At 41.5% G+C, this 120,115-nt stretch overlaps 10 protein-coding genes and 1 long non-coding RNA gene across 13 annotated transcripts; 4 read left to right on the top strand and 7 right to left on the bottom strand.

Moving 5' to 3' along the window:
- Positions 1-9,707: 9,707 nt before the first annotated feature.
- Positions 9,708-18,174, top strand: sat2a.1 (spermidine/spermine N1-acetyltransferase family member 2a, tandem duplicate 1). Of its 2 annotated transcripts, XM_071518302.1 has the most exons (6): positions 9,708-9,859; positions 10,266-10,317; positions 11,579-11,662; positions 16,086-16,187; positions 16,384-16,424; positions 16,658-18,160. In XM_071518302.1, the coding sequence occupies exons 1-6, from the start codon at positions 9,797-9,799 to the stop codon at positions 16,823-16,825; spliced, it is 510 nt and encodes a 169-aa protein (XP_071374403.1). In that variant the 5' UTR covers positions 9,708-9,796; the 3' UTR covers positions 16,826-18,160. The 2 variants fall into 2 exon arrangements, with proteins under 2 accessions (XP_071374403.1, XP_071374404.1); XM_071518303.1 differs by lacking the exon at positions 16,086-16,187 and having other exon boundaries at positions 16,658-18,174.
- Positions 18,175-22,205: 4,031 nt separating this feature from the next.
- tnfsf12 (TNF superfamily member 12) lies at positions 22,206-31,137 on the top strand. Its single transcript, XM_071518301.1, has 6 exons — positions 22,206-22,682; positions 24,214-24,295; positions 26,141-26,197; positions 26,389-26,412; positions 26,562-26,689; positions 27,565-31,137. Exons 1-6 carry the CDS (start codon positions 22,509-22,511, stop codon positions 27,841-27,843), a joined length of 744 nt encoding a protein of 247 aa, XP_071374402.1. The 5' UTR covers positions 22,206-22,508; the 3' UTR covers positions 27,844-31,137.
- Positions 31,138-32,873: 1,736 nt separating this feature from the next.
- Positions 32,874-76,168, bottom strand: chd3 (chromodomain helicase DNA binding protein 3). Its single transcript, XM_071518257.1, has 40 exons — positions 75,925-76,168; positions 72,869-72,999; positions 72,539-72,727; positions 72,322-72,446; positions 70,407-70,645; positions 69,645-69,783; positions 69,281-69,444; positions 68,395-68,570; positions 66,731-67,006; positions 65,638-65,841; positions 64,243-64,466; positions 63,504-63,635; positions 62,689-62,788; positions 61,793-61,984; positions 61,498-61,698; positions 60,819-60,956; positions 60,386-60,507; positions 59,504-59,677; positions 58,011-58,152; positions 57,290-57,421; positions 56,838-56,955; positions 55,944-56,068; positions 54,785-55,025; positions 54,339-54,496; positions 53,348-53,525; positions 52,792-52,857; positions 52,206-52,291; positions 51,594-51,727; positions 51,328-51,472; positions 50,747-50,909; positions 50,396-50,565; positions 49,668-49,881; positions 49,070-49,180; positions 48,834-48,965; positions 48,080-48,188; positions 47,349-47,481; positions 45,936-46,131; positions 44,049-44,212; positions 43,580-43,706; positions 32,874-35,311 (listed from the first exon to the last, which is right to left on the bottom strand). The coding sequence occupies exons 1-40, from the start codon at positions 76,085-76,087 to the stop codon at positions 35,208-35,210; spliced, it is 6,237 nt and encodes a 2,078-aa protein (XP_071374358.1). The 5' UTR covers positions 76,088-76,168; the 3' UTR covers positions 32,874-35,207.
- Positions 76,169-77,588: 1,420 nt separating this feature from the next.
- On the bottom strand, positions 77,589-81,773 carry cyb5d1 (cytochrome b5 domain containing 1). The gene is made up of 4 exons (XM_071518312.1): positions 81,653-81,773; positions 81,488-81,564; positions 81,168-81,386; positions 77,589-77,933 (listed from the first exon to the last, which is right to left on the bottom strand). The coding sequence occupies exons 1-4, from the start codon at positions 81,771-81,773 to the stop codon at positions 77,703-77,705; spliced, it is 648 nt and encodes a 215-aa protein (XP_071374413.1). The 3' UTR covers positions 77,589-77,702.
- Positions 81,774-82,124: 351 nt separating this feature from the next.
- naa38 (N-alpha-acetyltransferase 38, NatC auxiliary subunit) lies at positions 82,125-86,626 on the top strand. Of its 2 annotated transcripts, none has more exons than XM_071518293.1 (3): positions 82,125-82,201; positions 82,654-82,828; positions 83,849-84,504. In XM_071518293.1, exons 1-3 carry the CDS (start codon positions 82,142-82,144, stop codon positions 83,971-83,973), a joined length of 360 nt encoding a protein of 119 aa, XP_071374394.1. In that variant the 5' UTR covers positions 82,125-82,141; the 3' UTR covers positions 83,974-84,504. The 2 variants fall into 2 exon arrangements, with proteins under 2 accessions (XP_071374394.1, XP_071374395.1); XM_071518294.1 differs by having other exon boundaries at positions 82,145-82,201; positions 82,684-82,828; positions 83,849-86,626.
- A 44-nt stretch (positions 86,627-86,670) lies between these two features.
- On the bottom strand, positions 86,671-92,954 carry dnajc3b (DnaJ (Hsp40) homolog, subfamily C, member 3b). Its single transcript, XM_071518292.1, has 12 exons — positions 92,467-92,954; positions 91,436-91,546; positions 90,928-91,052; positions 90,681-90,755; positions 89,867-90,010; positions 89,449-89,630; positions 89,106-89,225; positions 88,586-88,691; positions 87,992-88,112; positions 87,628-87,760; positions 87,155-87,303; positions 86,671-86,824 (listed from the first exon to the last, which is right to left on the bottom strand). Exons 1-12 carry the CDS (start codon positions 92,549-92,551, stop codon positions 86,673-86,675), a joined length of 1,503 nt encoding a protein of 500 aa, XP_071374393.1. The 5' UTR covers positions 92,552-92,954; the 3' UTR covers positions 86,671-86,672.
- Positions 92,955-93,669: 715 nt separating this feature from the next.
- cldn15a (claudin 15a) lies at positions 93,670-96,644 on the bottom strand. The gene is made up of 5 exons (XM_071518295.1): positions 96,428-96,644; positions 95,813-95,977; positions 95,396-95,477; positions 95,205-95,312; positions 93,670-94,466 (listed from the first exon to the last, which is right to left on the bottom strand). The coding sequence occupies exons 1-5, from the start codon at positions 96,642-96,644 to the stop codon at positions 94,370-94,372; spliced, it is 669 nt and encodes a 222-aa protein (XP_071374396.1). The 3' UTR covers positions 93,670-94,369.
- Positions 96,645-101,562: 4,918 nt separating this feature from the next.
- Positions 101,563-104,310, bottom strand: fis1 (fission, mitochondrial 1). The gene is made up of 5 exons (XM_071518299.1): positions 104,248-104,310; positions 103,532-103,664; positions 103,132-103,208; positions 102,775-102,880; positions 101,563-102,601 (listed from the first exon to the last, which is right to left on the bottom strand). The coding sequence occupies exons 1-5, from the start codon at positions 104,290-104,292 to the stop codon at positions 102,498-102,500; spliced, it is 465 nt and encodes a 154-aa protein (XP_071374400.1). The 5' UTR covers positions 104,293-104,310; the 3' UTR covers positions 101,563-102,497.
- Positions 104,311-104,737: 427 nt separating this feature from the next.
- On the bottom strand, positions 104,738-106,882 carry LOC139643109 (cytidine deaminase). Its single transcript, XM_071518270.1, has 5 exons — positions 106,876-106,882; positions 106,538-106,660; positions 106,332-106,443; positions 106,178-106,235; positions 104,738-105,154 (listed from the first exon to the last, which is right to left on the bottom strand). The coding sequence occupies exons 1-5, from the start codon at positions 106,880-106,882 to the stop codon at positions 105,041-105,043; spliced, it is 414 nt and encodes a 137-aa protein (XP_071374371.1). The 3' UTR covers positions 104,738-105,040.
- A 1,589-nt stretch (positions 106,883-108,471) lies between these two features.
- Positions 108,472-110,999, bottom strand: LOC139643134 (uncharacterized). Its single transcript, XR_011695066.1, has 4 exons — positions 110,878-110,999; positions 109,350-109,442; positions 108,784-108,834; positions 108,472-108,697 (listed from the first exon to the last, which is right to left on the bottom strand). It is a non-coding gene; the product is annotated as an uncharacterized lncRNA (long non-coding RNA).
- Positions 111,000-112,636: 1,637 nt separating this feature from the next.
- On the top strand, positions 112,637-119,246 carry tm4sf5 (transmembrane 4 L six family member 5). The gene is made up of 5 exons (XM_071518313.1): positions 112,637-112,810; positions 114,750-114,830; positions 115,214-115,356; positions 117,629-117,821; positions 119,229-119,246. The coding sequence occupies exons 1-5, from the start codon at positions 112,637-112,639 to the stop codon at positions 119,244-119,246; spliced, it is 609 nt and encodes a 202-aa protein (XP_071374414.1).
- The last annotated feature ends 869 nt before the right edge of the window (positions 119,247-120,115 follow it).

Below are 120,115 nucleotides of genomic sequence, written 5' to 3'. Positions count from 1 at the left end.
GCCCATGCACACACCTTTGACTGAAACCAACAAGTTGACGGCCTTTCTCCGGGGGTTGTCGCAAGTCATTCTAGGAAACGTAGAAAATCACTAACTGAAGTAGAAGTAGACAAGGCAGGTTGAGGGAAAGTGGCTATACCAAAAAATTCAATTACAGCGCAAGATAATTCCTGGAATGCATTGAATGTCACAAACTGATGATATAAGAGTAAGTGGATTTTGTCCTTTAACAAGACAGGGATCAGATAGATGAGGAAAGCATGGGACAGGGTGTTGTGATTTAGGGGTGACTGGGAGGTGAGAGTGGAATATGACGTGTTAGTTCAGATGAGTTTTCAGTTCACACTAGAAGATGGGAAGTAATTCTGCTGACCTGAGTGGTATGGGAAGGTTGTTGCAACATTGGGGAATACACTGTTCAAAGATACACTCTACTAGGCATTACACATAGGGCAAACACTGGAAATTTAGGAAGTGAACTGACACTGTAAAATCTTCCATCCATTCATGTTAGAAGTGTTTCATTCCCAGTGTGTTCCCCTTTTTAAACTGTTGTAAATTAAATGTCATACTGATGCGTATCCAATGAGGATTGTCAACAATGAAAGTTTGCATTCCAGTTTGCTATCTCCAGCTCCTATTCATGCAGAGAGAACATGGCAATACAGTTTGTCCCTGGCACAGTTACAACCAAGGCTAAAAAAAGAACATTGTGAACTTTTACCTTCATACGATAATCATCTGAGCTGCCAATCTCTTTTTTGTGTAAACTTCAGTGCATATCAAGCGAGTCAATAGTAGATTGAGACGCCATTTTTTTTACAACCAACAAAACAACATTCCACATACACTGACTTGCACATAAAGGCACCACTAGTGTAGAATTGTGCTACATCTATGTAGCACAATGCCAAATTTCAATGTCTTAGATAGATGTCTTAGATAGATAGATAGATAGGACAACATAAAAATCACTGAGGAAGCGGCATGCTTGTACAAAACATTGAGACCCTCATAGAGGACAATCGTCATTCAAACCATAAATGGCCAAAATCATCTTATCAACAATAGTGTTGGTTGTTTCCGCAGAGTCATTTCTATTAACCACATAACCTCATCACTTCTAGTCACAGGGGCTTCTGTTGTTGTCGACTTGAATAACACACACCCCCATGTGTTACCGTGGAGGATTTATTGAAAGGGGAAGTTGGATAAGAAACAGGAATGGTAACTGCAAGATTTATGGGTCACAACACTAGTCTGCGCAGTACTCGCATATTTACCACCATAGAGAAAATGGTAGGATGTGTTATTATGTACACTACCAGTCAAAGGTTTGGACATACGCATCTTTCTTTATTTTTACTATCTTCCACATTTTAGAATAATAGTGAAGACATCAAAACTGTTAAACAACACAAATGGAATTATGCAGTGACCAAAAAAGTGTTAAACAAATCAAAACTATCTTATATTTTAGATTCTTTAAAGTAGCCTCCCTTTGCCTTGATGGAAAAGCAAAGGCTTTGGAAAGAAATTCATACATAGGCATCAACTTCTCTATTTATATTTGTCTAAGATGCAAATTTCAAGCATTTAAGCATAAGCCTTTAGATAAAAAAAAAACGTGTCCAAACGTTTCACTGGAAGTGTACATGGGCAGAATGACAAGTATCTGTGTCAGTCTGATAATCGCAACAAAGGTGTGTTACATAACCAGTGTCTGTCATTGTTTGGATTGTGTTGGCTTTTTACAGTAAAGTGCCACAGAAAATCACAACAAATTCTCTGCTGACGTAAAATCCCACGCTTCATTGAGTTTGTGGGTTACAGACCTCAGATGTACGTAGGATGGTCATGATCACAAGCTTGTATTGATCATTGGTGACAAATGTATGACATAACTGTGGTGTTTGAGCCTAGTGCTTCTAGTGTGATAGCCTATAAATAATCCAGGATGTTGGTGTTGACCCATGCTGCTCAGATCACAAATCAAGATTCAGATACAGTATGAGGCTTGCAGCAGTAGCTTTGGCAGTAATTTACTGCTGTTTTTGTATTAAATTTAAAGATTTTGTATTTGCATTTTGTTTTTGTTGCATTATTATTCTCGGAAGTGATAGTTGCGGTGTGTGTCTGTGTGTGTGTTTGTGGGTGTGCATGTGTGAGAGAGAGTGAGTGAGTGTGAACAGTTAATCCCACCCTTTATTTGAAAACCTAATTTCGACAAGTTTCAACCCAACTGAGTGACGATAGCGACTCTTTCAGAGAAAGACATGGAAATAATCACCAGGTGTAAAGCCAAGTATTTACCGACTCCCAGTTTCCCACTTCCTTAACAAGTACAGCAGGCCCTGTGGGTTTCTTCATGATTTCTGACAAGGAAGTGGCTCATTTTACTCAGAAGAAAGGTAGTGAGCGGGGGCCTATTGTGTCCAGTGGCCTAATAGTCTGGTTTTCCTGTCACTAGTCAGAATTCAGAAGAAATAAATCTAGGAAGATAACTCAAGACACAGAGAGACAGAGACATTTGATCAAGATTTTGTAGAAATCCTAAACCACCTAACAAACCTGGCAAACTCATAGTTTGAGGGGTTTTGATATCTTTACAGTAACTGTGTTGCGTATACACACTCGAAACCACACTTCATTTCACACACACCCCAGTTTTGGCTGTGGTCCGAGCTTTGATGCCTTGCTACTGTAAGCTCTGAGGGAGAGGCGATTTCCTCAGGATGTTGCTCTCCTATGTGTGTGTTTTGGACTTTAGCTACAGTACTGTACGTGCGTATCACAATGCTGCGATCCTCTGCTGGTTTTGCCGGCATTGGTGGAGCTGTAAGGAGTGATATACAGGCCCTAGGTTGTTTACTGCTTGCCTTCTGTTAACACTGGAGGGTGTTGGCTGGGTAAACACTGGGGAAGAAGCAGGTGATAAATAACCTCACATTCCTGTTTAAAGGTGTATCATCACCATATAAGTGTATATTCTAGGACCTGTCCATGGGTGATAAAAATGTCAATCTACAGTGTTTCCAGTCACAAATGCTACCCTTTGACCCAAATGCATACTGTGCTTGCCTCTAAATGGATGCTGGAATTAAATTTTATATTTAATCGCATGTAAAATAAAGGCAGCTGTTCTTTTTTCAGGAGGTTGATAATTACAGTAGTTTTTTCTATGTCTCTGTATCAGGCAGCGCTAATCTGTGCGCTTACCAAGGAACTCACCTGTGCACAAACATGCAAAGTTTGCACAGCAGTCCTAAAGCTAATAGGATTAGTAAATTTCAAACAATTCAAAAGTAATGCTTGTTTACAATAGAAACAGGTTTATACGCAAGTCACTGTTATCTGTAAACAAGGTTGACCTCAAGTTTGACTTGCCTTTAAGGCTACAAGTGTGACAGACAATCTAGCTTTGTAGGCCCAGGATTAAACAGGGAAGCTGAACGATTTATGGGGATAGTATTCCCTGCCAACTGTCAGTGCTTTAGAAATATGAGGCTGATAAGTTGAATCTACAACACTTCTTTGTTTGGGTTGTGACTAAGATGTACTGGGCAATTAATTTAGCCCAAAACGATAGCAAAAAGGGATGTTTGTCTATGGCTTACTGACAATGAACTAGGAGACTTTATTGTATCAAATCCAAGAACATTGAAATGGCATCGGGCCAACAATAAGACACTTGTTTCTTGTCTTTACAGGAAAGTGAGGTGTCTATTTATCTTGTCTTACCGACAATGAGACTACAGTGTTATTGTTTGATTTTCTAGTCAATGTCCCACCACCGGGGTCAGAGTCCCCGGTGAGCAAGTGGCCGAGCGACCTGACCTTCCTGAATCACAACTCAGACTCAGACTGTCTGACGGAAGTCATGAGAGGCAGGCTGAAAAAAAACCCAAAACCAACATCTGTCAGCCTGACTGCAACGGCTGCAGATGTCCTAATATGGCATGTTAATGGGCTGTGAGGAGGAGAGTGAATGACACCGTGTCTGCTCTGTTCTCCCCTACTTATCTTACATGAGGGTTGCGTCAGCCTGCTGATGAGCTAATTTCCTTTTTCTTTTTTTTTCTTGTCAGATGTAGCTGGTTGATGTTGTTTGGGTTTAAGTTAAGGAAGAACAGGCCAGAAAAGAGGAAGGGCTTGTCTGGGGGAATTCCTTAAGTGATTATTTGTCCTGCATGATGTCTTTTTCCTGCATGATATAATTTCATGTTAGTCTGATGAATTCAAAGAAATATTATGAACATCTCAAAGTAAATTATTAATAATTATTACAGCCATTCATATTTTACAGCAGGAAATGTCGGCTTGAGAGAGAGAGAGAGAGAGACAGACAAAGAGTGAGAGAGTGAGAGAGAGAAAGAGAGAGGGGGAGAGAGAGAAACACACAAAGAGTGAGAGAGAGACAGACAGAGAGACACACAGAAACACAGAGAGAGAGAGACAGAGAGAGAGTGAGAGAGTGAGAGAGACAGACAGAGAGAGTGTGTGAGAGAGAAAGAGAGTGAGAGAGAGAGACAGACAGAGAGAGTGACAGAGAGAAAGAGAGAGAGAGAGAGGGAGAGAGAGACTATATTATATAACAGCCTAGAATGAATCAAAGTGGTATTTTAATGGATTCTCCTGTGACCACAGCGTCCCTCGAGTCGTCCCGCTCATGATAAGCAGAACAGAAGGCGTCTGGCCACTTCAATAGCCGTCTTATCACAGAGCTTTCCCTGCACTGGGCTGGGCTTTGTTGTTCTTTGTATTCATGTATAGACATTCACTAATATGGGCTAATGTCCCATTATGGCCGGCACTTCCAAAAATGGGATTTATGGAAGTTGCAGAGGGAGGATTTCATCAGCGATACCTCTCTTGTTTTGACTCTATTTCAGTCCTTTCCATTTCCCCCTTTGGAGCTTTGTAAGGTATTTAGAAATTGATAAATGTGGTGATGAGTGCATTGTTGTGGAAATGCTCCCCATGCAGCTCAGGGACCAATCAGAAACTAGACTAAACAGGAATAGGAGGCGGCTTCCTGTCCAGGCCTAGAGGGGCTCCCAAATTATATGTGAACTGAATCCCGACACCAGCGCCCTGAAACCGCTTTCTCCAACAGACAATGAGAGAAACAGCGTTTGGCGCGAAATCAAAAATAAGACGAAGAATTTAAGAGTCAGGCCAGCTGCCAGCGACTTAGAGGGAAAATACAAGCTCAAACTAAATTCTCTTATCTCATTATAATCTTTGGCAGTTTTGATCTTGATTTGTGAGCATGAAGCTATGTGAGCTACGATTCTTCTTTTGACTGTGTCATCAAGCAATAAATCTAGTTGCTGCTTCCATGGAAGTGAATAGGAGGCCAAGTTTGTGGTGAGGAGAGTGATGAGGATTAGCAGAAACACTTCAGAAAGTGAATTTGCGTTATAATTGATGAACTAGAAATATTTTTCCTCAAATGGTTCTCATATCCAATGTATAACGTAATTATTGAGAATGAAGACAATGTCATTATGATGTGAATTGCAGTTTTAATGTACATTTTGAATTGAATGAATTGAAAGTGAAGTGACACCAACCCTGATATAGTGATTGTTTTCGGGGTGATTTTACAGCGATATGGTCTCCCTTCCCACTGTTACAGTCTACTTGTCATGTTGAAATTGTCGGCAGCATATTTTTACAAACCCCTTCAATTGTTTATGTTCTACTTTATATTATTTAGTTTTCTACCATTTTTTATTGCTTATTTTTAGATTCCAGTTGTGTGTTTATATTCTATTTCTTTTTCCCTGCTACATCCTATTACTTTTGCTGCTGCATTTACTTAATTTCCTTACGGGGATCAATAAAGTTTAATCTTATCTTGCATATTCTCTGGTTCATACCTGTTCACCCTGCAATGGGATAAGGGTTATTTGGATGTAAAGGTTCAAACAAACACTCTGAGGCCTCAAAATCAGTGTCCTATTCATTATCAATAGAGCAGCTCCAGGTTTTGTCCCTCAGTCATAATCTCAGATTACAGCCTTGGTTTGTCTGGGTTCTGGTGTCTAAGATCATAACAAAGTACATAAACTCACTCCACTTTAATTAGACTAGATCAAGGCAACAAATGGAGCCAGGTTTGAATGTTTATCTTACTGTTTGAATGCCAGTACAATTAGTACTACAGCACACTGAGTTCTTTTAATGAAGCTGGCTGTAACAGTTTTTCCAACTTGACTTTCCGACATGGCATTCAGAATAACCATATTTTTTATTTCTTTATTTGGAGGTGTGAATAATGTCAGCGTTGCGTAACAAGCGGCCTATTCATTGGTGTTGAATTAAAGTGAAGTGACATGACCATCGTTTTGCACTTTTAGTACTTAGGTATATAATTTGCAAGTACTTAGAATACCCATTGGCCTGCATCGTAGGCGTAATATTGTCATTGTCGTATTTAGACAGTAATAGAAAGAGTTTCATTCTAAAATGTTGTCGTTTTTGGGAAGAAATATTGCCTGATGTTCATCGTTTCTATTAAAAAAACACAAATGATGGGATTACATCCTCTGTAATGTTAATATTTTCTCAGTAAAGGACTCAAAACTGATATGACATCAATAAACTCATTTTTCACATGGTGAGTATCTCATTTTGGAATGAAGCTGCTCCCCAGCTGAATGTATCTAACCAGGCAGCTCAGTGAGAGTCTCCTCTGTGTCTTACTCACACACCACTCACTAACATTGTCTACAGTGTTTCTACCCCTGGCCGCCTGTGAGTCGTTCAAGTGCGTCTGTAAAAACGGTCAGGGGCGTCCTGTGCGCGTCATCGCGGGATCCAGAGAGGCTGCTGATGAAAACGGTGGCAAGCTCTGGTTTTTCGCTTGCGTGGAATGAAAGGAGCCATTAGTCATCTTAAAGAGCCACACCAGCTTACTGGCTGAACACAGGAGCTATTAATAGGCACATAGGTTGCCTTATTTTCAGGGGAAAAAGCTGGCTATGAAGGCTTTCGAAGCCAGCCCAGCAAAATCCCCCTGCCCTGCTCATTTCCTCCCCACCCTGTGCTCTGCAGAATGGCCTGTACTGGGACAACGCTCTCACAAATTTATTTTTAGCCCCAGGCAACGACCGTCTCCTATTTATAGTGTTAAAATAACAGTACTTTGTGACTTGTGTAAAGATTAAACAGACAAATAACAAAAGGCAGTGAGGTAGGCATAACTGTAAATATGTCATTTATTAGTGATTTCACTCTGATTTCACTCTGAACCACAAGTAACAGACTCTAGGTTAAATTTTCTACATGTAACAATTGGCCAAATTCAGACAGTGACCCCACTGCAAAAATTTGACTGTTGAATCATTCATCAATTATTAGTTGAAACCAGCTTTCACATACATGGATAACCCAGCTGTGGATTCTGCGCTGTCTGGTTTCACAGAGATTCATTAGCACTTCTCAGAAACCAAATTACCACAGAGAGAAGATTAACTTAATGTTGTTACTCAGTAGCTTTGTAAAGAGGTAGGACTTTGGTTATATGCAGAGCGAAGGAGCAGTTCAAAAACACTGCTGCACTATTAAACAAGATCCCTGCTGTTGTCTTGGTTGTGGTTCAATTACCTTGTGATGACGGTGGCTATTTCCATTGTTAAAATGTATTTTCGCATGTAACTACGCTCTACGTTCAAGAAAAAGTTATGAATGAAATGCAAGTTTTTAACCTTTTTGCTGTTGTTGTCTTTCTCCAAGCACAGGAGTTTGGGTTGAGCCCAGTCATCACTGCTCCAGGTGTCTTGCTGTGTGTTTACATGTTCCACAACAGAGTTTGTAGTTAAAACGCATTTTTCAAAGAAGTTTTTTGTCAGTAGTAGACAGTAGTAAACATGTTAGGTTACTGACTAGTTTCCCAACATTCCCGACAGTCGTTACACTGACATAAACACCAATACTCCATATTGATGATGCAGAGATAATACTCATGCTATAGATTTCCTTTCTAGTTTGTCAATTAAAGGGAATGACACCTCAGTTTAAATATGTGCCCTTTTTCTTCAGTATCACTCATGTGTGCTATCTTTATCAGATTTGAGCGTTGTTAAAATTCACTAACTGTAACAAAATGAAGCTTTTCTACTGTAATACAGTTCAGAGGGTCTGGGTGGGCGTGGCCTGAGTTCACTGACCTGTCTATACAAACTCAGCATTTGGCAGCTAGAATCTTAAAATGAGGTCACATCTTGATAGGATCGCCCCCTTTGATACATGTGATGAAAGTTATTTTTATTCCCTCTCCACACACACACACACACACACACACACACACACACACACACACACACTGGTTGCTGGGATTAGGGAAATTCATCAGACTTCTCAGAATTTAGTGAAGTTATTCACACTTCAGGATTACGAAAATATCCATTTCTATGAGAAATTTAACATTTTATTTGGCTATCCCTTTAAGAGATAGTGCTGGCTCATTCTAACCCATATACATCCATTCCATCTATGAACTGTGTATGAAATGTGCTATACAGATACATTTTTGATTGATTGATTGATTGATTGATTGATTCCACTGGCTATTGTTGCATTGAGAGATCCATTGGTTTTGATTGTGCTGTGCATCGTCCGTCTCAGCAGGGTTGATGAGCTTCCTCTGTTCCTCTAACTTGTTCTTCTAGATGTTGGGGACTTGCTGTCATGCCTGTGTGATCCCGTGTAAAATCATGACATCATTCATATTTCCGGCACTGAAGTTCGCAGTTTCATGCCCACGCTGTGCGTCATCACCAGCTATTTTAAGTTAATCAAAGGCTGACAATTCTGTGTGAAATTCTTGTTTTAGTTTGAATGATTTCCGATAAAAAAAAAAAAAAACATTCACATGACTGAACCCCCCAACACACACACACACACGTCATCCTCATTTTGAGATAAATTCCTGTGTTTTGCAATAGTAATTCAACTCTGACGCAATGTAATCACAATAAAAAAAGAGAAACTTTGCCAAAACCACATTAAGGCTTTGTGATTGCTGTGATGGATTTTCTAGCTTGGGCAATTTTCAAATCAGTGAAAGTTGTTTTTCATACTATACAAAGATGAATGGCAGCAAATGTGCTTCTTCTGAAGGTAGGAAAATGAAACCTGATATCTCAAACTATGCTGACTGTATGCAGACAAGCAGGAATACTGTAAAGCAGAGGGACATCCTAGATCAGTGGTTCTCAACGTGGGCTCTGGGGACCAACAGGGGTCCTTGAGGGGGTTCCAGGGGGTCCCCAGCAAATTGATGAATTGTTAAACTTCACCATTATTTCATTTACAAGAAGTTAACACAATTAGAGAATGAAGAAGAATGACTGTTTTGATCACAGTTTCACTGTTATCTCTCTACCTACAATACAGATAGTCATGGAATTCTGGACAAAATCATATCTAACAATAAAAATATTGTCAGATTTGGGTGCAAGAGACAAAATCTCATGAAGTGGGGGTCCGTGGCTCTAATGTGGATTAAATTACGGGTCCTTGATATGAAAAAGGTTGAGAATCACTGTCCTAGATGATTGCCACACAAAAAAAACAACAACACTGGCACCTTTAATATTACGAGGCTTTCAGGGGGCTGATTCCCCCGGTGACCGCCTTCCTAGAGGAGGGCGCTCTCGGTCCAGTTATCAGCATCTTACTTTAGGGTTGTGATGCTCTCTTCCTCCTCTGTTCCGGTTTGGCTGTTAAGATTGTTTTCTTTACAGTTGGCCGCGGCAGTGCACCGTGAAACCCAAACTCACCAGATATGGATTTCTCCATCCGCGCAGCCAACCTGGAGGACTGCAAGGACATTTCACGGATGATCTTGGTGAGCGGACACGTGCGCGCGTCCACGCGTGTATATGAATCGTGCACGTGTATATGACTCAAACACCAATATAATAGCCTCTGACACATAGGCTTACGTCAGGCGATCCCTTAACATAGACGTAGCCTATGTTATTGTTAGTAGCCTACTGGATTATTATTGAGTTAGTGTTGTTTTAATAGAACGCATTGTGTTGTTTTACGCATGATATATGTAATTGGAAATGCATCAGTAGCCATTATGTGCCACTGTGATACATTTTCAAAGCAGACATGGTCATGAAACATATTAGACTGGTGTTATCGTTGATATGTTTAAGGTTAAAAAAAAAGGCATGCTAATGGTAATCTTGGCACAAATGTCTATAGCGGAGAGAACTGATGAATGTGCTTTCATGTTTTCCCAGGAACTGGCTGAATATGAGAAAGTCTCAGACAAAGTGAAAATCACACAGAGAGGTATGTAGCCTGCGGTAATATCAACACAAATATCAGTCATTTATTTAAAAGGGTTTTAGTTGCAGTCACTTGCTTTATATTGTGTCCTCTACCTTACTTTTAATGTTCGAATTTATTTGACATCCCTTAAAACAAGTTGAAGTCGAAGGGAGACTATATAAGGCAGCAACCCAGAAGTTTCAAACCAGCACATTGTCATATTACATTATCATTATCGAGTAAAAGCCAACAAAAGACAAAACAAGTGAAATAGAGAATGAGTGGTAACAGAGCAGTGCGGTGCCATAGTCTGGAAACCAGATGAACAGCTTATTCAAACCAGTGACAGATCTAAGGATTCTTCTTCTGTAGCCTTATTTAAAGTCAGCGAGAGATTCTAAGCTGCTAACTTTGCACATTTGAGGCTCCAACTGGCAGCGAGAGGAAACTGTTTGAAAAATCTGAACTTCAGTACCTAGAAATCATGTAATGTGAACGGCATGTTGCATGCCCTATAGGGGATTCAGGTTTTCTCTGATTTTTTCGGGGTGTGGTTACTGGAAGTTGCATGTGAAGCGTCACTCTTTAACAGCATGAGTGAACATTAATTTGGGACAGCACCCATCTGTCTGACCTTTCAACACAACAGCAACACATATTGACACAGACTTTACACTGTGTGTTACTAACATTTGATCTGCTGGGAATTAGACTAGCACTAGACACATGGATGTGTTGAAAATGACACACCCTGTTTAAAGGTGCTGTGTGTAGTGTTTTAACATCAATAAATCATTAACACATAAACTTTTAGACATTAGTGTAATTACCATAAACAAACAAGAACATCAGCAAGACACTGTGTGCCAGTGGGTCTAATTTCACGGGAAATCTGCTGTATTGCTTTATGGCACAAAATGAGGTTGCCTTATGGCACAAAACAGAAGTGGTTGCTGATCTTCCAGCGTAAACAAAACTAAAACTTTCAGAGTTTCTTGCCATGACAGATGGTGGAATGAGTGAAATAGACAAATCACTTCCAACATGTTTATCCTCTTCAGTAAAGCAACAGAGACACAAGGAAGGGGGAGGGAGGACAAGTAACAACATCCCCTTTGTGACAGGAAGATGGGACATGTGGTCTTAATTTTGAGAAACAATACCAATAGCAGTGAGGTGAGATAGACGCAAGCAATTGTCTCGGCCATGGTCTCATTTGTTTACGGTAATGATACCAAGGTATCTCTATCAATCTGACAGTTTCTCTGTTGTTCATGTGCAGACTTGGAGCAGGATGGATTCTCCAAGAACCCGTTCTTCCACGGAATCGTCGCCGAGGTTCCGGAACAGCACAGGACCAAAGAAGGTGAGGGAGAACCTTTTCCTTATCGACCAAGGTTATGTGTGGGCACTGGTGTCATACCTATCTATGTTTTCCGACACACAAAACCCTCTCAAGAAAACAAATCTTAAGTACTATTTTTTTGTAACTTTAGTCTTAAGAAAAGAGCTGAGAAAAAGGAAGTGATCAAAATGGTTCTTAAATATTTTCTTTCCTCTTATTGTGCTTCCTTAGATAAAAGTTGTAAATAAATGGGATTCTTAAAAGCAAAGTTCTCAAATATGTTTTTAACTTTTTCATAACTATACTGAACAAAAAATGTGTTAATATATATGCAATATGTAAAGTTTTGGTCCCATGTGTCATTAGCTAAGATAAAATATCCCATCGATGAAAAGCTTATTTCCTTCTTGTGCACAAATTAGTTTACATCCCTGTTAGACAGCATTTCTCGCTAATTTCTTACTAATCTTTGAAATTGTGGCATGTTGCATTTATATTTTTGTTCAATATAAGTGAACCTTCCACTTAAAGTTGTTGCAATAAGCCTCCAAACTCAGGGCATTTAAACACACACTTTTGGACAATGAAGTAGGTATTTCAAAGTATAGTTTTACTTACTATATCTCTTTTTATTTGGTGAATGTCTCATGTCTCATGAAAAGAAGCTGGCAAATTAGACAGTTACACTTAATAGGCCTTTAGCCAAAAGGCAGTAACCAATGTCTGAGCCTTGTCCCAAACTTAAAGTCACTAATTTGAGTAAACCACAAATATAGCCAATAATTGTTTGTTGTTTTCTAGATGGAAATACTGTTGGTTAACCAGACTGTGACCAAAGAGCTGCAGCTGGATGGGAGGTCTAGCTCTCTAGGCTAACTATGGGCTGCAGCTAGGGAGGACAATCTTTAACTGTATGCTTGTTTGCTTGTTGAGAAGTTTGTAATTAAGAAACCAAGAGAAGTTGGTAAGAGGTGAGACTAATCGTAAGAGAATATTGGGGAATTGCACTCAAGAGCCCTCTTAAGAACTATCTACATTTTTATCTTCCTTAACTTATTAGGTAACTTATTAAGATCATAGGTCACTTATTAAGATCTATCTTAGGAGCAGTTCTGTGAATCTGGCCCCTGAATTTTAGTTTGAAATTGATTCAATTATTTTTGATTAGACAAATAAAATAATTTGAAGAATTCAGTTCCAATATCTGATATCCATAATTTGAAAAAAGAGACACTTGCTTTTGCCAAATTATTGATAGCACAAAATTAAAACACATTATGCTACTTTTTAAAAGATAGCAGGTAACTGTAGCCCTTTGTTGACAAATTACTGACACTAATACACACACTATATTTTAGAGATATTGATTGATTAGGTGATTGAATTTATTTTGTAAATGGACCATTATGTAACCCTGTTGCACCTGCAGTCATTCGCCTATCTCCCCTTTATCACCTGTTAGACCGTCAGGTTTGTTACCTAACTGCACAGCGCTGATCTGATCTGGCCCCTCTCTCTGCCCACCGCTTATATAACAAGGCTGACTCATCTCTTTTCCTGAGACTACAGTAATGAGAACATTAACAGTCTCTCTGCTGCCCCGCTCTGCCTCTTTCTTCCATGACACAGCCCTTTTTCCATTGTCACCACTGCGCTGCTCTCCACTCGCACCATATATCTGCCTCTATACTGAGGAGGGTGTGTGTGTGTGTATATGTGTATGTAAGCATGGGGGCGGGGTCTTGATATATGCACAGACATTATTAGAGGTCTGTGGATGTCGCCAATGCTTATCACATGTATATGTCGTTTTTCAGGTACTTCTTCATTCACGCAGGCAGGACAGTTAAGAGTAAATTCTTAATAACAATGGAGGATGGGCAAGAGGCAGATTTTCTATTGAGGGGCATAAAATAATATAAAGAAACAACAGAGGCAAAGATAAGGATGTAGAAGCAGATAAGGTTACAAGAAGCACAACAGAGGAACACAACCATGCAAATGATGCAACATTTATGGCAGGTAATAAATGGTGGATAGTAGTCATGAAAGCAGAGCAGGACCATGGTATGACTAATGAGCAGGACTATAAGGACAAGACTAAATAGGCAAAACAACATGACACACACAGAATTTGTATAGCAACTCAAGATCCTGCACAGGTCTCAGAGAGAATGCCTGTAAGATCCAGTGCGATGATTTCAACTCAAAAAATTTGATGTTGATTTCTAACACAAACAGCATCATTTTCTTTCAGTTTTTGATGGTTAGATGGTGCAGAGCTTGTAGGACTGAGTGAGAGTCTAACCTATCCTGCCTAACCTGTCCTGCCGAAAAATTTGTCTGTCGAACCCCGTATGGAGAATTTGATCTTTTCCAACTCCAAAAAAGACATTGTATCATGCAGCCATGAAGTTGGTGATGGGGGCAATGGGTTCTTCCATAATAAAAGTATTCTTAGACGGACTATTAGAGAGGTAAATGAGATTACATTTGCCTGCCTTACTGATATGTTTTTGCCAGCATACTGTTTGATTCTCTTGACAGCCAGAGGGAGAGATTTTCAAGTCAAATTTCCACAGTGCCGTTAGTTATAATAATTTGGTTAACTTTACATTAACATCTCCTTTGTAAAATTACACCATGAAATAGAGAAATGTTCTCGTTGCACTGGACCTTTAAGTGCTGAGAAGTGCTGAGAGGTGGATTCTCTGTCTGCATCAAACTGGAATGTGATATTAGCCTGGGGTGGGACTGGCTGAGCCGACTGTTCACAGACTGGTATTTGCAGATCAGGTATTGTAAAATGGTGGATTAGGTTTCTTTTTTTTTTAAAGATTTATTTTTGGCATTTTCATGCTTTATTTGACAGGGAGATAGTTAGAGAGAGACAGGAAGGTATGGGAGAGAGAGAGGGGAGGACATGCAGCAAAGGACCGCGGGCCGGATTCCAACCCGGGTCGCTGCGGGAAGGACTTTGCTATGGTACGCACTCAACTCAGTGAGCCACCGGGGCGCCCCCTGGGTTGGGTTTCTAATGAGTAGTGGATGTTTGTCTGAAAGCTTGAGAAGAGACTAGCTTAGTAACAAGCTTTTCTAACACCTTACATTTGCATGACAGGTTAGAGATTGGCCTATGGCAGTTAGGATCAGCCCACTGATAACCCCACTGAATAAAGCACAAACCAAAGTGTCTTTCCATGCACCATGAGGGTTTCTGCAGTGTGAAGCGACAGACTGAGAAGGTGACAGCTTGTGGCTGCAGCCTTGAAAGAGGATCCATCAGATCTACATTTTTCTGGCTGAGTCTGTGCAGCTCACTTTGCGTTCTGTGATGTCCTGAAAGCTGAAGCTTCTTTAGGGAGCAAGGGCAAATGTAACTGATTTAATGTAAAAGCGATGTAAAAACTCTTTTATCTGTAACAATTATTTTATCAGAGAGTTGTTCCTTGAAGTTGCCCACTTTTGCTTTACGGATATCCTGGCTGCATTAAATCCTCAGGAGTTAGAAAGACAACTGATCTGTGGTTGGTGAGAACCCGCCACACTGCATTTTAGAGACGGAGCTCAGCCTGATCATGATTTACCCGAGCCTGAGAGGTTTTTGTGGGGGCATGATTGATAATTACAGCACTAAAGCACTAGATTGTGACACTGACTCCAGGCATCTACAACTGCAGCGATCCACTTCCCATACATTTTCACAGTGGCTAAGTTATGCAAATGGAGAAAAAGAGATCACTTATAATAGATTAGGACAGGTCCTTTCACAGAAACATTCTTATGTAAACAAGCTAAAAAGCAGTGATCACTGAGATCATTGCATAAAACTCAAAACCGAAAGTGTTTGAAAGAATGACGTGCAGTTAGGGGCACACAATGCTGAAAATAATCGTACTGCGATTATTTAAGTTCATATTGCATGTGTAATTTGAATTGTGATATGATAAACATTTAAGTTAATATCTTAAGTTACAAGGCTAAAAGCGTGTTTCTTTGATCCACTAGTAATAGAATGAATATGCCAATATCATAATGACTGAAACCATTTAGGCAACTTATATTTACTACGTTTATTTCCTCTAACTGGAAGAAGCACTCACCAACTACTGAAAAATACAACTGCCACATGACATGAACAACATAAAACAAATAACAAAATATGAATACTTTGGTTTGAAATATTTTCAACAGCAATACACCTCTAACAAACGCAATAAAAATCTTAGGTAACAAGTTAATTGCAATGGCATGCAGAAAACTATTTCTCTGGGGGCAGAAGTCAGTACAAGTCTCTAAGTGGATAAAACACATCATTAGCACACAAGGCCATAAAAAGAAGCATTAGTATGCCTTGCATCTATCTCAGTGTTACACTGCATATGCTCACTACCAATTCCTGATGTATTGATTTGACATTTTTGTTTTTGTTTTTTGCTTTCAGGCCATTCCAAGATAGGCTACGCACTTTACTTCTACACCTACAGCTCATGGAAGGGCAGGGCCGTTTACATGGAGGACCTGTACGTCATGCCTGAGTTCAGAGGTGCAGTGAAACATCTTTGACTGCTTCAATGACACATAGAAGAGAGAATAAGGAGTGCAATGTTATTGTATGGTGAATATCAAAGAGTAGAATTATTTGCTGTAAGTAGCTTTGATCAAAAAAAGATTGTATTCAACACCAGCAAAGCACATATGGGCATGAGTGTCTCTAGTAATGCCTGCTGTCTGTCTTCCAGGGAAAGGGATCGGTAAAGCACTGATGAGCAAAGTAGCACAGGTGAGTAAAGGTCGACCCATCATGCAACTGTGATGACTGGGATAGAAAAGTATTCTTGGAATCTCAGGCCTTTACTTTCTCATAGTCGTGTCTCTTACGCAAACCATTTCCTCTTCATATACACTGTGAACTGCTTGCAAATTAAAAATGCATTACAGTGCATTACAGCCATCCCTTGTGTCAATATCAATGCTCTTGTGTCTCTTCCTGCTTCCTGCCCCCCCCCCCCCCAGCTGGGCCTGGCCGCGGGCTGCAGCCAGCTCGACTTCACCGTCCTGGACTGGAACAAATCCTCTCTGGACTTCTACATCAGTCTGGGCTGCCTCGACGTCACGGCTGAAATCGGCTACCACTGTATGCGCTGTCAGGGCGAGGCGCTGCAGCACCTGGCCCAGCCCTAACCCAACACCGGGGTCATGACCTCCTGACCTTTGCAACCTTGAGGTCAACCCACACAACGCAGGGATAGAGCACCACTCAGTGGCCCCGTTCCAACACTTGATAATGGCAATCTTAAAGCTAATTTCTCTATAAATATGTTGGATAACGTCATTGGCTTATTATGTGGTTCAGTCCCTTGTTAGTCTGCTATAATAAGACTTAAGTGATTGGTTTAACATTGGAGATAAGGATACATTTTTAAGTATTGGAACGGGGCCCATGCAATACAAATAAATAGTACATGACCGAGGTACTGAAATGTGTATGTGTTTGTTTTTTTTCTCCTTGTGACATGTTGTGACCCATAGCACCTTTGATTGATTTCCTTATTAAAGGGATAGGACAACCTCAGTTTTAGCCGTTCTCCGCCTACTGCATGATCATAACATGTATGACATTTCAGAATCTCTGCACCACCAAAACATCATTATTCAAATAAAGGCATTTCATTCTTCTAGTTGGCGATACAAAGCTGGGATTTTCACACAAAATCCAGAAAACAGACATCATGCATCAAAATTGCCATGCACATTGATTAACGGCTGAAAAAAGTGAGTTCAGAGTGTCCTATCCCTTTAAGTTGCCCTTTGATATCATGTGATAATCTATGGCAACAGTAACCAAAGAGTCAATCACCTGTCCCCTTGTCTCCCAAAGGGTGAGTACTGTACAATCGTATTGAAGCACAATGTGGTTTTTGCACTGGATTCTTTGTTAGGTAGATGTGATGCAACATAACTTTCATCTCGCATACTCTGATGTGTTGTTGAGCCTGTCATTAGCTCCTCCCACAGTTCTTACAGTTTTTCACAATTGTTTGCACACTAAAACTGGAACTTGGGACACAATCACTAAAACCTGAAACTCATGTATCAAATCCCTAAACCAAGTCTGCAAACCTACAAACACATTTTCTGCTTTTCACTCAGTTTGCAATTCTCAGTCACACTTTTTGCAAAACACTACACTCGTTCTCTACAGTAGACACAACATTCAAAAACTAAAATCGCATATGTTCATTTGGAAGCACTGCCATCCCAAATGCTTAACTTTATTTACCAATTGGCTACATCCGCTCATCACACATATAAACACTAATATCTGAGTTGTTCACTCAAATCAGAGCTTTAGCACTATAAAAAAGGCCACAGGTGAGCTCTCTTGTTTTTGAGAACAATGGAAACCAATGTTGCAGTGAGAGCTAGAGGAAGAGGAGTGACAGTAAGAGGAGGAAGAGGAGGACAAGGACAAAGAAGAGCAAGGAGAACAGTTATCTCAGATGAGATCTGGGTCACTTTGGTTCACCATGTGGTCGACATGGGTTGAGCATGAGGGAGGCTGGGCAGAGAGTCCAGACCAACCTGAGCTTCACTGCTGCTTCCATCATCCAGATATTCAGAAATGAGAACAGGCAAGTAGCCTACTGTCTACACCATGCTACTGTTCTTTATACTGTAGTATACTGTAGTAGTGGTAGTAGTAGTAGTAGTCCTACACATCAGTAGTCCTGTGCTACTCAGTGATGGTTGGCCAATGTTACAGTAATGTCTCATTTCATATTGAAAAAGAAATATTCTTGTACCCTAACCAATCACATCATGTTTTTAGATCTTCTGCAAAACTGAGAGACGACCAGTCTGTGTGAACATGGCTTGTGATGTAGATGAGCTGCTGTGGTCAGACCCAAACAGGAGGCAGGATGCAGCCTCATTTTTTTTATCTTTTTTTTTTTTTTTTTTTTTTTTTTTTTACAGAAAAGCTTTCTTTTTCTGTTTTACTCCTACTGCATTGTGTTTTGTATGTAGAACACTTCACATATCCAACACATATTCAAGTGTTGAAATAAAGTATTTGGGCGTAACAATATTTGCGTATATATATACAGTACTGTAACAGCCTTTTACAACAGGCTACTGTGCATGAATGTACCTCTGAACATGCAAAAGGCAGATATTCATAATAGTGTTTTCCGTTGAGCACATCAGTGTGTAGTCGGTTGTTAGAAAGATGTATTCATTTGATGGGTGTGTGTGTCATTTTATTTGCAAAATTAGGCCTACATTTTGAAAAGAGATAAAATGGGTTTTGCATTTTGTGTTAGTAGTTTTGTGTTTTGTGTTTAGAGTTTTGAGAAAATGAGCCCTAGTTTCAGAAAATGTGTGTAAGCAATTGTGAAAAACTGTAAGATAAAATTGTGCACTATATGATGGAACCAGTTGGATTCAACCTAAAATCCCCATCCATGCATCTTAAAGCAAACTGTTAGAAATGGATTGAGCCTAGAAGCAGACCAAAAAGTTCCATCTGGTGGTAATTGAAAAAAACAAAAAGCTTGGTCTTGGTCTCGGCTAAATCCATGTCTGTGAAACAGTCCTGTGAAAGTGAGAGTGATATAATTCTGGTCTGGAGTCCTGTTGTATATCCTGTATAATTTAAAACAAGATTTTTTTTGTGTTGTGTCCAGGGATTGAACGAAAAACAGTGGTAATTCTGTGTGGTGGATTATATTTAGTTTGTTTTCTCAGACTTCCCTTAAACAACCTTACTTCACAAGTGTTGCCATTTGCATTGATGTTAATATACAAAAGTTTACAGAATTAGGTAGGAAAAATACCCTGTTTTTATGTTTTTAGCAGTAGGACACGGTGTTGTGCAATAATTTGACATGGCTCGTGGAAGCGGACCAATCATGTGAAGTCTGGTCCAGTGTACAAAATCCAGAGCCTCCTGCTTAGATGTATAAATGAGAATTTGAATTCCTGTCATCATATTATGACAGAGTGCGTGCCCCAAAGTCAATACAGAGCCCAAAGGAATGTGAAGGGATATTCATATCCTTTCTTTTCTGCAACTACCCCATCGAATGCCAGTCCCATAACTAAAAATTATAAAACTTTTAACTCTGTTCCCAACATGGCTTTCCTCAAGCAATTTTAAAATCAAATCAAATTTCTTGTTATATCAAACACAGACTATCATCCCAAACTCTAAATTCAACATTTCACTACTGAGTAAAATAAAAAACACTTGAATAAGCAACTCTACATTATTCTAATTATAGAACATAAATGAAACTGTTATGTATTTCCAGTGTTTATGCCAGTTTTAGTTTTCATGATAACATGTAACCAGGACACACTGTACCTGTCACTATAAGTAGACTAGAGAACCATAATGTTGTTGCATTGGGCTCAATGCCACAGGTTGTTCAGTGTGCTGCTGTGTTACTGTAGATAAGACGCCTAATCAGCATTTACAGGTGGAGTCTTAGATATGGCTGTGTGTCACTAAAATGTCACCCAATGTACAATACAAAGTCATTGTTTATTTCAGTGGTAAGATATTTCCAATGCCTTCAGTACTGATGTGTCACTGTGTTTTCAAATGTCTCGTGCAATCAGTGATGTTTTCTGGATTATTCCTCTGTGACCAGCAGAGGCTACTATACAGTATGTATTATTTTTCATCCGGTGATTAGTCAGATTTCTGAAATGGTTAAACATACAAATCGTCACTGTCCGGTAAAAGCCTTGTATCTCCGAAAATAGCAGTAATACCTTTTCAGGAATTAAGAACAACAGCCTTGTGTTTAGCTTGACCACCATGCATTTTAAGGATTATCCAGTGGCTTTTGAAAGGGTTTTCATAATGCCAAGAGATCAGAGAGTAGAGGAACATGTAATCCTTCAACTGAAGTTAAACTTAAAAAAAAATTTAAAATCACCAAAATTGGATTTACAAGGTTTTCACTTGACAAAAGTGGAATGTTTGATGCCATGATTCCAAGTGACTGTTTGAAGTTAATTTTAGAGTTTTGTGTCATTCGATGTGCCGAACATCCTGCTAAGTCCAAGTTATGTCACATGCAGTATGTCTTCAGGACTTGTAGAAGAGTTTAATGTTCCTCTTCCTCTGTTCCTCCGCTGTCACCCGTTCTTGAAAACTGACAATTTGTTGCACTATGAATCCACTCTGTTGACACTGATCAGAAGAATGAAAACTTGTTTGACTCTCCATTCTATTAAAGTGATGTGCTATGTGTGGCTGTGTGGTTTTGTTCTATCCGTTTGTACAGTCTATCAGTGAATTCATCCAGGTGTTGATATAGATTCTTTATAATTTCAGAAATGTTTTTGCCTGAAAGTATAATTGAAGTTTGATTCTAAAATTAGATATTCACCATTTGGAAAAGTGACACCTACTTGTATTAAATAATTGATAGCACAATAGAAATTATGCTACTTTTTGCATGATGGTAGGTAAATTTACTTGGTTGATGAAGTAACACGTCTGGTTATCCTCATCCTCTGGATTTCAGAGATAATACATGTTATATGATAATAATGATTTTTTACATGTAGAGTTTTGGAATAGAACTCTTCAATTCAACTGTCTCATTTTGCTCCTAAAGAAATATAAATCTTCTGTATGCTTTCACATTTTAGTTGAGAATTACCGATAAATCTCTAAGGAGACATTATTGCTATCATTAGGAGTTGCTATAGTATCATATGGCTATATGTACCATCCACCACATATGTCTATGGAGAGTTTGCAGGGGCTCCCAAAATGTTTTCATTGTCCAGGACCTCCAAATAGTTGACCCCCATTTCACAAGACTTTGTCCTAAGAAACCCTGTCTTGGAAGATTTTTTGTTCTTAGTTATGATTTAATGTAGAATTGCATGAATGTCTCTGCTGAGGGTGGGTTGTAATCAAAATACCCATCCTCCTACATTCTCTCATTGTGTTCAATGTGTAGTGAATGAGATAATAGTGAAATTAGACTATTTCCACTTTGCTGTGGACCCCTTGAACCTGCTCTGCTCAAGGACCCCTGGAAGTCCCCGGACCTCAGTTTGGGACCCACCTGTTTATGGTCCAGTGGATAAGAACATCGCTGAGAAGAGGCAGGCATAAACTTTGCCCTATACACTAGAGCCACCGTGTGGTTCTACTCGGGACTGTTTAACGCGTGAGTGGCATTCATTTTCAGGGCTGCAAGTTGATGAAAGTGATTTGAGAAGCAGAGGAAGCCCGGTGCGCCTCATGTCCTTCCCTGTGCTAACTTCGTTGTTTTTTTACGGCGGATGCACGGTTGGATCACAGATTAGAATCAACTGATGGCGCACGGAAAGTTTACCTCCAAGTCTGCGTCTAAGTGCATGAGCATACAGGTCCGTCTGCGCCTAATAGACTGACCCCCAGCAAGCTGTTAAAGGGAAGACAAGAGAGCTGAGTCAACGAATCAAAAGGAGAAGGATGCAACAGTTGATGTGCGCAAGTTGCACCGTGCACCGTCCCCTTGTATTTGGAGACGGCCTGCAGTCGAGGCAGACGCGGAGGATGGTGGCTTTGATCTGTGCAAAGGAGATGTCGGATATTTTGTTGTTTTAAAAATCCTGCAATAATCCATTCTCTCAGATAAACTAAACATAAAATAGGATTAACTGGAGCTGCCCATCTGAAATTCGGTTGTTAGTTGCGGCCGTAAGTTGCACGCTACCCACTTGCGCGTCTTAACCAAAATGGACTTTTGGACAGAAATGCATTTGGTGGGACTTCATGCTGTGTTGGAATGGCGTTGAAGTGGGAATTTCGGATGGTCTGCCACGGTGAATAGCAGTGCAGTCTGCACCCAACATGCATCGGATTCTGCAGAGGAGACGAGTGCGCAAGCTGCGGGTCGTCTGGGCTTTTCTGGCCCTGGTGGCTCTGTCTCTGGCCGCATGCAGCGCGCTGTTTACGGCGTGGACTTGGCGACAGACGCGGGACCTGTCCCAGTCCTTTAAGATCCTGCAGGACCGACTGGAGCAGGTTTGTGTGATCTCTAAACCGACGCCGCAGCACCCCTCCTGAATAGCATGCATTTTCCACGTCAATATCAACAATGTTGTTTAGTCCCCTGCGAGTTTTGCACAGCTTCAAGTGTTTGTTATGCAACTTCTTTGTGACTGCGGTTACGGGAATCTTCGCGGGGGGTGTATGGAAAAATGCTATTCCACATATCCCCCCTCTCCCCTCTCCCCCCTTCCTTTTCACTCTTGCACGTTCTTGCCTCTGTAGCACCACTTCTGCTGGTAATATGCTCGGTAGTTGGCACTTTTATTGCTTACCAATAAGTGCAGTCAAGTTATTGCTTATTTTTGTGTCCACCCCCCCCACCCCCCCTCGCCTCCCCGCCAAGTTTAATTGCCCTGCTGCCAGTTGTGCTCCAATTTTATCCCAATTTACTGGAAACCCTTTTCTTCTTGGCATGAGAGCACATAATAGCCAACTGCCTGCACTGAAGCGTTGAGCGTAAAACACAGGCTAGGTGTAATTGTAGCAAGTGTAAGTCATTTGCAACACGCATAGCCACCTCACTTTACATGTCAGGGTTGAGTTGTATCATTTGAATCTGTATATTTGCAGATATTACTCCATATTACTCTGTATCCTCATGCAAAATGTAGGTTTTGCAGTTTATGCACTTGCAGCAAATGTTAGTCTCATGCATGAGATTGCATCATGAAGCAGATTATATTCTGCAGAGCCCCCCTGCAAGAAAACAGCAGCCAAACGAATGGAAATGCTTATGGTTTCAAGTTCACATTATTTAGAAATACAGGATGCACTGGATTTGAGATCACGAGACAGGTTGACCACGTATCATGTTCACAATCTCTCTCATACACACACACACACACACACACACACACACACACGGTTGCTCTCATATACACACAACAACCCCTAGATTGGACACGTGGAGTGTTGATGCTGGAGTCTTTCCCAAGGGGCCCCGTTCTGTCCATTTGACTGTTAGCCAAGTCATGATGAGAGCCAGTGAGTGAACGTCTGGAGAGTGAAGAGCAACTCAATGCCTCCATTTCCCCAGTAGCTGTATATTTAAACACACCGTCCCGGGCCACTTTTCTTCTTATTTCTTATAGGCCTCCTCGGGTCGTTCAGTGGGCCGCCGGCCAAGGACTTGAAACTTTGCTGGCTTGACAAAATTCAGCGTTTTCTTTCTCAGAAAGGGAGTTAAGAAATGTGAGGAATGCAAAGCACTAAAAACATGCATTAGGTGTCGCAATCACTCTCTGAGGAAGTGGTTGACCTATTCTAAACCTAGCATGGCAATAGGGGCAAGATACTGGAAAAGACGGGCCTGTTTATGTGGCTGCCTGGCTGGAAGGAACTGTCTGTGGCAGTCTGGGGCCCGTGCCAGTTCAGAGTCATAATAAACTTAATGGTCACTTGCTAATAGAGTATTTTCTCTGTCTGTCTTGCTGTCTCTCTCTGACTATGTACCTTTCTGTGACTCTCTCTCTTTCTCTCTCTCTCTCTCTCTCTCTCTCAATAGGTGAATACACAGAGGAAAGCCATTGTTCAACTCATACTGGAGAAGAGAGAGTTGCTGGTGGGGCAGAGAGTGAAGAGAGATGGTATTGCATTTATATATGTGTGTGTGTGTGTGTGTGTGTGTGTGTGTTAGTATTTTCTAAAGCTGCATCTACTTGACTTCAACACCACTAACCTATAGAATGCTCTTCCCATCCAGATCATCTCCCATATCGCAGCGGACACAATATACTTACCAATTGCACTCTGTTGTTTTTTCGGGAAGAACATTTAACACAAACGCAGGCCAGACTTGGCCTGCATGCCACTTTGGTCGGGTCTAGCGGGCCGCAGGCACTACCCACTGCTAAAAGTTGACACAGGAAAAAGTAGGCAGCTGGATGACTGTTTCAGAAATTACAGGTCTGACCAGAACGGCCTCGAGCCCAGAAAACCAGCTGGCGCGGGAGAGAGGCCTTGTTGCACGCTTTAGGGAATGAAATTGATTTCTTTTTTTCCCCAGGACACGGCTGACACAGCTATGATTTGTTGTGAAAGTGGTGGTATTTGATGACCTATCATTGCAGTATTTATAGGCGCTGCTTGCGTCACCGTCACCGGATAGCATGATATAGTTCATAGTTTGTCTGAGAGAAGACTCTTATTGAAATCGACATTTTTACGCCGGACTTCAGTCGAGGAATGAATGTGTTATCCAAATTTGACAAAAGGATCCGTTTATAGAGTCTAATGTCTGGCCAAAGAAATGTTGTATTGATGTCCTGCAGGTATCAGCATTTTTAAGGTAATTGATAGCGGACTTGCTCTTCCAAAACGCATTATACAGTGTTGAAACGCTTGGCTATCAGTGGAAAAAAACCAAACAGCTTTTCTCAGTTTGTGGAAAGTTGATCGTTGAGGTACAACTGATGTTATGTTCTTTCCATTTTGACTGACAGCTTAAGTCAGAAAATCTGGCCGGCCTGAGGGCTTTATGCTCACCCATAGCAAATCCTAAATCTACAGGGTCACCCACCTGCGAGTTATTTTAGCAGGGGCTCAATATTCCAGTATGGGGGGCCCAGTGTTTGGCTGCTCTGTCTCGAAACATAATGTGCGTATTTCACAGTTCATGCGTATGGTATTGTAGCAATATCTCTGTTTGAAATCACTCCCTCTAGGCCAGAGAGCAAAGCTAAAATAAACCCTTGGTGAATAACGAGACCACTCTTTCTTCTACTCTGGCCTTTTGCTGATGGCTTTTATTTATTGTATTTATCTGAACGGGGGCCATAGCTGTTGCTTCACTCTGCTTTTTACCAACTGGCTCTCTCTTTGCAACTCTTTTGGGTCACAGAGCAGCCAAAGACCTTTCTTGTCTCTCTCTCTTTTTTCCGGCACTTCATTTCTTTTCTCTCTCTCTTTTTTTTTTTTTGCATTCTCTCATTTTCGCCTCGTCTCTCTCTGTGCATTTAATGTTCTCTCATTCACTTTTTCCCTGTCCGTCTCTCTTATGCTTCATCTTATTCAGTCCCCCCCCCCCACAGCTCACTCCTCCCTCTCCATCTTTCTTCACTCCCTCCTCTCCTCCCCTTCTCTCTCATACTCCATCTCTCTTTCTGTCTGTCTCACTGTGCACCCCTTGCTCTCTGTATTCTGTATTTTCTAGATGACTGCGAGCAGCTGGCACTGAGATTAGCCCCGACAGAAAAAAGCGCACACGCACCGACTGAAAATAACAGTTTAAGGAAATATATCGAAGCACGTGAAAGGAAATCCTTCTCCATCTGCTAACCACGTTAAAGCTAGTCAGGTGGAATCTGAACGGCTGCATATTAACACACACAGCGTTATTAGAGAGATGCAGATGTGACCGGTTGTTTTATCAAAAAAACCACAGACATTTTTTGTCATTCAAACTCATATTCTCTCTTCCTGCCCTTCGCAAGGGGGAGCGGCGCGAGGGAAGATTGGAAATGGAAGGAAAATGGCGTCTCATTTTGATAGTAAGTGGCTTGGCAGATCCCTTATAGCCGTCTTATGTAGCATCTGCTGAAGTGGTTTCTATGATATACTCCTATACGATTGCAGTCATAAAATCTTAATTGACTTTCCCCTGTCTCTCTCTCTCTCTCTCTCTCTCTTTCTCTCTCTCTCTCTCTCTTTCTCTCTCTCTCTCTTTCTCTCTTTCCACTAGTAACCAAAGTCTCCTCTCAGCAAGGTAAGAGTCATAAAAATAGAAGACATTAGCAATTGAAGATGATCTGTGGAACTTGGTCTTCATGGCCTCAGTCATGAATAACCCTTGTCTGTGTGTGTGTCTGTGTGTGTGTGTGTGTGTGTGTGTGTGTGTGTGTGTGTGTGTCTCAGTGGGAGAGGGCGGTGTGATAAAGGGCTGGGAAGAAGTGACGTTGAATATGAGTAAAGCGGTGAAGTACAACAAAGAGCAAGGCACCTTCACCGTGGAGAGAGCAGGCGTCTACTTCCTCTACTGCCAGGTAGGCTTCTGGGAGTTGTAGTCCATTAATAATGAAAGACTACAACAGAACACTGTCTGTCCAACTTGACCAACTCTCACCTGTTCTTTCTCTCTCTTTAATTTTGTTTTCTTCTATCACATTTTCTTTTTTCCTTCCACTTGTCTTTTAGTATTCTATTGTATTCTGCTGTACTTGAGTATTTTTTTATTCATGAATTTGAATTTCAACTTTCTGACTCTAACTCCATCATCATTCTCTTCATCCCCAACTTCCCATATTGCTGCTCGCTGGCCTTCTCTCCATTTTATATACAGTTATAGTCCAGAATGCTATATATCCATTTTGGAAAATGAATTTCATCGTTATAGTGGACATATTCAGAAAAAGAGTTGACTTTTTTAAAAGCAACATATTTTTTTAAATATCATTAATTTCCAAAATGCTGTATATCCAGTTTGAGGGAAAAATAAATAAAATACCAGAAGCAATCAATATTTCTAAGATAAAGAGAATTGAATCTGCTGTTGTCATTTTGCCAGACGAAGGCCAAAGTAATGGAGTTTCCTTTTAAAGGTAACATATGTTGTTTTAATTTGGTTGACTTCCAAAATGCTATATGTTCAAAAAACCAGAAGTCCCTGAAATATGAAAGATTCAGTATGTAAATGTGTTAACGTTTTGTCAATCAAATAAGCGGCATTAAACAACTTTGCGCATTGGCGGCTCCAAATGGCAGCGAGAGGAATGAAAATGTCAAATTCCCAGAAATCCTGTAAACTGCAGAATTTCATTTTTTTTATTTTATGCAGTTGATCAGTTTTTAAGAATAGGTATCATGTTCTGATATCTGGTTTTGGGATGAAAGTCTTCTCTTTCTCTCTGTCTGTGTCCAGGTGTTGTTCAGTGAACAGCAGTCCCAGTATGTGAAGCTGGATGTGGTGGCCCAGTATGGGCAGAAGATCCAGAAGCTGCAGTGCATGGAGGGCTACGGGACGACCCCCGCCGCCGGGCCACACCCCTTCCACTTCCTCAAGCCCTGCCAGGTGTCCGGCCTCCTGCGCCTGGACAAAGGCACGGAGCTGCAGGCCGTCACCGGCTCCTCCTTCAGGCTCCACCCCCTGGGCACCTCCGCCGCCTCGCCGCACGTCTTCAGCATCTTTAAAGTCAACTGAAGGCCCGCGGAGCGTCGGCAGCGTGAGTTCGGCGTCTTCTGATCTGACGGGGGAACCTTTGAAGGAGACGTTTAGAGTACATGGACTCATTTGAGTGCAACAATGTCACTTGGTTTTGTAGCAATGACCTTTTTTTATTTTGAAGAGTATTGTTGCCGTAAACACGATCTAGCGGTCATGTGCTGTCAGGGCATCACATCCCGCGGCCGCTAAGACGTTGATTTGAAAGACAACTCGTAGTTTTGTGGAAGTCGTGAATGGAATGTTCTCTGGACCGACGGCGCTGTTTTGGAAAGCAGCGCGGACTTTGGAGTAAAACCAAGACCCGTAGTGGACCTTGATGAATGTCAGCCAAGCGAACAGATGTGATGGGAGGCCGTTCTTATAGACGAGGGTGTCATTTATGAAAACATACAACTCAACCTTCATATCATTTTATACGTTGTGCTTACACTCGCTTTATGAGAATGACTTCGACTGAATAAAGCTGTGCATGCACCTTCCACTTTTATATCAGCGGTGCCTCAGGAGGTTGAGCGCACATGAACACACATCAGATCACTATCAGCAGCCTAAATGAGTTGTCATTGATTATGGATGTGATGATTTTCCAATGCGGTGTGCTATGCGTGTGAAATACCAATCAAACTGTCATTGATTACGGATTTTATGATTTTTACAATGCGGTGTGCTATGTGTGTGAAATACCGCAAGACTTTTCATAATATACTATGTATATACTTGTGTGCTTCACACATATTTTCGATATGTGCACATCGAATCAGGAGCTGGCATGGAAACGAGAACATTGGCATGTCAGCTCAAGGTTTTAAATAACACAGATGTGAATTTCTGCTTGTGCTCATTTCTAAGATCAGTTTAGTTTGATCATGAGACCTTTCTATGAATGAGGCCTTACATGTATAGTCTACCTGGCTTTACTGTTGAAAAGTAGGTGCAAGTTATAGTAAACAAAGCATGTAGCTTTAAAACTAGTGCCTCCTTTCTACTCTCTTTTCTGCCTTTGATACCTTTTTGGCAACACGGTAGCTATCATTTCCAAGTCATCTATAAATCAGCAAGAAATTGTTAATTTAGAAATTGTTTCATTCATAGATTAGTATTGTGGAACTGTTCACCCATCCAAAGCTGTGGTGTAGTGTGGCAGAGTAGGGTTTACATTTTACACATTGATATAAAATGCCACACCGATTCTGTATTGAAGTAGTGCCTAAGCAAGAGCATTGTGCTGCATTTTCTGATTCTATGAATTATAGATTATCAGGAAGATATTAATAGTAATTTCAATGTTATGAACCTGTAGCAAAGCCAGAGGAGAGCAGTGATCATTTGTGCATTTATGAAACATACTAATGATTTAGCTAACAGTAATACTAAAAATGTTAAAAAATCATTAGAGAATACATACAGTATGTTTTGTCGTACAACAGCTCAACTTGTGTTAGTGACTATTCACCTCATTCCTAAAAGACAGGAATGAAGAGAAAAGTTTGTGCCGACGCCAAGTCAGTAATAGCACACCAGCACACAGCTCTAGAATAAAGTGGAAAAGATTGAAGCGTTGACATAGAGAGCACCCATGGGTGTGGGAAGTCAGCCTGCCATTTAATGTCAATGGAGCCATTCCAGGTTATACACCTTGATGACATCACAGATCGAAGTTTTCTGACTTTGAGAATTATTAGAGAAATAGTGCGATGTGAGTCCTTAAATCAAGGGTCATCCCCCTTTATTAATAACTCACCAGTTCTTATGAAGGATAATTATGGGCTAGTTTCAGTTCTCCCATCATTGCTCATCAGATTGCATTAGTATGTTTGTTAACCATCTTAAATAATGCAAAAGACATTCGTTTTGTTGCCAAACTCTCTTTAGACTGCAACTCGTTGCCCATGTTTTAGCTCTAGGCTGCAGTTTGTAGATATCTTATTTCATTGTACATGGTTATAACACAAACTCTTTAATTTGTAAGTATATAAAAGCTTTACATTATTTTAAAAGCAAATTGGGACAGATGAATTGAAGAGTTCTACTCCAAAATGCCATATATCCATTTTGGAAAATCATTACCTGAAGTACAATCATTCAGTATCTCTAAACTATAGAGGATTCAGTTTGTTAAAGTGTCATTTTGTCAACCAAGAACTTATAATACCTACTGTATTTTTAAAAACTCCTATAATTTGTTCTAACTGTGTGTTCTCAATCATTTTGTAAGAGTAGGTGTCACTTTCCCTCTCGTTTTGGAAGCAAAGCTCTGTTCTTGTATGTTGTAATTATAAAGCCTGTACTCATTCCATTCTCTCATATGCTGCTGCTTTTTGTAATATTCCTTAGTACTATACAAACAGTGTGTATTTCTAGCAGTTGGTTTCAGCACTCCTACTCTTGTTTATAAGTAGTTTTTGTGGACGGACCGCATTGGTTTCTTCTCAGCACTTTACTGCAGTAAATGTAGTGTTTTAATGGGAGCCAAGCAGTCGTGTTTCATCCGAGGCTCACAAATGGAAAATGTGGGATTGAATTGTAGACATTATATCCTGTTTGATTTCCTAATCGTTTTCCTCTTCCCTTTTGTGTCTCACTCATCCCCCTGCGCACCTCATATTTCCCTGTCAGCACCGTTTGTAACACACACACACAGCCGCCCTTTGCCTTACTGCATCCCTACATGTACAGGTTCACACACAGACTTTCTCTCTCACACACACACATGCACAAACACACATACAAGCAACCCTTTGCCTTACTGAACCCCCCCCCCCCTTCACACAGACACACACACACACATACACACACATAGACAAGCAGCCATCTAAATTTTCACTTCCTGAATCTGAACCTGAACCACATAGCTGAAAGCCTTTGAGGAAAAGCATGCCTAGCACCCCCCGCCCCCTCCCCACGAGTCTCACACACACTTCCCTCCCCCGATTCCTATTTTTCTAAATGTCAAAGTTTATTACCACCCCAAAAAAAATCCCTATTTCGCACAAAGAAGCCCGTCTGTGAAGAAGTCTTGTGAAGAAGTTGTTTGTAAAGTGATGATGTATGCAACGCCTGGAGTTTTTCTTAACTCGCTCTTCATCCATGTTAAATAAACCCTTTTTTTGTTGTTTTTTGAAAGGAAACTATCAATTTGTTTTGTGAAAAAGATGAGAATAACAGCCGGTGCGTCTCCATAAACGCCTGTGTGTTTGGTCAAGGTGTGAAGCAACTGATACAGTAATAACTGACGGATAATAAGTCAAAATGTAATGAAATGTCTCTATAAATGGATTGAAAATGTAATAAAACTTGTTAATGTAAGAAATGTAATGAAGTCAAATTACTAACTGGCAAATATAACTTTTTAATAGGTGTAGCATATCTTAACTGATCATGTAATAATGAAAAATGTAGCTTAATAACCCAAGTTGTTATATTCATCTTATCTTTATGAGTTATGACATCATTAGTCAATATAATTACATCATCAGTTAAAAATGTTTCATCTCTTATGATGTAATAGTCACCATTTAATGGTATAATGTGATTTTTCTACATTATCCAGCAATTTATTACATTATCCATGCAGTTACAGTCCTTAAAATATAATAAATGGCAGTTCATGTAACAATCTGAAGAGAGAAGATTACATTATTTGGGAATTTATTAGGCCTATATTGACAGGTTTTATTACAGTTTTATTTCAACCCACTTAAAGGGAGATTTTATTACATTTTGACAGTCATGACAGTTGCTTGGTCAAGACACTGAAGCTCTGCCTGTGAGCCGCTTTAGATAAGAACATTAACCCCTAAAACACCCCTAAAATGTAATATTAATATGTGAATGTTGGCACAGAAAAGCATTCACCAGAAACAATCAATACATTATCTATACTGAGCATGTAAGTGTGTATAAGAGCGCTTAAAGGGAGTTGAAGTGAGGTTCACATACGCTTGAGTAACTCTGTTCTCAGTATAGTGAGTCGACCACGTTCTGCAGCGTGACTCTTCACCTTCAGTCACCATGAATCACCAGCCATGTGTGTCACCCAATTCAGAAATCTGCTGCTCCTCAAGGTCTGTGTGTCTGTGTGTGTGTGTGTGAGTGTGTGTGCGTGGGAGAGGAAGGTGTGATATAGGCCTGGGAAGAGGAGACACTGAATCACTGCCTCGCTCCCACAGCCTCCCACGTACATCTGCCTGGCTCAGCAGCATCCACAGCAGACCGCAGCAGAAGATTCAGCCGCTGAGGGACAGATTCTGCGAAAACAGGCCTGCTGGGTCTATTTAACGGCTTACTCGAGCTTTAACTGACTTATTTTTACATTCATTTATCAGCCGTGGCGTCAACAGAGCCCACTTGATTTCTGTTTTCAGCAAAGCCAGGCCTCACGCTCGTTCATTTACTCCTTTTCACAGTTTGAAGCTGCCCAGTGAAAACACTTCCTCGTCTCCTGCTCTGGGTGACTGAGCAGCTGCTCTGGTGCAGTTGCGGGTGCAATGCCTTGCCCAAGGGCACGTCGACTAAAAGAGGGGCGGAGCATTACTCATTCCCTCGCTTTGAACTACTGTTTAGTAGTTCAAAGCGAGGGAATGAGTAATGCTCCGGTCTGGTCACAATCGCACTGCAACTGGATTTATCAGATATAATGCATTAAAATCTAGTCTTTTATATAAAATCTAGTCTTTTATGAGGCATTTTGGCTTTAACTAGGCTCTTTGTCTTTTTATGCATTTTAATTCTTTATTTATTCTCTCTTCTTACACACTTTATCTCTTTTTATTTGTTTTTTTTTGTTTTTTTCTTCGGAATATGCTATATGAATAAACTTGCCTTGCCTTGCCTTGGCTTTAAGTGATAATAGAGCATGTGGTAACTAATAAAGAGCTGATTTATATTAGAATACATGTCTTCTCTAATAATCTACATAATATACAAAGGCCATCTTGATCATTTCCTTCAAAAAACAAATCCACACTGCTCTTTTCATTTCATTCAATTTTATTACAAACAAAAAAAACAAAAAAAAAAAACAAAAGAGAAAGAAAAAATAAAGAGATGCGTCATCATTGACATGTTTTCACTGCCACTCATCGTTGGATCGGCACCACTACAGACACAGTGACACAAGATACCCAGAAATCAACACAAAATTCTGGGAAAAAAGAGGACAAAGTAAAAGTGGAAAGAAAAAAAAAAGTAAAGTAAGTGCTCGTTTTGACACAACATTTTAGTTAAGGGGTTGCAAAACTCCTGTATGAAACATAATCTGTAAAATGGACTGTTTACTTGGTGGATCAGTGTAAAATGTCCAGGGTTTATGGAATAAAGGAAATCCTACCTACATTTTTTTATTTATTTTTTTAGAAATATGCTCAGGCCTAACTTAAAGTGGACTGATTTGACTACATTTACAGGTTGACATCAGGTTCTTAATTCTGTTTTATGACTTTACATTTGTTCAGCTATGTTTATTAAGGCGTATTTTAATGATACGGTTTATAAAATGGACTCAATACTAACTGCCGGCCTCTGACTGTCCACACAAAAATCATGTCGTTTTACTGGGGTTAGATAGTATACATTTTCAAGTCGCTCATAAAAGCATTTAGGGTTACATATGGTCTATTTACTATATATGTATATGTCATTTGCAAGCCCCAAATCTAAAATGGAAGCAAGAAAGGTGAGTTGTTTTCTTGTAATATATCTAGTTCTGAAGTTAGCTCAACTTCTTCGTTTTGCTTTCTCTTGTAATTGTAGGGCGACGTGGCGAAGAGGTGCATCGTGTGTCGCACATACTGTATCGTTTTCATAGTTTCTGTTAAAAAAATGTCTCTTTTGGTAGAAGCTCTTTCTCAAATAGTAACAGCGAGGACAATATAGCAACATCGACGACAACAATACTCATAATCATAGTCGCGAGAGTAAAAACACAAGAGAACACGAATGAGCTGTTTAAATATGCAAAGTATATCACAGAATTCGTAGAAAGAAATAGAAACTTGGAAAAAAAAAAAAAAACAAACGGGAAAAGAGGTTGATTGAAAGGGGGGAAAGGGATGGGAGGAGGAAAGGGAAGGGTATCAAGAGGAGTGTTCAATAGGTTTTAATAACACTGACTTGCTTATGAAAGGTTACAAACATTCATAGGAGGTTTCTGAAAAATAGTGTCGTCGCGGCGACGCCTTTCCGGAACAAACGTCACGCCGCTTCAGCTCCCCTAAAAATACCTCAAAGCTCTGTACATATACTAGAACCAACCACTTCCATCATTGGGGGAGGGGCAGGGAGAGATATACTTGATATATCTTGTTACTTGTGTTACCTTTAACATGTACCATCAAAGTAAAATGACAAGAAGGCCAAAAAAGCTTGAGCTGTGCTTGGACTGAAAACCTGGTTTCAGCCTCCTCAGAGGAATAGAAACAGTATTAAAACGACTGTAGGCACAGCTTGATACCAAGAGTTTTTCTTTTTTTTGTTGTTCTTATTTTTCCTTTCCACGACACAGCATTATTGTGATTAGAGCATGCTTCAGGGGGGCAGGATGGAGGGAGGGAGGGGGGGGAGGGGAGTGATGGAGCAGTGTGGTGCGTTGAGTGGAAATGGGAAATTTTACGCAGCTTCACATGCAGATTCCTGTCAGTATTTGGGGGCAAGGATTACACGGTCGCGGCCTACTGAGAGATCTAGAAGGTTCTAGGATTGAGGTTCGGTGAGCATTTAGTGTATTTAGTGTATGTGTATGTGTGTGTGTGTGTGTGTGTGTGTGTGTGCGTGTGTGTGAGAGAGAGGTTAGAAGCATCCCTAGAAGAGGAGGCCTGTATGAATAGGCCGTTTATGAGGAGTATAATGGTTTGAGGCAGACGAGAAAAGATCACAAGAAGTTATGAGACAATGTGGACTGTATGCAGGTGTGTGTGTGTGTGTCCATGTACAGTATGTGCATGTGTGTGTGCATGTGCGTGTGTGTGTTGTGTGTGTGTGTGTGTGTGTGTGTGTGATTGTAGTTTTTGCGAGTACCAGTCAGCAGAGTAATGTTTTGGAGGAATCGTTTTAGAGAGGTGTAGCAGTGATATCTACAGCTGTGTGTGTGTGTGTGTGTGTGTGTGTGTGTGTATGTGTGTGTGTGTGTATCAACTGGAGCAACTACAATCACTAATTGGTAAACAGGTTTACCCTCAGTCAGTCAATTACAGTTTTAATACTGGATTCATGGTTAAATGTTGCTGTTTAAGAGCATTTTCAGGTATTATACAGTATCGCCAACTTTAAACCTGGTGAGAAATTTAAGAATACGTTTTCAGCAAATGGGTGTCAGTGTGTGTGTGTGTGTGTGTATGTGTGGTTTAGTCGTCGATACAGATGACCTCTCCGCTGCGCTGCTCCCGCCGGCTCAGTAGCAGCTCTGCTTCCCTCTCCTTCTTAACAGACATGGGAGGCCCGTTCAGCACTGCAGGGGGAGAGAGACACAGCAGGGTTTGGTTTGGTTTGGTTTGGTTTGGTTTGGGTCAGTCTACTTTCAGTTCAAAATGCAACTCGGCTTCATTCTCAACGCTTTCTCTTTCTTATTGACTGGAAATAGAAACGTCTGTACGGCAAACGATTTTTTGAAATTTGAAGACAATCGAAGCCTTGAACTGAAAGTGAATTCACCCCAATCCTGAAATGTACACTTCAATGCGCATACACACAGGTACACACACACACACACACACACACGCACACACACACACACACACACACACACACACACACACACACACAAATGCAAATCACCTTGCCCTCAATAACCATGCCCATGATTCCAAAGGTTCACAGCAGATAAACATGTTCATGTGTTTGACCTGTAAAACACACTCACTGTTTAACACGTTACAGTTAAGAGTTAAAGGTGCTATGTGTAGCATTTAAACACATTTGGACACATTAGTAGCCTATAGTTACTGTAAACAAAAGTAGACCATCACAGAGACGATCGTCAGTCTCTACTCTGCATTTTACGTTGTGAGCCACCAGATTGGATTTCGCGGAGAATCTGCTTTACGGCACAAAACGGGACGAGGGCGCTGTTCTTCCAACGCCAACAGAGCTAAAGCTTTCAGAGTTCCTCACATGGCAGACGGTGGAGGGAGTGAAGGGGCCGATGGAAAAATCACTATCAACATGTTTGTCATCTTCTGTTAAAGTGAAAGAGAAAGCGTTTGACCCAAGAAGGAGCGCGGACAAGTAGCTACATCCTGTTTGTTCATTTTGAGAACCATTAGTGCTAACAATGTCACTGGTGTGGGATAGAGGTTACCAATCATCTCAGCCGTGGTCTCATATTTTTACAGTGATTATACCAAGATATCACAATTAACTGCAAAATGTTACGCGTATCACCTTTAAATTAAGGGGAATGACACATTGTTTTTCTGTTGTCTTGTATTAAACAAACCCATCCAGGCTTCTGCTACTCAGCACTTTGATAAGTACTTTGATGACCTTTTTAATGAGCAAACTTGCATAATACAGTACATTACAGAATATCAATATCATATCATATTACATATATCATGTTTACAATAATGATAGAACCCCAGAATGCATAACTATTAACTTTGAGGAAGTGGGGCCGGCAATGAGTATAAACACACACACACACATACGTACGCAAGCACGCACACACACACACACACCAACATAGTCAGACACACATTCACACACGCACACACAGACACACACAAACAAATGAACTTCTTTCTACAAGGCTGTATATCTGGCCAACAAAAGGATCTGTGCTTCCCACATTTGTGTGCTATCATGAAATTGCTCGGGGAGTGAAACTACGAGCTTAGTTCTCCTTCCAAAACAAAGCCAGGAATAGCCAGAGACTAACAGCGCACTTCTCTCACTCGCGCCCCGAGGAAAGATAAACTGTCATAACACCCCCGTCTCGATCAAAGCTGTGATAAGCAGCGTGGAGTAGTATTGGGGCCGCGGGGTGTGGGGGGGGGGAGTTGGGGGGTGAGGGGGTACGGGTGACTTCTACTGCTGCAAGTCTACGTGTGTGTGTGGAGCCAGAGAGGGGGGACCACTTATGGGAAAACGTATGGCAACTCGCCAGTAGAGGCCAATACAGGGGATGGGGAGAGAGAGAGAGAGAGAGGGAGAGAGAGAGAGAGAGAGAGAGAGAGAGAAAGAGAAAGAAGAGAGACGGAGTCAGTAAGTGTGGGGGTGACAGACCCGATCTGATAAGAAGCAGCACAAACAGAGGTAAAGACTTGGTGAAAGAGCGAGAGAAATTAGGGGTGATGGGGAAAAAAAAAAAGAGAGGGAGAAGTTGAGGATAGAGAAGACACGGGGAGAGAGAGAGAGAGAGAGAGAGAGAGAGAAAGAAAGAAAAAACAGGACAGTGGAGTAACGGCACAGTACTCCCGACTAGACGAGAGGCAAAAAAAAGGCATATAAGGTAAAGAGGCGGTGAAGATAAAACGGAGAGAGGAATGCAACAAAGTACATGTATTACAACCAGATAACAGCTTCTCTCTGTGATCTGCAACATCATACATCTTACTCTGCTTCCAAATTCAACCACCCCCCCCCTCTTTCATTCTCTCCTCCTCTCCTTCTGCAAAACTTCACCTCTCCCCATCTCCACTCCTCCTCCTCCTGCTCCTCCTCTATCATTTTGTACGCATCCCTTGCTCTGCAGTTTCACAGTAGCAGCAGCTATAGAGGATTTAGTGCTCCAGAGTCCAGTCATGGCTACTGCAGGTAGAAAAGTTAGTGTTGCGTACTGGCAGTTTTTTGTCGGTGGAAACGGGTTAACTTTGTATGTTCCCCTAGCCCCAATTTAGTTTGGCAGTGATTTTATACTGTTTTATACTTGCATAGTGGGGTACTGTTGCCCACCAAAGTATATATATATATATAGCAGAATTATTACAGCTTTGAAATCAATTCATCCCTCTAGTAAGCCTACTACTTCGGTAGTGAAGTACGGACAATGGACGATGCATCTAAAATGTAAAAAAACATAAGGCAGACAATGAAAAATGTTACTGGCCAAGACTTCGACCTGTGTTTCTCCAGCGTAGGTCCTGCCTACTATTCAGGAGAAGTGGAGTTGGTCAACAAAGTTGGTTGCTGAATCCATCACAGCAGCTTTGAGTGGGTGTATTTATGCAAAAACATTTTGTTGGTGAAAACCTTGCATCTCCAAAATGTCAACTTTTCAGGAGTTAAGAAAAACAGGCTTGTTTTTGGATTGAAGACCATCCATTTTTGAGTCCAATGGAGTTTCGAAAGAGTTTCATGAACCAAAGTAGAATTTTCTCAACCCGTGGAGAACCATGAAATCAGTTGGATTCAATAGAGATACAATATGAAAGTCAACAAAACTGGAGTTAAAAGGTTTTCCCATTACAGCAGCGATTTGCATGTACGTCCACGCAAGTACAAGTGCGTCACACATGCTAGCTAGAACTGTGTGTGTGTGTGTGTGTGTGTGTGTTTGTGTGTGAGTGTGTATGTGTGTGCGTGTACAGATATTCAGATCAACCTTGAATGCTCTGCTCTGTTGTATGTTTAGTAAATTAATCAGGACGGGTAGGTTGAGTCATGAATTGTCATGTTTTGGTGCAGAAAATGGCAGTGCTACTACGTACAAATACAAGAACACATGCACACACACACATATAAACACACATACACACACATACGCACGCACACAGCATACCTCAGCCTACACACCCATACATCCTCATTGCAGGCCGCACAACTGCCCCTCTTTTCCTGTCTTTGCATCCATCAAGCTTAAAGGGAAATACCACTGACTTTCAGCTTTGAAATACTATTCATATGGCCTAGAAAAGTCTGGACTGTATAAGTGATCCTTCACTACTGTTCACTCCAGAAGCAAGGCAGAAGGGTTCGTCCTGCCCCCTAAACTGGGATGTCACACTGATGTACAGCTCTGCACGGGCGGAACTGGAAAAACCATGACAGTGTGCAGAGTGTTTTATTTTCTGGGGGAATCGGGGGACATTTTCCAGCGCGGAACCTGCAGCAATGCCATAATATAGAGCCGGAGTAAGAACGTTAAATTTCAGAAAAAAAACACTTCAAAGTGTGAGTCTCCCATTTTCTCTCAATGAATCGACTCCAGGGAGCGCATCGGGACGACATGACAAATTGCAGTCTTGCTTCTCTGGCTTTTGGGGGGAAGAGCTGTTCGCGCTCATAAATACTGATTTCTGCTATCGAGGGTCATAAAAATAGCAAATGTAAATTCTTCAAAAGGAGTGATATTCCCCTTTAAGTGACCCCACAAAAAAGGTGCTACAGTAAATATGCTTTGTAATACAGTACACAGTACATGTCTCAATATCAGCCCGTCACATTGGTCATTCTCCTAGCAGTGTTGCTACTGATTGGTTAAGTTGGACAAAGGCAGCGTAGCAAAACCAGTCCCAGTTTTTCTATATCTATGCTTCTTTACGCTTGGTTGAGCTTGGAATGCCAGGGCAAAAGAGTCCATGGGAAGTAGTTATACTTAGACAAGCCTTTCTTTCTTTTCTTTTCTCTCTTTCTTTACTTCTTTTCTTTATTTATTTCTTTCTTCCAGTTGAAGTGAGACAATCCGAGATCATCCCCCTTTCGGCTTGAGTTTGGATTTCAGCTTTCTTGTACTGAGCAGATAAATTAAGGTCTTTGCAGGTTTTTCAGGTTGTGTGTGTGTGAGGTCCAGAGTGTGTGTGTGTGTGTGTGTGTGTGTGAGAGAGAGAGAAAGAGGGGGGGAGCAGAGGAGGAGTGGAGGATTGTGGAGGAATGAGGGAGTACAGGGTCGGAGCAAGGGGACAGGCTTGTTCAGTCGGCGGGGCAGATAAAGGATTGATCCGGGGGGAAATCTTTTTTGGAGCAGAAGGAGAGACAGAAAAAGCACGTCAAGAAATCTGTCTGATGAGCGAACGGAGGAATAAAAAAATAAAAAAAATCTGCCTTCTTTGCATTTTTCTCTATTTCAAGCCTCATATCTGAATTCTTGAAAACGTTTCCTCTTGATTGCATTAACATACTCTCTTTTTTCCCCTCTCTAGTCTCTTCTCAGTCCGCTGCTCGGCCAACAGCTTTCCCCTCAAAAAGTCAGATTTTTGGGCCTTTTTCAGTAGCGCTCTTTCTCTGCTCCTCTTTTGTGCTCAAGTATTTGTTTGCGCCAGACAGGTCATCTCTCTTTTTCTCTCCCTCTCTCTCCCCCTCTCTCGGTCCAACTCTGTCTCATTTTCTCCCCACGCATCATTAGTGCTTGATCTCAGAAAGCCAGCTTTTCACCTCTCCCTTCTTTTTTTGGACGCCATGCATCCCCTCCTCCCCCCCTCCGCTCTCTCCGGTTGATTGCTTGTTTTCTTTTATGGATCAAAGTGCCGCCACCTCTCTTTCCTTTTCATGTCTCTCCTCTCCTCCTTCCCTCCCTCCTTCAATCCAGCCAGCGAGCTTTTACTTTTAAACGTTCGCTTCTCTCCTCTCTCTGCCTCTGCTTGGATTATGTCTTTTCGGTGTGTCTCCCTCTCTTTCTCACATTCCAGCAGTTATCTGTTTTCCTCCGAGCGCCGTGTCCTTGGTTCCTTTCGGCTTCGCTTCCTCCTCATACATTCATGTTTTCGTCAAAACGTCTCTTCCCTTCCCTTTGGCTTCCATCTTCTCTCTTTCAGTCTCCATTTCTTTACATTCCGACACTGTGCATGTTTTATTCAAATGGTCCGTCTTCTCTCCCTTTCTTTATCTTCCCTATCCATCCATCCATCCATGTCTCCTCCCCTCAGGGTTTCTTGGGTCGGCCGTTGCGCGGCAGGTTCTCCACGGTGTTGCTGAGGCGGTACTTGACGATGATGCTGTGCACCGTGGACTTGGGCATCCTCAGCTCCTGCCCGATGGCGCCCTCCGACTTGCCGTCCTTCCACAGGTCCACCACACGCTGCCGCTGCATCACATCGTGCTCCTTGGTCTTCTGGCACACAGCAGCAGCGGCGGCGGGCCCTCCTGCGGCTCCCCCAGCAGCTCCCCCGGTGGCCCCAGCAGCGGCAGCGGCTTCTGTGGGGGCAGACAAGCGGCAGACTGTAGTGGAGACTCGGGGAGGGAGCAGGACAATGTGATACTTTACTGGTCCCCGAAGGGAATTCTCTTTTTGTTTGCCACCCGCCTCCGCAGGGGAGGTCAGAGGTCAGAGGTCGGCTACAGAGCAGCACCCCTCTGGAGCCGGCGGGGGTTCAGTGTCTTACTCAAGGACACCTCGGCAGGGCGGGTGCTTCCCGGACCCGCGTACTCCGGTCGAAGGCCGATCTCCCTATTCACTACGCCACCCTGCTGCCCCTAAAGGAGGAAGTTGTGTCTATAATGTGGCACTCCTTTTAGTGAAGGTACTCTTCTACAGTGGAGAGGCTTCCTCACGATGTCATGGCAGTAATGATGACACGTCACAAACAGCTTTTCCAAAGCGCAATTCAGGGTATCGAGCCAATGTTGAGATATCACCATTGGATATGTGTTGACTCTGTACGCTGAGATGGCAAAAAAAAAGATCCTTCATTTGAGCATTTAATATATCATTACATTTTCTGTTCCAGTTCATTGAGTGCAGCTTAAGTCGTGGATCTGCAGTTAAAAAGTGCTAAGGCAGACATGTGTATTTTTGGACATGTTTTGTGTACTCAAGAGTGGGGGTGAGATGGGAGCTTGTCTCTGGAGAGGACTAATGGAGGGAGGCTAGGAGGTCGCAAAAATCAGAGGATTTTGTTGTTTTAACTCTGCCCATTTCTCTCTTTCACTCTCCCTCCCTCTTTCACTCTGGCTGGAGTCTAAAAAGGTCAGTAACCACCGCGACCCCAATCAAGACCACAAATGTGGCCCCATTTGCTGAATGCTTGTGCCCTGCCAGAGTTCAGTATGTTCAGACTGCATTCGGCTCGGCTCAGGCCGCGCTCAGCTGTGCTCGGCTCGCCGCGGTACGGCGAGGCCCCCGCAACACCCACGGAGCAACACAACTTGCGCGCAACTATTTCTGAACACCAGCGTTCAGCCCAGCCCTCGGCCAGTTCACAAGTCGCAACACGACGTTTACACAACCAAACTCCTCTGCGGTTTCTGTCCCTCTCAAAATACCTTGGTACAAAGTCCTCTGGTCCGAATGTTTTCTTGGCATGGCCAGATACAGACAGACTCGGCATAATGACATTTTCAGAGAAAGGCCCTAGCTCCCTAAAATGCAATGCCTTTGACAGATGTTTCGGTCTACAATTACATAAATCAAGATGTACTAAGTACGAGTCAGACACAAGATTGAAAGAGCTGGGTGTTGTGGTTTTTTAGGGCAATACCATTGGGGAATATCAGGTTTTACCAGTTATCTCTGCCACATCTCTGCTATCTAAACGTCTCCGAACACGAATACACATGCAGAGTAGAGAGTGTGTCTGGCGAACATATGCTGTTACCAAACTAATTATGAGAAAATAAATTCACAAAACTGCCAGCGTGCTCTGACAGACTGCAGACGAGGGGAGACTTGGACCACAGGCCAAAAGAATATAGATGGAGATGTTTAAAATTTTAATTAAAAAATACTTAACTTAATAAGCAATGAATGCTACAAATGGACTGCACAAGGGAAAATAAACTTGCTCAGAAAAGAAAATACTCCTCGGACAGTTTTGATAGTGCTGCAGACTGTGCTTTATTGTTGCAAAATGTGTCATTAGTGCTGAGCAGAGTATTGAGGTTTTGAGGTTAGACATGTTAAGAGATGAAAATGCCTTAATATAGCCTCATGGCACGTTTCGTGTTTGATTTTGGTAATGTCTATTTCAGGTGTCTTCCTGGCAGCCACATCAGAAACTCTGCTACAGATGTTTTTCTCAGATATCGGCTCCTCTCTGGATTTTGAGGGTTTCACAACCTAAGCTTAAGGAGCTTAGGTGTCTGTCCATTAAGTGCTTAAAACAGTGCTACTTTATAAGTGGGCAGGTTGTCCTCTGGCACACATATAATAGGTTTAAGTTGAAGTTTAAGGGTTAAATTACACTGTACTCTGCCAAAGAGCCTCTCTCACAGACAATATCTTCACTACAATGCATAGAAATTTTCCTGAAATATCCCCCTAATTCTAAGAGTCAGCACTCCCTTTGATAAAGCCCAAACAATCTTTTATATTCTTGGCTGAATGTTTTCCACGACAAAATGACCATATAAAGATGGAATTCCTCGGAGGATATCTTTAAATGGGAACAAAATTTGGACTGGTTTTGTCCATCATCAGCGCAAGTTGCCAAAGCAATCAAGTCCAGATTTCTACATCGTCAGCTTGCCATACTTGATAAAGATCAAACCAACTAGTGTGCTGTTCAGTAGGTTTCCTACAATACTGTAATTATTACTGTCCAATAGCCTAATAATATGTATTGCTTATCCATGTACATTTTGAAATATTTGCTATATTTTGTTGTAAACATTTACTGATAGTGACACATCTCTCTCTCTCTCTCTCGCTATCTCTCGCTCTCACACACACACACACATCCACATACACAAAAGTGCAGTTTCCATGTCTTCACTGCACTTTGCATTGGTTGATCATTAACTGAAGAAGAACAGAAGAAATAACACTTCAACCAAAATCGCTGGCCACTCCTCCATCCATGACTTAGGAGAGGCCGTCATTGCAAACGGCGCTTCGCACACTGACCTGATATGAAGGATCCGGGGGGCATCTGGCTGTAGTTGGCCCCTCCCATGAGTAGGGCGCTCGGGGGGGCGGGGGTGAAGGGGGCTCCGTAGTTCTGAGGGGTGGCGTAGGGTCCGGGAGGGATGGGCTGCACGGAGGGAGGGAGAGGGGGAGGAGTTTTGTAAATGTTTTTGCACGAGTGAGAAGATGGGATTATTTTTCAAGGATTTTTATGAGAAATATGATATATAGGAAATATTTCAAATATTTTTATATAAGGCAAATAAGACGGCTAGATCACCTGGCAAAGCAGCGGTGAAATACAGATGCACAGGTGGGTGACAAGATAATGGGAAATTTATTTACATTGGCCAACATCCATCCATTATTTTTCCACTGAGTGCAGCTAGCTGGAGCAGGTTGGAGCTTGTGAGTGTGTGCAGCGTGTGTGTGTGTGTGCGCGCGCGTGTGTGTGTGTGTACATGCTGACCGGGGGCGTGTGCGTCTCGGTGCCCTTGCTGGCCAGTCGGCTCAGGATGCTCCTCTCGGACATTTGGAGGCGGGCGGCGATGGGTGGCACTCTGGACAGCGTGGCTGGCAGCCTGGTCACATCAGCCTTCATGTCACTCAGCAGCTCCTCCAGCTGGTTCAACACTGCCATGACAACAACACACAACAACAACGACACACTCAAATGACACGTCCTTTAAAGTGAACTCCCGTTACTTTTACCTCCTGGAAAACACAGCATCTTTCATGGTGACCTCATGCTGCACTAGTAGGCGTAACTATACATTTCTAACCAATAAAACGATCAGACTTTTGACTTTTGTGTTTCACTTCTGTAGAAAGTTTTAATTTTTTTTTTAGCTTGCATCCCTCTGTTGGGTTCATAATATTGTGATACTTTATTGATTCACGTAAAGAAATTCTAGACTAAAAATTATACATATGACACACACAAACATGGCAAGGTAAACCCAGGTAATATTTTTTCATTCAATGTCCAGGTTCATACAGTTCAGTTCATTCAGTAGTTTTGCCTGTGTGTATTTATTAATACACAGAGCATGGGAAAAGGCCTGAATGCCGGGCTGAAGGTTAATCTTGGATGAATCTCAGTTGACCGCTCATGCGCTTCGGTGGAGGTTTACCAAAAAAAAGTTAAAAAGTTCTTCCAAGGTTAAATATTGTTTTGACTCATGGTGGAATTTGTGTGACCATGTAACCAGAATATTGAGGTTGTAGATCTCTCTTTTTCTTTGAAGCTTTATGGAATATGGTCACTAAATTTTCAGGCTTTGACCAACACCAACTTTTAAAAACCTATATCTCATCTTCATGGGTTTTTCAGTTTTTTCCCCCTAACCTAAAAACTCCCATTTAATTCTACATTACTATTTTCCACCTTTTCTTCATCTCGCCTCCTTGTATTCTTCATCACATTCAATCAATTAGTCACTGATTACAGACTAACAGAGTAGCTTTTCAGACTTTTAAGTGTTTATGAGTGCTCATTAACTTGAATGTCATTAGGTGCAGAAATACAAAACGCGGACAGGAACAGGAGTGCACCGAACATATTATCCTTTCGAAAGAACAATATAAACATGGACAGACTTGCCAGGCAGCGGGTGAGGAAATGTTTGGAGCTATCACTTAACACGGTGTAAGCTTATCTGCGCGGCTTTGTGAGCAGTCAGCTCCTGGCAGAGCGACGCGGCCCCCACTGCAGGAAAGACTCGGCTCGCACAACAACGCTGCCGAGTTGTGCGATGTCTATCTCACTGTATGCCTGTATGTCTCTCTGCTTCTCTCTCTCTGCCAAGCTGTCTCTCTCTCTCTTTCTAAATCTGTCTGCCTGTCTCACTCTCTGCCTCAGCCTAAGAATGTTTGTCTCTATCTCTGTTCCTTTCTGTTTCTTGCTGTCTCTCTCTCTCTCTTATACACACCAACACACAGGCATGAAATTTGTTTTTTTAGACAAATAAATAAATGGTGAAGTTGATGCCTATGTATGAATTTCTTTCCAAAAGCCTTTGCCTTTCCATCAAGGCAAAGGGCGGCTACTTCATAAGATAAATATAAATATGTTTTGATTTGTTTAACACTTTCTTGGTCACTGCATAATTCCATTTGATGTCTTTACTATTATTCTAAAATGTGGAAAATAGTAAAAATAAAGAAAAATGTGGTGTTTTGACTGGTAGTGTACACACAGACCCTCCAAGCCTTCACTGGCAAAGAATCACTATGCATTGGTTGATTATTTACAGACAGAAAACATGGAATTATATTTGAACTCTCATTGCAAGTGTCACCCCAGCCCTCCTCCGCTCCCCCCAAATCCCCCCCACCCCCACCCCCACCCCCTCACCCTTGTGCAGGACGGCGTTGGCCGGCTTGTTGCCGGCCAGCGACTCCTTGCTGAGGTGCTGGTGCGACTCGGCCAGGCACTCCACCTCGGCGAAGCGGGCGTTGAGCGCCATGGCTGGGTGGCTGGGGTCCTGGGTCATGTTCAGGTAGGCCGCCCGCCGCAACTGCTCCTCTATCACCAACGCCTGCTCCAACAGCTGGAGGGTGGAGAGGGGGGGCGGGAAGAATGGAGGCAGGTGGGAAGAAAGCAGGGAGAGAAATGTTGTGTTAATATGTAATTTCTAAGTGTTTACCAACCCAGCTGGTCTGCGATGCGTTATACCAAAGGGATGAGAGAGGCAAAAGAGCTAACGTTGATGAGTCCAGCTTTCTCTGGACGCTTAGGAGGAGTATTTCACTCTTAAGTTGTGATTCGTCAGTTTCTGTGGGTGGAGAAGCGTCCGTACCTGACACCAGAATTTAATTTGGGCAAATCTACAGGGTCTCAAGTAGTAGTGATGGGACGCGCTTCTCTACTGCAGCCCCACTTTGCGATTTAGGCTGATAAGACGGGTGTATTTTTACATCAAAATCTCGCCTAGAGAGAGCAAGAAAGAGCAAGGGAGAAAGAGAGAGAATGATGAAGGAGAAGAAAATAGTAAAACAATGATTAATTAGATTTCAAAGTCAAATAAATCAAGACTTGCTCTTGGTTTCTTATCTCTCCCATTCTCCCTCCTTTTGCCCCCCTCCTCTTCTTACTCCCTGTGTGTCGGAAAACTGCTTCTATCAGTTCATTCCTTCCTCTATCATTCTGCCATTAGCTTCGATTCTTCTATTTCTGCTGTTTCTAAGCTATGTATCAATGTCTCGGTTGGCATAGCAACAGCAACGCAGGCCTTTCAGGCCAACTCGAGCTTCAGACAGTGATTAAATTGTGTGTGTGTGTGTGTGTGTGTGGGTGGGTGTCAAGCATCTTGGAAAAGGGGGTTATCTGTGTTAAATGTGTTGCAAAAGAGGTTATCAGTGTTACACAACCAATTAGAACTTCACAAATATGTTAAGAGGAAATCAGAGAGAAAGTACTCCTGCTGTTTTTGCCATTGCCCATGGTAGATTTATAAAGAATTTATACTTGGCAAGAGAGATAACAAGAAAGCGAGAGACAGAGAGAGAGAAAGAGAGAGAGGGAGATAAATGAGGATGTTGAGGGCAGGATCTGAAACATGTGAGCCCTTCAAAAACAGGATGAGTGCCGTTTCAGAAATGCAGCGGTCAGCAATACCATCCAGCCAATATCTGGGTCTAGGGGCATCTGTCATCCAACCATCAAACAGGTCAGGTGATCCAAGACACTGAGAAATATGACATGGGATTTTTTTTGCGTAGGAGGGCTTGTCTGAGGTTAAAAAAGGTCAAATAAATCCCGTCCTACCTTGAAGCGTCGGGCCAGGAACTTGTTCTTCATCTCCAGGAAGTTGCCCTTGTTCGCCTGAGACTTGAAAGGCTCGTTGACGATGGCGAACTGCGGGTCGTTCTGGATGTCCTGCCACCGGGCGTAGCCATGACTGCCACAAGGGGTCAAGGGTCACGTAACAATTTGGTTAAGCTCTAAGGTGAAGGAGCCTTGAATGGGCCAGATTCCCAAGCCTCCATCATGAAGTTAACCATTACAGTGAAGAACAAGGAGGGTTTCACTGCATTAACATCAAGAATGGCAAATATTGGCCGAATATTGATGTGTAACCAGACTTGGGTAAATTATTTGGATGATACCTTTTGAATGCATGAGAAAAGCGATGGATCATCTTAAAATACAAAATTGCAAGAGGCTACAATTCTTTTTAGTGGAAAATAAAAGCTGCTACAGACAGCTTCTGAAACAAGATGATTCTTCTCTTTCACTTTAATCAAACTCAGCAAAACCCAAGCATGAGCTCGCAAAATAACGAAAACATGACTTTTGTGTCAACATTGCATAGCCCTAATTGAAATAATAGAGAGAAGAAAATGAACTAAATGGCCGACTACATTAGGTTCCAGTAGATACAGTTTACTGTTTACTGAGCCTCGGCTGACTTGTTGACTTATTACACTGGGCTTCTACCGCCGATAGAAAAATAAACACAGCGGGGTCATCGCCCGGGCAACCGCTGTCAAGGATACAGCACGATTCCCGCCAGCAGCCAGAAGTCGTGTCGGCGGTGCCAGATCTCGTTCATCTTTCCAGAGGAGATGGCAGCCCGCTCCTCGTTCTGCCAGAGAGTGTGCAGCTCTGCGGGACAAAGGCAGCACAAGGGAAAAATAACACTGGTCTCAAAACACTTAGCTTGTGGTAAAATAAGAGCTATGAAGCCTGGCTGCAGGTGATTCCACAGTCTGCAGAGCTTAACAAGGCAATGCTGGTTTTGTCATTCTAAAAAAAAAATTCAACTTCCCCATCTAAAAATGGAAGAGTCTATGGCGGACGTGGATGGAGTTTTTTGAGAATATAATTGGGTGTAAATTTTATATTTAATGAGTAGGATTGCAATTTTTGCTTTAATACAAAATATAACCGACCATGAACTACTCATTACTACTCGACCAGCTAAAATAGACTGACTGGAATGAATTTTGAAGTGTAACCAAGGAAAACGCGATTGTTCAAGCTGTTTGTGGTAGGATGAGGTGAGAAATATGAGCCATGTCCAGCGAAACTGAATCAAAACTGACCCGAGAAAATTAAAGTTAAAATGGGAGAAAGTTAAAATGCAGTTAAAATGTATCAATAACATCAATTCCAGCTATCACACAAACACTGCAGGGAAATCAGAGTGTGACTGAGCCAGTGTTTAGCCCCTGGCATAAAGCAGAGATCATGCAGTAGGCAGCAGGTGGTAGACAGGTGGTAAAGTAGCAGGTATGAAGGTATTTTCACCAGTGAAGCCTCCATCAGCGATGTTGAACATGAAGCGGGGTCGCTCGGCGGGCGGCTTCCCGTTGCCCTTGGGCAGCTCCTCCTTAGCTCCTTTGACGTCTTTCCCAGCCTCTTTTTCACCTTTGACCTCCTCTGTAGTCGAGAGAGAGACGAAACGGTGTCATTTAGCAAAGACGTCACTTTATGACAAGTTAGTATCACAGGTGAAATGGAGAGAAACAGATTACAAGACTCACCCTTCTTCACGTCAGTCGCCTCGGTCTTGTCCTTGGTGTCTGTTGCTTCCGTCGGAGCGGGCGTCTCCTCGCGCTTCTCCTTCTCCTTCTCTTCTCCCACCTTCTCTCCTTCTGCAAGAACAGACATAGCCGTCAATCACTTCAATTAACATCAGCAAGGACTTTGGCTTTTACACTGCCCCACACACACCTGTTTCCTCTATGAGTGCATACAGGATTTCAACTCATTGATGGGCAAAAGTGAAATCGGTTTGCCCTGCATTTATGTGGATCAGTCCAATGAAATCACAGTTCATTGATCAGATTGATAAAATGACAGTTTACCAGTCAGGCTTTGGGGTCAAATCTTTTTCAATATAATAATTGAATACAATAATTTTTAACTGTAAATTGAGACTACTCATTGGCTGATGATATAGACTTTATTCTCAGTTCATTCAAGATAAGATAAGATATTAACTGTTTTAAGATAGACATTTTTAATGTTTTGGTGATAAAGACAATTGATTTTCCTGGTTGGGTTGAACTGCAAATGAATTGACCTCTAACCCGTTATCAGCCATATTGTTTACCATATTGAGCGTGTTTATGTTTTTACCTGGTTTCTCATCTTTGACCTGAGGAACTTGCTTTGTTGTTTGTTTTGTCTCCTCTTTGCTCTCCTCCTGTACTTTCTTCTCCTCGGTTGTGGCAGGCGGGGTGTCAGACGTTTCTTTCTTCTCCTCCTCTTTCAGGCTTTCGCTCTCTTCCTTGTTTTCAGTTTTTCGACCGGGGGACGCGTCTTGTGCCGTCTCTTTTGTCGCGGAGGAAGGCTAGGGAAAACATATGTTATCAATCAATGAATTGATCTTTATTTTGCTGTAGGGTGAAAACCTCCTATCTCCAAATTGTCAACTAGGAAAAGAGCCTTGTTTATAGCTTGATGATCATGTATTTTTGAGTTTATGTAATTAGTTTTGAAAAGGTTTCATAAACCCAACGGGTGCACAATTTTCTCAACCCATAGAGAAGCATGTAGTCCTTCAAGAAGTTTGGGAATTATGAGGTTTTCACCTAACGATTTATGTAGCACGTCTTATATAAGATGTAACTGTACATATTGATTTAAAAATTAGCTTGAATAAAATAAACCAAAACAGCAGGGATACAAAAACAGTAACATGTATGATAATGTAAAGAAATAAAGCATTATGCTCATATCACAGATTTTCTGATTAAAGGAGACTGTTTGATTGGCAACATTGGTCAAAACCATGGGATATCGATTATATAGTTGTTTAGTGTCTGAAGAAAAGCATATCTGCTGTTTTGAGAACCATTTCCCACCTCTTCAGGGTCTCCAGGCTTGATGCTCTCCGCCTCTTTCCCCTCATCCTTCTCTTTCTCTTTTTCTTTCTCTCTCTCCGACGGGGCCTCTCCTTCCTCCTTCTCCTTCTCCTCCTCCTTCTCTCCCTCTTTCCCATTCTTTTCCAGCTTGTCTGCAGGAGCAGGGGTTGCTGCACACACACACAATCGGACAAACACACACACACACACACACACACACACACACACCAAAACGCACACACACAATGCTGTGGGTCATATCCAACTCTAAATCTGGTACGTGGAGTGCCCCCTGCTGGACCTGGAATGGCATGTGTTTGTGTGTGTGTGTGTGTGTGTGTGTGTGTGTACCTGGCTTGGAGGTGCAAGGTGTGTTGTTACAGCTGGCATCAGGAGTGGGTGTGGCGGTCTTGAAGGCGGGGGAGGAGGCTCTGGAGGAGGATTTGTCCACACTGACCTCAGGCTTGAGCTCTGGAAGACTCCACCGCCCGTTGATGTGCTCAAACTCCTGGATCTGGACACACACCAAACACTCAGCAAAATAAATAGCTCAAAACACATGCGCTCTCCTGATTCAACCCTATTTAGTTTCACATCCGTGCTGTCTGTTTGCCTGGCAGCTCATCGTGCATTCCCCTCAGCAGAGGCAGTAGATCAGGGTGTCTGCAGGTTTCAACAAGCTGGATTTAAGACTTTAAGATGTTAGGATAAAATCTAAGACCCGTTTCAAAACAAAAACGAACTGGAAAACTAAAAGCAGTCGCCAATCAGAATATCTGTCAAGGTGATTCCTTGCTAGAAAAGTAGTGCAGAGGGAAAACCCCAACATTTTAAGACCTCTGAAATTAATTTTGTATTTTGATACATTTAAGATGCTTTCATATGTTTTATGGACCTGCAGACACCCTGCTGCAATCGTCCTTTGTCCTGACCTTCTTCTTGACGAGGGACATGACCCCGATGCGGGTGAGGACCGGCTGGCGGCACAGGCCCTCCCTCGGCACGCCGTCTGCGAACGTCTCGGACCCGTCGGCTACCGGCTCGCACAAGTGCCGCATGAAGAGAGACACGTAAGCTCTGGAGGAGAGGAAGGAGGGAGAAGGGGATGAGAGAGAGATAAATGGTTGAAGGATTGACACAGTGGGAGAAGGAGAGTAAATTATGACTGGCCAGTTTAAATCTTGTGTGTCTTCCTCACTTGAACTCTTTCTCCGTCTTGCCCCTGAGGTCTCTGACCAGCCACTGACAGGAGAAGGCGTCCTGGGCCGGCATCCCCCAGCGCATCACGGCGTTCAGGAAAGCCTTCCGCTGGCGTGTGTTGAAGCCCAGCACCTATCCACATGGTGGTAATTACAGTATATTATGGATAATCCTGAGTAAAACTGGCATTCTGTGGACAGTGGAAACAGTCCTGGTCTCTTAAAAATGTATCTGCGTATTGTTAGTGTCCTGGAAAAACCTGGCTGAAAATGTCAGAGAATGAGAAACTTTTCAAGGTTGAAGGTTCATTTTCCTATCGACACCCATGTATTTCTTACATTAACCAAGGCCTTTTTGAATAGGCGTAACTGGATAATAATGCTAGAATAAACTTTGAGTCCAAGCTTGAACAATGCAGGGCATTATAATCATGGCTGCCATTATCAGGATGACAAATGAGCTTGGAAGTTTGGAGCTAGATTTGATATTCAAGCTTTGCTGCCATCCCCAATCACAGATTGTTAGAAAAACACAGCCAGCAGATTCCAATAATATCACAATAAAAAAGCCTAAAATGAAAACAGAAGTGGTACCAAAGAGATGTACAGACCTCAAGGTTGCCTCCCACTCTGGCCAGGAGAGGAGGCAGTGGCTTATCCTTCTCATTCCTCAGCTGACGGCGTGACTGCCTTCGACCTACAGACAGGTGATGAAGGCAAAGGGAAGGATGGCAACAAGGGCAGGTCGATGCACAGGAGCAACAAAGGATGTTAGAGGTGGGAAACAGTCAACAATCACAGCTTTTGTTTTGGGTATCTAGCTTTCTGCAGACTATCTAATCTTGGTGATTTACATCGAGAACATACAAGTACAGTGAGTAATTATCTATTGTCCCCAGAATCTCCTTTAAATCTACTGTCTACAGACCTGGATCAACCAAGAAACAAAAAACCTCCAACTGCTCGGAGCATTTGCTTTTGACTTTTCTCAACTAAAAGATGGATGGTGGTTTGCATTTTTGGCAACCATCTGATTTGCTCAGTGCCAGACAAGATCAACCCCCGCCAGAGTACTGTAGTAACTGAATCCATTTCAAATTGTAATTCAAGGCAGACTTGTGCATGTACTTTGTTACAGCAGACATCTCTCATTGTTGGTGAGGAGCTCCACTCTGTGCCTCTCGTATCTCTCCTTACCTTCTGGCCTCTCGTCAAAGTCCTCATCCTCCTCCTCGGAGCCCACTGAATACTCGGACTGGTTATCTGAAATATCAGCATGCCACTCTGAAACAGCACATGGCGGGGTGGTCCGTCAATAGGCTAGGCCCATTCACTTCCACTGTGTAAGCAATAGCTCAGACATAAGCCAGACTACATCATGGATAAAACCACTGTGCTACAGAACTACAGATATCTCAAGAAAAATAATGTAAACATCTAATACCAATAATCATTTGGGTTTGGTTATATCCATACAGGGGGGAAATATTAGTTGATTGCAGTCTCTAAAATGCTACTACTTTCTAGGCAAAGGTCTTAAGATCAAGATAATTAATTTAATAATAATCCATAGTGAGTTTTAGTTTCATACTGGCAAGACTGAAATGAAAGACTCCATTTTCAAATCCTTGGCCTAGTTTCTCAAAATAATCTTAAACTTCTCTCATTCCATTGACTTACAGTGGAAATAGGACTGCTACTACTGAAAGCTTGCAGGTCCAGACCGGGTTCAAAAGACAAACCCAGTCCCTACCTTGGTCCTCCTGTGCTGCGTCGTTGTAGTTGACCGGCTTGCGGTTCCTCTTGCCCTTGCCCAGTTTGCTGGCCAGGTCCTCCTGTTGCTGCTCGTAGTGATGCCGCAGCAGCTTCTCCCAGTAGTCCGGGTCCACGTTCTCCTCCTGCTTGATGATCTCCCGCTCTATCTCCTCCATCTGCAGCAACAGGTAAGTACATGTAGGATGTGGACTTCGCATGTGCAGGGACTCATATTGATTGAAGCATGTTTGCTTCACTTAATCACACTTGTAATGCATTTATGTTGCTACAAACTATTTGCAGATTTAACATATTTAGATGAAACTGATTGGTTGTGATTGTCAATTTAGTACTGCAACATACATTTTCACTGCAACTCTGATTCACTGAATGAAATGTCTTTGTCGTAAAAACTTAATACAGAGCGAACAAATATGAGGTTAAAGAAGAATTGTTTTACTTTCCGCATGAATAATCAGCACATAATCACAACAAATCCAACACATGCAACTCCTGCATCGCACTGAAATGCATCTGCAATGGAATAATGCACGTATTCTCTCATTTGAAATGAATGAACTTCAATCCCACCTTTCTCTCTCTTCCTGTCTCTCTCTCCATCTCTATGGATTTCTGTCAACTTGCACTACCAAGAAAAGCTTGCCTTGAAGTATTAAGACAATCAGTAGCTTGGATTGTGTAAACATTACACTTAAAAATGGCTCAAAGGCCTGATAACTGCATTTTTGTGTAGTCTTGATGTGAACCATTATTGTAATAATTGTTATATTTGTGCCATTCTTGCCATTGCAGATCTGCTGTTCTGCCCCATTCCCACCTGTCCTTCATCTGTCGCTGTCCCACTCCCTCCTCTATCTCTTGTTTTATTCTCTTCCACAACCATGTATTTAGCTGTTTTGAAAGAGCTGAAGCAAGTCCTTCCTCTCCTCCTTCCCCCTCCCTCCTTCCACCTTCCCTCCGTGTCTCACCTTATCCTCTTCTCGGACCATGTACTGGGCCACTTTAAAGGAGCTGAGGTACTCGTTCATGTTCTGAACGTCCGAGTCGTCCGTGGCGTCTTGGCTCCGGTCCAGCAGCCTCTCGATGGCGGTGCTGTCATAGTGGATCACGCTGCCCTCGTCCTCGCCTTTATCCCTCACTGGACACTTCATACCTGCCACATGTGGAGATGGAATGAAAATGATTTGTCTTGTTCTGCCAGAACAGTTTATCTGATAAAAAGTCCCACTGCAATTGATAAACAGAAACTCCAGATCTTCCCTATTAGAATAAACCCCATCCCAAAATCACCCCAAGACCTCAAATTAAATGCATTACACCATTATATTTCACTGGAAATTGTAATTCCCCTTGACACAAAGTACACAGTGCAGCTGAAGTACCTGTGCTTTTTAAATTCATGTTTAACAACAACTGTCGTTACCCTCTCCCTCGTCCTTGAAGAGCTCTTCCGTCCCGAACTTGAGGATGTCGTCCAGCTCCTGCTTGGACATGGAGCCGGCCTTGGAGCCCAGGCCCGGCCGCACCACCAGGTGGGTCAGCATCATCTTCCTCTTGGCCACCTGGGTGATGCGCTCCTCCACGCTGGCGCGAGTCACAAAGCGGTAGATCATCACCTTGTTGGCTTGCCCAATACGGTGGGCACGACTGAACGCCTGGAGACATGGAAAGATTTAAGTGTCGATACAAAGAAGTGCTATTTCGAGTGTGGAGGGTGTGTGTGGTTCTGGGATGCCAAAATTTACTGTTGAGCCTTCTGGAGGTGTTGCGGGCCTAGAGGTAATTCAATGACACATCAGTAATGGGATGGGCCCACTTACAATGACAAACTGCTCTCACTCACCTTTTTTCTCTAGCAAGCAAGCTAAGTTATAAAGAATCATTACATCACATCCTATGTATTGCAAAATGCTAGAAATGGGAACTTCAACCAATTTTGCTGCAGATTCATCTGAAGTTATGAAACCAACTAACTTGTCTAAAAATAGAAAGACAGTGTAACAGACAGATATTTTATAGTGTACACCAAAAAGATGCAATAAACCAGTTACAAAACCAGTTAAAGATGATTCCATTACTTTTTCCTCAGTAAGTTTAATAAACATAAAAAACATAAAATTAAAAAAATAAAAAACATAAAATTAAAAACATAAAAACACAAAAAATTATTTTCTCATTGGTGAACCATGCATGGAAATTTAATATTTTTTTTTTGTTATAGCAACTCTGTATGACTAGTACATTACATTACCCAGTGGTTAACTAACGGGATAGATATGATTTATTTCTGAGGGAACTATGAATGTCGCAGCAGCAACAAATTTGGTACATAATAAACACACATAACAACAACAAAGAAGCAATAATGAAAGTTAAAAAGGGAAGGAAATAGGAGTGCTATAATCAACCCCCTGTACAATCACCAACCTGCTGACACACCAACACATGACACAGTAATCACAGTGATTGCTGTATCCTTCCTCTGATACAAGTCAACATTTCCCACTGAGTTGCACAGTTTGCACGAGTAGTTTAACTGTTTCCATCCATAAGAGCAACCAGTCCAGTCTTACCTGTATGTCGTTGTGAGGGTTCCAGTCGGAGTCGAAGATGACGACGGTGTCTGCTGTGGCCAGGTTGATCCCCAGACCCCCCGCTCTGGTGGAGAGCAAGAAACAGAACTGACAAGCCCCGGGAGCTGGAAGGAGGGAGAGGAGAGGGAGAGATGGAGAGAGAGTGTGTGTGTGAGAGAACAACAGACAGACAGACAGACAGACAGACAGTGACATGAAGTTCTCTTTAACTTTAGGATCTCACTAGTGTCAGTAACTAAACAACAAATCCATCTTTATGGTGCTAATATGATAGTCAATAAGGTCAGTATCAGTAAAATAACGATCACAGGTCCTTCATAGCACAGTATGAAGTTTAAATGTGCAATAAGTATGATTTTTAGTGTCCAATAGCACAAAATGACCATAATACATCTGCAGGGGATTAATAGGGTTGTTGACCAATACCAGTGACTCAACAATTACTTCACCAGGTGCTGAGATTTCTGGCTTGTACTGTGTTTTGGAACAAAACATTCCCCGGCCACTGGCATTTCAAGATCCAATCTCCTCCCACCTACTCATATTTTTATCTGCTCAACGATGGTGCACAGGGCTACAAGTGGCCGCTGTCACCAGATATTTCAGCTACGAGGGCTAAAAAGCCTCATCCTCAAGCCGAAAAAGCAAATGACACATCAGTATTATCATTACAGTATTTTGCACCGTGATATATTCCCTCTTCACTAGACCTTTCTGTTGGATCTCTGCTCTGTTTGTGTGAATTACAGACAACCCTAAGCTGTGGTAGAGACTTGTCGATGTTGTTGTAATTCCTACTGGGCGCTGATAGAGGTCGATAGAAGCCATAGATTACTTAATGCCCCTTTAAAGATCACAAGTCATCCATCTCACCATTGAAACGGTCGATGGCCTCCTGCCTCAGCGCTCCTGTGATGCCTCCGTCGATTCTTTCATACTTATAACCCTCATAGTCCAGGAAGTCCTCCAACAAGTCCAGCATTTTAGTCATCTACAGATGGAGGGAGAGAGAGAGAGAGAGAGAGAGAGAGAGAGAGAGAGAGACAGAGACAGAGAGAGAAAGAGACAGAGAGAGAGAGAGAGACAAAGACAGAGAGAGACAGACAGAGAGAGACAAAGACAGAGAGAGACAGATAGAGAGAGAGAGAGAGAGAGAGAGAGGGAGAGAGAGAACTGGTCATGTGGATATGTTTTCAGGTTTACTTCAATTCCCACATGCACACAGCTGGAATCACAATATACTCCTGGGGTTGTCATGGGACTAATTCAACATGTGGTGTGGGTTGTGTGTGTGTGTGTGTGTGTGTGTGTGTGTGTGTGTGTACCTGTGAGAAGACCAGCACTCGGTGTCCCTGCTCCTTCAGTTTCCTCAGCATCTTCTGCAACAGCGTCAGTTTCCCAGAAGCCTTAGTGAGGCCCGCCCCGTCGTAAGCACCACTGGCTGTTTTTGGGGCTTCCTACACACACACACACACACACACACACACACACACACACACACACACACACACACACACACCACGCCACAAGGTAAATACACAAATAAAACACAACATTAAAATCAGGGTTGGCATGACAAGAATAAACGTTTTAGTGACTGCATTGATAAGAAATTAATTAAAAATTATTATAATGTCTAAGGCTTTAACATCATAATGACAAATGCATGTCTGCCTCTCAAATTTCACTTTCACCATGTATGTGTATGCATGTGTTTCTTTATGTACAAATATGATATGAGAGCACTACCTAAAATCACCAGAAGGTGTCACTATCCTGTAATTCAAGAGTAATTCAAAGGGAAAGGTTTGAAAACAAATGAAACACTATAAATGAATGGAGGCCTTACACATTCTGTGTGATGAACAGTGGGCAAATAGGTCAAAGGTCAAAGTGACAATGCAGTGTTGATTTTCTTTGGATTTTTCTATGAGTCTTTAGTCATTTCACTCCCCCCCTCACCCTTAGCTATGGAAGGTATTATCATCATGTTATTTTTACAGTGTAAGCGACAGGACAAAGGTGTCTGTGTGTGGATGTTGTTACCATGGAGGCGACGGGGAAGAGGTAGGGGTGGTTGCAGCACTTCTTCAGGTCCATCATGATGTTGAGCAGGGAGACCTGGTTCCCTCCGCCTTTCGAATTGAGGGCCTCAAAGTTCTTGGTCAGAATCAGCTTGTAGTATTTCCTGTTTAATATACAGTAATTCATGTATGACACATTTATTTTCCTGCTCTGCCCACGTTCCTTCTGTTATAGATTTTATGAAATAATGTTATTTTTTCTCAATCCCATTCAAAGATAAACTTCCTTCCTCTCTCTCCTCCCCTCCCTCCATTGTTCCATATTTCTATAAAAACACCATCCACCCTGGAAAGCTTGTTTTCTCTCACTGGTGCAAATATGTTTAAGTTCCCTCATTTTCTACTTCAACATTACATTGCACATTTGCAATATCCTACTCCTGCAATGCTAATATATTAGTATTATTCGTATTCATTTGCATTATTTGCACTGTCTCGTGTCTAGTTTTATAGTATGTACATTACCTTTATCTTATTACCTCTTCTTTTTTATCATCTTCCTGTACTTGTTTTCCTTGGTACTGTTCTGCCAGTTGCTGCTGTGGCACCTGAATTTCCCCAAGGGGATTCATAAAGTGCTATCTTATCTTATCTTATATCCAATATAAACAACTTAATGGGACCAGCAGGCCTGTATGCAATCGTTGGTCAACATTGTAAATCTACACTGGTAGTTGGAAAATTAAGTATAAAGGCTGATGTGGATGTTTTTAAAGCAAATCAAGTAATTGATAAATTACTAAAAAAAAATGAATAAATCAAAAAAAATGGTGAGATAGCATAGCAGCCATTGGTCTCTCCTTGGTTTCTGCTCCTAGATCCCTCTCCACTCCCTTCAACTGTCAATCCTTCTTTTTTGCTTTTTACCTTTATTTATCCTGGGTTGGTTTGCTAAGCATGGATGCACCCCCTGCTAAACATTCATAAAATTCACACAATTGCACCAGGGAAGAGCCAAAGTCCTCTACTGTTGCCACTGAGCAACTCCACAGGAGCAGCTGCGGGTGAAGCGCCTTGCTCAAGGGAATATATCATCGCTGCTGGGTGAACACCATATATCTCCAAAATCTCAACTTTTCAGTAACTAAGAATAACTAAGAATAAACTTGTTTTCAGCTTGACGGCCGTGTATTTTTGAATTTATCCAAATGGTTTTGAAAGGGTTTCATCATTCCAAGGGTTGTAGAAAGTTCTTATTTTGTAGAGGAACATGTGATCTTTCCTTGAATTGAAGTTAAAAAATCCCTAGAATTGGAGTTACATGGTTTTCACCTGACAGCGATGATATGCTAGGTGACAGTTGTTGAGGGAGGGGAAAGCTTTGCACATTTACTTTCCCTGCCCAGTTTTTCCCAGCTAGTCTGGGTATTTGAAACACCAGCCATCAGCCAGCTCCTCTAACCTGCAGGAGACCACCACGCTACACGTATCCCTCCACCCTCCCCAGTGTCTTACTTCTGCATGGGGCTCAGCTCCACTCTGACGATGAGCTCGGTCTTGGCTGGCATGTTCTTAAAGACGTCAGCCTTCAGCCTGCGCAGCATGTGAGGCCCCAGCAGGTCGTGGAGCTTCTTGATCTGGTCCTCCTTGGAGATGTCGGCAAACTCCTCCAGGAAGCCTTCAAGATTACTATACAGAGAGAGAAGGAAGGGGTGGGAGGGAGTTTGGGGGAGAGAGACACAGAGTGAGTCATGGAGGGAGAGAGGAGGTGGATAGGAAGGATGAAGGTAAGTACAGGAGGGAAGGATTGGAGGAAATTAGAAGCACCAAATTCAGGTAAAATTGTCTTTGGCAGATAAATCAGTAAGCCACACCTGCCATACTGGCCAGTAACTTTTTGAGACATTTCCCATTGAGCAATTTTACGTTGATTAGCCATTTAAAAAACGGTTTGTTACAGACGTCAAGGCTAAAATGAGGCTACATAGGGTTTAAAAGTGAAAGTTTAGTAGACGTTTACATCTTAGACTCAGTCTTCTGGGGTAATAATGTGTTTACTGCTTGGTCTAAAACTGGCTGTACATAACCAAAAACATCCTGGTCTTTATGAGAGCTTAAGCATAGACGTAATGTTGAAATGACTCAGTGCTCAGTGGGCTGAAACCCTCGGTTATATTGAGACTGAGTTCTGTTGCACTCCATGATGAATTACAAAGTCGACCTATTGTATAAATGAGTTTCAACAGCATCTGATTATGAAATAGCACTGAAAAAGAGTAGAGTGACATATTTATATGAAAAATGCATATTCATTATTTTGGCTGATAAAAACTGTGTGTGTGTGTGTGTGTGTGTGTGTGTTTGTGTGTGTGTGAGAGAGAGAGAGAGAATCCCTACTTGAAGCGGTTGGGGGTGAGGAAGTTGAGCAGGTGAAACAGCTCCTCCAGGTTGTTCTGCAGAGGAGTTCCAGTCAGCAGCAGCTTGTGGTCGATCTTATAGTCGTTCAGACGCCTGAAGAACTGGAGACAGAGATGAGAAAAAGATGGATTTCAGGTAGTTCCTTATCAGACAACTGCCATTCTTGTTACTTTTACATGTTTATTGTTAATATTGCTATTTTTTCCTCATAGGATGGAGGGGCAGTACAACATCAGACAATACTGAAACACATAACTATAATGCATTCATCATATATGCATGAATGCATGAATTATTGTGGTCATCCTCATCATCAATGTATCATCACATTCGTCACTCTTCAGAACAGACACTGATATGCACAGACAAACACACACACACACACACACACACACACTCCCAGACTAGCTACCTTGGACTGGTTGTTCTTGAGGCGGTGAGCCTCGTCCACCACCAGACAGGCCCAGTCAATAGACTTGAGCGACGTCTGGTCAATGGTCACCAACTCATAGGAGGTCAGCAGCACATGGAACTTGATAGGAGCCTCCCTCTGAAGGAAAGAAAGAAAAAGGGAAGGGAGGAGGGAACAGCGGAATGAAGAAAGGAAGGAAGGGAGGAAGGATGGGTCAGATTAGGGAACTCTTAGACCGAGTGATGTTATGTGTTATGTTATGTTATGTTATGTTATGTTATGTTATGTTATGTTATGAGCATATTATCAGCTGAACAGAGGTCATAGATGAAAGTGATGGATGTCAGTTTTGTTTATAGTTTCCTGTCTTCTTACATTTCCTCACAGAGCAGAAACGCTTGGGGGTTTGCAAAAATACTGCAACTGCAAACAAAACTTTTGCAAGAACACGTAAAAAAGGGAACATGCGTAAGGTTTGCAAAAGCATTGAAAAAGAACTCAAAAGCATTCTGCTCTTTTTTCCCCCATGTCCCCTCAGGGCTTCTGTAGAGAGGTGATGATAACACAGATCTGTTTTCTTCATCCCCCACAACCCCCTTCTCTCCTCCTCAAACTTTTTAAAACTTTGTGCCATTATCATATCGTCTTGTTGTCTTCATTCTCCTCCTCTCCTCCTCACCCGCAGTTTGAAGGCCTTCTTCCCTCCCTTGACGGCGGTGTCGTCGAAGGAGAACTCGTTCTCTCTGATGATGGCCCGGCTGTCCTTGTCCCCCGTGTACGTCACCACGTAGAAGTCCGGCGCCCACATCTCGAACTCCCTCTCCCAGTTGATGATGGTGGAGAGCGGGGCGCTGACCAGGAACGGGCCCTTGGTGTGGCCCTGAGGGACAGAGGGAAGGAAAAACCACACTGGGGTTCAGCCTCAGCCTTCACAAGGAGGTGGAACAAGAAGAAGCACCAAGCAGTTCCAGCACCTCTTTGAAGAGCGAGTAGAGGAAGACGATGGTCTGGATGGTCTTGCCGAGGCCCATCTCGTCTGCCAGGATGGTGTCGGTGCCCTGCGCCCAGGAGAACCGAAGCCAGTTCAGACCCTCCAGCTGGTACAGGTGCAGCGTGCCGCCCGTCGACGTCACAAAGTCCGGCTGCTCCTCGTACTTTATTGTCGGCTGGGAGGGAAGAAAAGAAGAGAAGAGAGATGTGAAGAGCTTGATAAGGACAAAACTTCACTCTACTTAAAATTATAATAATTTCTGTAATTGAACTCACAGTTAGTACTAGTAGTAGTACTAGTAATATTATTATACTATTACTGAAATTAATATACAGCATATGGGTCAATATTTAACTTAAATCCATTTACTTTGAGCATTTGCTTTAGTCTATTTGGGGTAATCGTGTTAGTTCCAATATATAAGACACTGTAGAAATGTAACTGAATCAGAATCAGAATCAGATTACTGGCCAAGTAAATTTGCACATGGAAGGAATTTGGGTTGCTCCAATAGGTCACATTAAACACAAAATAACACAAAATGATAAAAAGCAGTAGGTCCATATAAAAAATGTAAAAGACATTTGGGGAATAGGTATCTTTTTAGAGTCATATACTCATAATAAGTAGTATATAGAGAATTCAAAGAAGAAATTTGAGAAATAGGTCTGTTTTCTGTACAATATGCACATGGTTTTCTGTTGTATATGAAGCCATGGAAATCAGTAATAGAAAATAAAATATTTCAAATAGTCTTTTGACCAAAGTCTGGTCATATGTTTTGACAGGAATGAGAACTGTACACATGTAGCAGCTACAAATGAAACATCATGTACATGTATCATGTATCATGTAAATGTAAGGTAAAAGTTAACTCACATCATTGACTGGAGAGCCAGGAGCCTCATCCTCACCCTCCTGGTTCCTGATGCTCCTCATCCTCCTGGGTTTGTCTGGGTCCTCCTTCATCACCTCGTCCCTGTCAGGCAGCAAGACATTCATCAGTCAGTCAGTCAGTCAGTCAGTCAGTCAATCTATCGTTGTTATTCAGCCTATCCATTAATCAGTCAAGCAAGAAAGTAAACAAGCATAGTAATAAATCTGTCAGTCAATTATCTATTCAACCATCCGTATGAATTTCAGTCAAGTCCAGTCACAATCATCACACTTTCCTCAGAGGGAGAATTTACACCGATTTGCCAATAACATTTAAAAATATTACACTAACCCATTTTTCCCAACTTTGGGATCCCTGGAGGTCTCTTGAAAAATCTCTAATCCAACTAAAATGACTGATATATTAGTTTTTGGTAATTCTGAAAAGGGAAAATTGTTTTTGGGCTAGTGGCTTTTGTACAGCACAAAAACTATTATAAAACCCTCACTGTTTGCCAATGATTTGCTATTGACAAGTTTACAAAAGCTGCTTGATCCCTGTCCTCTGACAAATTAAACCCCATCTGAATTCACCCCATAAATCTACTGTAAACAGCAGAACAGTGTAAAAAAAATGCACAATTTTCATATATCTCAGGAATATTCTGTCCTCAATATGGGGTTTGCCTACCAAAACAGGTTGGGAGCTGAACCTTAACCTGCTCTAACCGCTCACAACCAAATGCAGTGTGGCTCTCCCCAATAAGGCCAGAGATAACAAGGCCAGCAGGGGTCAGACTGAACCCATCAGGCCGTACCTGTGTCTCCAGTAGCTGGTCTTGTAAATAGCGAAGTCGGGGATCTCCAGGTCGTCTCTCTCCCAGGTGCACTGGTCATAGGTCAGGTCTCTCCACTTCACCAGGTAGTGGTACGTCCCCTTCTTATCCAGGCTGGCAGTGACACACATACAGTATACTGGGGTGAGTGCAAACACACACTGACAGTGTTGGGAGGTAATCTGTTACCTTGTAACATGTTAGAGTACTCAGATTACTTTTGTGATAAAGCGTGTTAGTTTTTCATTTCTTGTAATGCGTTATTACTTACTTTTTAAAATTTGAATATTGATACTTTTATTTATATTTCAGATTGTTTCTTTTTTGTTTACAACAGTAAATGAAAGTGAAAATCCTGGTCAGACAACATACTGCTAATAGAAAAAACGCAATCCAAGTATGCTTGATATAAATGAAATTGGCTTACTGTGCATTGCATTTTGAACCAATGATCGACACAAGCAATAATGCAAATTTTTTGGGGTGGGTAACGCAAAAGAAACTGAATTAATAACATTAAAATGTTATTTAGTTAAGAAATGTGGTTGCAAACATATACACAGAGTAGAAAAATCAAAATATGTACAGACCCACACACCACATATGCACATTCACACACAAATGCAGACTAGAAAAATTAACATATGCACATACATGCAAACATGTATGAACACACACAGACACACACACACACACACACACACACAAACAGCTCTCTTACCTGTGGTTGATGATGCGGTGGATCATCATCCACTCAGGCTTGATGCCATACTTGTAGTACTTGTCTTCCAAGATGGCGTACTGGGGGTCCTTGGCCCTCCTCTTCTCACTCTTCCCTCCTCCGTTCTCTTCCTCTCCCCCCGACCCGTAGTCCAGGCTGGGAGGCTCGTCCATGTCTGTCTTCCTCTGATAGTTTCTAAACATCACCGAGTGGAAGATCTCCAGCTGGAGGGACGGAGGGAGAGGAAGAGTGAAAAAGTGGAGAATGCAAGAGAAGGAGAGGAAGGGAAGAAAGATGGTGGTTTTCCTACAAGTCGGTGGTAAGTAATATTTGATTAATGCGGGCTGAACTTTTCGCCCCAATATAAAAAGCAGGTTGTGTATTATGTATTAGCCTGGTAAAAGCAGTTCTTGCTTACTCCACTGTTTTTAGCCCATTTTTTATTCCAAGTGCATCTCATCTGTCTCTACAATCTCTGTTCCTTTCAGTGACCCCTTATTTTCTCTGTAGCCCTTTCTCAACGCTTTCTTGTCCCCCATGACACGTTTGATGTAATATTTAACAGCTGAGGTACAGTTCCAAATCAAAAGAGCATGACATCAATGGCCGGATTAGGAGATGCATCGGATCTGTGACTTGGCCGACAAGAGCAACTGAGAAGACCCAAGATTCATTGCAAGAATGACACATCACATCCAAACAGCACTACAGTTTATAGTAGGGCTGGGCGATATTGACAAAATCAAATATCACAATATTTTAGACTGAATACCTCGATATCGATAATGTGACGATATTTTGGGGATGAGTATTCGTGCTTTCATAAGGTATTTACACACAAGAAAATGTTGAAAATTAGTAATGATAATTAGTAATCAGTAATGTGTAATCAGTAAGAGATAAGATAGCACTTTATTGATCCCCTTGGGAAAATACAGGTGCCAGTAATAAGTAATGTGGATATGATGAGCAGATAAAGCCAATAATAGTTCATTTTACTCAGCCAGAACAGGCTAATAAGTTCAGAAAATGTTATCATTTTATCATTTTATCAAAATGTTATCACTTTACTGTAGCCATTAAGACCAGGAAGAAGTAACTTTTAAATTATTTCACAATATTATGATAATAAATCCCAGAAGATATCTAGTCTCATATCACAATATCAATATTACACAATATATCGCCCAGCCCTAATTTATGGTACCAAGTCAGCTGAAACAGCTGGGAAAATTAACACCCATGTGTCTTAATTTGTGGTGTGACGTCAAGCACACAGCCCATCTCAAACTGTAAGGATAAGTTCTCTGTTCTTGTGTACATGAGAAGTTTATCCTGCCAAAGAAGAACGCTCTCAACTTGCAATTCTTGGATTTGATAATTCTATTCTCTCACCTGTAGCTCAGTGATCCATGTGCAATGCCAGTAGGACTGACCCGCCAACTTGACAAAGAACTCCCTCTCGGCCCGGCCCTTCATGGGGGTTGGCGGGGGGGCGTCGGGCGGGGCGTCCGGAGCAGGGGGCACAGGAATGGGAGTCGGCGGCTCGCCCCATCGCCAGTGGAGGATCTTCTGCACACGTCCTTTGATTGGCGGACACTGCAGAGGGAATGAGCTCACTGTTAACCTTGGAAACAACAAGCAAAATATGGGAGTTTACTTCTACTTGAGATTAGATAAGTTGAGTTTTGATATCCACATGGGGAGATATACAGTACTTTATTTTGGTCAGGACATGCAGCATCACATAATACTGCATGAATGGACAGGTTTGGACAAGTCTGATGTAGTGGGATTCTAACATATGATTAGTCTTGAAAAATGTAAATTAAATTAGGTTAAATTGTCTTGAATGGTTATAAGGCTGATTATAAGGCACTGTCCGATGGTCAGCAGAACACTTTTGTAATCATAAGCAAAATTAAAATAGAGGGGACTCAAGTGAAAACCCTAGATTAAATTTGATACAAAAAGGGTATAACTGCCCTTAATATCTTTTTGTAGAATGTCAATTTTGTAATTCTAGTTCCTACGTTACATTTTGGGTAAAAAAAAAAGTTGGCATCATTTACAGTTTTGTTTTTGATCTGCTATTAAATTAGGAAAATATCATTTATGCCCCTTTGGCTCTAAACCCTTGCTATATTTTGGTAAGAATAGGAGATATAACATGAGTAAAGTTAATTCTAATTAAATATAAAGACCTGGATGTTAACGAATTTACCATCTCTTATATTAAAATTAGATTCCCAACTGATATATGTCTCCATCATTTGTCTGTGAAAGACCATAAGTGCGTCATAGATTGTTATTTATAGGCCTACCAATTAGCAAATCCAATTAGCAATAAAGAGCAGAGACATCCAATACACAGGATCTGATGTAACTATCCCTTGTTCTATTAAACTAGGTTAAGAGAGAGAGTACATAGAGCCCTGAATTGGATATAAATAGCAATGAAACAAAACAGAACAGAACAGAAGCTAACCGTGCATCGCGGACACAGCCACTCTCCGTTGGGGATCTCGGGCAGCGGCGGGTTTAGACAGTGGATGTGGTAGGAGGAGGTGCAGGTGTCGCAGCATAACAGCTCCCCTCCGTCCTTACACACCCGGCAGAACTCCATGTGGTCGTCGTCCTCCTCCTCCACCCCCGCCGGGACCCCCACCCCGACCCCCACCTCCGACATCACTCTGTCCTCGCACTCCTCCTCAAAGTCCTCGAAGTCCTCGTCCTTCGCTTCCCACTGGATTCCTTCCTTTTCCTGCAAAACATTTGATAGATAAGACCAGGAATCCTGAGTACTTAAAGATCTAGAATGAGTTTTTGAAAGACCTGCTCTTCCCTGAAATTGACTGCCAAGGTGAATCCAAAGTATGATCTCTTATTGATTTTGAGTATTAAATCCACTTCAACCATGACGGGGAGATGTAGATAACAGGGAGGAGATTGGTTAAAGAAGGACATTTAAGCCTTAAAGACAATTAAGATATGGCTTGTGCAAGAGGGAGTGCCACTCCATATGAACAAGTTGTTCCTAAAGTTGTGTCCTCTCAGTGTAAAGACCGCCTGCTGAGGACCACAAAAGGACCACAAAAGGACCACAAAAGGACCACAAAAGGAGGATATCGTCTGTCATCTACAGTAAGTCCTGTCTGCTGAAAAGCAGAACTGAGCCAAATAGTATTTGCAATTACTTTCTATTGTTTGTTTTACCCATTATGTGTGTTATGGGTGGAGTTTAACACATTGAACAATATGAGTGCCACAACTGAGTACCTTTCTTTGACTGCAATAGAAACAATCTGAACTGCCTGAATTACCTAAAACTGTTTGAGTAAAGGACTGTCAGCTGACGTAACGCACCCTCTGGCGGCCATATTGGAGGTCCACTGTTCTTGGGCAACAACGGCTGTAAACAGCTAATTGTGTTTCTAAATGTACAACTTAGCCGTCTCAAATGAATGGAAAAGACAGGGTGAATTTCTGTGCTGTTTTGGACTGGGAGCTGATCATTTCACCACTGATCCATCTGATTGATTTTGTGTTTAGATATCAGATTGTGAGATAGCTAACCATACTGTATATCATCACTGTCTTCTTGTAAACACTCTGATCTGCACAATAGCTAAAGTATCTAGCAGAAGTTAGCATTAACATGTTAACACTAACGTCAGTTGCTTTGCTAAATTAGCCTAGTTAGCAAGCTAACAAAGCCAAAAAAAAAAGTTTGTTCAGGTTAACTGAGCTGACTCTTAAGTGTGTTGGATTAAAGACTAGGGCTGAAGACAAGATGATTTACTGTGTCACAGTACATTTAGAAACAAACCTACCCTATCAGACCATTTGCTTACTTACTTATAACATTATTGAATGGATCTATGCCCACACCACCACTTTTTCAGATATCTCTCTTTTTCTAGCCAAGTTGTTAAAGGCCTATATTTAGATGTAATTTGCACTAAGTCAGTTCTCCACTGCACTTCAATGATGGCCGTGGTTGCTTGGAGATTTGTGATGCAACCGCAAGGCCTTTATTCATCTGGTACTCCAAACAAGTTAAAACAAATTATTTGTAACTTCTTTCTCACCCAGGTTTGCTAAGTAGCCTTAGCGCTTGGAGATAAATAAATGAAAAATGGTTGTACTCACGCAGTGCGGGCAGCTCCACTTGCCCTCGGGGGCCTTGTCCAGCTCGGGCTCCAGGCAGACGAGGTGGTACGCTCTGGGACAGGTGTCACACAGGATGATCTCCCCGCCCTGCTGACACACCTCGCAGTAATCCTGATGGTCCGTCTCATAGCCGTCCCCTTCCTCCTCACCTGGTACTGGAGGGGGGATACACAGATAGACGGACACAGAATGATAGGAAACAGAAATGAATAAGACATAATATGTCTGCTATCAGTACAGTGATACATGCTATGAAAATGTTGAAGTAATTCTCCAAGAAAATGCACTTGTAAATGTAGTTATTTTTCAACACCGAAAACTAACCAAACTGAGATAAAGACTGGAATTAAAGCTGCACAAGGCAAGAATCTGCCTCAATCTCAAAGTAGAGACAAGCATCCCATTCTTTGAAATTCAGACCCTGCAGGTAATTCAGACCCTGCAGCTTTGTCCTATTTGCCCAAATTAAATTCCGGTATTAGGTATGTACACTTCTCCGTCCACAACAACAGTGAGCAGCGCTCCGTCCAGAGAAAGCTGGACTCACCAACGTTAGATCTTTTACCTCTCGTCCCTTTGGTATAAAGCATCACAGACAACATGATTTCTGGGTATTGAACTTTCAAACAGTTACCTCTCGCTGCCATTTGGAGCCGCCAAGGTGTAAAGTTGCCAAGTGCAGCTTTAAAATCACAAAAAAAAAGCAAACACAAATCACCAAACTTTTCATTTTCATGATCTGAAATAGAGCATCAATGGGTTGGAAAAGCACTGGATTATCCCGATAAATTCCCAAAAAAGTTCAACTCAAATGGACAGTCTCTGGATAGATGTGAAAATGCTTGATATAATTCTAGATGTATACCACATGGTAAGCTGTGTTTACTTTTCCTCTTCCTCTTGGCAGGCCGTCCCCGCTTGTTCTTCTTGACGCGGCCGGAGCTGTCGGAGCGGACCGAGGAGCTGTGAACGCTGGAGTCCTCCTGCTCGGACTCGTCCTCCTCCACATCCTCGCTCTGGAAGACAACGAGAAGGGGTTGACGAAGTGATTGACGGAGGGATGAACAGGTAGAAAACAGGAAAAGAACAAAAACCAAGTTGAGATTGACAGAGAGAGGACATTCAGTGAGATACATCAAGACACCCAAGAAACCTCCAGCTATCCATTCATCTTCTCATGATCCATTTGCTCGCTTCAGTCCCCTATAAACATTATACTGATACTCACTGAGCAGCTCTTCTTCCTCTTGGTGCCTATGGGCCCCAGCTTGATTCGAATGGGTGCCATCTTTTTAGCCTTGGCTACAGCTGCAGTCTTCTTCTTGTCGGGGACACGAGGACTTTTACTGCGCTTCTTATAGCCCGGGCCTGGACAGAAGGTCGAAGAGTAAAGGGAATATTTGAGAAGGTAGATGGAGGTACAAAACAAGAACGAAAGAGTGATGAGTATATTAGCAGAGGAAATAAAATATTTGTGATGAATAGTCCACTAACCACATTGTCTTATTAACATGTAGACAGCAATACAAGCTACCAACAGCTTTTCACAAGACATCAGCATGTGCCTAAAGATGATGAGGGTCAATTCCCACAAGAAACTTCTCACCCATCTCTCAGCTATTTAATCCTCTTATCATTATAATGTCTCAGTAAGAAAATTATTTTGAGATAGGACTGCACACTTTTTTCCACATCATTTTTGTATCATTTCTGCTTTATTGGATTATTATACAGTCAAATGTGACACAAAAGCTAGAAGAGAGAGGGAATAAAAGGCAACAACATGCTGACAGCTGGCCTTAAACTAATAATACAGGTGTCATTCATGAAAGTAAGGGTTATATTTTTCTCTACAGTGAGTCCACCTTCCCACTCTGGAAGCTTGATTGAATGAATTGAATTACTCTTGACTTAATTGAACTGCATGCTCAACCAACTTCTCCACATCTGTTACAGTAGTAAATGATAACAATTTGGCATCACCCACTGACCTTTGCCCTCTTTAGTCTTGGCCTTGCGGAGCGGTGGCGGCTGCGGGGGTGGCTCCGGGGAGGCGGTCGCCGCGGAGACCTGCTCGGCGACAGCGATGGCGGCGGCGGCGGCGGCCGCTGCTACGGCGGCGGCGTTGCCCTTGAAGGGGTTGTTGGAGCTGAACTCCCTCCACTTGGCCCCCAGGATGGTCATCATCTTTGACATGGGGATCTTAGGGTTCTTCTTGGCTATCATGGGCCTGAGAGAGACAGGTTAGGCTGAGTTTAGGTTTACGGTTTCATTGTTTTGGAGAGAGAAACCATATAGGTGAGTCTGACACTTTCTCAGCATGTTTAGTTTACAAAAAATGCTCTAAATTTAGTGGGCCTATTATAGGAATTTAAATTTTCCTCTATATACATATATAATCAAAGATGTTTAATGACAAGGCTGTTAAACTGTGATTTTGCTTGAGTTGTTCAATTTAAAGTGATTGTGTTTTCTTTTTTACAAGCAGTTTCAGACAAACTGCAGTCAACACAGCACAACCAGACTTGGTTTTAATTGGCACACCTCACAAAACAATTGTTGAAATCCTTGTGATCAGGCAGGTTTGCAGCATTTGAACTCTCACCCACCTAGAAAGCAGGTTTGCCTCATTTGAATTACAAGAGCTGGTTTTGTCGGCCAATCAGAGTCCAGTATTGTGACTTAGTCTTCAAATTAATTCAATAAATACCCTTTTAACTACACTATATTTATTTGAAAAACATCATTAAGATTATTAATCTTATCCTGAGCCATAGTATATTTAAAAACAAAATCTGTGAAACCTTAATAATACGGGACCTTGAGAGCATCAGCACTTGCCACCTGCTGCTACCTTTGTTAGTTACATTTTTTCAATCAAAATTCAGCTTGCAGAGATTTCTTGAGACTATTTGAATTCTTAATGCATAAAAAACAGCTGCACATGAAAAAAGACTGGAACTTAAACACAAAAGAGCTCTTCTGAGAATAAAACTGCAGCGAAACTCAGCCTGAAGGTATGTTGGACCTCTGAATTATGACTTCCAAGAGGTTTGCGGCATGTGGAGATTGTACATAACGTGGCTATGACACCACCATTGTGTCAACAGTGCTCATGGCATATCCAAAAACACCTCACATTATCGCATGTCTGCACAAAGAGCGGTCGTGTGTGTCAGAGGTTTGTGTGTTCAAGCCCCAGATGTGATACTGCATGTATCAACATGGACACAAAATTGTCTCGGTCTCGGTTTCCCGCACAGCCACAGCCGGGGTAAACAGCCCACAACAACATGATTCTCTACACCAGTGGTTCTAAAACTTTTTGGCTCGTCCTTAAAATGAAGCGATGCCTACATGGGTGAACAGTTCACCCAAGAAATGATTTTCTCTTTTCAGGTTGTTTCATTGATTAATTAAAACTATTCAGTATTTCACAAGAAAAAGCTAAATTTAGAGAAAAATCTCATTTGTATAGCAGAAATATCTTTTTTTCCTATCTCTTAAATCATCTTGTGACCCCCCCAAAATTATCCTGCGGCCCCCTGGAGGGTCCTGACCTCCAGGCTGAGAACTACCGCTCTAGACCAGTGGTACTCAAACTTTTTGGCTTGTGACCCATTAAAACGACTATGAATTTGTGACCCTGGTGAACAGTTCACCCAAAAATGATTTTCCCCTTTCAGGTTGTTTCATTTGATTATCAGAGGAGGCCTAGAGGCTGGAAACAATTCAGTATTTCACAAGAAAGAAGCACAAATTAGAGAAAAATCAGACAAATTACACATGATAATACATCTGTTCAATAGATCTATGTCCCATAAATCATCTCGTGACCCCCCAAAATTATCTCCTGACCCCCAGTTTGAAAACGGCTGCTCTATATGAACAGAGCAGGAGTGATACCTCATGAACTGGCTGAAGGCTTTGTAGTTGGTGAGTTCCTTGTAGTCTTCCTCTGTGAAGGTATGATCAACATCCTCCAGACCCCACTCCTTCGCCAGCTGGCCCGACGTCTTCTGCTCTATTGGCTGCAGAGAAGAAACCGCCGGTCAGGCCAGTAAGATCACGGCTTCATATCTTGGTGTTATACTCGTTTTAACATGACAAAGATGTTTTTTACCTTTGTCGTTTCCTCCTGACTGCTGTCTCTGTCCCCGTCGTCTTTTTTCTTCTTCTTGGTTTTCTTCTCCTTCCTTTCCTTGTGCTTCTTCTTCTTCTTTTTCTCGCCTGATCCATAGTCGCTGGCCGCGCTGTCCGAGTTGTCGCCGTAGTCTCTGTCTCTGTCCGAGTCTCGCTCTACATCGCTGTCCTGGGAAGGAGAGAGGGAAGGAGGACAGAGAGAATGAGGGAGAGGATGGATGTGGAAAAATAATGAAGACAGAATAATAGAGTTATCAAAGTGTCAAAGCGAAGTGATTAAATTAAGACACTTAGAGCATTATTAACTTACAATCTTCTTGCGTTTTTTTGCTTTGACAGGTTTCCCCTCTTTCTCTTTGTCTTTCTTCTTTGTGTCCTTCTTCTTGGGCCGTCCTTTCTTCCTGGCGGGGCTCTCCCTGTCCGATGTCTCCCCCTCTTCGTCTGGGAAGTACAGAGGAGGAGGAGGGAGAGGTTAACGAAAGAGGGAGAGACAGCTATCAGAATCAGATGAACAATAATCTACTCAAACCGCTTCACGACATCCAGCTAATCCCCCCTGAACACAATCATGCACAACAAAAGCCGCAGGATAGTGGCGGTGGCTTCCGTGACCTCTGCCCTTCACTGAATTGCGACACATGCCAAATTAGTTCCGGTTAGTCAGTGTGTCGTAAGTAGATTTGACAGCTGGTGCTCGTTCAATACAAAGCATAGGCATAATTGGTTTATAGGAACGTGCCTATATGGACAATGCAGTAGCGTGACCAGCAGCTTTTGAAACCAATAAACCGTGATCTTTTATGATTTCCGTAAATCCTGATCAAGGTTATATATGGAATAATACAATGACCCTATTATTTTAGGTGTTGTCAGCAATACTGAAAGATAAGCATATATTGTTATGTCAAAGTACTTAATGAAATATTTGTTTCATCAGTTGCGAGCCATATCAAGACAGAAATACAAATAGTTTAAAACCTCCATCTTTTACCTTATAAGACTCGAAACCACAGAATTTGAACCTTAATCTGAGAGTCTGTGCGGCTAAAATCCAAACATGACTATCTTTCCTTTCATGGAACAAAAATGATGTGAGAATATTAGCCTGGCTATTCCCCATGGTACCTGAGCAATATCACAACCACAGCTAACTCACTGGGAAAGCAGTTTAACCTGGAACCTGACCTGGGTTGGAGTGAGAGAGTGAGAATGAGAGAGAGAGAGAGAGAGAGAGAGAGAGAGAGAGAGAGAGAGAGAGCTGCAGCTTCAGAGAAAATGCAGTAAAGCAGTAAAGCATAACCAAAATGAGGGCTGCGGTCGCCGCCATCCAACCAGCCTGTTTGATAGGCTACATTTTGTTACATGTTATTGTCTGCGCTGCCTTTGTTGGTGCGCGCTCCCACACCAGCTACCCCCCCACCCCCACCCCACCCACCCCCCTACCCCCCTCTCCTCCCTCCTTCCCGCGTATCCGTGCAACGTGCAGCCCGATAGAGGGACGCCGGGGGCGGCAGCAGCGCGCACTCAGGTCTCGGTGATTCAGAGGCCGCCAGCGAGACGGTGTGATGAACTGGAACGACTTCCTCGCGCCCTTTAACTCCCACACCGGGATCCCGACCACCGCCGTGACCGCTGCTAGAGGTCGTGGGGGGGTTAGAGTCCGCCACGGGAAGCCCAACACTAACCCTAATTGATTTGTCTGGCACTGCGGGTGGTCCGAGAGTGGAGCTAATTAACTGAACCTTAATGAGATGCCACTGTAATATCCATGAAATAACCCTATAATTTACCCTATTACTATACCCTATAGGCTAATATTATCACCTATAATATTTCTATAGGAACTTATAGTGAATCTTGAGTTTATAGTGTGACCTTATCTGACCATGCTTTAAAGTGTTTTATCCCCTGTGGCATCACTGTAATATTCCTACAGTGACTTATAGTTTTGCTGTCATATTTGCATAGTATAGCCTACATCAAAATGTATTATAGGGTTATTATAGCTCTTTTCCATCCTGTGTCTGTTTTTTCCATCCTGTGTCTGTTGTCCACAACGTTAAACGGGGGGCTCACCCTACAGCACAGCTAGCTTTTTTCAAAAAGCAAAAACAACACACTGCTACTTTGATTTCTACTGTTGCAGTCTGCTTAGACAAATTCAACCGTTACTCTCTGCATCCTTTACTTTCACTGCCACACCAAAGCAGAACTTCACTCTCACAGAAACTTCCAGAATGTCATATTGTGCCACGCATTGGTCATTTATAAATATATTATGATGGCATATTTTCTGCCATTGTAGCACAGTGCAAGCCCAGTAAACACAGCATCCCATGACATGGAGGCCTATATAGAATGAAAGCCGAGTGTTTATGCTTTCAAGGTAATTAAGTAGCAGCTAGGCTAAGCTACCAGAGGGGGCTAAAGTGAGGAAAACACTCTCACACCTTCTGTCCCAGAGAAAGTGAGCAGCATGCCGTGTCCTATCCTGAACCGTCGCTGTCACGGCGACAATGGGGTAGGGGGGAAGTTTCTGCCACACACAACAATTTCACACTATCATCCGGCTTTCATGCCCGCACAGCAAAACGCATCACCTCTCTAGATCCGAGAGAGATATCAAATATAGCCGATGGCCGGGAGTCCATGTTTTCTGCCAGTCCTGCCGTGAGCTTTTACCCTTCAGGGCGACCTTATTAGACTTAGCCTCAAATCATTTACATGTCATGCATGTCTAGGAGCAGTCAAAGGGATTAAAAAAACAACAAAGCAGCGTTGAGAGGCATCAACTTTGAGCTTTGCATGTTGGAGAATTGGGATTGCAACGAAAACCTCCGTGGCAAGTTGGTTTAAAGTTGAATTTCAACTCTTTGCTGGGATGTGTCCGGGGGAGGAACGCGGGTGCAAAAAATGGGTCTGCAGCAACATAGAAGCAGATCGGATACGGGCTGCTATAGTGTTCATGCCTTTTATCCAAAAAATTGGAGTTGTAAGTGTGTTTCTTTTTGTATGCGCGCTCCCGTCTCTCTCCAGTCTCTGCTGTACCTCCAAAATAATACTGTGCGCACGGCAACACATCGGTGCAATAGTTGGGGAATGGGCTACTTAGGCGGTGTAGCATGTGCCTTTTTCATAAAAATTTGGACTAGTAAGTATGTGTCTATTTTGTACGCGCGCTCCCGAGTGCTCCGCTGGTCTCTACTGTACCTACACAACTGGACCTACAGAAGCATAGTAGCAGACGGGGCATACGCTGCAGGATTAGGCTACTTCTAGCATGCCTTTTCGCAAAATGTTGGTATGAGTAAGTGTGTTTTTATTTCGTATGCGCGCTCCCGACTTCTCCGCCAGTCTCTACTGTACCTGGCGCGGCTGGTGTTGCAGTTTCCCGAGGCGCCGCCGGCGAGTTTATGTCGCTTGCGTTCTCGTCTAGGTCTCCGTCGTCCTCTTCTTCATCAAAATCTCCTCCCTCGGAATTAACCACCATGCCCTCGTCTTCCTCACAGGACCGGAGAGGAGAGGACATTATATTCCTGTCATTGGATCCGTCCTTGTATTCAAAAAAGCGTATTCTTCCCCGAATATATGATATTTATTTAATATTCAAATCGGCACAGAAAAAAGTGGGGGGCGTTTTGGAATATTTTACACTAGGCAGAGCAACAAAGATGGCCGCCCTCTTATATTTATTTTTTAACAACCCCCCCAATAAGAAAAAATCCCCTTACATAAAAAATGGCTGACTATATTATTTCAGAACGCACCCCCCTCCTCCTTTCTCTCTCTCTCTCTCTCCCTCTCTCTTTCTCCCTCTGCTCGCCCCCTCCCTCCCTAAAAACGTACACATTGTTACAAGAAAAAGGGGTGTGTGGCTGCATGTAAGTTACATTGTTACTTGTTTGTTTCTTTCTCATCTCCCCCCCCCCTCCCCACTCCCTCACCCCGGATCAGTCACGAATCCGACAGACTTGCCTGGTGTCACTGTCACTTGCAAGATCACACGCAACAACTCTCGCTTTCTGCATTGCAGAGCCCGACACAAATCTATCAAATATGGCCACCTTATATTCTCCGGAGCCCCCACCGTTGTATAAAAATTATTTTGGAGCAGGAGGGTTGTGTGTATGTGTGTGCGTGTGTGTGTGTGCGTGCGTGCGTGCGTGCGTGTGTGTGAGTGCTGGGGAGGGATTGAGAGAGGGGGGTTGGGAAAATCTGCCGCAGCCATGCCCAGACTTACATCAGATTGTATTGCTTAAAAATTAACTACTTGTGGTGGGGATAAAAACAATTCAGGATATGCAAACTACATTTTCCCCGTCAGAGATCACCGTGTTAAACAGTTCAGTGTGAATCATTATTTCCAGTGCAGATGGTAAAAACAAACTGAAGCTTTATTCTGAACAGCCAGTGTGGTATCAGCCACTCACGAGCAACAGTCTCTGTCAACTGGATGGCAGTAAGGCCATGGGAATCCCTAGACCCCGGCCAGCCCTCAGTCGCCTCGCGCTCAAGGCACTTTTGTTTTGACAAAAGGAATTTTGATTTGCCTTTCACATTCAAGCCTCATAACAAAACGGGGGGTCAGACGGAGAAAAATCGTGGCACCGCTGGGCAAAAAAAAGAAAGAAAGAAAAAAATGAAAAATGAGCTCCAACACCTGCATCCCAATGAGTTTCTGGAACATTTTGTACAGAAAACATAAAAACAACGTGTTGCTGTCAAGAGCCATATGTAGCTTATCTTTATATTAACAACCTCCATGGCCTTCATTTTATTGCACTCAGTAAATTTTATTGAAAAAAAATAAAGAAATAAAAAAAACAGCAAGATGCTTTGAGGGAACAAAGCAGGCAGATGAGCAACAGCAGTGCAAAAATGCTTCAGTAAAAATGCTTTAACAGAATAAGTCAGTGACCACAATGCAATATTATTCATATTTCTCATTTAATATATTCTATGCATGTAACACACATTACAGTGTCACACAGGTCCATATGCATAACTCTTCAAAGTATAATAAAGCCTCTAATCATAGGAGCCCTAACAGGATCTCTGGTCAACTCACTATAACCTAAGTGCCAATCATCCCTCCTGTTCTAATATATTCTCTTCCTCTCTACCTATCAGATGCGAGCAGGGAGTCAGAACTCGGTGAGGTCGTCGTTGAAGTGGAGGCAGACGGACGGGGTGAAGAGGTCACGGTCCATGCGGCTCCTGCAGAGCTCCTCGTCCTCGTCCCGCACGCCGTTCTCGCCCAGCGTCTTGCTCATGTCCAGGCAGACTCCGCCGTGCTTCCAGGTGTAGCTGGAGGCGTGCGAGTTGTAGCGCAGATACCGCTGCAGGATTTCATCCAGTGTCTCCTCCGAACACACCTGAATGAAATGTGTGGGGGGAAAAAATGAGTTAATGAGTTCTAGAAAACTCAAATCTCTAATGTGAATCCATGTTTCTAAAGCAAGAAACATCTGCCAGTCAGCAAAAGGAGATCTCCTGTCAAAGGGAATAAAAAAAAAGTCCCATTCAATAATTTGGTTGTTGAAATTATGGGTCTCATTGCATATTTATTTGCTATTGTTAAAGTTAAAAATCTACTGCAACTAAAATTAAGGTCAGTTTTACTTCAAGGTTTACAAACAATACAGATGTAAGCACATTTTTTTACGGCCTGAATATGTATATAAAACTCATGTTTAGCTGTCATGTCAGTCATCGCATCAATAGCACAATCAATTCATTTGAGAGAGTAAATGTCTTCAATGAAATAAATGCATAAACAGAGCCGGTCGCCAGGCAACAATGTTTCAACAGGGGGAGCCATACTGATATTCGAGACTGGTGGTGCAAGTTCATTGACTGCATGCAAGGTTTTATGGTATTTCTTAGGGATGGGACAATCTGCTCATCTCACGATACGATTCAATACGCGATATGGGGTTCACGATTCAATAAAACCACGATACAATGCAATAAATAAAATTTCAATGGCATCAAAGTCTAGCTGTGCAGAATTATGTTTATTTCTGCGCCACAAATCTTTCTAGCGATGGCATTGGCTTGCTAGAATGTAAACAACAATTTGAAAAAAGGTCATTACAAAGTGCAAATAATATAATTTTGATGGAGAGCTTGTGAAATTGTGATGGTCAAGTGTCTCATTTGTGATTACTACAACAGAGTAAAATTGAGCTAATATTGTGATTCATTCTTCTGTCTATTGTCACATTTTTGTATTGCGATGTATCGAATTTCGATACATCGTCCCATCCCTGGTATTTCTGCTTCATTTGACGAGAGACGGGAAAGACACAAGTGACAAGCATGTGACAGAAGGTGAGAGCCCCACCCTCCCACCTGCCGCATTCTGTCTACAGTATATATGGAGCTCTTGTCATCTTGAAGCTTTAACACTGATAAATGGATGGCACGTAAACAAGCATTTCAATTACGACTCCTCCTCTCTGCGCACTCGACTGCTGCAACAGGTGCTTGAACCACTCCAGCTTGGCTTCCAATGTCCACAGATGACAAGAAGGGAATGTGCCTGATCCAACGGGCAGCACTTGCCAAGAAAGAGAGAGGGCAATGCAAGACAAAGGGGGAGGAGATGTGTGTGTGTGTGTGTGTGCGTGTGTGTGTGGTGTGTGTGTACAGCATGGATGCGTGTTTGCCAGTGAATGCTGCATGTGTGCGTTTGTATCTGTGCAGTGTAAGTGTGTGACTGGAGCCCCCCCCCCCCCCACGAAGCCTCTGGCCGCCGAGGAGACTGCTGTTGCCAGATAGGGCGCCTGGCGGAGGAGCTCACTGTGTGTGTGTGTGTGTGTGTGTGTTGCAACATCTTTGCTCTGTGTGTGTATATGCTCACACTCGTGCACACCCTCACCCGCAGCACCCACATGTGTATTTCTATGCTCGTGCGTGTGCATCTGTCTCCCGGTGCGGTGCGACGACACAAACCCAGCCAGGAGTCCCTGGTACGCCGCAGGCCCTGACACACTGCACTACTGTGCCGCCGCTCGCTCGCCCCACCCCCCAACACCCACCCCCCTCACCCCCCCACCCCCCGCTGTGTCCGTTTGGCAGGGACTCATGTCGAGGATGAGAGGGGAAAGCGCCTCCCCTGGGTGCTGCACGCTAGCTAACCCAGATTTTATGCAGTGTGACACACAGAGGAAGACACCGGCACCTGTGCTCCATTCAGAGCTGCGCTGTCTGAGCGGTGGCAGCCCACTGAGCGGATGATGGGTGAAAACCATTCATGCAGCAGCGGGATATGAGGGGAAAGTTAGAGGAGCTTCACATTCATATGTTAAGTGTGTTTTTGCGTAGTTCTGGTCAAGTCCTTTTCCCTTATAGTAACATTTTACACAACACAACTAAGTGTTTTAAGTGAAAGTATGAAGTGAAAGTCTTCTGTGTTTTCTCTTGCACAAGTCGGTTAATGGGTTCCACTTGTGGTTTTTCCTCCCTTAGAGGCTTTGGAGCTTCTGAATGAGCTGCAGCAGTCTTTCATTTGCTTCAAAATGCTTTCGTCTGCTCTCAGAAAGCCCCCCCCCCCCAATATCTGCACAAAACCCACCACCTGGTACAGTAGGTACACAAACTAAACTTCTCTTCCAGTTAGGAAAACCCACTATATAACCTGGTATAGAGTTGTAAGAGCAACCAAGAATGTCCAAGAAAGCTCCTTCATCCCAAATGCAATCACCCTACTGAACTACTAACTCCATTCTTCTTCATTGCTCACATGTTTTGATATTAGTGGCTATGTCTATTGTTTATGTGTGTTGTGTTGTATTGTATTGTATTGTATTTTATTTATTGTACTGTGTCACATTTTAACCAACCTAAGCCAAAGGCACATTTACACTGCGGAGGACTATAAAGTTCTATTCTATTCTATTCTATTTCTGTTCAGAGTGTTAAGAGATGGTCCCATGGAAAATTTTTCGGAAGAACATACCCAAAGTCAGGGAAAGACAGTGGGATGATTCCTGCTGAGCAGAAATTAACTGTTTGCCAACTATTGTGCATTCCCTGAAGTTAAAGAGAACATCCAACTATCAGACTAATTTTTGTTGACAAATAGCAAAACTATAAACTACGGCATGCTCACCCCATTTAGCAATACTGCTGCCATTATTTATAGTATAGAGAATCTTCTACGTCTTTCAACCAACATATGGACATGCTTGGCTAAAACTCTACGCATCTAGGTTCTTCTACCATATTATTCATTATGCATGTTAAATACAGAGGTCATGTGTGGAATATTAAAAGCCTATTAATAGTGACAGCTCAATGCACCAGCAAGTAAACAGTAGAAGGCAACATGAATGTGTAAGAGAGACACTTGTGTTGGTGTGAACTCAAAATGCAGTAGAATCAGCTATTTGACCCCCTAGTTATTACGTCAAATAATCAATAAATAATCAATATAAAACAATTGGTTCTACAAGATCACTATTACAAGGATTGTGGGCAGTGTAAACACTATCCCAAACAGCCTCAAAAACATTGACATCTTGGGGTTTTACAGGTATGTTTGCCGTTCACATGCACATCGAGAGCTAAGATACTGGAAAATGCTTTTTTAGTAGATAGTTCACCTCTAGCCGCTGCTCCTGCGATGTCAGGGTGTTGATGATGCGTATCCACCTGGTCTTAGCAGAGAGCAGTCCCACCTCGTACTGGGTGTCCCTCCACCAGGGCCGGCCGAAGTCGTTGGCCCAGTCGGTGCGAGGGCAGGGAGGGGGCACGTGCACAAAGCGTCCCCGGGGGGTGTAGTACTTCACACAGCAGGTCAGGGGGTCAACATGGGTCAGGATCTGAGGAATGAGGAAATCAAAAACACAAAGTGGGTAAATAGGGAGCAAAAGCTAGAGATGTTCACTGATTTATTCTTTTGGCCTTTTAGGTTACTACTCACATCTTTGGTTTTAGGGTCAAACCAGTGGCTGATGTCCTTTCCTGCACACTCGATGATGGGCAACAGGAGAACATCACCTAAGAGAGAAAAGTTTGTAATACTAAAATAAAAAACTGTAAAATACACTGTCGCTGAACTGAGGTTTGTTGCATGGTTGATACTCACCTTTGTATTCGTTCATCAACGGCGTCAGGTCACACACCTTGCCCAAGAGTGACACCCACAAGTCATCGATGGTATTGTGAGCAGACACTTCGCTGGGAGTGAAATACTTTGGTCTCGGCATGACTTACATCTGCCGCCTGTATGTTCCGTCCAAAACAGAGAAATATGACACCTTTAATGACTTATAAAGTAGACAAAACATCTAGTTTCACTCTCTCGTTACATTGTAATGTTGTCCAGCGTTACAACAACGTCCATAAACAGTTAGTCTTGTTACTGTGGCAACCATAACGGCGTCTGTCAAACAAACTTTTCTTTTTTTTCTTCTTTTTTTTTAAGTTTATTTCCGCTCAAAATATGTTATGTGTATTCTTCAACTTATTTATTGTGTATGCTTTAGTAAAAACAAAAATGAAGAATAGACTACGAATTCATGCCGAGTGAGTTTCCGGTTTAGCTGGTCCGTCAGGGAAATTCCTCCGTTGGCAAATGAAGGAGAAGAAAAGGGGAATGGCAACAATGATAGAAGAAAATGGTCCATCGACCCATGTATGTATTACTTTCTTCAAACACTGAAGTGTTTTACTGTACGGTATACATTATTTGACGTGTCATGGCAGAGAAGAAAAGGTGTATTGGTGATTTGCAGCAAATTTCATTGGCATGGCTGCTGTGGTGACGTTAGCCGGCGGCTAACGCTAGCTAACTATATTTAACTGATCTGTCACCCGTTAAAACTATTTAGGATTACTAACTCTCGCATACATTAGCCATCTACTTAATGTTATGGTCTACAATTGGGGTTAGAGTACTAGGTAACTATCTTGGTAGAAGCAGCGCCCACGGTTCTTCTCCTTACACTATGTATTTTCTTCACCTAACGTTATCTATAGACCTTTTTATCTGAAAAGACCAGTCAAACATAGCCAGGCGGGGGCGCAGATTTGTCAAATTTGGGTATAATTAGCAATGAGGCTGTTAACCTCTCCGTCCTCCCCAAGGACCAGACTGACCTGTCGTCATCGTCCCAGGCCAGGCAGAAGCTAGAGGGGCTGCTGAACAAGAACATGAGGATCCGGATGACAGATGGACGGACGCTGGTGGGACTTTTCCTCTGCACAGATCGGGACTGCAACGTCATCCTCGGCTCAGCCCAGGAGTTCCTCAAATCCACAGGTAGGTGCAGACAGAGGTGACCCAGCAGTCCTGGGAAAGCAGTGTGCAAGGATGAGGTAGGGATTTACTGCTGCATAATCTGAATAAACTAAATATGAATAAAACACTAAATTGCATCTAAAAAAAAATCATTAGAAAGTCAAAGGTGAAAAAGTCAGCAACACATTCACCAGGACTCGAGTGAAAAGCATGACTTGTTGCTTAAGTGGAATCCTGACCTCAGCCTCAACTTTTTCAACATGTTTTCAAACTCTTCTGATCACAGCAACAGCACAGTAGTCACTAAAATTAAAACTGCCATAAACCACCCATAGGAGAGTATTCATCAGGGATGTTTCTTAAAGTCAAATGATTTGAGGTTCCTCTGGACGGCTTTGGTATTTGGAAGAATCAATAATTTGAATAAGATCACAGTAAACCCTAAAATCAGGGGACACTTGCATTAACCAATCCTAGTTCATATTATCTACTAAAATAATCCTTTTCTACTCAAGTTTGTAAAAAAGTATGCATCATAAAGTGGTTTTAAACTGCATGAAATTTGTTTTCACATCAATGTTGATACCGCTAATTGTTGTTGCGATGCATGTTAAAGCCCTAAATAACAAAAATCTTAGTGTGAAACACTAATCGCAACATATGGAAAATATGGGAGCTATGATTTAGAAGTGCTGGTCAGGTCACGTGACGAGATAGGCCTCAGTATGAATAACAAGGCAAACTGGTCTCAGATCAGCACCCAGATTTTAAGATATGATACATCTAGAGTCTGGGCTGGGTTTCCCAAAGGTGTGTTTTCTGAGTTCTTCTTTGTTGCATTGTAATCTGATCGACAAAGAGGATCTTTGTGCTAAGATGCTGTTGGGAAACTGGGTCCTGCTCAAAATCTTACAACACTGTGTCCACTGTACAGCGAGTGTTAGGAGCAGTGGTGGGACCCCTATCACTGAGCAAACACTTTATCACACATGTATGCGTTTAAGTGACTCTGATAGTGTTCTTGTGTCGTTTTGTCTCCAGACATGTTCTCCCAGGGTGAACCCAGAGTGCTGGGCCTGGCCATGATCCCCGGCCACCATGTGGTGTCCATCGAGGTGGAGGCAGACAGTCTGGATGACACACAGGGCTTTGGAGCAAGCCACTGACCCACTCCCTGCCTGGAGGACTAGCATGCAGCGTGACTGGCTGCCATAGAGCTAACTCTGCGGCTGAGGCCGAGCCCAAAGGAGAACGGACGTCTTGATCGGGGGATTTAATCTGTCACTTCGCATACAAAGATGCAGAACTCCTGTGTCAGTGCTCTGGGTTTAGCCGTCCCCCTACACGTGAAGAAATGATCATTTGCAGTGACAGCTGGACAGTGCAGCATGTGTTTAAATGTCTGTGTGTGTGTCATGTTGGTATGTTAAAAGGTGTGTGTGACAGAAGGCATGGGCTGTTCCCAAACGGCAGATAAGTGTGGGTGGAAATTTGAGTTTCAGTGCAAAAGTGTCTTTGTTTCATAATATTTTGAAATAAATCGCTGTATTTGAGGCTTTTTGTATAACTATCACTGTCAAATAGGAATAACATTGAGAATAGATTGCAATTATTGCTTAGGCTCATTTTTAACTGTTGTGTATATGAACGTGCCAGGTGCAACACGGTGATCAAGACGGACGGTTTGTGTAATGAGTCACTGTTTACCATTGTTATTATGCATTATCAAGAATCAAGAAATGAGGACAAATTTGGCTTGTTTCAATATTTTAATACATGTTTGAGCATGTCAGCTGACTCAGTTTGGCAACATAAAAACTGATGCAACTAAAAACCAGAAAACCCTAAAAAGAAACCAAGGAATAAACCCGTCCCAGGCAGTCGATTTAAATACAAAGGATTTGTCACATTCAGTTCAAACAGTCAAGCAGTGACTAGGATTCAAAGCATGTACAGTTACATATCCTTGAAATTAGGTTGAACTTATAATAGGTGAACCATTATTGATGAAATAACTTAATTTGTGATCGAAAAGTGAGAGATCCTCTTCAAAAGAGCATCCTCTTCATTCATGTTTATACTGTAATGTCTTGTGTGGCAGTGAAACTGAAGCCTCATTTATAAAGTTGCACTTGGATTTCATCCCCAACTTGATCAGTTTTCAAATTGTACCTTGGCATGATCTTTTAGTCTGATGGACTAATATTATACAAACACCTTTCATCTATAATGATATGTGCCTCAGCAGTCTGAACACATGAAAAAGTTGCATTGACCTGCATTACAAATGTTCTTAAGTACTTGCCAGTGAGCCTTTGTTTTTGTATGTTTCAAATTAATTAGTATAAATACTTATTCCAGTAAAATAAACCTAGTGAGAATAGTTACCCCTAACTGTCACATAACTTCAACTAGAGGCTTTTTAATGACAGGTTCAGTATAACAGTTTAACATGGATTTCTGTGCACATTTCTGTGATGCAATTTGATCATATTTCTATAAATGAGGCTCCAGGATCGCCACTAAAGTGACACTTGGTTTGTGGAGAGTCCTTGGAAAGGTTTTAAAAAGCTAGGAAACACCCTCAGTAACATTTCAGGAGCGGAACAAAAGTGGAGTGGTTCTTCAAACAAAGGAGAAAAGTGCAAGTTTTCAAAGACGGGCTTTGAAACAAGTGACAAGGGAAAGATGACAGTACTACAACTTCAAGTTTTTTTTCAGTTAACTGTTTTGTATTGGGAGTGTTAACCAAGTCTTCATTTTTTTGCAGTTGGAAATATAACCTATTGAAAATGTAATATTTGCCCACAAAAATATTCTTCAAGTCTGTCTGCTCTCGTCCGATTAATCATTAAAGGGAAAACGCACCCAAATACAGAATTCACACATTATTCCAATTAGACAGCTAGCTCACTAAATACTCCTGAAAACGAACATGTCTCTGAAGGCTAGAAGCCAGGGAACCAAGAGTAATTTGTAACAAAATCAAACAACACATCCAGGAGTGGCTACAGTGACTTGAAATTCATAGAATTTCAAAACCTCCACACCCACGAGTTTCATTTCATAGTGCTAAAAGGTTCTGGTATCAGAAAATGGGCACATTTCACAAGACAATCATGTAGTGTGTCAGTCTCCTAAAGTCTCTCTCCTATTTAATGTTAATGGAGAAGCTCAAGAAAGTGTCTCTAGATGTCATTACAGATCAGAGTTATTTCTCTAGCATAGAGAGAGTTTTACATAGTTGTCACAAATGTAGAGTGAGCACAGGAAAACATGTAATTTCCATTTTAGGATTCCGACTTTAAAGAATACTGCGAGCAGAAACCAACTGACAACACACCGACAACCCTCCTATGTAATTTTCAAACCAAACAGAAAGAGCTACTGCATTAAAAAGGAGTCCCTTGGTAAAAGGTCAAAGAATGGCACAAAGAAAGAAATAAGGAGTAAGACCAGACATCCCCAAAAAAAACCAAAAAAAACAGAAAATGCGCCAAAACGACTGCTTTCAACCACCACCTTGCCATTCCGAAGGACTGAAGCATTGATGCAGGACTTCATTTTACAGTCTCAGTAACCATGGCGACAAATGAATCCAACAGTAACCGTTGTAAGTTCCATTGTTTCTGTGGTAAAAAAAAGTCAGGTTTTTCCCCCTCTGTACAGCTCAAGCCACCGCTGCACAGACATCGCATTAAAAAGTCAAATCATCAAGGTTAAAATTAACCCACAAAACTCGTACACATCCAAGCTGAAGCACAAGCTTTGAGGAGACTCCAGAAGTTCCTCCCGTCCTCCGATCCTCCGTCCCAGAAAAAAAAACAGTCCCCCCCGTCCCCTGGTGTTCCTAAAGTCCCGCTCTCTAGTTGTAGTGGAACTTGAAGTGGAAGTTGCCGCCGGACTCGAAGGGGTTGAAGTGGAAAGGCCAGCCGTGTCCGCCCTGTCCGCCGCCCCCGCCCTGCTGGCTCTCCGGGTCCAGAGGATCCTCACCCGCGTCGAACTTCTGCCTCATTTCTGGAAAGAGGAACGGAAGGACAGGGGAACAAAATAAGCCAGTTAAAGCCGAATCACTGCTCTCCACATTTGCATATCATGTGTATTCCTGTAAATTCCCATATATTTTCTTCAGTTTCCCATATCCCTCTCATTGAAACATACTGCATATATACTGAGACTTTTCACAGTGGTTCCATCACTTCATACTGTATACAGAGATATTTTGGGGGGGATTTTGATCTCTTTTTCAAGAAAGACTGGAGAACAAACTCTGTATAAGAGTGTCAGCTAAATTCCTAAAATGTAAATGCACTAGTTATCAGGTGTATAACCGACTGAGTTGCAGACCTGGGTCGGTGAGGACCTCTTTAGCCGACGCGATGTCGATAAACTTCTTCTCTGCCTCCTTCTTGTCCGCCTCAGACTGGAAGTTGTCCGGGTGCCACTGCTGCGCCAGCTTCCTGTACGCCTTGATGATCTCCTGCTTGTTGGCGCTCCTGAGGGGAAACAGCACAAGTTGGAGGGAGTAAGCAGGTGTGTTCTGGCCAGTAAAGTCCAGGAGCACTCTCTCACTTTACCTTTACAGATCTGAGTCAATGTGCAGGATTTAATCTGCAGGTTGTTATCTAATGCTCAGGAAACTGTATTGAATCTATGAAGGGGAGCGAGTGAGCGTACAGTTTTGGGAATAAACCTTATGGGATGGAACGGGAGTTTGATATCAGTCCGGAGGAAGTAAATATACAACATTATTACTTCTGAGATAGGTGTAGGATTTTATTTATGCTATGCTAGGGATTTTTAACAGTGGAAATGGTTACCTGTTGACACCGAGGATCTTATAGTAGTCCCTCTTGCGGGAGATTTTGAGCAGCTTCTGCGCCCGTTCCAGCCCTTCTCTAATCTCGTTGCTGTCGGCGTCAAACTCTCTCGCTTCTTGGTAGTCCTCCACCGCTGCAGAGGGTGAAGTTCAAGAGAGAATACAGTTAAAGATAAAAAATCAATGAATGAGAAAGATCCAACCTGTAAAAATGCATCACTTGGACTAAGTTTTTGTGCTCTTAGCTATAATTTATTGTTGATCTGGAATAACAAATGTATATATAGCGAATAGGGCTTAAAATGATATTAGCACAAAGATGGTTTTGGGAAACGCGGTCTAGTTCAGTGTCGTTGAGCTATTACCTTTCTCATAGTCCTGGTTGAGGATGTAAGCCTCGGCTCGGTCTCGCAGGACGTTGGCGTTGCGGGGGTCTCTCTGGTGCGCCTCTGAACACACGTCTATCGCCTCGTGAGCACTCTTGATCTGGAATGGCCAAAAAACAGAAGGATGAGAAGGCATGGGAGAAAAACAAAGTCCTTAGTCGCAGCAGCCAGAAAACCTGAAAACCCATTATTGTTGATATAGGTAACAATTTAACTCATTATTAACCATATTAACCACCTAGATTTAGACCTGTAGTTGAGTGTCCTGCACTATTTTGAAAATTGTTAGCTCATATGGTGCTATAAACCTTTAACTAACTGAATAGCTATTTAATGCAATTTATTCATACGTATGGTACCAAAAGATTCCCAATATCTGGCAGCTTCACATCTTCTGTATTACAATTACAGTGTGTCTTTCACCATTTATGACAGAGTGGGCTGTTAACAGCCTAATAAATAATTTCAGAACCATTATGTGAGCAATAATTGAGCCACCAATTGCCCGTTACTTAGCTAGACGTCCCACTCCAGAGCTGCAGATATACAACCAATTTTTATCACTCCTCTCACCTTGACAAGGCAGAAGCAGATCCTCTCCTTGGCCAGGTTGGTGTAGTATGGGACCGTAGGCTCCGTCTTCATTACTGATTCATACTTATCAATGGCCTCCTGATACCTGATTGTAGAGAGTCAAAATACAGCAAATGATTGCAGTTAATCCAGAACATATACGTGCCAATGCCAGAGCTGGGTAATATGGAAGCTGAACATGAAATACTATTTGAATCTGTAACGTTTTAAAGGTAAGCACCTTAACCCATAGATTCACCAGGACGCCCCAAGGGTTGTTTTCACTTTTGAGGCTGCACTAGTGTCTGCCAAGTTATATCAAAAGGATTCTAAGTGGTCCAAATTTTAATTTTCAAACAGGCCCATATCATATTTTGAGGCCAAAATCTTGCAAATATGTACAAACATAATATGCGAGTTGTCACAGGAGGATCTTAATGTATGAGGGAAAAGTGCACCACATGCCACAGGGTATGTGGGTAAATGCCACAGGAGCCACAGACTTCGCAGCGGTACTGACCTCTCCTCCTGGATGAGGTCCTCTGCTGAGTCCAGCTGCTTGCTGAGCTTCTTCACCTGCTTGTAGTGGCTGAAACACTCCTTGTCATCCTGGTCCAGCTTCAGACACTCTCGGATGTGACTACACAGAGAAGGACGGATAGATAGAGGGATGGAAGAAGGGAGGAAGGGAGAGAAGTACATTTAGACTGAGCAACAACTGCCCCAGCACAAAGAATTACAAAATCAACAACATAAAACAAATTCTGAACACCAAGACTGCTCTCAAGATGTAAATCAGCTTAATTTGCATGACTTTGCCAAGCAACCGGGGGTAGTTTGTTTATCCGAGTAAGCCAGCTCACTTGAGAGACTCGTGGTGTTCTCCGAGGCTGTAGTGCAGCATGCTGAGCTTCAGGAAGGCGGCGCGGTTGTCGTTGCGTAGTCTTGTGGTTGGGGTAAGGTCCTGGATGGCCTTCTGTGGATCCCCCAGTCGGATGTAACATTCTGCGCGAAGCTCCCGTGACTCAGGGTCCCAGGGGGAGATCTGGAGAAAGATGCCGACGTTTTCTTAAGAATGTATAGACACACACAGGCTGCATGCCCGGGATCATTAAGTCCTAGCTCCATATTTAGGCTCAAAACCACAGACAAAATGTTCGCTTTGACAAGCAAACCTCTGCTTCCAAAGCTACACCCTGCCTCCGGGGCTCTACAGTGGAGCAAACCCAACCTCCACCTCCAGGCCCTATCAGTAGGCCCTACAGCAGAGCTGACGTGTACCTCTATGACTCGCTCCAGCATGGTGATGGTGGTGCTGTAGTCCCCTCGATGGTGCGCGCCGTGGGCCTCCTCCTGCAGCTCCTCCAGCTCGTTCGCCCTCATCAGCTGGTCCTGCGCCTCCTCCTGGTCTGGGGAGCGCTGCAGCTGAAGAAGGGACAAAAACAACGGGCTATGGTTTAGAAAGAATCCCTCCTTTAGCAACATGCATTAGTCATACTTGCTGTTTATTTTACAATGCATGTGTAATAGAAACACTACTAGCTTCCCAGAAAGCCATGTTTACTCCCTGTGTAGGTGTTTGATTATTACTTGTTTACACAGTATGCTCCTATTCATCGCTAGTTTCACCAATCTATAAAATATGGTAATAACAAATGATCTTGGTCCATATACAAGTAGGGCTGGGTTGAAATCAATGTCACGATAATCATAAGGGTTTTTTTCGATATACATCTCAATGTAGCTCATTTATGCAAAATCACGTTAAATAATCAAATTAATGGTAATGCTAGGTGTGATTGTCAAACAAAACTGAAATTTTCAAATAATATTCCTTGAAATGTTTCATACCTCTTTTTGTCAGGGTTTTTAAATAAGATTTGCTTCTTATCGTCAATTTAGACAGCAGAATTGTGTGTCACGATATCCCAAAAATCACCATATCATCACCATATGATACCACTTAAATACGATAAACAACAATATTGAATTATCGCCCAGCCCTTTATACAAGCAAGTAGTAGAACAGGGAGAACATTGACTGACAGAAGCCGTGATTCAGGTTGGTAAGATGCTAGCATGTCATTAAACTCACCACTGCTTCAAAGTCCTCCCTGGCCTCTTGAGTGTTGCCCTGCTTTAAGAGGATATTCCCTCTCTGCAACCTGGCCTGCATATACAGGGAAATGGAGAGATGGGATGGGAGAGGGAGAGAGATGGAAAGAGAGCCCAAGAGACAGAGAGAAAAGTGATTAACACATGGACAAAAAAATAAGGAAACAGAATACTATATTCTTCGCCAAACAAATGCAAGGTTTCTGAAAGTGGTCATGTGAACCTACAGCCAGGAAGTCAGGCTTGAGCTGGATGGCCTTGGTCAGGTCTGGCAGGGCGGACTTGGACTTTCCCATGGCCAGGAACACCGCAGCTCTCTTGTAGTAGGTCAGGTAGTTCTTAGAGTCCCCCTCTGGAAGATGTCAAAGGATACTGTAAACTGAATTTCTCTTCAAAGTCAAAGTGTTCAATATGAAATACAGATTTCAAACTACTAATGTCCTGATATTAACATGCTTATTGTCAGATTTTATGGCTGAGGGGATCAGAATGCATCTGTTGCATCTGGATGGAGGTTTTAGAGATAAAGAGAGAGACAAAAATGAATGTCAGGTGTTAAATTCATCACTAAACATTTCCTCCCCTGTGTACACTGTGAAGAATAAAGACTGAAAGAATGATTTCTGCCATATGTATGGGAAAGAATGACATGCATTAGAGCAGAAGAACAGACTTAAAATCAACCAACGGTGAGTGTGCGTGTATGTGTGTGTGTGTGTGTGTGTGTAACCTTACCCACAGCAGAGTGGTAGTGGGACAGGGCTTCAGCCAGTTGACCGGCCGCCAAAAGTTTGCGGCCCATCTCCAAGTGGTGCTCGATCTCCACATGGGTCGCCCCTAAGACACCTGAAACATAAAACGGTGCTTGAAGCTCGCTAGAAATACATCAACTGGCAAAATGACCCTGCCCTACAAAATGACAGAAGCAGACCATGTTGCGGCTTAGTTTAGTCAGTCTGTATGTGCAAACTGCGCAAAGTCAACTTGTATTAGAGTGTTTGTATTTACATTTTAGGCATTTGGAGAAGAGCAAGTTACAATGAGTGCAACAGTAGAATGAGCTGAAATTCCTAGATCAGCAAAATTCCTGACAATGAACATAAGAGAGAAGTGCTAGGAAAATAAGTAAAATACGAGCTAAAGAGAGAGTAGGAGGGATTTTTAAAGATGTGATGTTGGATTTTGTTTGAAACTCCATGCTGGATTTTTTGGCGAGTTAATTGTGGGTATGTACACACAGACTTGGATTAATGTCTTTACAACTTTAAGATCCCACTGTAACTCAGTATACAGGCCCATGTGGCTCCAGCCTTTACTGATAATACAAACTCAAGTAGTTACATCCATTTACAGTTTATACATACATTTAAAATTGATAAGCAGCTGTCACAAGCTGCCAGGCCCTACCAAATTCCACCAGTTTGTGAGTGAAAAAAGTCTTAAATCCAGTAAACCAAAACATAAACAAAGTCAGTAGAGCAACCTTGGCCTCAGAATAGAGTCCCACAGACCAACTAGAGTGGGGTTCACAGTAAAGTCTATTTTGATGCTACTAGCCTATATCATACTTCAATAAGGTTGCAGTAGCTCTTATTTTGTGTACCTTCAGGGAGGGGCGGGGCATAAATGTTGGCTAGGTAACCTCCCGTGGCAAAGTAGCTTTTTGAAGACTTCCTGCTTTTAACTTGCAACTTAAAACAAGTTAGCTTCATGTTTGACAGCTTTTCAGTTGTTCGTTAGATGATGAATACAGAGGATAGTCTTACCATCCAGCTGGAGGTCTAGGATGACACACAGCAGTGACAGGGAAAACAGGACACCGCTGACTCCTTTCCGCCGACTCGGCTCCATCGCTACAATAAGTCGCACTTGTCGCCTGTGTCGGTACTTCACGTTTCTGCAATTATCCTTGTGAAAAGATCGTTTTGTGTCATTGAAGCTGTGATATTCGTCATTAATTCCTCATCGTTTCCCCCACTGCCGAAGCCTCTGTGGATGTGGAGCTACGATTGGTATATTTACGGTCCTAGCCTGAAAGTGTTCCGGGTGGAAATGTGAAACGCCGCAGAAAAGTTCCTTCCCAAAATCTTCACGGTTTTGCGGCGCAATTTCTCTCTAAACGGGGGATGCGTTGGACTTTTAGTTGACTTTAAAACATCGCTCTAGATACCTGAACGTGACATGATAGTGAATAAGTTCAACAGCTGATGACTGTACGCTCTGTGAACTAAACTTCCCTGTGTGTCTCGCTCCGTCCGCTCCTCCCTCTCTGCCCTACATTGCGGTGGTTGGTCCACGCAGCGCACATCCGCGTTCGCCTAGAAACGTGGGCCGCTCTCATTGGAGGAACAATTTTAACTCGCTAAACAGGTGACACTCCCATATTATAACCATGCATGGGCCAGCATGTCATTCCCGAAAAAAAACCGCCTTGGGGTACGGGTGATTAATCGTAGTGTAACCACGGAACACTCTTTGTTGTGGGTTCAGTGTAGATAATGGAGATTAAGTAGCCTAGAACCGGCTATATTGGTTAATTGTTCATATAGACTATTCACCACGCAGATGACTATTTTAACTAAAACATTACTTTATCAGTGTCTCTGTTTAACCAGTATAACATATTGGTATAACAACTGATAAACACATCCAAATGAAATCTGTATTTTCTTTTAGCTCAAACTATTTGACATGACCTGATTTTTGTTATTAATTCTCACTGTATTAAATATTGAATTGAATTATTTACTAAAATGACAAACTGAGATACTATTTTACATAATATATTTTATTGTGAGCAATTGTAAAAAACAAACAAACACAAATACCACCAAAATTCTTTATGACTATACGATAACTAGGCCTATTAGCTAACTGTACAACCTATAACCTATAACCTATAACTGTATAACTGTACAACACATACATGTTCACAAAAATTTGGATCATCACACTTTGACCTTCCCCTTTCAAATGTCTAGAAGCATGTATACCAGCAGACCATCAAATGATTTGATTTCTTTGGAAATACGTGATTGTCAACATATTTAGTGCTAACATCATTAGGAAACAAATAGAATAAAATTAAGTATGTGTTTGTGCAGTGGCTGGTGATGAGTAGCCTACACTTGTGCAAATTACAAATTCAACCCTAACATTCACTGAATGTACAAAATATTAGGAACATCTTCCTGATATTGAGTTGCAGCCCTTTCTCACATCTCAGTTGTCTCAAAGCTTAAAAATCCCTCTGTAACTCCTCTGCTTCTCTTTATCTACATCTCCTCCTTTGTGATTGGTATAGATGTAATAAAAAAAAATCAGTAAAGAGATAATGGCTTTTACCTGGATTCACCTCATCAGTGTGCGAAAGGAGTAAGTGTCTCTAATATTTTGTACATTCAGTGTATGTCTACCATTTCTGATTAGATCCTTTGTACAGACTCCACATTGTGAGGATGTGATTATATACAGTGTTATGTTACTTCCATCAGTGCAGAGATGACGGGCCTTGAGCCCCATCCACCTTTTACCGGACAAAAAGTTCCATCAGAAGTGTAAAAACTGAATACCAGAACATGTTAAATGCATCCAGCTGATGAATTCACCCAGGCATTTGTAAGAAATCTGACGTTTTTCGATATCCAAGGCTCCAGTTTCGCACCCGTCTCAAACGTAGGCATTTCGGCCGTAAGTACTGGCGGCCACGCTTCTTGTTGGTGCCGCTCCAGAATACGCAGTTCCTCTGGGTTGATAAGGCAAAGGGCTGAGGAAGAGGAGGGGTACAAGAGGAAAAGATGATTATACAAAACCACTGGTGGCAGAACAGGCCAAATTGTTTCCCTGCATGCCCCCATGGTTTAGTACTCATGGTATAGTAATAGTTCAAAAATCTATTTAAATGTAAGGATTTAATCTAAATGTTTCAAAAGCAAGTGTGTTCAGTATTATATCCTTTAACCTCAGCGCCAGGAGGTGTTTGATCACTTTGTAGATTAAACTTAAGGGGTTGATGGTCCAGTTATGCTTTCTCAGATTGTTTTCTCTTAAACATAACTGGTTTGAAATTTAGATATTTTATGAAATTATCACATTTTGTGCACTTAAATGCTTTCCTAAGTGCCTGTGTTGAATGACTGTGATGAATGTGCAATAGGAAGGTAAAAGGATAAAAATTGGGATATTCACTTTAAAGTGAGTAAAGTAGAGTGAAAGCAATACGTTTCCTAAAATTGAAATACTCATGTTTCTATGTACATTTATTACCTTTGTACATATATTTATGGATTGATTGATTTGTCTGACATTTTTTACTTTTTCATATATATTTTTTTTTATTCTGGCAGATATGGGCCTCCGTATTAGTAACTTCAAGCTGTACTAGCTGCTAAAAATAAATATACAAAAGTGTTCAAATGGAAAGTGAAAAAATTACCATCTGTAAACAGTTAAGACACAGGAACACATATAGCTACACAGGAGAGAGACAGACAGAGACACTCACTATTTTTCCTGTGTGCCCATTTTGCAAGAACAGGTCAGACAGGATCCCCCAGCGATGGCCAGGACCGCGGAGCACCAGCCGATGTAGAGTCCTTCTCCTATTTCATACCTGCGACGCACAGCAGAGGGCGGTCAAGACACGCTGCTGTCAAACTTTGTCCTTTGTCACTTGTTTGTTTTCCCTTCACTTACTTTGTCCCGGGAAAGAAAGGGTCATAGAAATCCTGGGTGATGTTGAAGGCGTACCAGGACACAGAGATCATCGTGCACAGGCCTTTTTTGATAAAAAGAGGAATAAACAATTGTCCATAAATCATTGAAAAGCAGTAGGGAAGCTGTCACATAGTTACACAGAGGTTAAAAAGTCCTATAGAAAGCCATCAGGAAGTTCTTAGAGGAATGATTTATTGTATTTTGGAACAGTTCCTTTATTTATTTATTGGACAGTTTAATAGGATTGTAAAGTTTAATTATGAGCCAAACAGAAATCTTACAGAGGATATCCACACTTTGAAACTCTGTACAGATTTCTGCCTGAATTCCTAAAAAAACATCACTTCCCAAATAGATTATATTCATCGATTCTTATTACATTACATTCTCTGTTACCTTGAAGTATGAAAAGGACTCCGCCGGTACCAGCAATCCTCCCTTTGAGGACGTAGTTTTCCCCTCCAGCTTTGGAGCACTGCATGCCCACCAGCGCCGCCAAGAGGCCGACGCTGCCGAAAACTATCGCGGAGATCATCAAGGCACGAGACGCCTGGATGTAACCTGGACACAGCGTTGAAGTAAACCAACACAGCCGCCTGATTCACAGTCAGAGACTCAACATCTGCATTCGCGAGTCATGAGATTATAGTTTTAAAGAAGGGATCTTTTCATGTTAAAATGTTTAGCACAAAAAGTAGAACTTGTTCTTCAGAGTGTCAAAGGGCCCATAAAAATTGTGTAATCTTCCTTTAACAGGTGCTGTATGTTGCATTATCACTTATGTAAAATATGTAATATAATTAGTCTTCAAAGTATAATAGATGCTTGAGTTAAACTGATAGGATGATTGCTGTTTTATGGATTAAAAATTAAGAAAAAAACTCAATTATATGATTACATTAAACTGTTGGCCATTTATTTTCAGCTATATTATCAATACAGTTTATTGTGTTCCATCATTATTATCACATTGATTTTATCTGGGGGTTTTTTATTGTAGGGTCAACATACCATGCAAGGCGAGCAGGGATGGGAACTCCCTGCAGTTGTGTACACCAGTTGAGTCTGTGGCACAGGACATCCATAAGTTCTCGTAGATGGTGGAGGTGGTGATGACGTTCCCGTCCACGGTGGAGGTCTTCCAGTAGCGGTTTGGCAAGGCTATCCCCACCATCACCCAACCTAAAAACCCCAGCAGCAGAGCCACTACTTCCACAATAGGATCCATGATTCCCCCTCGGTCCTGGAGCGAGCCTCTCTGAGTAAAGAAGTCCTTTCTGCCAGATCTTTTTTTTTTCTGATACTTCAATAAAACACGTGCTGTAAAAGCCAATATATCTGATTCAGATCTAATGTGAAAGTCAATGAGTGTCTGAGTGTGTGGTGTCTGGTCTGCCAATGAGATATGTGTTCAGTTCAACAGGTATGCTAAATGATTTATATCACTTGCTTTCTTCTCTCCACCCCTTCACACACTCACACACACACACATGCACCCACGCACACACACACACTCTATCTTCCTTTTGCATTTTACACCCCTGAAACTGAACAGGTGTTTATCGGCTGGCTGAGAGTCCAATGGTCATCTCTTGCTCTTAATCACACCGAAATGTGTTCGTCTGCTGTATGTTCGTTAGACATATTCGACCCATTATTCCCTTTTAAAACATATTTCATCACAAAGACAATCAGTTGTTGTTGTTGTTGTTGTTGCTGTCCAAATAAATAAATAATAAGAACCATGCACAGATTTTAACGAATGATACAATTTGATAAACAGTTTAACATCAGTTACTATTTCTGAAAAGTTTTTAAACCTGTATATTTTTATATGGTGCTTTTTCCAAATTTTAGGTAATTGTATCTTTTTACCTAAAATATCACATGTATTGAAGTGGGATGACACATAGTGGAACATCGAGCCGACCGCCCCTTGTTAGTTTTATTGTTTTGGTTATGAATATCTCAAGGCCACATGACACAAGGTCACAATCATTTGCTTTCACTTAATGTGACGGCAACCATCTGATAACATTTTGTAATGACAATTTTGGATACGGACTAGCATGCATTTGGTTTAATTACAAAGACCAAAAATCACAAGTAAAAGCAAATTACAAGTGTGTAAGGAATGGCCAAGTTACCCAGTTCATCTTGTGTCATTCCTGTTTACATGTCTTAATAATCTCCCAGAGACCTGGGTCAGCACTGCGCTGACATGAAGAGTCAGCCAAACTTATATTATTAGGGTAATACTTAACCTGAAGTATTGGGGTTAGGAGACTTGTAAATAAGCAAACTCATTAGTGTAAAGGTCAAGAGGAGGGTCCTAATGCAGATCCACAGTGCAGACGATAAACCACAAAGACACAACTAGGTCTTCAGTTCTCTGCAAGGAAGTGAGAGGTGAACTTTTTTGAAAACAGTTTTTAAACCAGAAGCAATTACATGGGAATAGTTGTAGAGTTTAATCTAAAATATACAGCATTTGGAAAAAAAAAAGTGACAACTACTCTTACAAATCAACAAGTAAAGAATAGAATAGCAAGTAACTCAAGTCAAGATTCTTTATATTTTACAGGTATTGAATGATGAACTTTACATGATGATTTCATTCAAAGTAGCTATATAGCAGTCTGGAAATAAACTTTTCAATTCTGCTCAGAGACAGAGGCGAGGTTTTGAATTTTGAAATGAAATCTGAGATAGTATCCAGATACTGTTGGTGTAACTACCCTCCTTTGCTTTACTCCTCTAATCGCTGATCAGATAAACAAATTTCCAAAGAATGACCAAATTCTTCCAGGATAAAAACAAAGATGAACACGTGGCATTTTGGCAATTTGTTACAAAGAGGCTTCATCCCAATTGTAAAGTGATTATTGTGGCTGCAGATCTGGATGGATTTATAAATAGAGTATATCTGAAATCGATACAGTGGAAGTCCTCCTCTTAAAGGTCAAAACCCACCCAAAAACAGAATTCACACATGGTATTTTTGATTTTGTACAGTTCAGTTTAGATTTTATCTCTCCCAATGCTAGAAACAAATACTGACAAGAGAACCTTCCTAGAGGTTCTTCACTGATAATGACTAATGAGTTTGATTCAAGTATGCTGATTTTTGTTGATTTTTGGGGTTGTTTTGTTCTGGATCCCTGGGAAAATTTGTTGGGAAATCTTTAAAATTGTTCCATTTTGTAAATTTAGCATCACCCAAACTGGATTAGAAATGAATCCTTTCGATGAATATTATGGACACATTATGGTGACAGTACCTGGGGTGATTTTTCAGAGATATGAGTGGATTTTCTGCTCATAACTGTTATTATAAAATGTTCATTCCTACATTAAAGCTTTTCCTTGTCAATGAAACAAACCAGTGTGTCTCTTGATGCTATCAGGGTCTTGGTTTTGTTGTGTCTTACATTGGGAGAAAGTTGTTCATGGTCACAAATATTGAATGGTCACAGGGATAATTTTTAAGGTATTAGCCTATTTAGAGGGTGGACCTTCCCTTTAATGCCTATTTATTAAAGCAAAGAGGAAAATCCAGGCTCAGACAGAAGTATAAACTTGTTGCCTTGCCTTGTCTCTCCCACCTCCACCTGAGTTCCTCTGAAACATGGATTCTGCCCCACTATAAATGTTTCATTTTATGGCCGAGCTGTTTGCCAAAGCCCATTTTTACTGCTCGCTCGGCCGCAGCACGGGTTGCTGGTGTGTTTGTGTTATTAGATGCTAATGTCACCATGGCTTTTACTGCAAAAACAAAACTTTATGTGATTCTTTTAAGTGACACCTGACTCCTCTATGACTTTTTCATGTGTTTTCCAGCAATAACTCATCACAATGGAAGTGGGACACACGTGCAGTGAGGACAGACACACACCATGGTAGAGATGGGATGTATAAATAAACACATTCAATTCACGTTACAGGTTCAGGTTGAATGGTTGAATGCAATATGAAAATCTATTGGGGAAAAATGGAGCAATTGGTGTGAACAATTCTCACTTGATTTAGAGTCATCTAATATTCCAGGCCTACATTGAAAAAGTGCAGATTTTGAAAGGAAATTGAGAGGATTTTTTTCCATGTTGCAACTAATTATTAAAAACACCTGAGAGGGGAACTGTGTTTTATACAATTTGTTCTAGGAAAGTTACAAAGATGTAGCCCTGAATTTGATATCTTGATTGACACATTAGTGATCAGAAGTTAATACAAAATATATGTAGTGTGAACAATTATGCAGTGAAGAATTCATTTGTTCAAGATACTCACAATCTCACGCATATCACATAGTAATGAGCATATTCTGATTACGTGAAAATGTTCCTAAGTATGAGGCTGTATTTCAAGGCCATGTATACCTAGAGATATGCGGATGTGTTACAAATGTGTGAAAAGATGCTTAAAATACAGAATAAGGTGGAGAAATTGCTGTCTCCCCTCTTTCAGCCTTTTTTTTTCAAACATCGTAAAAACTCAAAATCAGCACATAACAGAGAACACCGCTCACACTTTCCACATCCGGTTATATCCTGTTAGCTGTTGTCATCACACATTATAAATGTAAATGACCTGCTTTTTAATGAACTTGATTGCATAGGATCTGTAGAGCTAAAACTATATCATGTTTTAATGAAAAATAAATGAATGTCACACGTATTCAAAAATGAGAATTTGGACTCTGCTAAAAAGAAGTCGCCCTCTTTATGGTCTTTTGTGTGTTTGCAAAATCTGTCTATATTGTCCTTAATTGCACAAAATGAAGCCCTTTCTAGTGTTAGTATTTTCTACAGGATTATTATGTTTATATGTGGCCAATGAACAATCTAGGTTCAGCCTGGTGTTTATGATTTGATCATAAAAAGGAGTAGGCTCCTGTAAGTCTTTCCCTAATGACGTATTAAGGGCCTAAATAGAAGCCTGGCAATTAACAAGATAGGAAAGTGATCAGTACAACACAAGAAAGAAAGAAATAATCAAGGGAAGGAAGGAATATTGGTAATCCTAATTAGACTTTAATGAAGTGACTGTGTATAAAAATCTCGTCCCTGAGAGTATTTACTGCCTCACAGTGTCACACTGCAGTGATATAAAGTGATGGACAATAAACTACTGTTCTGTTTGACGTGGATTACACAAGAATTTCAGATCATTGCATGACTGATACAGGATGTAATTTAACCAATACACCCTGTTCCCAAACGCTTTTTTTCCCCCTTTCCTTGTAGTGATGACAGACAAATTCCTTTAAAGCATGTGTGTAAGCCAATGGATCGTCGATGAACATTGGCCCTTGTAACTAGAATCCACTGAAGCTGATCTTGAATTATACTGGCTTGGATGAATCCTATTGTTAATGTGCGTTTTTAATTGTGTGTGAGAGTTGGTCTCTTCGGTTCAGTTCTATTAGACTTGTGTTTTTTGGGGACTTTTTCCCACCAAGATGTCTGGTTTTCCCTACTGAATTGATCCACTCGACCGCCTTATTCACACCGAAAAGGATTGTTGTCTTCAGTGATCTGTCCCTGGGGAGTTTCGGTCCTGTCAGGCCGGTTAATGAGTAACATCCCAAGAGGCTGATAACGCTACACACAACTGATAGCCACCATGAACCTTCCTGTTGTAAAACCGTGCCAGGGACTCAAATCTCCCTGGGGGTCAAGATATGAGGCTGGTCGGCAGCGAATTAACTAGGCCAGGCACGTTTTCTGCTTACACGTATATGGTCACATCTTGAAAACGACTCAAACATAAACCCAAGAGACATCTACATATAATAACTATCATCATAATGCAGTCATATATGCAGCAAAACTTAATGCACATCTAATATAGTCAGTCTATAAATATGGAGAGATGAAAAACAATGGTGAGATTGGGCAAGGTTGGAATTGTAAACTGGACTTTGCTCGATCAATAGGAGATCCTTATGAAAATGACTTTGATGGATCGGCCGCAGGTGTCTTATGCACCAAATGGAAAATCACACAGGAGTTAATTTCCTGGTTATTCACAGCAGTTCAAACCACAACAAGACATCAGTGCGCATGTGATACTCAAACACCGGCAGCTGTCACTCATTCAACAGCTCAATAATAATTTCCTGAGAGCCCAACCCTTTTTGTCAGTTCAAAATCATTTTATTCAACGAGATGGAAAACACAGCAGAGGTAAGATGTAAAGAAAAGCATTTTACGTGACAAAAGGTATATATTTCCAAAAAGTGCATTGCCACCCATAACTAAAAGTTGTTATGATCAGAACAAATGAAAACAAACCTAATGTCCAAAATTAAATGCAAGTGTTTCTCTGTCTTCATGGCCTCCACAAAGCGCCTGTACTCCGAAGCAGCAGCCGGGCTTACAGTCTCCTATAAGCTTCATGGGGGAGTCACAGCTACCGTAACGTCAAGCAAACTCTACCACAAACAAATCATGTTAGCGCTTTTTTTGGCATTGTGAACTATCCTTCACTATACTGCACTATTCTTCCCTCTGCACTAGCAACACTTTCTTTAACATTCCATGTCTTCATTTCAAAAATAACGAAACAGACAACAGTAAATAAAACAAAATTGCACTTTTATAAAGATTTTTTTTTTTTTTTTACAAAATCCAAATGCTTAGATGCCAATTTAGGAGGTTTATGCTGAGGTGCATGATACCCGAGATATTACATGTAATTGAGCTGCGCCTCATCTATTCTAATTTATTTACATGAACAGAATGATGAATAATGAGAAAGTGCCATGCTATGTTGTATGAATATACATCTTATGTTTACGTTAAGTAATGTCATATGTATGGAAAATCACCACCCTGTTAAAATGTGAAAACAGGTTATTCACTGGCATTTTTCAAACCCTTTAATGTGTTGAAGTTGTAAATACATTAAATCCCAAATCAAAAATGTTATTATTCCATTGACAATATGGGTGAAGCCAAAAAAGAGAATCCCTTCCAGCCTTCTCCACAACGTTTTAATTTGTTATGAAGGGGAGGGGTCAGTGTGTCAGTCCTTGGATATTTGTGGTCAGCAACATGAAGACCCTCCCATCTCCATGTTAGGATTTCGCTGCTCCCTTCGACACCGCCAATCCGATGAGGCCCGCTAATCCGGCCACACCCAGACTGATCCCCCCGACGATCGCCATGCCAACCAAGCCATCTAGATGACAACAGATGAACTTCAGTATTCTGAATTTATTTGGGTCATGGGTTTATTAGGTCAAATAACCAGATCAGATTCTACTAACAAGGTGACCAAAGCGAAAAGCAACTTATATTGTTAAAACTCAACTTTGAGCTGAAGTTTATTTGTGTGTAACCCTTTTCCCTTACCTTTCTTCAAAGCTTTGTCGATGAGCTTCTCCAGCTCCAAGGCCTGCTTGTTCCCCGGCTCGTTCTTCAGCAGAGTCCGGATGTACTTCAGGGCTTTCTCATACTCCTGGAGAGGGAAAGAGAGAGAGAAAGAGAGAGAGAAATTCAAAAGAAACAGAGGGAAGAGAAGAAAATTAGATTACAAAAAATCAAATAGCTTACTCTGTGTTTACATTGTACATTGTAATGTTCAACACAGGAACTAAAATGACTGTGTAAAGCTCCACAAACAAAACAAAACATAAAAATGAATGTAGTTAGAAAAAACTACACTGAAGACAATGCAGATAATGTAATGACTTTAGGAACAAGACTCACTTTGAGTCTGTAGTTGGCCACTGCCAGGTAGAATAAGTAGTCTCGAGAGTCGTCCTTCGTTCCTTTCTGAACCAGCTCTACCAAGGGAAAAAAAAGTGTTAGTTCATACTGTGAAATTTGAAAACATATAAGCCAATTTGTTATAGCAATTATCTATTTGCAACCAGTGAAGCTGCCATGTCACAGGTCTGAAATCCAGGACAAGCTTAATGTTATATGCATGCCAATATCTGTATAGTAACAGTTATTCCAACTTAATTTATTCCTGTCCTTCTGAACAACACCCAGAAGGCAAGGAGAAACCATGTAAAAAATTTACATCATTATCATATCACAGAAATGTCAGGTATGACAGAGCAACATTTACAAATTTATACATGTATTTTTTTAGTGAACTCACCCTCCAGCAGCGCAATTCCCTTCTTGATATCGCCTGAGTACTTGCTCCTGATCAGACACCACGCGTATTCAAACTTAGTTTCTTTGGAAACGGCGCCCTTCACCAGCTCAGCATTGTATTTCTTCTCAAATTTCTGTCACGCAGAGGAGAAAATGGCTTATCTACATCACCAACACACATCACACATAAATTATACAGATGGGAATGTACATTTAATTAGATAAACTATGCGGACAAAGGCCTTTAAAACACAGAAATCCCTTGATTAGCTTACATTTAAAGATCTAACCTGTGTGTTGGCTGGAAGGTGTTGCACTAGTATGAGTCATGGTCAACTGACTGCAACGTCTTTCCTGGCAAAGGAGCGACCAGGCTTGTCTAGCTCCTAATGTAAATATATCTAACACATTCATATCATAACATGTACATATCATGAATCGTCTGCTATTCGCATAAGCCAGCTATAGTTTTGTCAGCGTTAACTAGGGTTGCACTGGGACTAGTTTGTTTACATCAGCATTAGAGAGCAGAAGGTGACGTTTTCTGTCAGTTAACCTAGCTACCGTTAGCCACACAGTAGCCTACCTTCGACATGTCGCATCTAACTACTATTTATCGAGTGAGCGAGGTGACCGAGAACCTCAGTGTATCATTTACAGGTAAATATATCCATAAGTAGAATAAAAAATAATACAATTAATACCGTCAAAACTTACTAAAAGATCCTCAGGGGCTACCACATCACTCACGACAGCCTCCATGTTTCCGGAAACAGATCTTAGAACCGCCCACTTTATCACGTGACGTTATTGTTTTTTAGATGTGTGCGTCATCTTTAGATCTCTCTGGTCTAGCAGTAGCTATGCCTACTAATACTTATACTGATACTACCACTACTACTACTACTACTACTACTAACCGACTATCACTAAGAAGAAGAAGGAGAAGAAGAATACAAACAACAACAACAACAACAAAAAGTATCACACACGTTAAAATATAAAACATTGTTTATTAACACACGGTTTGGTACTGATTTTGTATATTTAATATGGTATTTATCTGCTACATGTGAGGTGCACTAAGAAAGTGAATTTCCATTTCCAAAAGTAAAACTACTGGCCTAGTTAACAGTGAAATGCAAAAGGGGAAAATGCACAGATCTGTTCAGCAACAAAAAGATGTCAAAGGAATAGGCTGCTGTTCAATATTTATTTTTAATTTTATTTATTTATTCATTTATTTATTTATTTAAAAGGGACAATGTACAGTCCAAACATAAATGTCACCATTTGATGCACCGTACCAGATTATAGCTGCAAGCTAATTCGCATCTGTAGTCCCTTGGCAGGTCAAAGCAAAGAAACAGCACAATAACAAACAGTACAGAGTAAAAACAACATACAAAGTTATACAACAAAGAACACACAAGACACAAAATACTAAACTACACAAAAGAGTTCAAACTAGATTCTACTGCGGCATACTACATAGAATACTGCGGCTTCATCAGTCCTTTGCAAGGTGAGCTGGGGAAAAGGCAAGAGGCAACAATTTACTGAGGCTGGTTTCTTTGTAGGATCCATCCGGCTTGGTCAAGTATACGGTCCAGTCTGATCCAAACTGGTGAGAGAAAGTGACACAGAATAGTGAAGGAGATAATACAGAAATGTAAGATATGTAGAGTCATTCATTCCATAAGTGTCCTGCATCACATTTTTACCCCAACAAGGACCGGGGCAGAATGCAGTGTGCTGTGAAACCAAGTAAATATTTGTGTTTCTGCGAAGTCTAGCCAAAAACATGATTTAAAAGGGACTTAACGTGATGATTAAATCTTACAGAACAAGTCAACCCCACGAGGAAGCTGTAACATTTTACAGTGGCGGGTTATGCCATAGAGGTATCAAAGTTTAACATTGCCGGTACCAATATTCATAAAACGCTCCTGACAGGGGAGAGTTACTGTATTGGCTTATACAAGGGTGGAAGTAACTAATTACATTTACTCACATTACTGTAATTGAGCAGCATTTTTGTGTAGCCTACTTGTACTTTTTTGAGTATTTTTTAAAGTCAGTAATTTTACTTTTACTTTAGTATGTTTCTGCTGAAGAACTGTACATTTTAAATCATTTATATAGCGTAATCTGGAGCAATCTGACTTTACTTTGCGCACTTTATTTTGTAATTTGTAATTTTTACAATTAAAAGAATCTAGTTTGAACTCTGTCCTCTCATTCTTTTATAATTGCATGGGAAAGACACATCTAACAACATTCTCTTTTCTAAAAAAGTAACTCATAACTTTTCCTCTGAGTACATTTTCAATGAGCTACTTTTTACTTTTACTTAAGTAGATTTTTACACCAGTGCTTCTACTTCTACTTAAGTAATATATCAGCAGAGTAACAGTACTTCTACTTGAGTAGGACACTCTAGTAGGCTTTCCTCTTATGTATCTTGTGATGGGTTTTTTGTCTGTTTTTATTGTGCTTTATGTCTGTATGTATGTTCATGCTTTATCTCCTCTGTGAAGCACTTTGTGACGTCTCTGCTCTCGAAAGGTGCTGTACAAATAAAGTTACTTACTTACTTGGCTAGAGGATAATGATTGTCTTTACTGGTCAAAAAGTTAAATCTCACCTCCATAAGAACCTGTCGGCAAGCTCCACACGGCCCGACAAAACGGTCTTTGATATCACTACAGAGGAGGAGAAGAGAGGAGAGGAGAGACATTCATAAGAATATGTGGTATGATAAGCATTTATTGCCACATCTATGGTGCTGAGTGTCTCACCATGTGATGGCGATGGCAGTGAACAGTTTGTGTCCCTCCACCACGGCCCTCTGCACGGCTGTCCGCTCTGCACACACTGTCAGACCGTAGGAGGCGTTCTCCACATTACAACCTGAAACACGCAAAAACACTTAGGACACTTGCAGGTGATGTAGGCTACTACATTATTTGTGATGGATGCAGTTATTAAGGAGGAAACTTATTACCTGTAACTATAGCGCCATCTGCTGTTAATATTGCAGCACCGACAGGGAAGCGGCTATAGGGGCAGTATGCCAAGTCCCGGGCCTGCAGGCACTTCGACACGAGCTCCTTGACTTTATCTGGGTCTGTGGGTTAAATAAATCAGCATGATGAGAAAAAAACAAGGCTGTCTTATTTTGAAATTATTTAGGATGAGACAAATCATATCGTTATTTTACACTGTTATTAGTCTTATCAGAAGTGATTTTTAACAGAGAGAGAGAGAGAGAGAGACAGAGAGAGACAGAGAGAGAGAGACTGGACATAGAGAGACAGAGAGAGAGAGAGAGACTGGACTTGCCCGTCATTGCAGTTGGTAGACAGTTGTCTTAGACTATTCTCTTTTAGCTGCTGGACTGAAAGAATGAACGACAGTCTGCAGAAATCCTGTTAATGTTTCGTTGCTGGTTTGTTGATGGCCCCCGAGCACGGTAGAGAGAGGAGAGAGGACAGCGGGCCGGGCACAGCTGCACGCGCACTGTTTACCTTCAGGTCATTGGTTGGTTGAATGAAGCGTCATCAACCAGTTTTTGGGGCATACTGCGCAATCGTTTTAATCAATACCAATGAAGCCCCACAAAGCTTTACACCACAATAACATAGCTTTATTCAGAAATCCGGGAAAATACAGCAATGGAAATATTACATAAAATAAGTGCAAATAGCTTGATCAAATCAAATGTAGCCCTCACAGTTTCAAACGGCTTCACAATGCCCACATTATGAAACAATAAATGAAAAAAAAAAAAAAAGATCAAAATGAATGATCAGACAACAAAAGGTTTACAGAACTTTGACCTGCTCTCTGAAGTAAAAAAAAATATAATAAATTTAGTGTGTTATCCCTTATGAAAAAGAACTAGAATAATCCTGTGATCAATTTTAGAAAGATCCTTTACAGATAACCCCCCCCCCCCCCCCCCCCCCCAAAAAAAAAAAAAAACACACCATAAGGTCGCTATAAACTCACAAGTGAGTTCCACACTATTAGCACCTAAAGGAATATTTTACAAATGTTACAGTGATTTTCCTTTAGGGATAATCATGCTACAGACATGACATCATAGCTTTGATAGAGACCAGGGAATAAAATCATCCACTTCTGCTCCACCCATGCCTCATACATTTCTATAGAAGTCTCCATTGGGTGGTGGTGGGGGGTTTCGCTGCAGCAGGACGCAGCACAGCAGGCCTTTGCAGCACTTGGCCAGCAAGGTTCCCACTGTCAGAGTCTCCCCACACTGCATTCCAGAAGGCAAAAGTGTAGAGAGTCTTGTTACAGTAAAGACCGTCAGCAGTTGTAGGGTCGTAGTTGGGCTGATAGACTGAGAAGACCACACATCACCTGCAGTTACAGGGAAAACATAAAGCTTATACTGCAAAGTGTGATGTATTATTTTATTAAATACCTTTAAAATCTAGAGGATCAGGCTGTAAAAGGTTTATCATTTAGTCAAGGAACGACTTGCATTATCTACTATCCTTTGAAAATGACTGTAATTTGTTTTCATTTCTGCTATCAATCGTTCAAATCAAAGACAGAGCAATTCCAATATCATAATTGAAGCGTTTCATTCCAAAATGAGACATTTGAAAACATTGTCACCTACTCCAACAAAATGATGGCTGGTATTAAGTAAGTAAAGTGCATTATGGGTAAGGATTAAAGTTGGAGTCATTTTAAGACCTTTTGATTTGAGGATAGAATCATCTGTGAATTGACAGATGAAATTTAGGAGGCAATTTTTGGAATGAAACCTTTCAAATCTTGATACAGGAGCTACATACTTCCACAGTTTGGCTTTAAAAAAGCAAATTATGAAACAAACATTGACTCTGAAATATGCTTCTCCAACAAATGTCATGTCTCTGATATTTCCATGTCTTTGCCAATAATCTATTGAGTCCCATGCTCCTCACCAGCCAGGATCCAGGTGAAGAAAGACAGAGCCACTAAACCCTGCAGAGAGGCTTTGAGGCAGCCGGGGGAGACTGAGGCTGAGCCCGACCGCTCTCACAGGGGAGGATCACCCATGATAACATTATCAGGGTTATCAGAGCCAGTCCTAACAGGTAGCTGGGGATGTTCGGCTGCTGAGGACAGTCCTTCATATACACAACACCTGGGGATGGATGACAGAAAGAGCAAAGTTTGGGTGCAAAATAGGATTCTTCAGAGACTTGTATTTGAGGAAGTTCATATACTGACCGAAGATGATTCGTGCGAGAGTCATAGCAGCTGCTATTATTGTGGCTGCAACTAGAGAGGTAAGATTTAAAAAAAAAAAAAAAAAAAACTGTGTTAGCAACATGCCAACTTCGATTCAGGTTCGACTCGGTCTGATATGAAATGCTTAATGGTTCAACTTGTCTAAATAATATCTAACAAGGCTTTGGGACATGCTGTCTGAAGCATGAAATCAACTTTAAAATCACTCTCTGAAAAATCACTTAACTTTAAATTACTTCTTAAATCACATTTCTACAGGCAGGCTTTTATAGATTTTATTCTGATAGAATTTTCTGCAACCCCATTTTCACTCACCTGTGGGATTTGTATTGCATATTTCACTGGTTTTAGTGTATTATTGTTTTATTCTTTGTAAATGACTTTATAACTTTGGAGACTTTGTAACTAAACTTTGTAACAGATAAAGTTATATTGTCTGAAGAAGAGCAGAAACGCTCCAAATGTCACATGTGCTGGTAATAAACGCCATGGGAGCCATTTCTAGTGTGCAGACTCTATCTTGCAATAAAAGTTTATATTCTCACCTGTCAGTCTTGGGGGTCTGTTTTGTTGGGGGTCCAGTTTCACGTTCCATATGACACCCAGTGTTACTGACACTGGATGGCCTGTAGAGGGGGCTACAGAGACATTTATATACTATAAGGACAGATTTTGTCACTGCCTCTCTCCACAGTCTCTACACTACATAGACATATTATACATCACAGCGTTCAGATCTTTGCGGAGAAGTTTGCCATTATGTTTCAGAGCGATTCCTTTTTTATAGTTTTTGAGATATGTAGACTTTAATTGCAGTTTATTTTCTAACACACACTAACGGAATGTTCAGGAGTGGGTGATGTCATCAACTGATCACACTCTGAACACAGAGCCAGCTGTTTGGAAGAGAAAAAGGGGGGAGTGAGAGAGAGCAAGACAAATGGTGAGCCAAAGACAGAGAGAGAGAGAAAGTGTATCCTGCTTGGAGAAAATGTTGAAACAGTAGAACTCTGTGCTCAGTATGTGATGTCGTGCCATAATCTAAGAAACAGAAATATTCTATGTGGTGAATCTATATATTTAATATGCAGTTTATTTTATTTTATTTTACTTTATTTCTATCTCATTTATATTTGAATCTATGCTTTGGCAACATGTGCACATGTACGTCATGCCAATAAAACTCCTTGAATTGAATTGAATTGAATTGAATTTAATTGAATTGAAAGAGAGAAAGAGAGAGAGAGAGAGAGAGAGAGAGAGAGAAGGAAGACATTAAGAGAGGGGAGAGGGAAGACATTAAGAGAGGGGAGAGGTTTAAAGGGGAATGGAAAGAAAGAGGAAAGGAAGGACACACACACACACACACACACACACACACACACACACACACACACACTGTCTTTGATGAGCAGCAGTCAGCTATGTTTTGAAAGATTAAAAATACCATGTCATATTATTGGACGATAATAACAGGTGATTCTGATGTAAGGTTTGGTAAACATGATTGCTAACATGAATGCAATGTCAACTATGCCAGCTTCATCACTCCTTACTCATATTGTTTTCATTCTCAATCCAAAAGTGAAACCGAAGATGACAGTCAGACTTGTTGTAGTCGTTGGTAGACAGAGTTGTTTAGTAAACATGATAAACTTACATGTCGCACAGTAAAATCATAGTGAAGTTAGACTTAGATGAGTGTAAAGTGTCACTAAACAATAATATTTTATTTATCTCTACACAATACAATGTTAAAAATGGAAGGAATTGTGCACAGCTCATTTAGAGTTATACTCTTACTAGAAGAGGCATTACAGTACCTTGTACATACAAATAACTAAAAGACAAACAAAAATGCAGTACAATACAGTACAGTAAAGTAGTACAGTAGGCTACAATACAGTACAATACATAATTATAAAAAGATAAGCAACCAATGACCAATGTGTCTCTCAAATAACTGTAGGCTTTGTTAAACTACCATTCACCTGAAATACTAAACAAAGGTAGCATTTAAAGATTTTTTCATACCAAAAATATCTTTACATAATCATAAAAGAACACACTTGCCTGCCATTGCTGCTAAAAATGCCTTCTCTCCCTGATGACGTCTTCTAATGTGTGTACAGTAACTAATGCACTCTGACGGCAATACAGTGACTTACAGGAACTGAGAATGTAGATGGTTTAGATACAGGAGTTAGCATTGAACAGGATGAGCCTGTTATAACGTAATACCTTTCTTGGCATGCTAAACCATTGAAATAAACTAAAAGTAAAACCATTCCTCAAGGGATTTTCTTGAGAACATTCATAATAATTCAATAAAGTATTTTATTTAGAATCATTAAAAAAAACACCACACAATTCCTAATAGCTATTGTATACAAATATAGGGGTTATAACCAGATCCAAGTAACATTTCATACTTCATTTTCTTGAAGAACTTAAGGAAAAGTCTCCAAATTGCCAGGAATTTTTTTATGAGCCAATCCTAAAGAAGCAAATATTTCCAATCATATAGTGGAGACTATTTCAGAGATACCATCACTTGAGAGTTGGTGATTTCTAGTCCAGCCCTTTTGGCTGCTACAATCCCCATTAAGCAAGGAGTGTTGCTCCGCCTGGGCAAATGCAGTGTGAGTGGTGTGTGAACAACTCAAAGCAGATTTGGCTTTAGTTTTAATACATTCATACATTTTATAGCACCAAAACTACAAGCCAGCTCATGGAGCAAGACACATTTTTTATTACCTTTCCATTTTCATTTAATAGACAGATAATCAGTATTTGACCAAAATGACATCTAATCAAATATCTAACTTTTAAGCCAAGTCTGGTTTCTAACTTTGTAAACAAACTGGCATCTTGTGTTTCTACCTTGAACATTTTGAGAGAAGTTTTGAGAGAAGGTTGTTAAATCCCTAATAGTTGTTAAATTCCTAATAGGATTAAATATTGATAAGATTCATTTGGTCAGTTGATGTCAGCAGTTAGACATTACTAAAGTTATCACCATTGGAAAGCACACTGAGCCATAAAAATTAACTTCTATTGGTATCTAATTTGCCCTGGCGAGTCTGAGTAGAACTTCTGTATTTGTATATTCCATGTGTATTTAATGTTTTAAATTACATAATACACATAAACTCATTCATTCACACCTCACACCAGTCTCTGTGTAGTCTAGTCTGTGTCCTTTAGGTCTAAACAGGTTGGACAATGTTTTATTAAGCCCTCCTGTAAACCAAGCCCTCTTCTGTGAAACCAATAGACCATAAATAGAACTAACTGACTGATATCATCATGAACAGGTATCAAAGTGCACAGGGTGGACCCCCCTACACACACACACACACACACACACACACACACACACACACACAGAACTACTACTCTTTTCTCTCTGTGGTCTTTAGATTGCTCAAGTTTTCGTGTTTGTCTGTGTTTGCGAATTCATTTTGACATCAGTAGAGAAAAAGACTTGTTTTTCAGTAGGATTTTCATTCTACATATCCAGAAACCCATGAGAAGATACACTGGTCACGCGTGAGATTACAGGCAGCCACACCATCACTTGGCCTTTGTTCCCTCTCTCCCTCCTGCTGTAATTGTCACTGGTTGTGTTTGCCTTTCGCTGTGTGTGAGACTGAGCTGTCAGTGGTGAGCTGTTCGATTGTCACTGCTACTTCACTCCTTTTCTGTGTGTGTCATTTACTGCTCTTTTTTTTTTACTTTTGAGAGAGTGAGAGAGAAAGACACAAGAGAGAGAGAGAGAGGAAAAACAGACAGAAAGAGGCAAAAAAAGAAGAGACAGAAAGATAAAGCCATGTGCTGTACGGGGAAGTGTGCCCGTCTGGTGGGCCTGATCCTGCTGCCGACGGCGTTCATCTGCATGATCGCCAACCTGCTGCTGTTCTTCCCCAACGGAGAGAGTCTGGACAACGATCACATCTCCCTCCAGGTCTGGCTCATGGGGGGGCTCATCGGAGGAGGCCTGTTTGTGAGTACTGGATTCTTCTCTGTATGTCTGTAAAGTCCGGAGTCACAGCTTTTAAAGCAGGCAGGTTTTATGGCTTTGCTTTGTTGACTTTTATATAGCATTGTTATGTTCTGTAAATCACTTTGTAAGACTGTTTTGAAAAGTATGATGTAACATTGTGTCAAATTTATTTTTCTTTTCTTTCTTTTCTTTTCTTTTCTTTTCTTTTCTTTTCTTTCTTTTCTTTTCTTTTCTTTTCTTTCTTTTCTTTTCTTTTCTTGTTTTATTTATTATTTACCCACCACCTGATCTTGGCTTTGGCTTGAGTTGAATAAGATTTTACTGGAAGAGGCGTCTTTTCAGTGCTGGTTTTAGGTCGGTGTAGTAGACATATGATACTGCCATGCATGCATCATAGACACTGAGCAAGACTAGAGTAACATGAGTGTTTCCCTGCCTCAAATTCTCACAAAATCAGTTCATTTTTTTGTCATCCCAGCTAAGAACAGCACAGTATAGAGCAATGTTAGCATCCGTCCACAAAGCAGGGAGATTTGGAATTGTGGGTACTGAGTTGAAAACATAAAATTTTGACTAGGGATCATGGGATTTAGAGCACAAAGGCGTTTACTCTAGTATGTGCTGAGGTTTGTGCAGTGGCTCATAATTTGATTACTGGTTTGGGTGGGGGTGTAATCTATGCTGGTCAAGGAAACGGATAACTGCTAAGGCCGAAAAAAAATGTAACACACGCGCACGCACACACACACACACACACACACACAGGAGGGGTACCTTTGTACGAAGTAGCCTATTTGGCCATAAGCTATTGGCTAGTTTATGTTTTGTCCCTAGATGACAGCCAGGTTCAGGAGATTGTTTTAAGAGACAGAGCAGCAGAGGCAAAGCAAGCAGGAGAGGATGACAAAGTGAGCATGAGCAAGTGCCATGAGTATTAAGTTATGTTAAGTTACACTTTATTGATCCTCCTGGGAAAATTTGTCCTCTGTATTTGACCCATCCTTAACTACTTAAAAGCAGTGGGCAGCCACAGTGCAGCGCAGGGACCAGTGCCTTGGTTAGGAGCACGGCGGAGGTATCTGATACCTAACATCCCTAACTTGCATGTCTTTTGAATATACAATATAATTACCTTTGTGCTGTTACAATATAAACAAAAGGGTAAACAGCTGGTCCCCCACCCTTCACGCTGTCTTGACCACTATCAAATTGTTTGTCTCCAAAGATCCACCATCCCCCCTGAAATTTGTGTACAAATCGACTACTGTTGTTATGCAACATGTGAGCTGATCTTTATTTGATTTTGACATTCAACTGTGATACACAGTGCATACCCCCCAGTAGCAACAGTAAAGGAATTTATGGCTTGGGATAGTTTTTGTGATCTTCAAATTATCACACTGGGTTACACTATCTTGAAGGTTTGGTAGCAGGACAACAGATAATACATAATTATACAACCTCATGTTGTTCAGAGAGACCTTTGAGGCTTGTAGAAGGGTGTATCCTTTATCATCGTTATTTTACAATTTGGGGCTGGATATTACAGTGTGGTCAGTGTTTGGCGATAATTTACCTCCAGGCAATTCCTTTAATGGCACTCCTGCCTTTTTCGATGTCATTGCCCGCTGGAACAAGAGACTGAAAGGAGATTCAGGATTCACAAATATTGGCTTAGGAGATAAGAGAAGACATGCGCTCACAAATACAAATACAAATGTGCAGGAAGGCATGTGCACACACAAACATACAGACAGACACACATACATGCACCATACATAAAAATGCCAGTCCACACACTAAATGTTTTTTGAGAGGCTCTGAATTGCATTTAAAATATTTAGAATGGCATGTTATCAGCAGTACTCTCCATACAAACTTCTAGGTGGTGTTGCTGAATAAATGAGGCAACTTTTTTTTTTTTTTTGCAACTTTTCAGATGCTGTGCCCCAGCTGTTCAGCTATCAGGGCAGGGGGCAAGGGTTGCTGCGGAGCTGGTTGCTGCGGTAACCGTTGCCGGGTGAGTAAAGTCATTTGAAAGATTTACATTTACACGTCATTATAGGAAGTGGACAGAGAGTCCTCACAAATTGGATAATGACAGGTAATAAAAGGGTAATATAATATCTAAGACTGAAGGACAAACTAGAATGATATCTATTCTGGGCAATGCACTTATGATGCTTTTGGAAATATCATTAGGAACATTAAATTCAATCAAATTTTCTGATATTTAATCAATAGTCCATTCGAATCAGACTTGATGAAATATAATTACTTGAATCATACATAGTGGCGGACAAAGACAAAGAGGAAAATCTATCCATGAATACAGCCAACCTCTGTGTGTGTGTGTGTGTGTGTGTGTGTCTGTGTGTCTGTGTGTGTGTGTCTCTCCAACAGATGCTGAACTCGGTGTTCTCCTCTGTGTTCGGCCTGGTTGGAGCCATCTACTGCACCAGCGTGGCCTCAGCAGGTCTGGCTATAGGACCCATATGTCAGGTGGCCAATGGAATATGGAAATCCCCCTTTGAAAACCTCGGCACGTGAGTGTGTCTCCCATCGCTCATTTAAATATACATTTTCTGGGCTACTGAGTGAAGTTTTCATCATCCGCACAGGGAACAGAGCAGGACAGTCATGTGTTTGTTTTTAACCCTTATGTCTGTTTATTGTTCACGTCAAAGACAATTTTCTGTCATGCTTGTGATAGACAATGAAGCTTTCTGAATCTGAATCTGAATCTGAATCTGAAGGACTGGAGCACACAGATTTTTTTCAGTCCCTCTATTCAGTTGCTTTAATAACCCTGACTGATGAAGACACAGTTTTGTCAAAATATTAGTCTTTGCACCTGAAGAATAAAGCAACTGAAAAGAGATTGTGTACATTTTCTAGACATTTAGCTGATGCTCTTATGCAGAGCGACTTGCAATGAATGCAGCAGTAGAATAAGCTTCAATTCCAAAATCAAAAACATTACAAATAACCAATAGTAAGGAGGTCAGAGGTCAGAGCCATAGAGCCCTGACAATATTCCTGCAGCCCCAGAATGAGCATATGGGCCAAAATGCTAGAAAAAGCTAAGCAGGAGGGAAGAAGGGATTTGTTTTGCCTATGCATAAACATGCACACATGAACACACACACACACACACACACACACACACAAGGTCCAAAATTACTGAAATGTCTCCACTTTGAGAATTTTCCATGTTTCTATATACAAGTTTGTACACCAGATATCACCAGATAGTCATGGGTGCTGGGAGAAAATAGAAATATGATAACATAACCACTTTCACACACACATACACACCAAACATACACACCCTGCTCCTTATTTTCTCTCTCATGTCTATATTTGCCTTCCTTCCTTGTCTTTTACTGTAAGCAGTGTATCCTCCTCTGCCCTTCTCTGTATGTCTATGTTATCTTCTCATCAGTTCATTTTACATTTCTTATCTTTGTTGGAATAGCAGTAAAGTGTTGGCAAGCATGTCCTGTTTGATCAAAACAACAAAAGAAAATGTAATGTTGTTAACATCCAGTAGGTGGCAGACCAGACCAGAACATTTTTTTTGCCATTTTACCACCTCAGACGGAAAAGCCTCTTATGACAAGCCTGGGAATTCAAAATAAGCTAAACTACTCTTTCTTCGAAATCCCTTTCTCTTTGTCTTTATACAAACTCTATCTTCAAATAAGAATAATGTGATATGTTATTGATTCCTGAAGGGAAATTCTCTCTTCGCTTGCACCGATCCACAGGGAGGTCAGAGATCAGAGGTCAGGGTTAGCGACAGAGCAGCATCACTGGAGCTGGTAGGGTTTCACCCACACTTCAGCTTGAACCTGGCTTCCAGTTGAAGGACAGTCTCCCTTCTCACTTTGTCACCCTCCTGCCTCAAAATGCAGCATGACAGCATGTGTGCCACCCTTCTCAGCCACACCACGACACTGGTAACCAGCCAAACTATAGAGCCAAACTGACTAATACTGCAGGTATTTTACAGGCTTGGGCTTGTAAAATGTATCATTGACTGCTTTTATGACAGCTGTTTAAAGGGTGCCAATGTTTACAGGGAACCAAGTTTGACAGTTGATTACTCAATGCATGGTTTGATATTAATATTCTGCCTCAGCCGGTCCTTCCTCTTCTTTCCCATTTTTCTGCCGCAAGTTTTCATCATGTGCTGCTCTCCTTTTCACTGTCCGTCTTATTTCCCCTTTTTCTGCCGCAAGTTTTCATCATGTGCTGCTCTCCTTTTCACTGTCCTCGCTAGGCCAAACTAACAGTGAGCAGTTCTTCTGCAAAATGCCAAAATGCTATTACAAAATATTTCTATTTTGGATAAAAGATAAAAGTCATTACTTGAAGTTCCTCTCATCCAAAATCTCTATCACAGATCCAATCTTATCAGTTTGTCAAATTACGGATTTAAATCTACATGCAATCGCATTAAAAGCACCATAATTTGTTTTAATTTTGCACAATCAAACACTTAGATGTAACTTTTTTCAAATGGTGGATGTTTTATCTTACAATGAAACCCTTCATTTCCTTTAGGAACCTTTCCTCTCCATTCCCCTTTCTTCCAATTCCCACTTGCACTCTCTCCCCCCCTCATTCGTTCCATTTACCTCCTTACTGACACACTTTTCCTCCATTCATGCGATCACAATCTATCTTCTTGTATCCCAAGCTTAGCCTATACTCCACAGTTCATGTATGGTGTGTGTGTCTGTGTATGTACTTGCATGCATGTGATTATGTGTATGTACATGCTTATGCTCTACTCATTGCTCTCCATCCCAGGGGGAACAACAGCTACCTGGTGGACCAGACTCTGTGGGATCTGTGTGTTTTCCCTGAGAACGTGGTGATGTGGCACGTCGTTCTGTTCGGCATGCTGTTGTGTGTGGGCGTGCTGCAAGTCGTCCTCTGCGGCATTCAGGTTGTCAACGGCTGCCTGGGCTGCATCTGTGGGGACTGCCGGGAGAGCAAGGAGGTAGGACACACAATCCTCCTACCTCCAAAAAGTAAACTCTTCTGGAGAACTGGTTTTGTTTTCAGATAGAGGATAGAAGTTTTTTTTTTTTTTTAAATGGGTAAATGGATTTTGAATGGGATTCCTGAGCCTTGGGGGTCATGAAACTCACTGAGCACATAGAGGATCAGGAGAAGTTTTGATCCAAATGATAAAAGTGTAAAGCGTCAAAATTAGAGGTTTTCAAACAACTTCATCAAACTGAATCAAACCCAACCGAACCAACCTGTTCTGTGCTGGCCTGGTTGCTGGAAGTGGGCCAGCTTTATGTTCTTGGTCAATATTAGCTTGATGTATGATTTGGCCCTATAGTAGTTTTCCTCAGTATTGTTTTAGTGCTGTTTTGATGTGTTGATAGTATGATTGTAACCTATAGGACCTGCTGTTGATAGGAAACAAGAAGGAGGAAAGGTGCTGTATATTATAGTATATAGACTCTGTGTGAAGTAGCTGGTAGACTGGTGGTTCTGGGATTATAGCAGACTGATTAACACCACTAAACCGGAAAACAGCTTCCACTGGCAAGGGGAGCTGCATTCATTTTAAGGACTAACATCTTATTTGTAGTCCGGTCAGCAACTGTAAACATGAAAAACCCAAAGTCAAACACCAAGAGATTTGAGACTCGAACCTGTGATGTCATCAACATGTTATATCTGGAGTTGCTTTCTAGACAATGAATAAAAGAGGAGAATGTTTTTATGAGTTTTTGTATCCAAACAAACCTCCAAACAAACCCAACTTATCCCTCAATCACAGAAAGATCATATTCATTCTAAAAGCGAGTGGCGTTTCCATTTAATTCTAACTGTTGGCAAATTTACCAGACAAGCAGACGTGAAGGCAGTAACTCCTCTTACACAACATGCTGACTGACTTGACTCATTCCAGGTACTATATATAAATTGGCAGCTTGGCAGGCAAAGTGAAAAAGTACTTAAATCCTGAAGTCCAACTCAGCAGAATATTCTGCAGATTGAATGAATAGAGAAATCAACACGGGTTGAAGATTAAGCTCAGATTTAACGCATGGTTTGATGTACAGTGAGGAGGTTTGGTACATATTTTAAATGCAGACTATTATTAGAAACATGGGGACATAAATAATAATAATAATAATTACATGGTTCACAAACAGCTATAGCCAAAACCAGGCAGATACAACAGGTACAACATTCCTCAACCAATGTACATGCATTGTGTTAACTTCTGGGAAATTCTATTTCATGTCAAAGCAACTCAGTAATGTTCAACAACAGCCTACACATTAACAAGATGCTCATATTTATTAACAGTTCTCCCAGTCACCTGATAACCGTTTTCCTGTCAGAAGCATTAAGTAAACACAAGACTTCTATCTCTTTTCAGGAGGAAGGTGGATTGTGAGAGTGGAGCGGATCGACATGTCGTCACCTGCCTTCAGAAAGGCCAGGACAAATTTCACCACTTCATTTGTTCCCTGAAGTTCATATTCAGGGATACTTTTCCATGCAGCATATTGCAAATTTTTTTTGATACTCTTTCATGCTTTTTCGCCCCAGCTCTAGTTTACGGTACTCTAGTTTATGGTTTGTGTGTATTGCCAGCCTAACATTGTTTGTGTGAATTAATAATTTAAATAATTGTTGACATAGAAATTAGTAGTTTTTGTATCAAAGAGTTCCATCGTTTACAGATCTGGATCATCAGGTTATTGCAAATAATTGTTGGTGTTTGTTTTAACCTGCGTTGATACTACAGTAGGTGGATGAGGTTTTCCACACAGGACAATACAATGAAAGCCACAGACCTTAGACAATCACAGGAAATTGCTTGAAAGTCACCTAAGTGGCAACTTATCTGACACAATCTGAATTGACCTGTTAAATTAAAAAAAACAAAAAAAACAAAAAAAACAAAACAGTAAATGTGATTAATTCTTTGGCCAAGTTCTGATCATTGTGTTTGTACATCACTAGTGATATTCCTACTGAAAAGGAGTTATTTTTTCAGTTCTGTATGACTGCCAACCTTGATAACTTATTTTGCTGACCAACTGTTTTGCACAATCTTTAATATGTGTTGGACAACTTGATCATAATAAAACCATTCTGGATGGGAGCTGTGCCATTCTTTTTTGTCATATGGTTCCCCCCATACATAGCGTTAATTAATCACTGATACATAACTCAAAGAGATGGCATGAAAGCCCCTGTACTAACTGTGTCACTCAGTAACTCTGATGATCCAGTTGAAGAACTTCAGTAGAGTGAAGC

The sequence above is a fragment of the Centroberyx affinis genome, unplaced genomic scaffold, assembly GCF_046629955.1.
Source record: "Centroberyx affinis isolate AG114_WGS23_722 - 3 ecotype Tasmania unplaced genomic scaffold, CSIRO-AGI_Caff_v1 ptg000562l_1, whole genome shotgun sequence".
NCBI lineage: Eukaryota > Metazoa > Chordata > Actinopteri > Beryciformes > Berycidae > Centroberyx > Centroberyx affinis.
This window is presented reverse-complemented; position numbering and strand designations above follow the sequence as displayed.

What these genes read in the sequence shown, in the direction of transcription:
- LOC139643109 (XM_071518270.1), bottom strand. An exon ending in AGATGGCGCTATAGTTACAG is followed by an intron (nt 106,444 to 106,537) that starts GTAATAAGTTTC and finishes TGCGTGTTTCAG; the next exon opens with GTTGTAATGTGGAGAACGCC. An exon ending in GCCGACAGGTTCTTATGGAG is followed by an intron (nt 105,155 to 106,177) that starts GTGAGATTTAAC and finishes TTCTCTCACCAG; the next exon opens with TTTGGATCAGACTGGACCGT.
- tnfsf12 (XM_071518301.1), top strand. Translation starts at nt 22,509, where the DNA reads ATGCATCGGATTCTGCAGAGGAGACGAGTGCGCAAGCTGCGGGTCGTC. An exon ending in TGCAGGACCGACTGGAGCAG is followed by an intron (nt 22,683 to 24,213) that starts GTTTGTGTGATC and finishes CTCTCTCAATAG; the next exon opens with GTGAATACACAGAGGAAAGC. An exon ending in GCAGAGAGTGAAGAGAGATG is followed by an intron (nt 24,296 to 26,140) that starts GTATTGCATTTA and finishes GCCCTTCGCAAG; the next exon opens with GGGGAGCGGCGCGAGGGAAG.
- fis1 (XM_071518299.1), bottom strand. Translation starts at nt 104,292, where the DNA reads ATGGAGGCTGTCGTGAGTGATGTGGTAGCCCCTGAGGATCTTTTA. An exon ending in TGGCCAACTACAGACTCAAA is followed by an intron (nt 102,881 to 103,131) that starts GTGAGTCTTGTT and finishes TTCCCTCTCCAG; the next exon opens with GAGTATGAGAAAGCCCTGAA. An exon ending in CGACAAAGCTTTGAAGAAAG is followed by an intron (nt 102,602 to 102,774) that starts GTAAGGGAAAAG and finishes GTTGTCATCTAG; the next exon opens with ATGGCTTGGTTGGCATGGCG.
- cldn15a (XM_071518295.1), bottom strand. Translation starts at nt 96,644, where the DNA reads ATGGATCCTATTGTGGAAGTAGTGGCTCTGCTGCTGGGGTTTTTAGGT. An exon ending in ATCCCTGCTCGCCTTGCATG is followed by an intron (nt 95,978 to 96,427) that starts GTATGTTGACCC and finishes CGCTGTGTCCAG; the next exon opens with GTTACATCCAGGCGTCTCGT. An exon ending in CCTTTCTTTCCCGGGACAAA is followed by an intron (nt 95,313 to 95,395) that starts GTAAGTGAAGGG and finishes TGTGCGTCGCAG; the next exon opens with GTATGAAATAGGAGAAGGAC.
- sat2a.1 (XM_071518302.1), top strand. Translation starts at nt 9,797, where the DNA reads ATGGATTTCTCCATCCGCGCAGCCAACCTGGAGGACTGCAAGGACATT. An exon ending in ACATTTCACGGATGATCTTG is followed by an intron (nt 9,860 to 10,265) that starts GTGAGCGGACAC and finishes ATGTTTTCCCAG; the next exon opens with GAACTGGCTGAATATGAGAA. An exon ending in ACAGCACAGGACCAAAGAAG is followed by an intron (nt 11,663 to 16,085) that starts GTGAGGGAGAAC and finishes TTTTGCTTTCAG; the next exon opens with GCCATTCCAAGATAGGCTAC.
- cyb5d1 (XM_071518312.1), bottom strand. Translation starts at nt 81,773, where the DNA reads ATGCCGAGACCAAAGTATTTCACTCCCAGCGAAGTGTCTGCTCACAAT. An exon ending in GTTGATGAACGAATACAAAG is followed by an intron (nt 81,565 to 81,652) that starts GTGAGTATCAAC and finishes TTTCTCTCTTAG; the next exon opens with GTGATGTTCTCCTGTTGCCC. An exon ending in TTGACCCTAAAACCAAAGAT is followed by an intron (nt 81,387 to 81,487) that starts GTGAGTAGTAAC and finishes CTCATTCCTCAG; the next exon opens with ATCCTGACCCATGTTGACCC.
- naa38 (XM_071518293.1), top strand. Translation starts at nt 82,142, where the DNA reads ATGAAGGAGAAGAAAAGGGGAATGGCAACAATGATAGAAGAAAATGGT. An exon ending in AAAATGGTCCATCGACCCAT is followed by an intron (nt 82,202 to 82,653) that starts GTATGTATTACT and finishes GTCCTCCCCAAG; the next exon opens with GACCAGACTGACCTGTCGTC. An exon ending in GGAGTTCCTCAAATCCACAG is followed by an intron (nt 82,829 to 83,848) that starts GTAGGTGCAGAC and finishes TTTTGTCTCCAG; the next exon opens with ACATGTTCTCCCAGGGTGAA.
- chd3 (XM_071518257.1), bottom strand. Translation starts at nt 76,087, where the DNA reads ATGTCCTCTCCTCTCCGGTCCTGTGAGGAAGACGAGGGCATGGTGGTT. An exon ending in GCCTTCAGCCAGTTCATGAG is followed by an intron (nt 70,646 to 72,321) that starts GTATCACTCCTG and finishes TGTCTCTCTCAG; the next exon opens with GCCCATGATAGCCAAGAAGA. An exon ending in CAAGACTAAAGAGGGCAAAG is followed by an intron (nt 69,784 to 70,406) that starts GTCAGTGGGTGA and finishes CCTTCTGTCCAG; the next exon opens with GCCCGGGCTATAAGAAGCGC.
- tm4sf5 (XM_071518313.1), top strand. Translation starts at nt 112,637, where the DNA reads ATGTGCTGTACGGGGAAGTGTGCCCGTCTGGTGGGCCTGATCCTGCTG. An exon ending in TCATCGGAGGAGGCCTGTTT is followed by an intron (nt 112,811 to 114,749) that starts GTGAGTACTGGA and finishes GCAACTTTTCAG; the next exon opens with ATGCTGTGCCCCAGCTGTTC. An exon ending in GCTGCGGTAACCGTTGCCGG is followed by an intron (nt 114,831 to 115,213) that starts GTGAGTAAAGTC and finishes TCTCTCCAACAG; the next exon opens with ATGCTGAACTCGGTGTTCTC.
- dnajc3b (XM_071518292.1), bottom strand. Translation starts at nt 92,551, where the DNA reads ATGGAGCCGAGTCGGCGGAAAGGAGTCAGCGGTGTCCTGTTTTCCCTG. An exon ending in TCTGCTTCTGCCTTGTCAAG is followed by an intron (nt 88,113 to 88,585) that starts GTGAGAGGAGTG and finishes TGGCCATTCCAG; the next exon opens with ATCAAGAGTGCTCACGAGGC. An exon ending in AGAGGTCCTCACCGACCCAG is followed by an intron (nt 86,825 to 87,154) that starts GTCTGCAACTCA and finishes TCCTCTTTCCAG; the next exon opens with AAATGAGGCAGAAGTTCGAC.